Source organism: Thalassophryne amazonica, chromosome 18 (assembly GCF_902500255.1).
Source record: "Thalassophryne amazonica chromosome 18, fThaAma1.1, whole genome shotgun sequence".
Taxonomy (NCBI): Eukaryota; Metazoa; Chordata; class Actinopteri; order Batrachoidiformes; family Batrachoididae; genus Thalassophryne; species Thalassophryne amazonica.
This window is the reverse complement of record NC_047120.1, coordinates 21,860,818-22,004,996: the sequence shown is the minus strand read 5'-3', so window position 1 is coordinate 22,004,996 and position 144,179 is coordinate 21,860,818. Positions and strand designations below refer to the sequence as shown.

At 41.3% G+C, this 144,179-nt stretch overlaps 4 long non-coding RNA genes across 4 annotated transcripts; 3 read left to right on the top strand and 1 right to left on the bottom strand.

Annotated features, from left to right (window-relative positions):
• Positions 1-32,951: 32,951 nt before the first annotated feature.
• On the bottom strand, positions 32,952-47,267 carry LOC117531208. The gene is made up of 3 exons (XR_004566556.1): positions 47,255-47,267; positions 38,395-38,397; positions 32,952-33,096 (listed from the first exon to the last, which is right to left on the bottom strand). It is a non-coding gene; the product is annotated as an uncharacterized LOC117531208 (long non-coding RNA).
• Positions 47,268-57,401: 10,134 nt separating this feature from the next.
• Positions 57,402-74,553, top strand: LOC117531207. Its single transcript, XR_004566555.1, has 2 exons — positions 57,402-57,453; positions 74,425-74,553. It is a non-coding gene; the product is annotated as an uncharacterized LOC117531207 (long non-coding RNA).
• Positions 74,554-88,869: 14,316 nt separating this feature from the next.
• LOC117531234 lies at positions 88,870-89,993 on the top strand. Its single transcript, XR_004566582.1, has 2 exons — positions 88,870-88,907; positions 89,457-89,993. It is a non-coding gene; the product is annotated as an uncharacterized LOC117531234 (long non-coding RNA).
• A 10,363-nt stretch (positions 89,994-100,356) lies between these two features.
• On the top strand, positions 100,357-118,077 carry LOC117531227. Its single transcript, XR_004566574.1, has 3 exons — positions 100,357-100,471; positions 102,186-102,377; positions 117,837-118,077. It is a non-coding gene; the product is annotated as an uncharacterized LOC117531227 (long non-coding RNA).
• Positions 118,078-144,179: the final 26,102 nt, after the last annotated feature.

The window sequence follows — 144,179 nt, the reverse complement described above, 5'->3', positions numbered from 1 at the left end:
AACATGCAGAACAGGTTGATAAACGCAGGCAATGATCAGAACAAAGCTACGAGTAATGGCATCCGTGTGGTGGCGTGCAGAATATCGACCCTTCGCCATGAAATTATGTTTTTCCTTTTGATGGCTTTAATTTTGTCATATCATCATGAAAATTGATACACAGGTCAAGCATGACAACCTCTTTCAGGTCCTAGGATGTCGGCCATGGGCGGGGCAAAATGCTTCTATAACGCCCCCTTACAACTTTCTAAAACCCCTCCCCATAGGGTTTTTTTGTGTGTGACTTGCATAGATGTACAAAAAAGTCTCTAGCACCATTGGTCGATTCTAAACAGGAAGTCGGCCATTGTGAATTTCCGTGTCCTTTTGGCGTGATTTCCACACATTGTATTTGAACAAACTCCTAGGAATTTTGTCCAATGCACTTCAAATTTCTTTGAGAATATCCAGACATTATACTGATCAAAAGTTATCAAAAGCTTTTTTCCTAGGTCAAAGAATGTGGCTGCTGTGGCACCGCCATTTTGACTCTTTCTCATGGAACATTATACTTAAACAGGTACTGATGTCACATATTTAACCCCATCAACTTAATTCCACTTCTTAAACATGCAGAACAAATTGGTGAACGTATGCAATGATTGTTGTGAAACTACGAGTAATGCGTCCGTGTGGCAGCGTGCCAAATATCGATAATTTGCCATGAAATTACGTTATTCGTTTTGATGGCTTTAATTTTGTTTTATCATCATGAAAACTGATACACAGGTCAACAATAACAACCTCTTACATGTGATGGGGCGGCACCTATGGACAGGGCAAAATGCCTCAATAGTGCCCCCTTTCAACATTCAAAAACCCTTCCACATCGGGGTCTTCTGTAGAAGGGAGACAAAAATTGGTACACGTGACGTGCATAGATGTACAAAAAAGTCTCTTGCACCATTGGTCTACTCTAAACAGGATGTCAGCCATTTTGAATTTTCTTGTCATTTTGTCGTACCTTCCACACGTTGTATTTGAACCAACTCCTCCTCGGGATTTTGTCCAATGCACTTCAAATTTCTTTCACATCATCCAGAGACTATACTGAACATAAGTTACCAAAAGCTTTTTTCTATGTCGAAACATCCTCTCATCAAGCAACTCAGTCCAGTTGAAGATTCAAGCTTCTCTACTAAGGAAACCACCTAGACAACTGAGAGCCTTCACAGAAACATCTATGTCGAAGGGTGTGGCCACTATGGCGCTGCCATTTTGACCCTTTGCCATGGAACATAAAGTCATAACTCCTTCATGCCTTGCCTGACTGACTTGAAACTTCCCAAGCATGATGAGGCTCTGTCTCTGAACACACCTGCCCCCGTTTGTGCTCTGAACGCCCGCTAGTGGCTAAACCATCAACTTGTCACAACTCCTTCACGCATTGTCTGATTTGTTTGAAATTTTAACTGTGTCATGAGTGTCTACCCCTGTACGCACCTGTCCAGGGAGGCAGTGGCGCGGACACGAGGGCCAATATATGACTGCTTGCAATCCTAGTTTGGTTTAAGGTTTTCCCATCTTCTTTTGATTATTTTTCTTTGTCCTTAATTCTTTTGTGTGCGTTTTTGTTAACTCTGGGATATGGGGAGCTTTCTTTAATGTTTTATGTTCAGCACTTTGATTTTCCCCCCTTTATTTAAAATGCTTTAGAAATTTGTTATTACTTAGGGCAGCATTGGTGGATTAGTTTCATTTCATTTCATTTAATAGATAGATTGCTCATAACCAATTCCATGGTATGGAGCACAAACAAAAACAAATACATACTTTGGCAAAAGCAAAACACTAGAAATCAAAATTCAATACAAATCCAGAACCCTTTTCAAATAGGCACCAAGTTTACAAATGATTTTCCTGTTTTCAGATTGAAACAGTAACACAAACTTATGTTTAGATGGACACTCTCTATAGAAAACAGGAATATATTTTAATCTTAGTCTCTTGACCTCAAGATATGTACAAACAAACAAGACATGAAATTCATCTCCCACAGGACCGCTATTACAAAGGTTACAAGTCCTCAGTGATCTGTCCAGGCCTTTGTATCTGCCAGTGACCTTGGGGATCCTGGTGTTATTAGTTCTCAGGTTGCAAATGGCCTGCCTGTATTTAAGGTTTTCACACAATAGGTACTTTTCTAATTTGAATTGTTTTTTATATTCAACATAAACGTCACACGATGTCATTTCCCGTAATTGGCTTTGCCATTTTTGTACATACTGGTCCTTTAAAATCCGTTCCACAGTTAACTTAAGCCACTGAACACTACTGAAAGACTGTGAGGACCACACGTAGGACAAACCACATTCATCCAGGGTGTTCTTGACCTCCTGGAGCCACGGGGACATAAAAACACACTCACAGAACTGTTGGTACAAGTATTGATACATGTGTTGTACTAGTTTGTTGTCATTATTTACCATCAATCTCCCCCAATACCCAATGATTCTCTTTTTTACAGCTATGTGGATGGGGAATCTGCTGAGCTCACTATAAACCAAGTTGTTACATGTAGATATTCTAACTTTCAGAATGTATTTAAGAAATCAAATGTGCATTTTTTCTAAAATATCAAATTTTCCGTAACCCCAAACTTCACATGCATATAACATAACTGGCATTACTAGCTTGTCAATTAAATCAAGGGTGACATCTAGTGGCAATTTGAGGTTCCTACTTTTCGTAAGCAAAGCAAACATTGCCCTTGAGGCAGAATCATGCAACTCGATGGCCAACTTAAATGATCCATTATAATTTAAAGTCAGTCCCAGGTATTTAAAACAAGGTACAATTTCCAAATTATTTCCATTATACATAAAGCTGAGATTTTTATCATTAGTTTTTCTGTTGCCAAATACTGTTATTTTTGTTTTGTTGCTATTCATTTTTAACCTCCACTTGTTACAATACTCACACATGTGATCAATGGCTTTTTGTAGCCCTGCTTTTGATGTAGCCATAACAATAGTATCGTCAGCGTAAATCAGGACCAATAACTTTAAGTAGATGTCCAACGTGGGACTGTCGAAGTCTACTGTCTGGCATCCTTTCTGGATTAAATAAGATTCTAAATCATTAATAAATAATGAGAAGAGTAACGGAGACAAATTTTCCCCTTGTCTCACTCCTGTTTGGCTCACTAAAAAAAAAATCAGATTTACAACCATTAACATAAATGCATGACTTATTATTATACATGGTTTTTACGACAATGAATTTTCCACTAATTTTTTTCTTTAACTAATTTGTACCATAATGCATCGCGCCATACTGTATCAAAAGCCTTACTGTAATCTATAAAAGCACAGTACAACCTCTTTCTCTTAAAGTAAAACAAATCACTGACTTGTTGCAGTAAGAAAATATGATCAACAGTAGAGTAACTTTTTCTAAACCCTGCCTGGTTTTTCTTCAAGACAGAAGTATTTTACAGATCTGGCAACTTGCTTCTGACGGATTGTTTGTTGCTGTGACGCCACTCTGAACTTCACACGGTTGTATACGCTTCTTTTATTTCTGTTTAGCACTCTTCTGGTTATTAATTGTATCAACTCTGAATGTTATTTAACAACAGTCTTGTTGTGAATCACTAGCAGTTAGCATTCGCTAGCGGTTAACATTCGCTAGCTAGGTCGACACCTCCCCTCTCCGTTGTTACTTTTTATAGCTATTTCTTTTCTACCCGTTTAATACTTCTGTTCATTTTTCAGTTGAACCGCTGTGAATTTTAAGTAATTTTTACTCCTGTGTAAAATCTTAGGAGCGGCTAGCATTTTCGCTAGCGGTTAGCTTGCGTTAGCTATTTCTGACCCTTGTCATTTTTTCATTTCATTTTTTTACACTCCTGTTAGTTAATTAACTGTTTAGTGTATTTTATAGCTGCTGCTTTTTTACCTGTTTAATACTTCTTAGTTTTTCAGTGTAACTGCTGTGAATTTTAATTCATTTATCTGCGTCTGTGTGAGCCTTAGGAGTGGTTAGCTTATCCATTATTGGTTAGCTCGTGTTTGCTTGGCTACATGTTTGAATTTCTTAGTGCACAAAGTACACTACTAATTCTACTTTACACCCTCCGTAAATTCTGCGTGATGTTGGAAGATATGGTGGCTCTCTTAGAGAGCTGTGTCCATAAGTTAGAGCAGCTTCTTAGCGCAGTGGAGTTAGATGTTATGGGCACTCCAGATGAGGTTAGTGTTGGGCCGGCTAGCGAGCCCATTAGCATCAGCTTAGAAATGCCAGCTGTGGAGGACGGCTTTCAGACTGTGGCTAGGCGGAGGAAGCCCCGTAGGGCTTGGTGCCAGGTTGTGGCACCCCGATCACACTCACCAGTGCGAACTGTGAATCAGTTCTCCCCCTTGGATTTGCCAGATGTGAATTCTCTGAGTCCACACGTGACTTCCACTCCTGTTTCCAGGCTGAAACACCGGACTTTAGTGATAGGGGATTCTATCACCCGCAAAGTCAGGTTATAGACGCCGGCTGACGTTAAATGTATTCCTGGGGCCAGAGCTCCCAACACTGCATCTCATCTTAGGGTGCTGACGCTGCAGAAGGGAAGACAGACGAAGGAACATGACATGAGATATAGTCACATAGTTAGTCACGTTGGCACCAATGATATCAGGATGAAGCACTCAGAGATCACAAAAATGGACACAGAGAGGACTTGTGACCTTACCAGAAAGATGTGTCGGCATTGATTAATAGTCTCTGGTCCCTTCCCCTCCCGGAGTACTGATGAGGCGTTTAGCAAGCTGACATCATTAAATAGGTGGCTGGCGCAGTTTTGTAGACAGCAAGGCTTTAGCTTTATTGATAACTGGCCTTCGTTCTGGGGCCGCCGTGGCCTGCTGATGCCGGACGGCCTCCACCCTACTGGGGAAGGCGCCGCCATCTTGTCTGCGAACATAGATATAGCTCTACAGGGAGGGTAACATTAGGAATCTACAGCAGGCCACGGAGCAGGTGATTAGAGACCCTGCAATGCTTATGACAAATGTGGGTGTGGAATCCATTAGCTTAGCGGGGAAATTAGTGCAGAAAATCCACTATGGTGATAGTGCAGTTTATCTGCCAGGGAGGGAATTTCAACAAGTTGAGACTGTGGCCTGCTCCCGTAGACGTGTCCATAAAAATCATACAGGGATATGCTTTGCAAACTTAATACCCATTACTATATTGGATCATGTTGAAATTGAGGATGACCCAATGGTTGTTCCAGCAATATCAAAGATTTCATGTCTGCTACCTACAATGCATGTGAAATGTCTCAAACCTAAACCTACTTGGAGGCATCTTATATATGCCACTCTGGAACCACCCCTAAACCCAAACAGCTCAACTGTCAACCCCACTGAGGTCCTTTGACTGGGTCTCATTAACATAAGATCACTGTCCTCAAAATCATTGTTGATTAATGATTTAATTATTGATCATCACTTAGATATGATTGGGTTATGTTTTATTGAGCATCTGATTCTCCGCTCCGCCCTAGGATATTACACATTGCCAAGGTCAGAAGAATAAAAATCAGTTGTATTACTTTGTCACTGTATATAGGCCTCCTGGCCCATATTCTGAATTCTTAGATGAATTTGGTGCGTTCATTTCTAACTTGTCAATGAGAGCAGATAACATTCTGATCATTGGTGACTTTAACGTTCATATAAATAAGCCTTCTGATCCCCTCTGCAAATCATTTATGGAAATTGTGGATGCATTAGGATTTCGGCAATGCATTCGGGATTCGACGCACATTAGTGGAAATACCCTGGATCTGGTTCTCGCACGTGGTATTGCTGTCACGATTATTGACATCATGCATCTTACATCAGTGGTCTCTGATCACTCACTTATTAAGTTTACAGTTTCACTGCCGTGACTGAACTAGAAGCTAGATTGCCTGATATCTTAGCCTCACTTTTGACAAATACCCAGTCAGTAGACAGACTTGTGGATAGTTTAAACTCAGAGCTCAAAACGACACTCGACATGATTGCACCACTTGTGTTGAAAACGCGCTCCCCCAAATTGCAGTCACCTTGGTTCAATGATTACCTGCGTGACCTCAAGCATAAAGCAAGAGGTCTAGAACGGAGATGGTGTCGTTCAAAATTAGAAGTATTCCACCTTGCATGGCGTGATGCTATCTTAGACTATAAGCATGCACTATTGGCTACAAAGCAGACCTATTACTCTGATTTGATCAACAAACAAGCATAACTCAAAGTTCTTGGTCAACACGGTGGCAACACTTATTCATGGACAACCACCTGTGTAGTTCGCTCTCCTTTTACAGCACAAGATTTCCTGGATTACTTTGAGAAGAAAATAGATGACATTAGGTTGAACATATCCCAGCATGCCTTAACCCAGCCACTACACCCTGCTATTGAGGTGGGCGCCACTACTGAGGTATTACCTAGATTTACAGAATTTGATGGTATCTCTCTAGACATGCTGACGAAACTCGTAAGGTCAACAAAAAGCACAACCTGTTTATTTGATCCTATACCAACAAAACTGTTTAAGGACCTGTGGCCCACTCTTGGGCAGATTGTGCTGGAAATTATTAATCTTTCTTTAACTTCTGGATCTGTTCCTAAACGTTTCAAATATGCAGTGATTAAACCATTACTTAAGAAACCTAATCTTGACCCTAGTGTATTGAAAAACTATCGGCTGATATCAAATCTATCATTTTGCTCTAAAATTCTAGAAAAAGTGGTGTCACGGCAGCTTGTAGACTACCTTACTGAGAATAATCTCTTTGAGCCGCTGCAGTCTGCTTTTAGAAAATATCATTCCACAGAAACGGCTCTCACTAAAGCGGTGAATGATCTTCTGCTTACAATGGATTCGGACACCACTACGGTTCTGTTGCTGTTAGATCTCAGTGCTGCATTTGATACAGTGGATCATCATATTCTACTTGATAGGCTGGAAAATCATTTTGGGATTACTGGGAGTGCCCTTGCATGGCTGACGTCATACTTGACCAGTCGTTCTCACTGTGTTTTGTACAGTAACACTACCTCTAACCTTAGTGACATGAAATTTGGGGTTCCTCAGGGGTCTGTCTTAGGCCCCCTGCTTTTCTCCCTTTATATAGCACCCCTTGGGCAGATAATGTGGCATTTTGGGATTACCTTTCATTGCTATGCAGATGATACTCAGTTATATATGCCGATAACTGCTGGTAATCTCGTTCACATAAAATCCTTAGAAGATTGCCTTGCATCAGTGAGAAGTTGGATGTCTAGAAACTTCCTACTTTTAAACTCTGAAAAGACTGAAATGATGGTTCTTGGTCCAGTGAGACACCAGCATCAATTTGACCAGTTAACACTCAGCCTAGGCTCGTGTGTCATACATCACACTGAAAGTGAGGAACCTTGGGGTAATTTTTGATCCTTCGTTGTCCTTTGGTCTCCATATTAGAAATATTACTAGGACTGCTTTCTTCCACCTGCGAAATATAGCGAAGATTCGTCCCATCCTGTCTATGGCTGATGCTGAGACCCTGATCCATGCGTTCATCTCTTCTAGATTGGACTACTGCAATGTTCTATTTTCTGGTTTACCGCAGTCTAGCATTAGGGGTCTCCAATTGGTTCAGAATGCTGCAGCCAGACTTTTGACACAAAGCAGAAAGTTTGACCACATTACACCCATTTTGGCGTCTCTTCACTGACTTCCTGTCCCAGTGAGATCAGATTTTAAGGTTCTGTTACTAACCTATAAAATTATTCATGGACTGGCACCTCCCTACCTAGCTGACCTAATTAAACCTTACGTACCGGCCTGAGCTTTACGTTCTCAGGGTGCAGGACTACTTTGTGTCCCTAAGGTGAATAAGAAGTCTGCGGGTCACAGAGCTTTCTCTTATCGTGCCCCTGTTCTGTGGAATGATCTCCCTACGTCAATAAAACAATCAGATTCTGTGGAGACTTTCAAGTCCAGACTTAAGACGCACTTATTTTCCCTTTCATATGGCTAGCATACTGGTGCAGTTTTGTTTTACGCTTTTTACTCTTTTAATTACTGTTATTAGTAATTGAAGTGGGCCGCGGCCTCAACTTCACCTAAATTCTGGGTCTTTTAGTGAAGCTTAGGGCTAGCGGCCGGCGATCACCTTAGTATTTCTTCTGTTTTTCTTGTTGATTAATGCTGGCAAATTATACAGTTTTTTTTGTCTTTCTGATGCCTGATTCTGTTTTTTCTCTAAGGTGCAGCTCCATCCAGAGATGGGAGTTGTTTGTGTTGGCAATCCTCCTGTCCTGTGCACCAACAGCAATTCTTGTATATTCGTCCGTGAATTGTTCTGTGAATTATTTCTGTAATTTATGTTTGTAGCATGGCCCAAGTAGAGGGTCACCCCTTTGATTCTGGTCTGCTTGAGGTTTCTTCCTCAGAGGGAGTTTTTCCTTAACACTGTTGCTCTGGGGGTTGGTAAGGTTAGACCTTACCTGTGTGAAGTGCCTTGAGGCAACTCTGTTGTGATTTGGCGCTACATAAAGGAAATGAATTGGAAAAAAAATTGAAAATTTTCACAAAAATTATACAGTCGATCATTAAGCACATTTGTAAATAGTTTTACAAGACAACTCAACAATGTAATTCCTCTGTAATTATTACAATTGTTTTCATGGTGGTTAGCACTGTTGCCTCACAGCAAGAAGGTCATGGGATCGATTCCAACCTGTGGCCTTTCTGTGTGGAGTTTGCATGTCTTCCCCGTGCACTCCAGCTGACTGTAAAGCACTTTGAATTGCCTTGTGTAGGAATTGTGCTCTATAAATAAACTTGTTGTGCCTTAAATTGACCCACGGTGTGTGTGCGTGTGAGAGAGAGAATGTGTTTGTCTATATGTGGCCCTGTGACAGACTGGGGTCCTGTCCATGATGCACCCCGCGTCATGCTCCTTGACAGCTGAATAGGCTCCAGCCTCTCGTGACCCTTAATTGGAGTAAGCAGGTGTTGAAGACAGATGACCTGGCTCTTTGATGAAACTGTCCTGAACAAAGGGCTCAGAAAGCAATGCTTTAAATGGAGAAAAGGCTATTTTAGGCTCATGCGAAGTCACAACAGATCTGTACTCTTAAGCCCCTTTCACACCAGGGCCAATGTAGAGTTGCGTATTCCGGCGTATCGACTACGCCAAGTAGCTCTACACAGAGTTCTTGCTCCCCTACTCAGCAGTATGCTGAGGGCTACATGAGTCGGATGCAAAAATTAAACAACTGTTTTAACTTTTTCGGCATACAGCACTGGACGCAGTTTTTAAGCAAGTATACGCAACACTCCACTACTGTATGTAAATCTACACAATACTGCACTACTGTACATGAAGAAGTTCTACACAACCTGACACCAGGGTGAAAAATCTTTTGTTTGTTGTTTTTTTTTTTAAATCAATACAAACCTACATTGATAAATTTTATCCATCCTGCTTGATGTTGCTGGCAGTGAAGCTTCAAAACTCTGGAAGAAGAAGAGGCAGGCAAAGCTTCCATGTTCAGAGGACAGCATGTCCACTTCTCATGGACAAATAGCCAGCGAGAGGACTTGTCCATGTCCACTCCTCACGGATGGATTGCGTGCACCATAGCTTTCTCTCACCCCCAAGATTGTGGCAAGTTAAATAAAGTCGATTAACTCTTGCTCATAGACCGATCACCAGCAAGATGACATGTCCACGACCAGGTTAACTCCTCACGGATGGATGGCCAGCGAGAGCAGATGTCCTCATGGACGGAACGCATGCGCAATTACCGGCTGCAGCTCCACAGCACTTCACCTTCTTAAGTTCTCTCACGATTGTGGCATGTTAATAAAGTCCATTAACTCCACATTTTAGACGTCTTTGAAGAAGACGGCCACTGTTTTAATCAGCTGTCTTATCCAAACAGCAGGGCGGATCGCTCCTCACCCTTCATGTTACTGTCCTGCCTGCGAAACAGAGTGAGCGAGGCTGCAGCACAATGATGTCAGATTCTGAGTTGTTTTATGCTTTGTGGATAAAATAAATAATTCACGGTAATCGCGAATTTGAAAAATAATCGCGAATATGAAAAATAATTGCGACTGGCGAATATTGTAATAATTGTGACTGCCCTACTCAAGATGCCAAAAACCTGGTAAAAGAAGCGAGCCTACCATTGAAGAGGCGGGAGCCGTTAGTAGAGACCACAACTACGGCAGTGGAATGGAGTACACGGTGCATGAAAAAGAAGAGTTTCCTCCACTACCTGCAATTCTAAGTAAGCCTCCTCTTGCTAAGAAACCTGCCAATGAAAGAGATCGAGTTACTGAATCCAACTTTACCTCTAACAGTACTGCTAAAATGATTATTGATCTGATCAACTCAAGAAGCGACGCGCTTGAAGACATGATTGGCACCATTCGTCTCAATATGACAGTCTTTAAAAGGAAAAGTTGCTCTCATTTTAAAATGAGTCAAAAAAAGTGAAGAGTCACCTCTCAAGTGCCTATCCTCTGTTGCTGACATTGAGTCCTATGGGAGAAAATGGAACCTGAGACTGAATGGTATAGTTGAAGCAGAAAAAGAAAATATAGGGTGTCCCAAAAAATATACATTTAAAACACTTGGTTTGACCCTTAAATGCTACAAACGTAATCACTTATGTTTCTTTTTTACTTGCAGAGACCCTGAAGTTTGTGTTGATGCCAAGCAAGACTCAGAAAAATGTCAAGATTAACCATACTACAGCGAACAAAAATTATTGAGTTTTGGCACTAGACCAAGAGTGTCAAACAGGTGCAGCGACTTTATGCTAGACTTACAAAATTCAGGGACAGTATTGACATTAGTATGAAAAACTTCAACCTTTCAGCTTTCTATCCAGCCATAAATTTATTTCAAAAGACATATGCTTTGACCATTTTCTTTGTAGATAAAATGTTGCATATTTTTTAGGGACACCCGATATTAGAGAGGAGGTGATTGCCACCTGCCAACAAGTGCTGCCGACGCTGAAAGAGAAACTCCCCGACACCACTGATGTGGCCCATCGCGTGGGAAGAAGGGATCATGACAACCCAAAGTCCTGTGGAGTCATCAGGTTCATCTCCAAAGAGGTTCATGACCAAAGAGGACAGAGACAACAGACAAAAGCTGTGGCCAAAGATAAAGAAAGCTTGTGACGATGGAAAGTCTGCCTACTTAGTGGGTGGAAGAGGATTCATAAATGGTACAGAGATTTATCCTTAAGAAGAAACTAGTACTCGGGTACAACTACGTTCACTCATGCAGATGACTTTTCTTTGTTACTATTTTGAGGTCATGTTAAACAAAGAGTTCATTACCAAAATACATTCTGAACAAGGGGAAAAAAGCAAAAAGAAGAAGAAGAAAAAAGAGATCTAAAGTTTAAAATCAATAATTAATAGTATTGGGGTTTTTTTTTTTTGGTCTTTTTTGTTTAAAAGGGAAGGAGAGGAAAAAAAAAAGAAAGAAAAAAGTCCCATATTAAATATGTTAATAAGTACAACCCCTGGCAAAAATTATGGAATCACCGGCCTCGGAGGATGTTCATTCAGTTGTTTAATTTTGTAGAAAAAAAAAGCAGATCATAGACATGACACAAAACTAAAGTCATTTCAAATGGCAACTTTCTGGCTTTAAGAAACACTATAAGAAATCAAGAAAAAAGATTATGGCAGTCAGTAACGGTTACTTTTTTAGACCAAGCAGAGGAAAAAAATATGGAATCACTCAATTCTGAGGAAAAAATTATGGAATCACCCTGTAAATTTTCATCCCCAAAACTAACACCTGCATCATATCAGATCTGCTCGTTAGTCTGCATCTAAAAAGGAGTGAACACACCTTGGAGAGCTGTTGCACCAAGTGGACTGACATGAATCATGGCTCCAACACGAGAGATGTCAATTGAAACAAAGGAGAGGATTATCAAACTCTTAAAAGAGAGTAAATCATCACGCAATGTTGCAAAAGATGTTGGTTGTTCACAGTCAGCTGTGTCTAAACTCTGGACCAAATACAAACATGGGAAGGTTGTTAAAGGCAAACATACTGGTAGACCAAGGAAGACATCAAAGCGTCACGACCGAAAACTTAAAGCAATATGTCTCAAAAATCGAAAAATGTACAACAAATGAGGAACGAATGGGAGGAAACTGGAGTCAACGTCTGTGACCGAACTGTAAGAAACCGCCTAAAGGAAATGGGATTTACATACAGACAAGCTAAACGAAAGGCATCATTAACACCTAAACAGAAAAAAACAAGGTTACAATGGGCTAAGGAAAAGCAATTGTGGACTGTGGATGACTGGATGAAAGTCATATTCAGTGATGAATCTCGAATCTGCATTGGGCAAGGTGATGATGCTGGAACTTTTGTTTGGTGCCTTTCCAATGAGATTTATAAAGATGACTGCCTGAAGGGAACATGTAAATTTCCACAGTCATTGATGATATGGGGCTGCATGTCAGGTAAAGGCACTGGGGAGATGGCTGTCATTACATCATCAATAAATGCACAAGTTTATGTTGATATTTTGGACAATTGAAAGGATGTTTGGGGATGATGAAATCATTTTTCAAGATGATAATGCATCTTGCCATAGAGCAAAAACTGCAAAACGTCATGGCATAGGGTCAATGTCAATGAGCAGATCTGATTTGATGCAGGTGTTAATTTGGGGGATGAAAATTTACAGGGTGATTCCATAATTCTTTCCTCAGAATTGAGTGATTCCATATTTTTTTCCTCTGCTTGGTCTAAAAAAGTAACCGTTACTGACTGCCACAATCTTTTTTTCTTGATTTCTTATAGTGTTTCTTAAAGCCAGAAAGTTGCCATTTGAAATGACTTTAGTTTTGTGTCATGTCTGTAATCTGCTTTTTTTCTACAAAATTAAACAACTAAATGAACATCCTCTGAGGCCGGTGATTCCATAATTTTTGCCAGGGGTTGTATTAGGCCAAGCTATTTTGGTGCTGATCTTGGCGGTACATTGTTTGAGCTAGCCTAAGGGTTTATTCAGACAATGCCCTTTTGTTTATCTCTATTTATTAGCTTCTATTTATTCTTAACCTGTCTCACCTTTCTCTCTTTTCGCTCAATGCTTGGGGTTTGTGAAACAACATTAAATGCAAAGCTTTATTTATTTTTGCTAAGCAATTTAAATCTGATTTTGTCTATTTTCAGGAGTCGCACTCTGTTACAAATGATGCTAACTACTGGAAATGTCAATGAGGTAATTCAATATGGCTGCCACATGGCACAGAACGATCAGCAGGGGTCGCCATATTCAAACATAAATTCAATGGGAATATACTGTGTACTGAATGTGATCCAAATAGTGCCTTTGTCTGCCAAACGATAAAGTACGATGACAAAGTCTTTATCACATGTAATATTTATGGATACAACTCAAAACTAGAAAATGATCAACTTCTTATTTCTATAGACAATGTAATTCTCAACTGGTTAGCCAAATTTTCGTATGCCACTCTACAACCCCTGGCAAACATTATGGAATCACCGGCCTCGGAGGATGTTCATTCAGTTGTTTAATTTTGTAGAAAAAAAGCAGATCACAGACATGACACAAAACTAAAGTCATTTCAAATGGCAACTTTCTGGCTTTAAGAAACACTGTAAGAAATCAGGAAAAAAAATTGTGGCAGTCAGTAACGGTTACTTTTTTAGACCAAGCAGAGGGAAAAAAATATGGACTCACTCAATTCTGAGGAAAAAATTATGGAATCATGAAAAACAAAAGAACGCTCCAACACATCACTAGCATTTTGTTGCACCACCTCTGGCTTTTATAACAGCTTGCAGTCTCTGAGGCATGGACTTAATGAGTGACAAACAGTACTCTTCATCAATCTGGCTCCAACTTTCTCTGATTGCTGTTGCCAGATCAGCTTTGCAGGTTGGAGCCTTGTCATGGACCATTTTCTTCAACTTCCACCAAAGCTTTTCAATTGGAATAAGATCCAGACTATTTGCAGGCCATGACATTGACCCTATGTGTCAAGGAATGTTTTCACAGTTTTTGCTCTATGGCAAGATGCATTATCATCTTGAAAAATGATTTCATCATCCCCAAACATCCTTTCAACTGATGGGATAAGAAAAGTGTCCAAAATATCAACGTAAACTTGTGCATTTATTGATGATGTAATGACAGCCATCTCCCCAGTGCCTTTACCTGACATGCAGCCCCATATCATCAATGACTGTGGAAATTTACATGTATTTACAGTTCGGTCACAGACATTGACTCCAGTTTCCTCCCATTCGTTCCTCATTTGTTTTGTTGTGCATATTCAATTTTTGAGACATATTGCTTTAAGTTTTTTGTCTTGACGCTTTGATGTCTTCATTGGTCTACCAGTATGTTTGCCTTTAACAACCTTCCCATGTTGTTTGTATTTGGTCCAGAGTTTAGACACATCTGACTGTGAACAACCAACATCTTTTGCAACATTGCGTGATGATTTACCCTCTTAAGAGTTTGATAATCCTCTCCTTTGTTTCAATTGACATCTCTTGTGTTGGAGCCATGATTCATGTCAGTCCACTTGGTGCAACAGCTCTCCAAGGTGTGATCACTCCTTTTTAGATGCAGACTAACGAGCAGATCTGATTTGACGCAGGTGTTAGTTTTGGGGATGAAAATTTACAGGGTGATTCCATAATTTTTTCCTCAGAATTGAGTGAGTCCATATTTTTTTCCCTATGCTTGTTCTCAAAAAGTAACCATTACTGACTACCACAATTTTTTTCTTGATTTCTTATAGTGTTTCTTAAAGCCAGAAAGTTGCCATTTGAAATGGCTTTAGTTTTGTGTCATGTCTGTGATCTGCTTTTTTCTACAAAATTAAACAACTGAATGAACATCCTCCGAGTCCGGTGATTCCATAATTTTTGCCAGGGGTTGTACTATTAGGGGGCAATTTTAATATTCCAAATAGTGCCTTAGACAAATGGCCCCCAGGCCTATTCAATAGAGAAAACACTAACATTTCTGCAGTCATGAATAAATTTAATTTTGATATCTGGAGAGTTAAATAACCCAATAACAGGGCATTTACTTGGAGCAAGGATCTAGTCAGTCAAGAATCGATTTTTGGCTGATCTCTAAAAGTTTTAACAAAGACAATATTTATGTAGACATATCTCTCACTCCTCTTACTGATCATAAGGGTATTTTTTTTTATCAGAATTAATCTTGCAGCCACTCAAACTAGTATTTCTCATTCTTTATACTGGAAGCTTAATAGCTCTTTATTATCAAATGAAACGCCTTCTTCAATTATCAGATGAAGAGAAATTAGAACTCTCTAACTTACAAACTGAGTTGGATGAAATATATAATCACAAGGCCAAAGGTGCAAATGGCTTGAAGAAGGTGAGCAAAACTGTCACTACTTCTTCAATTTAGAAAAGTATTGCTTCAGTTGTAATAATTTAAATCAGCTAAATATTGATGGTATCCTTACAAAGGATCAGACCCTAATATCTAACTATTGCAGTCAATTTTATGCTAAACTTTACAGATCAAACTTTTGTCAGGAATCGGCCCAGGATTTTTTAGACTAACTGTTACAACTATTAGCGAAGATAAACTGAAATTGTAAAAATTGAAAATTGATCAACTGAAACTGAAAAATGCACAAAGTAATCCCGGTGTATAATTAGATGGTCAAACAGCGTAAATCTAAGTTGTTATGACTTCGGTGCGATATGTCCTTTAATTTTTAACAGTCATAACAGTACTGAAGGGTACAAAAAAAATAGAGTTAAAAATTCAATTACAATTGGTGAAATGAACCATGCAATTAACTCACTGAAGAACAATCAATCAGTCACCTGGAACAGATGGGATGGTGTCTGAATTTTACAAAACTTTCATAAATGATTTAGCTCCTTTTTTGTTTGAAGTTTTTGTAGAGAGCATGAAAAAGGGATATCTCCCCACAACGATGAGCCAAGGTCTAACTACTTTGCTACCTAAATCCAACAAAGACACAACTTTTATTGATAATTGCCATCCAATATCTTTATTAAACAACGATAAGATTTTTGCAACTATTTTTGCTAAAAGACTGAAAATAGTATTGGACTCAATTATCGAAGAAACTCAGTCAGGTTTTATGACCAAACAACATATTACTAATGATATTAGACTGGTGATGGACTCCCCAAAGCCGCTGGATCTTTACATCAGCGGCTTTGGGGAGCCTGTTCATATGGATCGCTCACCTGTCATTACAAACAAATCATGCGGTGGTGGAGTGTGCGTTTATATCAACAAAAACTACTGCTATACGGTGGTAGTTTGGCAAAGAATATGCACCCCCGACATGGAGCTGTTGTCTATTTCACTCCGCCCTTTTTACTTGCCGCGGGAGTTCCCTCAGCTCTTTTTCACCCTTGTTTATATTCATCCACGTGCTAATGTGACGTCAGCCACCCAGCTGATCGAGGATGTGACAAACAGACTAGATGCCCTTTCACCTGACTCTCCAAAATTTGTTTTAGGTGATTTTAATCATTGCCAGGTTCATAAAATTTTAAAAACATATGAACAATATGTTACTTGTGCAACTACTAAAATTAATTCCACCACTGACTTGTGCTATGGCTCAATACCTAGCGCCTTCAGAGCGTTACCTCTGCCTTCCTTTGGAGCATCCTACCACAACAGTGTTCTTCTCTTACCAACCTACAAGCCTGTTTATAAGCGTCGTGAGCAAACTGTTAAAACAGTGAAATTCTGGATAGAAAACAGCATTGCCAGCTTACAGGCTTGTTTGGACTGTACTGACTGGGATGTTTTTTATAGTTCATGTCCTGATATACATGATCTGGCATTTACGGTTTCATCATACATATCCTTTTGTGTGGACTCTAACATTCTCCAGAAGGTCATTACTGTAGTCCCAAACAACAAACCTTGGGTTACTAAGGAAATGAAAAACACTCTAAATAAAAAGAAACATTTTTTTTATACAGGGAATAGCCAGGAAAAGAAAGAAATCACAAGGGAGGTATGGTATGAGATAAGGAAAGCTAAACTAAAGTATAAGGATAAAGTGGAACAGAAGTACAGCAGTGGTGATCTACGGGCATCTTGGGGGGGGGAATAATATCCATGTCCTTAGCCACCCAAAGGGACAGCTGTACTGACAGGGAATTTCTTAAAATTGAGGGAATCAAGGATTCTGATCTCCCTAATATGTTTAATGTTTTTTATTCTCGATTTGAAAAGCACGACTTTTCCCGAGACATCTCCCTGTTTCGAGAGTCTTAGTCCTGAGTCTGATGTTGTCATTGACCAGGAATGGGTCAAAAGTATTCTGAAGGGTATAAACATTAGAAAGGCCCCTGGTCCAGACAATATCTGTGGGCGCACACTACGACATTGTGCGGACCAGCTTAGTAGTGTACTCCAGCATATTTTTCGAATGTGTCTCAATTCCTACCAAATTCCGGTTAGCTGGAAATCATCTACAGTGATCGCAGTCCCAAAGACGACCAAACCAAAGCAACTTAATGATTTTAGGCCTGTCGCTTTAACGTCATTAATAATGAAATGTTTTGAGAGAATTGTGAAGAATCTTATTCTGGAAACAGTGGATGGAGCCCTGGACACACTTCAGTTTGCTTACCAGAGAGGGAGAGGGGTGGAGGATGCAAAGCTTTTTATTCTCATCTCCCTGTATAAACATCTGGAGAAGCCACAGGCACATGCCAGACTCTTGTTTGCAGACTTCTCGTCGGCATTCAATACGATGCAGCCGTATCTTTTGGTACAAAGGCTGAGTGATGATTTCCACCTGCCTCACCAGCTTGTTTTATGGATTTTTAATTTTTTATCTGACCAAGAGCAGAGGGTGTTTGTAAATGGCTGCTTCTCAGACTCTGCCGTGTTGTCCACAGCCTCAACACAAGGGTGTGTTCTTTCGCCCCTCCTTTTTATTATGTATACAGACAGCTGTAGGAGTTCTCAAGACAACAGTTACTTGGTTAAATTTTCTAATGATACTGTACTGTTGTCTCTTTTTCATGGTTCAGAATCAGACCACGGAGCTGTTTTATCAGATTTTATTTGTTGGTGTGATAACTTTTTGGATTTAAATGTGTCCAAAACTAAAGAAATGATCATTGACTTCAGACGTAGCAGGGATGTGGCCAAGGAGAGTATAATACACAATGAAAAAGTGTAACTTGTCACATCATATAAGTACTTGGGGACTATTTTTGATGACAAGCTGAAGTTTGACGTGAACACAGATGCCATTGTGAAGCGAGGACAGCAGAGAATTTATCTTCTCCGTAAACTGAACTCTTTCGGTCAGACCTGCAATCCTTTGTCGTTTTTATCTTATCTTTTATTGAGAGTCTTTTGTGTTTTTCATTTCTCTGCTGGTTTCACAGCCGCTCAGTGAAAGACAGAAACAGCCTGAACAACACTGTTAAAATTTGTTCAAAGATCATCAGAGTGAAACAAAGAGACTTACACTCATTTTGTAATCAACAGATCCTCCGGAAGCCTGAAATTATCTTGTCTATGTCAGGTCATGTTCTTTTTGGAGAGTTTTCCCTGCTTCCTTTAGGATGCCGTTATGCGTCCCCGGTGTGTAGAACCAGCCAGTTTTTAAAGTCGTTTATACCTTCGGCGATTCGCATTTTAAATGCTCCGTAGGTCTGCCATGTTTTTATTTATTTATTCTTGCTATTCATTTTAACTTCTTAAGTCTGTTTTATTTGTTTTTTATTAGTTTTATTGTTATATATTGTTACTGTAGAAGGTATCGCTCTCCTTGGTAAAGAATTAATTGTTACGCAACTAACAGATGATACTACACTATTCTTAAAAATGAAAATCAGATTCCTCTAGCCATCAATGTGGCTTGTGTCTCAACATCAAAACATGTGAAATTATGGCTATCAAAGAATGCACCAAAGCTGAAATCTATAATACAGTGTTCCAATAAAAAAGAAGTTCAATATTTATGGATATTAATATCCAAAGATCAAAACACAAGAAACATCTCCAATTTCAATACAATTATACAGAAAACTCAGCGTAAATTAAACCAATAGCTTCTACGTGACTTATCTATAAGAGGGAGAGTCCTTCTTACCAAGGCAGAAGGGATCTCGTGTTTAACTTATGCAGAGTTGGCTCTACATTTTGGTGATAAAACTCTGAAAAAAAATTGATAAAATGCTCTTTGATTTTATTTGGAAAAATAGGACTCACTACTTGAGGAAAGCTGTTGTCATGAACCACTACAAAAGGGGTGGTCTAAACTTTTTTGACTTTTAAACTTTAAATAACACCTTTAAAATTAATTGGATAAAACAAATGGAAAAAAAAAAATCCCTCTTCTGTATGCAACATTATCCCAAATCACTTGTTGTCCAAATTGGGTGGTTTCATTTTTTTTTTCTTGTCTGCAACTTTAATATTGATAAAATTCCTGTAAGATTGTCCGCTTTTCATTGCCAGGCCTTTCTTTCATGGTCTCTCATCTACAAACACAACTTCACCCCGCATAACTATATGATTTGGAATAACAATGATATCTTATACAAACACAAATCTCTTTTTATGGAATATTGGTTTCACAACAACATTATTTGGGTTGACCAACTCTTTAATGAGGAAGGTTTATTGTTCACGTATGGAGAGTTTCTGCAAAAGTACAAAATCCCCATTACTCCTGGAGACTTTGCAAAAGTATTTGGTGCTATCCTCTCTGGTGTCTGCATGCTATTTAAAAGTCAATGCAGATCGAGTTCTGACTCACTTCAAATTGTGGCGATCAAAGATACACCAGTAGGGAAAGTCTGCTTTCCAAACCACTCAAAAAATAATAACAAATTTATAAGAGCCATATTCCAAAAAGATATAACAATACCAAGTGTTGTTTCATACTGGAACACATTATTTATCATTTTTATCATTATTTACATTTATTTATAGAGCACGTTTAACAACAAGACGTTCCAAAGTGCTGCACATAGAATCACGATAGATAAAACCCCAACAGCAAAGAAATAAAATAAAAATAAGAAAATTAACAATAAAAATAAGTAGAATATGCAAGATAAATAAATAAATAAACTAGAAGCACTCAGAGTGAGCAAACCTCCGCCAAGGCCATGGGGTCACTGATGCCATAACATCTACACGCCGTGGAATCATTGAACCTAAAAAAGTCTAACAATGATGTTTGCTCAGTAGTAAAAAAAAAAAAAAAAAAGTTTCATCTGCTGTGACTGGATAGCATGTATCCTTAGCGCTTGGCATCATAGTTTATTGCAACTTGCACCTTTCCCAGAAGCTACTGTCATCTGAGCACTGATATTGATATTGCATGTACTTATAGACAAAAACAAATGAGACAAAATTCAATTTATTATTCAACTAAACTGCAAATATATGATTTTTTTTTTAACATTTAGGAAACACTTCTCTAAACAAGACCATAAGGTCACTGACCCTAAAGAGATTCCTTCCTTGGCACAGTGATCTATTCAACAATTCAGTGTTATGTCACACCCTAATTTTTTTCAAGCCTTTCTGCCTTGTTTTTGTGGAGTTAGAAACTAGAATGTCACCACTAAAATTTAATCACTTGTTCCTCTTGTCATTTCCAACCACTCCACAAAATTTCATCAAAATCTGTTCAAAACTTTGAGTTATCCTGCTGAAAGACAGACAAACAAACAAACGCGACCGAAAACATAACTTCTTTGGCAGAGGTAATAAAAACATACAGCATACAAGAGATAAAACCAATAAAATCTACCAAAATAAAAACAAAAACCAATAAAACAGAGGACCACACAACTCACGCAGTGTTAAAAACCAGAGAATAAAAGTGGGTCTTCAGACGAGACTTAAAACACTCCACTGTGGGGGCTGTTCGGACATGGAGGGGCAGAGCGTTCCAAAGACTGGGGCCAGCCACAGAGAAAGCCCTGCCCCCCCCGGTGTTAAGTCTCGTCTTAGGTACCACAAGCTGGAAATGGCCCTCAGACCTCAGAGCATGCGCCGGAGAGTAAATTTGTAGGAGGTCAGTAATGTATTGAGGGGCCATTCCATTCAAAGCTTTAAAAAAAAACAATAAAATCTTAAAATCAATTCTAAAATTAACAGGAAGCCAGTGCAAAGATGCAAGAATTGGGGTTATGTGATTGCACTTCCAGGCCCCTGTTAAAAGTCACAAAAGTGCGTTACAGTAGTCCAAACGACTTGAAATAAGAGAGTGCACAACTTGTTCAAAAAGGTTAAAAGATAAAAACAGTTTTACCTTTGATAAAAGACGTAGATGATAAAAGCACGATTTCAAAACACCATTGATTTGTTTATCAAATTTAAAATCGCTGTCTATGGTGACGCCAAAGCTGGTGACTTTGGGACGTATAAAATCCTTGAGAGGTCCAAAGTCAACGAGGGCACTTCCAAACAACATAACCTCTGTCTTGCCCTCATTAAGTTTCAAGAAATTCTGTGACAACCAAGCCCTGACGTCACACAGGCAGTAGGGGTAGTGTATTACATTACACTGTAATACTACCATTTCTAATTTAAAAAAAAGCACACACACAGAGCCGCCTAGCAATCCACACATCATAAACTCAAATCTGAAAGTGTTTCAAAAAAGTTAAAATTGTAAAGAAGGTGTGTAGCGAAAACGAACAATTTTGTTGAACACACACACACACACAAAAGAAAAATTGCTGACGCCTTCTCTATAAGGAACTCTTTTTTTCTCTCGTCTCTGTTTCAATTTGTAATGGTGATACTGTGATTTTTTTTTTTGTCGCCTTGTGTTTTGTTCGTTTGATTTTTATTGTATTTGCCGAAATAAAGTTTTGAAAAAAAAAAAAGTGACAAAGAAAGTTGACTCCATCCTGCTCAGAGTGACGCTCTCACTGGACCAACATCTCTGCTATTATGGAACTGTGGGACAGCTTGCCCAGAGGTTGAGCTCGCCAGACTACTTTTTCCACCCTGCTCAGCGTGCCGCTCTTGTTGGCACGACAACACACAGCATGTGTCTCTTCCCAGATAGATCTCTTTCAGTGGAGCTTCTGGTTCTGACTTTAACACAAAGTTACCACCCAAGTCTTTCATCTCAAAATGTAAATGGTAATCAAACCATTCCAATCGTATCTTTCTGAACTCTTCCGCATCAAACTCCATTGTGTCAATGTTTACAATGTGTTTGAGCAGTAACAGGTGAAGTTGCTCATAAACTTTAAGTTTCTTAAATATTTATTACGGCCACTTAAAAATTCAGTTATCTTTATAATTTTATTACTTGTAAATTTCAGAATTAATATATACTCAATATCACAATTATCTAGGAACTATTTTTGCGCAGGAATTCATCAAGCACGTCGGCCGCGTGCACATACTAACACAGAATCCCCAGAAACTGGAGAGTTGTTCGGCCATAACGAGAGCATCCACTTTTAGCTTGTCATAAGCTATGCTAGTGGTGCTCGTGAGAGTGTGAGTCGACTCACAACATGGTGGACTGCGGAATTGTGGGAAATCTGTGACGTCATCGGAAACCCTTCTTTGTTTTTTTTTTTTTCCAGATGGCTGCCAGGGTGCAGACAGAGTTTGGTGGTTCCTGTGTGTTTATCACAAAAACACATAAAAAACCCTTGGATTTTGCCATCATCTTGTCTTTTTGTCTTTATATCTGTATACCTTCTCTAGAGTTTAACATGTCCAAGACAAATGGGTAATGAAACCATCTTTCCAGCCAAATGGAGTCAACACCTTCTGTTCACAAGATTCTTGGACTCTGGACATGCCAGGCCACCCCCTGGTAAACATGAACAAATGTGTACAATTCAACCATCCCTGAGGGTAAGGACTCTTTTGATCACACTCCTGGCTGGTGATACTGAATTAAATCCTGGACCTGGACTGAGTACAAGCTATGAGGATGGCCCACAGCCAACAGGCCAACAGCTAACCAAGCTATGGCCACAACTGCCCCATTTTCAGTCTCAGATAACTGGACTTTTACCTCTACTTCAGTCAGCAGAGCTACAACTTCAGCTAACCAGGTTTCCACCCCAGGTACCTGTCCTTCCAGCACAACGAGACAGGCCTCCACCATTGCTAGCCTGCCTTCCTCCAACGCTGGCCAGGCCTCCACTACTACAAGCTAGCTTTTCCACCTCAGCTAGCCAGGCCTACAGCATTGATAGCCAACTTTCCACCTCAGCTAGCCAGGCCTCCATCTCAGCAAGCCAGCTTTCTACCTCTGCTAACCAGGCCTACACCACTGCGAGCCGGCTTCCCACCTCAGCTAGCCAGGCCTCCATCTCAGCAAGCCGGCTTTCTACCTCTGCTAACCAGGCCTCCACCACTGCGAGCCGGCTTCCCACCTCAGCTAGCCAGGCCTCCATCTCAGCAAGCCGACTTTCCACTTCTGCTAACCAGGTCTCCACCACTGCTAACCAGCCTTCTATCTCAGCTAACCTGGCCTCCATCACTGCCAGCTGGGCCTAACCCTCAGCTGGCCGGGACTCCACCAGTGCTAGCGGGCTTACCTCGTCGGCTGGCCGGGCCCGCGCCTCTGCTTGCTGGTTCTCCTCTACGGCCGTCCGGTTCTCCGCCTTGGCCGACCGGCTCTGCACTTCAGGGCATGGGACCTACAGCACCGGACGGGAGGTTGGGGAAGTACTCCACCGACCAGAACAGAACAGGACATAGATTTAATTCATCTATAAAATCAATGAGTAAAACATTACCGCTCCAGATATTTCCCACTGTGAATCATGCCAGAATTTTATGGGACAAAAATAGTAAACCAAAGGGCATTTTTGGGGCACATCTCAACATTAGAAGATGGATGAAGTGAAAACACTGTTAACAGACTCTAACTTACAATGTTTAGGCTTGAGTGAAACATGGTTCCACAACAGGATCCAAACCAGTTTAATTGATATACCAGGTTACAAATGTTACCGAAAGGAGAGAAAAACAGGTAAAGGAGGAGGAGTAGCACTGTATTTAAGTGATTTTACTAAGAGTATGGAAGTCACTCTTGAAAAGGAATTGAATCTGGAATATATTTGTGTTTATATTTCACTGTCTTCAAATATGCACTTTTAAATAATTGTCTTATATAATCCTCCTTCCTGCAATGATGTTTTTTATGACGAACTTGGTAAACTAATTAAGCAGGTAGCGCATAAGTCCGAAGTCATTATACTGGGAGATTTCAATATAGATTGGTCCAATTCTGGTAAAAAGAAGAAACTCAAATCTAAATTTGACTTCACCCAAGTAATTAAAGGTGCAACAAGGATCTCTAAATCTTCTAGGACACAGATAGATGTATTTTTTTCAAATAAAGATGATCGAGTCATGAAATCATTCAATTTTCTGACTGGTTTGTCTGACCATAATATGATTCTTATTGCACGAAAATTATCCAAAAAACGTCTGATGAATATGAGCAAAACAAAGTCAAATATTTTGACTATTCTCAAGCGTGATTTTCCGACTATTGATAATGAGTTAAATGCCCTTGACTGGAAAACAATAAAACAACGAGGTACATAGTTGTTGCAAAGAAGTAATGCATAATGTCTGACCATAATATGATTCTTATTACACGAAAATCACGATAGCTAAAACCCCAATAGCCAAGAAATAAAATAAAAATAAGAAAATTAACAATAAAAATAAGTAGAATATGCAAGATAAATAAATAAATAAATAAACTAGAAGCACTCAGAGAGTGCAAACTTCCGCCAAGGCCATGGGGTCACTGACGCTCTAACATCTACACGCTGTGGAAACACTGAACCTAAAAAAGTCTAACAATGATGTTTGCTCAGTAGTAAAATAAGTTTCATCTGCTGTGACTGGATAGCATGTATCCTTAGTGCTTGGCATCATAGTTTATTGCAACTTGCACCTTTCCCAGAAGCTACTGCCATCTGAGCACTGATATTGATATTGCATGTGCTTATAGACAAAAACAAATAAGAGACAAAATTAAATTTATTATTCAACTAAACTGCAAATATAATTTTTTTTTTTTTAACATTTATAAAACACTTCTCTAAACAAGGCCATAAGGTAACTGACCCTAAAGAGATTCCTTCCTTGGCACAGTGATCTATTCAACAATTCAGTGTTACAACCAAAACTATGATGCATACACTTTTTTTTCCTTTATATTTGACATCATTGACCTTGAAAACATACCACTAGAACTTGGAATCACTTTTATGTCTATTAGTTCAAAAGTTATTGTATAAAAACGATTTTTCGGTAATGGCGGTTTTCTTCTGGCTTTAGCTCCGTAACATTTGAAGCTACATCAAATCTGATGACACCTTACTGAATCAGTACAGATTCAGCTACAATCTGGTGTTAGTTGTGCATCTCTACCTTCATTTGTCACCTCACACTGACACATTTTCTATTTTCCCTATATTTTTGCATATTCTGGATCACCAGATCCGGATCCGATCATAACCACACTTGTTTGATAGAACATTTGACTATGTTACACCCTAATTTTTTTCAAGCCTTTCTGCCTTGTTTTTGTGGAGTTAGAAACTAGAATGTCAAAATTCCCCCTATCCCGCAAAGGTGAAGAATCCTTTAAAAAATTCCTGGATCCGGATCGTGATCTAGATTAGGACAAAGAATTTGGAAAATAATCTAATTGCGATTTTTCTCCTCAATATTGCGATTTAATATGCGATTATTTTTCCCCTTTTGTGCATTAAAAAAAACCCACACACGCACACAATAGAATTAATGAATCCGTTTCATAATAAACAATATATTTTTTTAAAGTGCAAACACAATGCAACACAACAACAATGCAAACAAACTGACTTTACTTGTTCAACTTTAGTTTTATGTAAGCCTACTCTTTTTAAACACTGACCTTTAAACACTGAACCTTATAGATTTATAACAATCTATAAATAAATACAATTACAGGTATAAAACAAATAAAGCTTACTGATCTCAACGTGGTGTTGTCTCGTGAGGTAGCAACTGTAGCAAGGCAGGTTCTGCACAATACCTGACGCTGCGCTGCATCTTCATTTTTAAAGCCAAAATAATTCCACACAACTGACGTGCTGCCCCTCTTTGGTACCAAACTTTGAGCTGTGTCCGCTTCTGTAGAGCCTGAAACCATTGTACAACAGGTTAGCGCAGTGCTACTGCTAACTATGCGTTGTGGCTGCTTTCTTTGCTCGGCTTGCACTCAAATCTCGTGCATTACGAGATCATGTTTCAAATCGCATCCTTTGCGATTAGGAAATCGCGTTCTATGATATCGCGATATTATCGTAAATGCGATTAATCGTTCAGCCCTAATCTGGATCTCCCAGGAATCTGATGGAGCTGACCCTTTCCACACAGTCCCCTTGGATGTAGAGCAGGGCTGGGTCAGCCCTGTTCTTCAAGTCCAGGATTAATATTACAGGGTTCTAGCGAGGATAAAATTTTTGCGTAGTGGTACTGTCGAGGGAGGTCGCGGAAGGGGGGAAGCTTTTGAAAATTCAAGGTAAAAATTGGCCATTCTCAGGGTACCCAAAGGGGAAAAGCCAGGTACGACCTTTCATCATGTCCAGAAGGCTGGGGAAGTTTGCTGAGTGGGCAATCTCATTCTGGGTTTCTGGTTTAGCCAGTACATGGCCCTCAGTGAGGCAGTCGGTGTCGGTGGACATTTTTAAGTCAAGACTTAAAACCTATTTTTATTCTTTCTTGAGTAGTTTTTCTTTTATGTTTTATTCTTTTACTTCTGTTTTTAATTAGGTATTTGAATATTTTTATTTATTTATTTTAATTTTTTTATGTTGAACTGTTCTGTGTGGGCACCTTGAGATGACTTTTGTTGTAATTTGGCGCTTTATAAGCTGATTAAGTTGAAATTGAACATTTTATTGAGTCTTAAAGTAAATAAATATGAAATTGGTTACTGGATCCTTAAACTCTGGACATAAACTCTACATGGTAGATCCTTGATCTCTGGACATAAACAGAAATAAAATCTGTTAGTTTTTGTCAAAAGCATTTCCTTTCAGACATTATTATTGGTATTAATGTACGTATTTCCATACCTATGAGCTGCAGCTCTTGCAGATGTCCTGCATGTCAGGTTTATAAAGAATGCAAGATGTCTCATTTTGGGAGGAACAAACGTTTTAGTCTGTTGTAGTTTATTGTCTGTATTGCAACGTTTGCAAGAGGTGTCATTTTATTTAAAGCGGCGATTTGTTTTGAAGTGATTAATTCCGAGCGGACTCTGTCTCAGCAGAGAGCCGCGCAGCGTTTAAAGCTGTGACAATTGAACAGAGGACGATTCTCGTTTCTCGACTGCAACAAGACAAGAGTCCCAGTTACTGACTTTAATCCACACAAAAGCGACTCATGATATTTTAATGGCTTTCAGAGGGATTAAGAAGTGGACTTACCCCTTCTGAAGAGCAGAAAAACAAAGAGCCACGAGCCATTGAATTGAAGCATTGCTTCGATTCACGCTTCAAACTGGAGTCGCACTGCAGAAACGGTTGATTACAGACGCTGTATTGAAAATCCTAACGGTCCAAAATTATAGCGTAACGGGCCGTAACACAAGTTTGCGCTACCTAGAACCCTGACTAATATTGTAAAACCTTCTATTAAAACAACTCCACATGAACCTAGAGTTGGAGACAGACATATCAAGAACGGGAAACAAATAGCAGAAGAATTTAACACGTTCTTTGTTTCATCAGTAAAGGAACTAGAAAAACAGTTTGATTCAGAAAATCTTCCACAATTTATAGAACATCATACAATGTTACTATGTATTCTTATTAGAGCTGACAAATGAAGCAAAAGTGCTTGAATTAATAAACAAAATTAATCAAAGCCAGAGTCAGGATCTTTTTCACATGAATACAGCCTTCCTGAAACAAAATAAGCATGTCTTTGTTAAGCCTCTGACACACTTGATAAATCTGTCCATCCAAAGTGGATAATTCCCCACACTTTGGAAAAAGGCAAGAGTCATACCAACCTTAAAGTCGGGGTCGCCAGACCAGGCGTGTAACTATCGGCCTGTAAGTATCTTTCCGGTTTTCTCAAAGGTATTGGAAAAAAACAGTGTCTTGTCAGCTTACAGAGTTTATAGAATCAAATAATATTTTACATCCATTGCAATTTGGCTTCCGCTCTCTGTACTCCACAGAAATGGCAAACTGTTTCTTTGTGGAAAAACTAAAACATGCAATAGATTGTGGTGAAGTGATTGGTGCCATTTTTTTTTTGGACCTTAAAAAAAGCATTTGATACACTAAACCTTAATATTCTGTTTGAAAAACTGGACAATCTCAACTTCTCAACAAAAACTCTACAATGGTTCAAATCATATTTAGAAGAGAGAGGGCAATGCGTAGTGATCAATAATGAGACATCTAACATTCTGGAAACAAATACAGGAGTGCCCCAAGGCTCCATTCTTGGGCCTTTGCTCTTCACACTGTACATTACTGATCTACCTGATTCATGTCCAACAGCAGGTTTTCAAATGTATGCTGACAATGCAGTGATTTATGTGAGAGGGAAAACAGTACAGGCTCTTTCAGAGGAATTGTCAAAACATGTGCAAAAGGTAGCTGTGTGGTTTCAGAATGCTCATCTGTCTTTAAATGCTAAAAGGACTGCCTGTTTGCTTTGCCTCGAGAAACAAGTCCATAACGGAACAACTGAATTTACAGATAAATGGACAAAACATCTTACAGGTCCCAGAGATTAAATATCTCGACCGGGTTTTAGACTCTTAGCTTAAATTTGAGAGTCATATCAAAAAAGTCTGCAGAGGTGTCAAAGCAAGCCTTTTTACATTTAGAATGATCAGGGACCACCTGCCATTCTCTGCTGCGCACTTTTATGCATTGCATGATTCTTTCCCACATAAGTTACCGCATCAGCTCATGGTCACAGGCCACAATCACTACAGTCAGGCCTTTGCAAATGATCTACAACAGAACTATGAAAATCTTGGATAAAAAGCCCATCAGATCACATCATTGTGTTAGTTTTAAGAATGTAAAAATGTTAACTTTTGAAAATTTTATAAAATATGGTAAGTTAAAGTTAATGTTTAAATGTGTGCACCAACAGGCCCCAATGGTCCTCAGTGATTGTATAGCTCCTCTCAGGTCTGTGGGCTCTTGGACCAGAGGAGCTCAGAGCGGGAACTGTGAAATACCAAGAAGGAAATCATCATTTGGTCAGTCTGCTTTCAGTGTGCAGGCTGCTAAAGCCTGGAACTCTCTGCCCACTGATCTGAAGGGAGAGACGAACTGGGTCCTCTTCAAACATAAACTCCAGAACTTTTTAATCAGAGGTCAGAAATGTGACCATCACTGACAGCTTATTAACTTTGTGTTGTAATGTCTTTGTGTTTATGTTTTTTGTTTTGTTTAATGCAAGACCCATCTAGGGACTGACATTGCGAATTAGCGCTTGCTAAAATGTTGTAGTATGTAACATGACTCATGGAACATACTTGTCCCTATTCAAATAAACCTAAATAAATAAATAAAAAATCAGCCACTTCAACATTACAAGTACGATGCGCGGCGGTCGGCAGCTATCGGAAAACAAACAAAGCCATGTCTGCAGGTGTCAGTTACAGAAGCAAACTGCATTCACCGGATGAAAAAAAAAAAAAAAAAAAAAATTGACCGCTGATCTCGTAATTACGAGAAAAGATCTCATAATTACAACATCGGGATCTCGTAATTACGAGATCGGGCTATTTTTATGTTATTTATTTATTGTGTGTGTGTGTAATCGCTTCTGTATAATGTGCTTCCGTACTTCCAGTACCTTGGTAAAGACAAGCTTGAAAATTTGAGTCAGAATCGAAAATGTGCCAATTTGTAACCTCCGACACTGCTCTGTGATCGCACACCATGGAGCACTCAAAGCATGGATTTACCTCTAAAATGTCATGGTTATGGTCCTTTGGGATCTTGCTGAGAGGGTCTATGGTTAAGCAGAATAAAAGTGACGAAAGGCTGTCTCCCTGAAATACAACCCCTGGCAAAAATTATGGAATCACCGGCCTTGGAGGATGTTCATTCAGTTGTTTAATTTTGTAGAAAAAACGCAGATCACAGACATGACAAAACTAAAGTCATTTCAAATGGCAACTTTCTGGCTTTAAGAAACACTAAAAGAAATCAAGAAAAAAAATACTGGCAGGGTAAATCATCACGCAATGTTGCAAAGGATGTTGGTTGTTCACAGTCAGCTGTGTCTAAACTCTGGACCAAATACAAACAACATGGGAAGGTTGTTAAAGGCAAACATACTGGTAGACCAAGGAAGACAAAGCGTCAAGACAGAAAACTTAAAGCAGTATGTCTCAAAAATTGAAAATGCACAACAAAACAAATGAACGAATGGGAGGAAACTGGAGTCAACGTCTGTGACCGAACTGTAAGAAACCGCCTAAAGGAAATGGGATTTACATACAGAAAAGCTAAACGAAAGCCATCATTAACACCTAAACAGAAAAAAACAAGGTTACAATGGGCTAAGGAAAAGCAATTGTGGACTGTGGATGACTGGATGAAAGTCATATTCAGCGATGAATCTCGAATCTGCATTGGGCAAGGTGATGATGCTGGAACCTTTGTTTGGTGCAGTTCCAATGAGATTTATAAAGATGACTGCCTGAAGAGAACATGTAAATTTCCACAGTCATTGATGATATGGGGCTGCATGTCAGGTAAAGGCACTGGGAAGATGGCTGTCATTACATCATCAATAAATGCACAAGTTTACGTTGATATTTTGGACACTTTTCTTATCCCATCAATTGCAAGGATGTTTGGGGATGATGAAATCATTTTTCAAGATGATAATGCATCTTGCCAAAGAGCAAAAACTGTGAAAACATTCCTTGCAAAAAGACACATAGGGTCAATGTCATGGCCTGCAAATAGTCCGGATCTTAATCCAATTGAAAATCTTTGGTGGAAGTTGAAGAAAATGGTCCATGACAAGGCTCCAACGTGCAAAGCTGATCTGGCAACAGCAATCTGAGAAAGTTGGAGCCAGATTGATGAAGAGTACTGTTTGTCACTCATTAAGTCCATACCTCAGAGACTGCAAGCTGTTATAAAAGCCAGAGGTGGTGCAACACAATACTAGTGATGTGTTGGAGCATTCTTTTGTTTTTCATGATTCCATAATTTTTTCCTCAGAATTGATTCCATATTTTTTTCCCCTCTGCTTGGTCTAAAAAAAAGTAACTGTTACTGACTGCCACAAATTTTTTTTCCTGATTTCTTATAGTGTTTCCTAAAGCCAGAAAGTTGCCATTTGAAATTACTTTAGTTTGTGTCATGTCTGTGATCTGCTTTTTTTCTATAAAATTAAACAACAATGAACATCCTCCAAGGCCGGTGATTCCATAATTTTTTGCCAGGGGTTGTATTCCTCTCTGAACTCGTATGTCTGGGATTGTTATTTGTCCCTCTCTGTGATTGAGGGTGATGGTGGTGTTACACTTGCTCATTTGTGCTCTCAGGAAAGATCTAATTTCCTCATTAATGTAGAGTTCTCAGCACCTCGTGACCCAGGAGTGTGGCATGCTGTCAAATGCCTTTTTGTAATCAATCCAAGTCATGCTGAGGTTTCTCCTTTTTATGAATTATCATGTGTTTGTTCAGATTGCACTTTCGTCCAAACCTTTTACCACACTCAGAACAGACAAATGGTTTTTGTCCTGTATGAATTATCATGTGTGTGTTCAGAGTGCTCTTTCGTCCAAATCTTTGACCACAGTCAGAACAGACAAATGCTTTTTGCCCTGTGTGAATTATCATGTGTGTTTTCAGAGTACTCTTTCGTCCAAATCTTTGACCACACTCAGAACAGACAAATGGTTTTTGTCCTGTATGAATTATCATGTGTGTATTTAGGCTGTTTTTATGTCCAAATCTTTGACCACACTCAGAACAGACAAATGCTTTTTGTCCTGCATGAATTATCATCATGTGTGTATTCAGGATGTTCTTTTGCCCAAATCTTTGACCACACTCAGAACAGACAAATTGTTTTTGCCCTGTATGAATTATCAGATGTCTAGTCAGGGTGCTCTTTTGTCCAAATCTTTGACCACACTTAGAACAGACAAATGGTTTTTGTCCTGTATGAATTATCATGTGTGTATTGAGGTTGCCCTTTTGTCCAAATCTTTGACCACACTCGGAACACACAAATGCTTTTTGCCCTGTGTGAATTATCATATGTCTGTTCAGAGTGATCTTTAGTCTAAATCTTTGACCACACTCAGAACAGACAAATGGTTTTTGTCCTGTATGAATTATCATGTGTCTCGTCAGGGTGTTCTTTTGCCTAAATCTTTGACCACACTCAGAACAGACAAATGGTTTTTGCCCTGTATGAATTATCATGTGTGTATTTAGGCTGATTTTATGTCCAAAACTTTGACCACACTGAGAACAGACAAATGGTTTTTGTCCTGCATGAATTATCATAATGTGTGTATTCAGGATGTTCTTTTGTACAAATCTTTGACCACACTCAGAACAGACAAATGGTTTTTGCCCTGTATGAATTATCATGTGTCTCGTGAGGGTGCTCTTTTGTCCAAATCTTTGACCACACTTAGAACAGACAAATGCTTTTTTCCCTGTATGAATTATGTCTGTGTTTCGAGTGCCCTTCTGTTTCTGTCTCTGTGTTTTTGCCTCTGTGCTCTCGTCACTTCGGTTTTGATGAAGCTGTGATGAGTCTGGTTTTTCATCATTTTCACTCTTCGGGTGGACAACAGTGAAACCAAACTCAGTGAGATCTGCCTCCTCCAGCTGCTGAAGCTGCTCTCCCTGCTGACCTATCCACAGCTTCTCTTCTTTAATGTCCTCCTGGTCAACACTCAGATTCCATTCCTGGCGTTCAGGGACAGTTTCTTCTTTCATCACCACCAATGGTTGCATGTCTACAAAGAAACAAATTAACGACAGATGTTAGAACAATACTCATTAAAGTAGGAGGAGTGGTGAGTTTGACCTGACGAAGGTAAGTTATTGCACTGATGGAACTGATTAAGTGGAAATGTACATGAGGATTCATTTTAAATTTCACTAAGTGTAATTCACGTCCTTGATTTCCACAACTGGCTATTGTGTCTTATTTTCTGGATTGCCTCAAAATTGCATTGGATGTCTACAGATGGTACAGAATGCTGCTGCTTGAGTTTTGATGAAAATCAGGAGGTTTTATCACAGCCATTCTGGCTTCTCTTCACTGGCTCCATGTGACTAAAAGAGCAAATTTCAAGGTTTTGTTGCTGACATTTAAGACTCTAAACGGCCATGATCTCAACTATCTTGCTGAACTTGTTCAGTCTTATGTGCCTCATGTCCTTGGATGTAGACTTGCTGTGTCTTAAGGATTAAAAAGAAGTCAGCAGACTTCAGAGCCTTTTCTTGTCGTGCCTGTATCTTGTGGAACAGGCTGCCTGCTGGCATTTGAAATGTGACTTTAAAACTATTTTCAAAACTTATTTTCTGTTGAGTGTAATTAGGGCCTGAGTAGGACAAATTCCTGCGAGGACCCTATTGTAATTGTGCTGTTTATTATTATTAATGAATCAGAATCGCCTTTGTCATTGTAATTTGCATTACAATGAGATTTGAGTGCAACTCCAAAAAGGTGCTTTCCGTGATGCGAGTAATTTTTAGCCAAATAAAAGATAGTGAAATTTAATGGTAAATTATACAGAGTATATGTACAACTAATATAAACATAAGTTAAAATAAAATAAAATGTGGACCAAGTAATGTAAAATGAGAATTATATACAACTGTGGAATCATATTGCACAGTTTACAGATATTGCACAAGAAACTTGAAAGGTGCGGATAAGAGTGATTTGTTATTGTTCAGTGCAGTGATCGCTATGGGGAGAAAGCTGTGCCCGAGTCTGTTTGTCCTAGTTTTGATTGACCTATACCGTCGGCCGGATTCATCTACCTGTTGCCACATGTACAGAAGGACTGGATTATCATTCCTACACTCATATTGTTAGAATTAATACAAAATAATAAGCGCACGGAACAGCTCCTACTGCCGCTGATGCTGCATTCAGGTATCGTCGGAAATTACACAACTTTTTCGTTGTTTCAAATTCAACAGTTGCTTGTGGCAAAATAATTAATTATATCCACACGAAAGATTCATTCTGGCCTATGTAATGTGCCTGAGCCCATTTAAGCTGCCCCCAACACAGATAAAAAAAAAAATCCAAGCAAGCAGGCTGAGTTTGCCCTGTAATTTTCGACGGTACATGAACGCAGCAGCAGCCTCAGCACTCACAAACAGGCTTCTGCACTGTGTGAAAACGTTCAGCTGCTCCAACGAAGTCAAATTAAATAATAACGTTACAAAAACTACACAAACGATTAAAAAACGTCAAGAACGACAGCAAAGCAAAACAGACAAACTGAGGTTTTCGTTGCTCTTCTTTCAAATTTTTCAACAGTTTAAAAATCCTGACGAAGCACCAGCTGCAGGAACGAAGCTGCGCAAAGGTTAAACGATGCCAACAACAGTCAACGAAAGTCCAGATTTCTTCGTTCGTCAGGGCTTCGTCACCCTTCGTTAAGTGCCGTGTGACTGGGCCATTGGGGGGGGGGGGGCGAGAGAGAGAGAGCGAGCATAAAAAGAATGCAAAACCTGAACATAAAGGTACATCAAAGGGGGTGGGGGCGAGGTGTAGTCTTGATTCTGGGTGGTCTGAGGGATCTCCCCAAGAACATTTTTAAAAGAGCAAGTCAAATTTTGTGAATTTTAATAGATATACTGCACCAGTAGTCAAATTTTGTATATTCTGGTGAATTTTAATGGGTACGAAGCCCTCTGAAACAACAAAAACTCACTTCAAACTGTCAGGTAAAAACACATTATTGATTATTGGGGGGGGGGGGGGGGGGGGTGCTCCCTCAGAAACTTTTTTAAAAGAGCAAGTCAAATTTTGTATATTCTAATGAATTTTAATAGACCCAATCACGATGACATCACTCGCCGGGTGGGGCCACACCGGTAGGCAGAAAACTCTTCTGCAGCTACTGACTGCGTGCACTCTGTGACCCATCACACGCTGACGGATCAGCACTGTGCATATAATAATAATAATAAAAAAAAACCATCACATCCAGATGGATGACAATCTGAAATTTTTTCCACTTTGCAGCATTTAGTCTCAAGGATCAGATGTGGTTTGGCTCAGAACTGCGTCCAGTACAGGTGGAAGATGGATCACGAGCTCACCCTGTGTTCCAATAGAAATCGATGGTTCCAACACATCACATTAAAAACAAACCTCTCCTTCTGTACTTTTTTTCCTTTGGTTTTTCCCTGTGTAGCTCCACATTTAGGCGATAAGCTGTGACTGAAGTTATTATGAGGGCTGCAAACTAATGATTGGATTTTCGGTTCATTTTGAAATCAAACAGTTTAACACGCGCAAAAGAGCGATTTTGCAGACAAATGGATGAAAACAAAGTGTAAAGTTGGACTCACTGGCGTCAAAATGACTGTAAGCCGTGGAACAAATAAAACCAGTGAGAAGAAACACAGAGGCGACTGTCCAGGAACCCAGGGTTCAGTTCTTGCTGGTCTAATGGCTTTCAGGTTGTTAAAATGTATAAATCGGTTTGCTGATGTTCCCATCAGTCCTGTAAAATCCTCTTTCCAGGATTAGTGCTATGTAATGTAATTCTTACATTACATACATATGCTCTCAAATTGTTATGGATGGCTGATTTTGTGTTTATGGATCTTTTTTTGGGGGGGGGGGGGGGTCGTATGATCCACACGTATATGTAACACGCGGGTGCAATGCTTTTTTTTTTTTTTTTTTGAATTGGTCAAAGAGAAACCCTTGGTTCATTGTTTTTTTTTCCACCATCACTTATTCAATGGACGCGCATGCCTGACTGACTAAGAATGACTAACACAGGTTAACTGCAGCCTGACGCACGATGCGCACACCAGCCGGACTGTGCACAAGTGTGTTTTTTGGACCGCGTTTAAAAAGTTCCTCAACTTCAGAGCACATCCTGCTGCTGCACTCAGTCCATACAGACGGAACCAGACAGCAGAAAGATCGCAGACAGACGCCAACGTCTCCCCACGTGACCACTGATAAAATAATTGTACACCTCAAAAAACTTGAAATTCTTCATGGTCGTCATCTCCAAAATTTAATTTCTCACAATATTGCTTTTGGTCTTCGGGACACATCATCTGAAGCCATCTTCCCGTGGGTTTTCTCATCGCATCTGCTTGGAGTCTGCAGATTTCTGCCTATTGTCTGTGTGCGCATGTGCAGGAAAAGCGGAAGTAAATAACAGCGATCCCTTCTATGGGTTTGAAGCCCTCTGAAACAAAGAAAACTCACTTCAAACTGTCAAGTAAAAATTCTTTGTCTTCTGTAGTATTTTGATCGGTTCTAATCCGGTAATGCGCCAAAAGGGTGCCGTGTCACTGGCTGTACAGTCAATAAAATACAAAATTATGGCCTAAAGCAATTGAGAATGTTGTTCTGCTGTGCACAAAGTAACACTGTCACCTGTTTTGAAAACGCAAGCGCACTGAGAAACTCAAAACTGGCTTATTCATATTTAATTGGTAAAACGCTCTCCTAAAACAAACTAGGGCTGCAACTAATGATTATTTTAGTAATCGATTAATCTGTCAATTAATCGTTTTTTATTTTTTACTTAGATGTGCGTTTTGCCATTATTTCTTTGTTATTATTAAAAGGCCTATATCACGCAACATCGTTTGACCTTGTAACAAAGTTATGATGCTATATTCTCGTCAAACATATTTGCACATACATACATCACTGACACACCACAAAGATTTCCATCAGGTTTCACCCGATTATCAGCATATTTAGATGCCTACAGCAACTATCTCAACCACTGAACATATTACAGCAAGAGCCCACAAAAGCATTTTAAAAGGCCTGACTAAAGTGTAATATGTTATCTTTAATAAGATATTTTCATGAAAAAAGATACAAATGTGCAATTCATTGCATTTTAGTTTTTTCTTGTGTAAAAACACAGCTTTGATGTGGTTTGACCGAAACAAATTCTCCTTAAACTCCTTAAAAACAGGGATGAAGTGGAGGTGTAAGAGTTACTTGGCAGGCATCGACATTAACGCTTGTCCAAGACAAGTGTAAAATGTGATCGGACAAGCAATAGCTCTAAATCGTTGTCCGATCGAACAAGTGGCATTTTTTTTTGGTTTAAAACGTTCACTTTTTTATTTTCTTCGCTCAGAACCAAAATACTTGACCGCTGCCTTTTTGTTTTCTTATTTACATCACGTCTTGTCTCGCACCTCGCGAGAAAGGGTCTTTGGTTTTTCCCGTTACTCTCCACGGACAATCGGAAAACATGATAATGTGTGCGCAAGACCACTGTATGGAGTGTGTGTTCGTAGTAGAGCAGGGGTGGCCAACCAGTCGGAGACCAAGAGCCACATTTCTTACTGGGTTACAGCAAAGAGCCACTTCAGCACACGGGCACATGAACATGGGCACACAAACACACACACACACCTCTGCTCAGTCAGATTAATTGTAAATACCCCTACAATAGTAAGACGACAGGCCAGCAACATCATACACATCGGCACACCCCCCCCCAACCATCTCTTCCTCTCCCTCACTCTCTCTCTCTCTCACACACACACACACACACACACACACACACACACACACACACACAGGCTCAGCCAGATTGATGTCACTCCAACATGATAACAAATAACAAATGCCCCAAACCAACATGATAATGACATTTACTACAGTACCAAGACCACAGGCCAGTCATTTTTCAATAATCAATATAGTGTGCACTTACTATGCATGTTGCTTAGTGGGACTTCTGGCATTCCTTCCCTTGAACAATCCTCCTCAAATCTGGCTCGTACTCCGTTGTTGCCACTCGAAGCAATTCTTTCACATGGGTGTCAGTCATAACAGAGCGGTGTTTTGATTTGACATATTTCATGTGGCGGGACAGTTGGAGGTCTGATGCCATGCGTTTTAGTTTGTCGTTTTCAGGAGACAAGATTTCAACAGCGTCAATTATGCATTTTTTAACGAACTCCCCTTCGTTGTATGGCTTTTTAGCCCGTGCAATGTTCCAAGCCAGTTTATACGATGCAAGTGTTACTGTCTCTGACTGCTTCGTAAATTTTTTGAAAACCTGTACCTGCTTTTCTGCCTGACTTTTCAAAGTGGTCAGCTTGTGCTTGCGAAGTTCAGTCCCTTTTGGAAATTCCTGGTCAATGTTAGCGTGGAGTGAGCTGAAGTGACGCTGAAGATTTGAAGCCTTGAAATGCACCAATGACGACTGACATATAAGGCAGAATGGCTTGCCATTACGTTCGACAAAAAAATATAAATTCTCCCACTCTGTTAGAAACGTCCTGTTTTCATCTTCATATTTTCTTTTTGCAGTACATTTTTTCCCTGCCATTTTGAGATCTGACAGAAGATCGACCCCCTGACCTTCTTCTTCTTCTTCTTGCAATTTTTCTTTTGCACCTGCGCATTTGCCATGATCTCGAAATACCGTAATGAACCCAAGTGAAGCACATTCAACAAAATTACCGTATTGAACTTAAGCGAAGCGAACACGCACATAAATACACACACAAACACAAACTTGGACATGAACGTAAGAGCCGCATGACACCAGGCAAAGAGCCGCATGCGGCTCGTGAGCCGCGGGTTGGCCACTACTGTAGTAGAGGCTGACATTTTTTGGGAATCCCACGGGTCACGGAATTCCCATGGGATGGGAGTCAACTTTGCCATTTGTCACATGATCGGGATGGTACGGGATTAAAAATTCACGGGAGCAGGAACCAAGGTTTTAGGCAGTGAGCCGTCCTGCTGTCATTTGAGCGGTCAATTTTCGCAAAAGACGCGGAAAAAAATAGCGAGCGGCTTTGCTTAAAGCCGTCTAAAATTAGGACTGGGTCCGATCGCTGCAGCCGTCTGTGTGCGCGTAAGTTGGCTGGCTGCGATGAAGAAGGGGAGGGGCGTGCTGAGCACAGAGTGAAAAACAACACAAACTAAACTGTGGCGCTGCCTTTATTTCCCTCTGGACTGTTCTGACGGTACGTCCTGTTCACACCGGGTGCACGTGTCGGTGACAGAAACTCGTGGAGAAACTCTGCAGTGATGTTCAGAAGCAAGCAGCAGAGAACTCTGAACTTTAACAGGCTGTTATTTTACAAAGATATTTATTTTAGAGGGCTTAACGTAGTTGTTTAATGTGCAAACAAAACGTGACTGAGGAGGAGAATTAAAGAGGAAATGAACTCTCAGCATAAAATACAAGCTGCTGATTTTTATTTTTTAAAATGATTAGGTTGCAGTTTTGAGTTTCATTTATTTCAAAGTAAATTACTGCTTTATTATTTTCAAATATTACGAGTCAAATCAGTCTGCATTGTTCATTTTTTCCTGCACATTTGTGTATTTTTTCCTTCTTTTTAAGAGTTTGGTTTTTGTTTGTTCTACTACAAAGTTTGAAGAAAAAAAACAAACAATAAAATGTTAACACTTTTCCTTATAGCAGTTCTTTAATTTCAGAAATGGAACAGAAACAACCACAAAAAAGGGACTGTATGTAAAATGAAGATAAAATAAAAATGTCGTTATATTCCCAGTTTCTCCACTCACACCCAGACAAGCCAAACATTCTTCCAAAGTTGTGTCTTGGTGGCTTCCCTCACTTGTCTTCCTCCAGCATGGACATTTAGTTTTTGAGAACTACCTACCTGACACAGATTTACCATAAAGTACCACACTGTTTGTATTTCTGAATAATGATTGATGTAAATAAAGTCTAAGAAATATTCAGTGAGTTGGAAATGTCGATGTATTCATCCTCTGACATTTCCCAAGAAACTGGCTGTAAATATTATTCAGGGTTCTAGCTAGGATAAAATTTTATCGTAGTGGGGGGGATTTTGGTGTGGAAGAGGGTAAGCTTTTGAAAATTCAAGCTAAAAATTGCCCATTCTAGGGTTACCCAAAGGGGAAAAGCCAGGTATGACAGCCCAAGTCCCTTCATCATGTCCAGAAGGCTGGGGAAGTTTGCTGAGTGAGCAATCTCATTCTGGGTTAGCCAGTACATGGCCCTCAGTGAGGCAGTCGGAGTCCGTGGACATTTTTAAGTCAAGACTTAAAACCTATTTTTATTCTCTTTATGAGCAGTTTTTATTTTGTTCTGTTTTATTCTTTTACTTCTGTTTTTAATTTAGGTATTTGAATTTTTTTTTTTTTTTTTTAATTTTTTATGTTGAACTGTTCTGTGTGAGGCACAGTCAGATGGCTTTTGTTGTAATTTAGCGCTTTATAAGCTGATTAAATTGAAATTGAACAACATTTTATTGAGTCTTAAAGTAAATAAATATGAAATTGGTTACTGGATCCTTAAACTCTGGACATAAACTCTACATGGTGGATCCTTGATCTCTGGACATGAACAGACATAAAATCTGTTAGTTTTTGTCAAAAGCATTTTTCCTTTCAGACATTATTATTGGCATGAATGTCTTTCCATACCTATGAGATGTGCTGCACATCAGGTTTATAAAGAATGCAGGACGTCTCGTTTTGGGAGGAAAAAACGTTTTAGTCGATTATAGTTTATTGTCTGTATTGCAACATTTGTAAGAGGTGTCATTTTATTTAAAGAGACAATTCGTTTTGAAGTTATTAATTCTGAGTGGACTCTGTCTCAGCAGAGAGCCACGCAGCGTTTGAAGCTCTGCCAACGGAACGGAGGATGATTCTCGTTTCTCGACTGCAATAAGACATTCGATTCACGCTTCAAACTGGAGTCGTGCTGCAGAAACGGTTGATTACAGACACTGTATTGAAAATAAGCATAGCGGTCCAAAATTATAGCGCGATGATCCTAGGAGCTATGTTGTCGGGGGCTTTGTGCTCCCTGTAGGGTCTCCCAAGGCAAACAGGTCCTAAGTGACGGGTCAGACTAAGGGCAGCTCAGAACCTCCATGACCAGTGAAAGATCAAGGACCGAGACGTCACCCGGTATGGCGGAGCCGGGGTCTCACCCTAGAGCCAGGCCTGGGGTTGGGGCTCGTGCGCGAGCGCCTGGTGGTCGGGCCTTAGCCCATGGGGCCCGGCTGGGCTCAGCCCGAAGGAGCAACGTGGGCCTGCACTCCTGTGGGTTCACCACCTGCAAAGGGGGCCATGGGGGTCGGGTGCAGAGAGGATTGGGTGGCGGTCGAGGGCGGGTGGCCCGGCGGCCCGGTCCATGCTCACAGCCCCTGGCTGTTGGGACGTGGAATGTCACCTCGCTGGGGGGCAAGGAGCCTGAGCTTGTGCGGGAGGTTGAGAGATACCGACTAGAGATAGTCGGGCTCACCTCCACGCACAGCATGGGCTCTCGTACCCAACTCCTGGAGAGGGGCTGGACGCTTCATTTTTCTGGCGTTGCCCACGGGGAGAGGCGGAGAGCTGGGGTTGCACTGCTTATTGCTCCCCAGCTCAGTCGCCATGTGTTGGAGTTCACTCCGGTGAACGAGAGGGTCGAGTCCCTACGCTTTCGGGTTGGGGACAGGTCTCTCACCGTTGTCTCGGCCTATGGGCCGAACGGCAGTGCAGAGTACCCGACCTTCCTGGAGTCCCTGGGAGGGGTACTAGATAGCGAGCCGACTGGGGACTCCATTGTTCTCCTGGGGGATTTCAATGCCCACGTGGGCGACGACAGCGAGACCTGGAGGGGGGTGATCGGGAAGCACGGCCTCCCCGATCTGAACCCGAGTGGTGTTCAGTTGTTGGACTTCTGTGCTAGTCACAGTTTGTCCATCACGAACACCATGCTCGAGCACAAGGGTGTCCATAAGTGCACGTGGCACCAGGACGCCCTGAGCCGGAGGTCGATGATCGACTTTGTAGTCATATCATCTGACCTTCGGCCACGTATCTCGGACACTCGAGTAAAGAGAGGGGCAGAGCTGTCAACCGATCACCACCTGGTGGTGAGTTGGATCCGCTGGGAGGGGAGGAAGCCGGTCAGACCTGGCAGGCCCAAATGTATCGTGAGGGTCTGCTGGGAACGACTGGCGGAACCCTCTGTCAGGGGGGTTTTCAACTCCCACCTCCGGGAGAGCTTCTCCCAGGTTCCGGGGGAGGTTGGAGACATGGAGTTCGAGTGGACCATGTTCTCCACCTCCATTGTTGATGCGGCCGCTTGTAGCTGTGGTCCCAAGGTCTCTGGTGCCTGTCGCGGTGGCAATCCCCGAACCCGGTGGTGGACAACGGAAGTAAGGGATGCCGTCAAGCTGAAGAAGGAGTCCTACTTATCTTTGTTGGTAGGTGGGACCCCAGAGGCAGCTGACAGGTACCGGCAGGCCAACCGTGCCACAGCCCGTGCAGTCGCAGAGGCAAAAACTCGGGTCTGGGAGGAGTTCGGGGAGGCTATGGAGGAGGACTATCGGTCGGCCTCGAAGAGATTCTGGCAAACCGTCCGATGCCTCAGGAGGCGGAAGCAGCTCTCCACCGGCACTGTTTACGGTGCGGGTGGGGAGCTGTTGACCCTGACTGGGGATGTTGTCGGGCGGTGGAAGGAGTACTTCGAGGATCTCCTCAATCCCATCGTCACGTCTTCTGAAGAGGAAGCAGAGATTGGGGACCCAGAGGAGGACCCATCCATTACCCAGGCAGAAGTCACCGAGGTGGTTAGAAAGCTCCTCGGGTGGATGAAATCCGTCCTGAGTACCTTAAGTCTCTGGATGTTGTGGGACTGTCTTGGCTAACACGCCTCTGCAACATCTTGTGGCGATCGGGGACAGTGCCTCTGGATTGGCAAACCAGGGTGGTGGTCCCTCTGTTTAAGAAGGGGGACCAGAGGGTGTGTTCCAACTATAGGGGGATCACACTCCTCAGCCTCCCCGGTAAGGTCTATTCCAGAGTACTGGAGAGGAGAATTCGACCGATGGTGGAACCTCGGATTCAGGAGGAGCAGTGTGGTTTTCGTCCTGGTCGCAGCACACTGGACCAGCTCTACACGCTGCATCGGGTGCTCGAGGGTTCATGGGAGTTCGCCCAACCAGTCTACATGCGTTTTGTGGATCTGGAGAAGGCGTTCGACCGTGTCCCTCGGGGCACCCTGTGAGGAGTGCTCCGGGAGTACAGGGTCCTTTGTTAAGGGCTATCTGGTCCCTGTACGACCGCAGCAGGAGCTTGGTTCGCATTGCCAGTAGTAAGTCAAACCTGTTTCCAGTGCACGTTGGCCTCCGCCAGGGCTGCCCTTTGTCACCGGTTCTGTTCATTATTTTTATGGACAGAATTTCTAGACACAGCCAGGGTGTAGAGGGGGTCTGGTTTGGGAACCACAGAATCTCGTCTCTGCGGTTCTGTTGGCTTCGTCAAATCAGGACCTTCAGCGTGCACTGGGGTGGTTTTCAGCCGAGTGTGAGGCGTCCGGGATGAAAATCAGCACCTCCAAATCCGAGGCCATGGTTCTAGACCGGAAAAAGGTGCTTTGCCCACTTCAGGTCAGTGGAGTGTCCTTGCCTCAAGTGGAGGAGTTTAAGTATCTCGGGGTCTTGTTCACGAGTGAGGGACGGATGGAGCGTGAGATTGATAGACAGATCGATGCAGCGTCTGCAGTGATGCGATCGCTGTATCAGACCGTCGTGGTGAAGAGAGAGCTGAGTAGGGGGGCAAAGCTCTCGATTTACCGATCAATCTACGTTCCGATCCTCACCTATGGTCATGAGATTTGGCTCATGACCGAAAGAACGAGATCGTGCGTACAAGCGGCCGAGATGAGTTTCCTCCGCAGGGTGGCTGGACGCCCCCTTAGAGATAGGGTGAGGAGCTCGGTCACTCGGGAGGAGCTCGGAGTTGAGCCGCTGCTCCTCCATGTTGAAAGGAGTCAGTTGAGGTGGCTCGGGCATCTTTTCCGGATGTCCCCTGGACGCCTCGCTGGAGAGGTGTTCCGGGCATGTTCCATTGGGAGGAGGCCCCGGGGAAGAATTACATCTCTCTGCTGGCTTGGGAACGCCTTGGGGTTCCCTCGGAGGAGCTGGGGGAGGTGTGTGTGGATCGGGAGGTCTGGGCGGCTTTGCTTGAGCTGCTGCCCCCACGACCCGACTCCGGATAAAGCGTAAGAAAATGGATGGATGGATAGATAGATATTATACTACAAAAATGTAAAAAATTTTTATGCTTTTGGTCACGTTAATAAGAGACTGCATGCATGATACCCTGAAAACTTGCTAAAACAATAACAAATAATCCATGTCTGCTACGTTTAATCTGCATGGAATTTAATAAATGCAAACCGAATCAGACATATTATATATATTAGTCTGGAACAAACTGGACAAACAGTGTTGTAAAGAACAACAATCAAGACGTTAAAGAGCAAACTTCACTTTCCCCCAGAACGGCATGATCAGGAAGTGAGCGTAACTCACAGCAGCTCCCATTGAAAATAACAGAGAGACAGCCTGTGATTCTCATATTTACATAAAACAAACAATAACGTCTACACACCCAGAGAATATATTCATGAGTTTTAGGCACAATATAAAAATAGTTTTATGTTGCGATGTTAATGCTGTTGTCTGTGTGCAGCGGTTAACGTACAGCCCGATCAGAGCATCTCAATGCAGTTCCCAATGTTACTGAGATCTCGCAGCGCGGCGACCTCTTCGAAATTTTGTGTGATTTGAAACGTCAATAGGGCGAATGTGTCACGATAGTTTTTTTCTTTTTTTTTTTTCTTCTTGGCTTTGATGTCAACAGTATCATGCTGATGTCACCGATCTATTATATAGAGATCAGTGACAAAGACAGTTGCCGCACAAGTGTGGAACTGTGGGAAATCCGTAACGTCATCGGATATCTATTTATTGTGAAAAAGCTCGCTGGACCCAGCGCTGAATTTGATGATATGAGAAGGCGCTGTTAGATAAGTGCGAGTATTGACTTACGATCATTTAGGCGTAAAAACACACAAGATACACAAGTTCTTGTGCCAAATATACTCCTGTTTTTGTTACCCATGAAAACTCACTCATCGACCGGCGTGAAGTTAGACAGTAGTTCATTATTCAGACAGTAATTCGCGATGAAGCAGTTCTGGTTGTATTATGGGCAAAAAATATTTTTAAAATGGAAATAAACATGCCCTGTTGAAGTCTACCTTTAAAAAAAAAATCCAAAAAACAATGGTTTGGTTTTGATGCTAAAACCAAAAATACAACGACAGAATATGGAAAGCGTAAACAGACAATCATTTATTAGGCTTGTGCTTTGAATTAAATCTGTCAACTCCTTACACCTCACTCTAGTCACAACTTTAGTTAAAAAAGTGCTGCAAAAACAACTATGAGAAGAACTGACAGTTACACAACAACTAGAAATAAAAGAATGACAAAAACAATTTAAAAATTAAAAAAAAAATAGTCAAGATGACAAGTGACTACTGTACAAATAATATTTTGAAAATTCTGTTTTTCTGCGCTGAATAACTGTCCACATTTAAGCAGTAATAGCTTTTACATGGGTAAATGCATTTTGGCACCACCTGCCCAGATCTGCCAAGTGCCCTTTCCCTGTGCCCACCAAGCTCCATTTCACCCCCTCCCACCCCTCAATTTCACTGTATTTTATGATATGGCGAACTACTGTCTGGAAATTGAATCACTGTCCAGAATCTGAATAACTGTCCACACTTGAGCAGTAATAGCTTTTACATGGGCAAGTGCATCATTAAATACAGTGAAATTGAGGGGCGAGAGGGGGTGAAATGGAGGTTGGTGGAGATGGGGCAAGGGCACTTGACATATCTGGGCATGTGGCGCCAAAATGCACTTGCCCATGTAAAAGCTATTACTGCTTAAATGTGGACAGCTATTCAGATTTTGAACAGTGGTTCAAATTCCAGACAGTAGTTCGCCGTATCATTAAATACAGTGAAACTGAGGGGTGGGAGGGGGGTGAGCATGGGGCAAGGGCACTTGACATATCTGGGCATGTGGCGCCAAAATGCACTTGCCCATGTAAAAGCTATTACTGCTTAAATGTGGACAGTTATTCAGTGCAGAAAAACAGAATTATTTGTACAGTAGTCACTTGTCATCTTGACTTTTTTTAATTTTTAATTGTCACTTTTTTGTCTAGTTTTTTTGATGTGTACCTGTCAGTTCTTTTCATAATTGTTTTTGCAGCACTTTTTTAAAACTAAAGTTGTGACTAGAGTGAGGTGTAAAACCGCGGTCCCACCGAATAATGAAGGCTGAAGGAGCCATGCATGGGTGTGGGGTGATTATTCGAAGAATGACCCACGTTTTCATCTATCACGTATCCACTATAAAGGTGCCACTATGTGCCTCTCTGTACCCTGCATGTGCCGCGTAGCAGCCTCTAGTGAGCCACGACCGACCTGTCATTACAGCCTCGAATGGCTCGCATCAGCCACACTAAGCCACGTAGTGCCATGATAACGCCATGCTGGCGCACGTTTACGCATGAGTTTGGTCCAAACCTCCAGCCCTCCCACACCTGGTCCCTTCAAAATGTGGGTTTTCAATTCACAGAAGCATTTAAAAGAGGTCCCTTCTTTTTTTTTTTTTTTTTTAAAACGCAGTCCAAAAAATAGACACTCCATCACAGTTCCGCAGTTGTGCGCTAGGCTGCTGTCCACCTGTAATGCACCAGACCAGCTAGACCCGAACCACTGGTTCCTGGAGAGCCGCCTCTGTGCTCCTCGCTGGCTCCGCAGTTCTCTGGCTTTTCTTCTGCGGCTTTAAACACACAAAACTTTGTTTGTCCGTTTATTTCTGCAAAGTCGCTCTTTTGCGTGCGCTGCTGTTGTCCTTTCATGGACAGCCGCCTCTGTGCCCTTTCTAAGTGGCTTCCTTTCATCCGTGGCTTGCTGGCTTTAAACAGTCATTTTTACAATGTGAATCCACTTTTAACTTTGTGTTTGTCCGTTTATTTCCGCAAAAGCGCTCTTTTGCACGCGGTGCCGTTCTGCATACAGAATGAGGTGGCCGTTTTATTATATACACCTGTGGATCATTTACAATTATATATACGTGGTGTGTCCATAAAGTAACGGCCCTTTTCATTATTTTTTTTTAAACTATATTGATTTCATTCATATGTTTTTACGTCAGACATGCTTGAACCCTCGTGCGCATGCGTGAGTTTTTCCACGCCTGTCGGTGACGTCATTCGCCTGTGAGCACGCTTGTGGAAGGAGTGGTCCCGCCCCCTCGTCAGAATTTCATTGTCTGGAAATGGCGGAATGAAAAGGACTTTTTTCAGAAGTTGTTAGAGACTGGCACCTAGAAACCATTCGAAAAATTTATCTGACTTTCGATGAAAATTTTACGGGCTTCACAGAGAATAAGGACTTTAACTACAGCTTTAAGGACCCCTTTAAGGACGGTCGGTGCGCCACGCTCCGAGCTACGACGCCGCGGCACAAACCACTGGATCATTTCTAAGCTGATGGCTCTGTGGATATGAGACCGTCGTGTGCTCTTTCTCTGGTTATCACAAGAGCTGGACATCAGCCATTCGCTGATGAAGCGAGACAAAGGAACACCTCCGTTTCGGAGTGTTAGAGGACAGGTTTGGACATGCCTATCTCGGCTTTCATTGCTTACCAGTCGAGTGAGTATAAGAGAACTTGTGGAGAGAGAGGCATGTCCAAACCTGTCTTCTAACACTGCGAAACGGAGGTGTTCCTTTGTCTCGCTTCATCAGCGAATCGGTCGTGACGCGCGAAGCCTCCGCGCGGCTTTCCATGACAAAATCTCTTGTTAAAAGTGAAATCTGCCGGAAAATGGCTGATGTCCAGCTCTTGTGATAACCAGAGAAAGAGCACACGACGGTCTCGTATCCACAGAGCCATCAGCTTAGAAATGATCCAGTGGTTTGTGCCGCGGCGTCGTAGCTCGACGCACTAACCGCCCTTAAAGGGGTCCTTAAAGCTGTAGTTAAAGTCCTTATTCTCTGTGAAGCCCGTAAAATTTTCATCGAAAGCCAGATAAATTTTTCGAATGGTTTCCAGGTGCCAGTCTCTAACAACTTCTGAAAAAATTCTGATGGAAAAAAGTCCTTTTCATTCCGCCATTTCCAGACAATGAAAATCTGATGAGGGGGCGGGACCACTCCTTCCACAAGGCGTGCTCACAGGCGAATGACGTCACCGACAGGCGTGGAAAAACTCACGCATGCGCACGAAGGATCAAGCATGTCTGACGTAAAAACATTTGAATGAAATCCATATAGTTTTTAAAAAAAATAAGGACTGTTACTTTATGGACACACACACACACACACACACACACATACATACACATACATACACATACATACATTCAACAAAAATATAAATGCAACACTTTTGGTTTTGCTCCCATTTTGTATGCGATGAACTCAAAGATCTAAAACTTTTTCCACATACACAATATCACCATTTCCCTCAAATATTGTTCACAAACCAGTCTAAATCTGTGATAGTGAGCACTTCTCCTTTGCTGAGATAATCCATCCCACCTCACAGGTGTGCCATATCAAGATGCTGATTAGACACCATGATTAGTGCACAGGTGTGCCTTAGACTGCCCACAATAAAAGGCCACTCTGAAAGGTGCAGTTTTATCACACAGCACAATGCCACAGATGTCGCAAGATTTGAGGGAGCGTGCAACTGGCATGCTGACAGCAGGAATGTCAACCAGAGCTGTTGCTCGTGTATTGAATGTTCATTTCTCTACCATAAGCCGTCTACAAAGGCGTTTCAGAGAATTTGGCAGTACATCCAACCAGCCTCACAACCGCACACCACGTGTAACCACACCAACCCAGGACCTCCACATCCAGCATGTTCACCTCCAAGATCGTCTGAGACCAGCCACTCGGACAGCTGCTGAAACAATCGGTTTGCATAACCAAAGAATTTCTGCACAAACCGTCTCAGGGAAGCTCATCTGCATGCTTGTCGTCCTCATCAGGGTCTCGACCTGACTCCAGTTCGTCGTTGTAACCGACTTGAGCGGGCAAATGCTCACATTTGCTGGCGTTTGGCACGTTGGAGAGGTGTTCTCTTCACGGATGAATCCCGGTTCACATTGTCCAGGGCAGATGGCAGACAGCGTGTGTGGCGTCTTGTGGGTGAGCGGTTTTCTGATGTCAATGTTGTGGATCAAGTGGCCCATGGTGGCGGTGGGGTTAAGGTATGGGCAGGTGTCTGTTATGGACGAAGAACACAGGTGCATTTTATTGATGGCATTTTGAATGCACAGCGATACCGTGACGAGATCCTGAGGCCCATTGTTTTGCCATACATCCAAGAACATCACCTCATGTTGCAGCAGGATAATGCACGGCCCCATGTTGCAAGGATCTGTACACAATTCATGGAAGCTGAAAATGTCCCAGTTCTTGCATGGCCGGCATACTCACCGGACAGGTCACCCATTGAGCATGTTTGGATGCTCTGGACCGGCGTATACGACAGCGTGTACCAGTTCCTGCCAATATCCAGCAACTTCGCACAGCCATTGAAGAGGAGTGGACCAACATTCCACAGGCCACAATTGACAACCTGATCAACTCTATGCGAAGGAGATGTGTTGTACTGCATGAGGCAAATGGTGGTCACACCAGATAGTGACTGGTATCCCCCCCAATAAAACAAAACTGCACCTTTCAGAGTGGCCTTTTATTGTGGGCAGTCTAAGGCACACCTGTGCACTAATCATGGTGTCTAATCAGCATCTTGATATGGCACACCTGTGAGGTGGGATGGATTATCTCAGCAAAGGAGAAGTGCTCACTATCACAGATTTAGACTGGTTTGTGAACAATATTTGAGGGAAATGGTGATATTGTGTATGTGGAAAAAGTTTTAGATCTTTGAGTTCATCTCATACAAAATGGGAGCTAAACCAAAAGTGTTGCATTTATATTTTTGTTGAGTGTACATACACACACACACACGAGGTCTATTAGACAAGTATCCGACCTTATTATTTTTTTCAAAAACCATATGGATTTGAATCACGTGTGATTACATCAGACATGCTTGAACCCTCGTGGGCATGCGAGTTTTTTTCACGCCTGTCGGTTACGTCATTCGCCTGTGGGCAGTCTTTGAGTGAGGAGTGGCCCACCCTCTCGTCGATTTTTTCATTGTTTAGGAATGGCTCAGAGACTGCTGCTTTGTTTGATCAAAATTTTTTCAAAACTGTAAGGCACAACTGAGTGGACACCATTCGATAAATTCACCTGGTTTTCGGTAAAAATTTTAACGGCTGATGAGAGATTTTGGTCTGGTAGTGTCGCTGTAAGGACGGCCCACAGTGCCTGACGTCGATCTGCGCTTCGAGGCGCTTCCATATTTCAGGCTCTGTTGACCCAGGAAGTTGTCAGAGAACAGAGAACTTTCAGAAGAAGTCGGCATGAGGAGTTTATTCGGACATTCCATTGTTAACGGACATTTTGTAATGAAAGAACGTGCGGGTAGAGTCGCATGTCGGGCCGGACTCGACCGCAGGGGGTCGCGACAGGAAAAACACCTCCGTTGGAAACCTTAACGGGCAAGTTGGAACATGCCCAAGCTGTTAAACAATTTCTCAGTTACTCACTTGTTGAAAGCCATCAAAAGCCGCCTGAATTTTACAAATGGTTTTCAACACGGAGGTGTTTTTCCTGTCGCGGCGCACACAGATTCGCCGAGTTGTCACGGAAACGACTCGGCGAATTTGCGCGCACGTCTTTCATTACAAAATGTCCTTAAACAGTGGAATGACCGCATAAAGTCCTCATGCCAGCCTCTTCTGAATCTTCTCTGTTCTCTCACAACGTCCTGGGTGAATTAAGCCTTAAATTAGGATGTTTTCAGGTCGAAACAGGCTGACGACGGCGCCTGGAAGCGCTGCGCGACGTCCCGCTCCGTGGGAAGTCCTTACACCGACAGAAACACCCCATAATCTCTCATCAGCTATTAAACTTTTCACCGAAAACCAACTTAATTTCTCGAATAGTGTCCACTCGGATATTCCTCACAGGTCCAGAAAAAAATTGATAACAACGCGCGCTGTCTCGAGCAGCGTGTGAAACAAAGGAATTCAGCCGAGAGGGCGGGACCACATCTCACTCAAGGCCTGCCCACAGGGAAATGACGTCACCGACACGCGTGAAAAAAACTCATGCATGCGCACGAGGGTTCAAGCATGATTGGTGTAATCGCACGTCATTCAAATCCATATAGTTTTTAAAAAAAATAAAAAGGTAGGATACTTTTCTGATAGACTTCGTGTATATATATATATATCTTTATTTCTTCCGCAGCTTACAAGTCACCATGATACAACTTTTAACTTTGTGTTATGTCTTCAAAATCAATCTTTTGTGCGCTCTCCACCTGTGTTGCCGCACAGCTCCTGCTCTTAGCTGCTCCACTGGAGTTATTATCTTCCATGGCTTTAAACACACATCCACTTTCACGTAGTCGCCCAAATTTTAACTTTGTGTTCGTCCAATATTGACTGAAATATCACTCTTTTGTGAGCTGGCATTCTGCCTAAATGCTCGTTTGAAGCGTGATGAGTCACTGCCTCAGTGCGCACACACAGCGGAGCTCATGTGATCCATTAATTCCAGAAGTGATTAGGTGTTTTCAGCATCCAAGGTTTGACAGAAAATGATTAATCCGCTACAAAATAATTATTTTATATAGAGTCCAGCACACAGAGCAGGTGGAATTTGGTGTGCAAGAGAGCCGCTCAGGTCCTGCCTCAGTGCGCACACACAGCGGACCGGAGGTCATGTGATCCATTAACAAGATATTAAATCAACATACTTTTACATACAGACACTTTTACAGCTAGGAACTGTTTTATGAAGCTATATTAAAAAAAAAAAACATTAAAAATAATTACCTTAAGCTGTTCAAAATACATTCCACATGGAGCAGGAAAGAGAGGGGAAAAAAGTGTCCAGATGAAACAGTCCTCTGTGATGCCAAGAGTGATTAGAGGTGTTTTCAGCATCCAAGGTTTGGCAGAAAATGATTAATCCGCTACAAAATAATTATTTTATATAGAGTCCAGCGCACAGAGCAGGTGGAATTGTGTGCGCAAGAGGAGAGCTGTTCCAAAAATAGCCTCTCAGGTCCTGCGAAGTTGCCAGGCGCACGGATAATGGACTTTTTGCAGACTCATAAGCACTACGCAAATGCCTCTAATCCGTCGCAGTAACACGAACACAAACTGTGCCACGCTGTTGTTGCTAAATTTTGAACATCTTGAAATTAGCGGCATGCTCAGAGAGGAGCCTCGTTAACTGAAGATAATGCCTCTAAGAGCCACTCTGAGCCACTACACTGCCACGATAGCTCACGAAACAAAAAAAACAACAAAAAACAGGGTGCGTGGCTCCTTCTTCATCCTTCATTATTCGGTGGGACCGCAACTTAAGGAGTTGACAGATTTAATTCAAAGCACAAGCCTAATAAATGATTATACGAGATCTGTTAGAAAAGTATCGGACCTTTTAATTTTTTTTCAAAAACCTGATGGATTTGAATCACGTGTGCTTGCATGAGCAAACCTTGAACCTTCGTGCGCATGCATGAACTTTTTCACGCCTGTCAATTGCATCATTTTCTGGTAAGCAGCCTTTGTGTGGGACGTGTGCAGTGCACTCGGCGGATTTTCATTTCAAGGAAAGACGGAACGACTGGAGCAGCGCCGCATCAAATTTTGCCAGAAACTGGGCGACAGCCAGGTGGAAAACATTCGGATGAGTCAGACGGCTTTCGGTGACTTTTCAGTCGTGTGACTATCCGAGAAGTTGTGGAAGAGCTGGACATGTCACAGCATGTCCTGTGAGACTTCAACACTGAGGCGCTTTTGCATCAGCAGCAGCATGAATTTCACCGCCAATCTTTTCATGGCCAAATCTTCTGTCACAGTGGAATGTACCGAAAAAGTGCTGATGTGCACCTCTTCCACAATTTCTCGGCTAGTCACACCACGGTCCCGCATCACCACAGCATTCACTTTGGAATGATCTGGTCATTCCAGCATGTTGATGGCCGACCGGAGCGTGGCTCGCTCTCCACCGTTGTGCGGACGTCTTTAAACCGGTTGTACCACTCCTTAATCTGTGTGATGCCCATAGCATCGTCACAGAAAGCCGTCTGAATCATCCGAATGGTCTCCACCTGGCTGTCGCCCAGTTTCTGGCAAAATTTGATGCGGCGCTGCTCCAGTCGTTCCGTCTTTTTCCTTGAAATGAAAATCCGCCGAGCGCACAGCACACGTCCCACACAAAGGCTGCTTACCAGGAAATGACAGAATCGACAGGCATGAAAAAGTTCACACATGTGCACGAAGGTTCAAGGTTGGCTCACGCAAGCACACGTGATTCAAAGCCATCAGGTTTTTGCAAAAACTAAAAAGGTCCGATACTTTTCTAACAGACCTTGTATGTCTGTTTAAGCTTTCCATATTCTGTCGTATTTTTGGTTTTAGCATCAAAACCAAATCATTGTTTTATTTTGGATTTTTTAAAAGGTAGAATTCAACAGGGCATGTTTATTTCCATTTTAAAAACATTTTTTGCCCATGATACAACCAGAACTGCTTCAGCGCGAATTACTGTCTGAATAATGCAGGGCTGTGAAATGAAAAGTGTAAAATCCGAGGAAAATTCTCAGGGGGTGTGGGGGGCACAGCTCCCCAGGAGCCGGGGTCTAGGGCCTTGTGGGGCCCCAGAAACAAAAATAAATTTTCATCTACTGATACATTTTCAACATCTCCTGGAAGAACAAATCTCAAAATTAGTGCATATTTAAATGATCCTAGATTCAACCTTTCATTTGACCTGTCAATGATCATGTTGAAATAACAGAATACGACGTGGAAGTAGGACCTGGAATGATTTTCCTTTTAATTGTAAACCAAATGATGCATTAACTCAGAACAATTAAACTACATGTCAAAAACTACAGCTAAAGATTGTAAAATATTTTAAAAATCAGGGTAAAATATCAGTAACATACCTTATAGTAAAAAAGCCACACATTCTTGTGTAAATTCCTGTAAATCCACTCAAAGCCACAATGTCTTTTCCCATGAAAACGTCTACATTAATAAAAACTAATTTATATTGTTGTGTAAATTCATGTAGCCTAAATTCATTAAAAGCCACAATGTCTTTTTTCAAGGAAAGAAAGTCTAGATTAATGAACGAAAAAAGGCACAATCTTTTCTGAAATCCTGTTTGAACAGCGCAATGTTTATTTTCCAGAGAGAAAAAAATATATGTATCTTACCAGGTCGCTTTTCCGCTTTATCTTTCAGGTGTGTTCATTAAGCCAGCAACAATTCCACGGATTCTTGTCCTTATCAGAGTTTTTCAAACCGTCTTTCTCGCCATCTTCTCTGTCTGGTGTCGCTCCACGACATAGACATGCTGCAAAATTCTTCTTTTAAAAACTTGAAAGTTCTAAAAGTTTGCGACGTCCACATGCCACGTTTAGCTAAGCTTCGCACAGGAGCCACACAGTGTCACCGCAGCAACCAACCAGCCCCGCTTTACGACCACTGTCGTAACAGCCAGGCTTTGAGTGGCATTTATTCTCCCCGAAACTCCGCGGATCCGAGAAACTGATTTGTATCTGTAACGCACAGATCAGTGTCCGCGGACTTATAAAACTTTCATGATGTCGTAAAAAAAAGAACGCTTTGCGATAAGCATTTTAAAAACTCAGTAACGATCACTTTTAAAGGGTACAACACTAACAACCCCCCCCCCCCACCCATAACGAAATCCGCGGATCCGCGGAGTTTTCACAGCCCTGATATGAACTACTGTCTAACTTCACGCCGGTCTGTCATCGCAGGTCTGGGAACTACTGTATGCGCAGGAATTCGTCGAGCAAGTGGGCCGCGGGAGCGTACTAACAGGTAATACCCAGAAACTGGTTAGTTGTTCGGCCAAAACGAGAGCGTCCACTTTTAGTTTGCCATAAGCTAACATATTGGCGCTCATGAGAGTATGGGCTTATTGGCTAAGGGCTAACTAACTAGCCGCTATATGGTCTCTTTGAGCAAATGTCTGGTCTGAGGCCCGACGGTGACCACACGAATAACCGGAGTAAACAAACTACAAACCGACATTTAACACTTAATAACGTCATCCAAAGGTTAAAAAACGACATTTACCTGATAACCAGCAGCCAACAAGAGAGACAAAGAGATCCTCTCCTCCTCTGTGCAAGCAAGAAAAGGAGACAGGCAGTCGTCGTCGCGGTCTTCTTTTTCTTTATCTAGAATTCCGGCAGGCTGTACATTGTCAGGTGTAATGGTGCCCTCCACAGGTCACAGAGAAACACTAATTAAACACAACCCAGAAGAATGAAGGAATTTCAACACAGCCCTCTCTATAAAAAAAACGACCTTTTCCCCTGATCCTAGGACTGTTCGCAGGGAAAACACAGACAGGCCCAGATCAGGCACATCCACAAACAACTGATGTCTACTTCAAGATTACAATTTGCAGGAAAAAAAAAGCACATGACCCACAGTCTGACTCCCCACACTCACACAAGCCATTCGCATGTTTTCCAATTGGTTTTAAAGTACTTGCTAAACCACAATGCCCCAGTCTCAGCCTCGCTAAAATCACTTTGTCTTTCTGCCCAAGTGTACTTTTCCACTTTTTACACTGTACTGTTGCAAGGAAAAATAATGACAGCCTTTCTGCTCCCAGTCCCACTCACGCTGTCACTGACTCTTAAGGATTTCATTGCAGATGCTAAAGCAGTCTCCCTTGCCCATGTGTACATTGAAATCTATATTTATTTTTGACAAGGACTCTTTAGCTAATTTGTCAGCAACTTCATTACCCTCAACTCCCAACTGACCCGGTATCCACACAAAACACACACAGCATCCTGAGTTCTCAATTCTTAAAAGACTAGTCTGAGAATATGACACTGTACTGAGGCTTATTATGCTCTATCCATTCCATTGCCCTATGAACTACCAGAAGTTCAGCTGAGAAGATGAACATGGTGTCTGGTAAGCAGATGCTGAAAGAAAGTTTGTCATCTGCAATAAAAACCCCAATCCAAGTTCTCCCAGAAACAGGATCTCTTGAGCCATCAGTGAATATTTAATGGATCTACTAAATTCATGAAAAGCATCCTCACATCTGTACAATGACTATTTCTCCCTTCTTCAAGGAGAGACAGCAGAACCTTAGGATCAGGGAGAAACCAAGCTGGGACAGGGGACCAAAAAGACCGAGCCACTTTCCCATGCTCCAACCCAAAATCCCCCGCCAACTGCTTTATATGATGTAAAAAACTGTCTTCATTCCATGACCTGAAAACAGCCAAGAACTATCTAAAAGGCACTTTGAGACAGAGCTACATAGCTTAACCCAGTAATGGAGCCCAAGCTTTGTCCTCCTGATTTCCAAAGATGTTTCCCTCATTTCAACAAGTAATGCTGGAATAGGAGTCATTCTGAAGGCACCCGCACAGATTCCCAAAGCCTTAGCCTGAACCTGGTCCATCTTACAGAGGACAGATTTGGCAGCTGAACCAAAAATCACACAACCATAATCTAAAATGGATCTTATCATGGCACGATAGATTGATGACAAAACTTCAGATACTTTTGTTTTTCGGTGAGATGCTTTTCAAAATGAAAGAAGCAAATTTAATATCTGTTATAACTGAAGAAATAACCTGGCCTTAAAGAGCGCTCAGAAAATAAATGAATTAATAGGAAAACAACACATTTTTAGAAATTGTCTGCTATGCAAAAGGTCATATTTAAAGGGAACAGGGTTATTCAACACAATATAATACAGTGTAATTCCCCCCATCTTTTTCCCCTCCCCTCCCTCATCTCCACTTTATTACAACAGACTCCTCACAGAACTTTGTCTATTTGTCTCTGTTGTTGGCCGCTGGTTATCAGGTAAAAGTCGTTTTTTTTTTTTACCTTTGGATTAAGTGTTAAATGTCGGTTTGTAGTTTGTTTACTCCGGTTGTTCATGTGTTCGCCGTCGGGTCTCAGATCAGATATTTGCTCAGAGCAGATCAAATATCGCTAGTTAGCTAGCCCTTAGCTAATAATGCCAAATAACTTAAATCCCCACTCGGCAGGAATGAATCACTATCAACTCCGCGCATTATCTATCCCCGATTAAACAGAAAAGCCTCTGTAAACAGGTAACTCACTCTCTTCATGAAGACATTTTACTTTAAATGCAGCCTTGTCGGTGTCCATCGCTAACTAGACCGAAACTAACAGCGCAGTGGGGTTTGCCCAAATTGATGCCTGACCTAAATAACGAACACAACAGATTTACACTGATCTCAAAAATGACCCATGCGACTGGCAGAAAAGCAGAAATCCACCAGAAAGTGGAGATTTTTCATCCCTGCACCTCTGTACATAAATCTGATAATAAACGAAGTGCTACTCAAATGCAAATTTGAAAATAATTAGTATTGGTATGTATTTATGACTCAAACAGCATCATCTAGCAAAATATCAATAGACTGTTTCATGGATACAGTGGAACCTCGACATACGAGTGAATCAACATACAAGTTTTTAAAATGCGAGCCGTCGCTCGGTCCATATTTTTGTTTGGAATATGAGCGGAAATCTGAGTTACGGGTCGTGCTTCGGGGCATCACTGGAGCAGAAAGGAAAGTGGAGAAAAAAGTTACATCTGTATGATCCTTTTTAAGGATCTACAGTCTAAGTTTAGTTTGTTTTTACAATGTGCGCAAACCTTCCTCCTTCCTCCCACCCTTCTCCACCTCCGTTAACCGCATTTATCTAAGGTAAGAACACTTAATAAAACTTTTTTCTTTTACATATTTTCTTAGGCACAGGTATACGTACATGTCCATTTGTTGATTAAAAAATGTATTCATAATTTTGGGTGGTTTGGGGATGTTTTACAAGGCTGGAACAGATTAAAATGTCTAATTATTTTTCAATGGGGAAAATTGAAATACGAGCAGATTGGTTTACAAGCTTGGTCACAGAATGAATTAAACTCGTATCTCGAGGTTCCACTGTACCTTCATTTTGGATTTGGCGCGGTACACGCTGGGATTGCAAAGGGACATCCCGCATCGTCCGCCGAATAGAAAGTATAGTAGAAATTGTTATTTTCGGGTGTGATCTGGTAATTAAGTGATAAAACCCTGCTGAACCATCATACTCATTTGTTATGCCATTGTGTATCTGAGCCTGAGAATATAATGAGTGAGGCTGATTATTATTTTATTCATTTAAAGATGTGAATCATAGATTACCTGTCTGCTGATTAAAGACCAGGGCTCATGTCTGCTGTTGTGGCGAGAAAAGAGAACTGTTTGCTGTTTCACAGTGTGCAGTCATTATTAGCACCTCGTTAATGTGGTGTTTTCTGTGAGAGCGCACGATTCACTGGAGCGACTGGACTGTTAATATCTCCCGGTTCGCAAAGCATTTTCTAATAGGTGTAAAATGTGGGTTGTCCCTTTGCAATCCCAGCGTGCACCACGCCAAATTCAAAATGGAGGTATCCGTGAAATTGTCTATGGCTCAAAAGAAGCATAATTTAGTCTCAGGGATCCATTACAATTCCCCCATGCCTGCACCAACTGGACTAAATTGCCAACTTTGCTATCAAAAACCTACTAAGGAAGAGCTATCTAGAGGTAATCTGATACCAGAAACTAAAATTTGTATGTTTTATGTTCGGAACATTCAGACGTCCTTCGGTGGCTTTTCAGTAGTGTGACTATCTGAGAAATTGTGGAAGAGCTGGGCATGTCACAGCATGTCCTGTGAGACTTCAACACGGAGGCGCCTTTGCTCCGTTAGCAGCTTTGTGCCGATGCCATTGGCATGAATTTCGCTGCAACGCTTTTCATGGCCAAATCTTCTGTCACAGTGGAATGTGCAGAAAAAGTGCTGATGTCCACCTCTTCTGCAATTTTTCGGATAGTCACACGACAGTCCCGCATCACCACAGTGTTCACTTTGGAAATGATCTGGTCATTTCAGCATGTTGATGGCCGACCAGAGCGTGGCTCGCTCTCCACCGTTGTGCGGACGTCTTTAAACCGGTTGTACCACTCCTTGATGCCAATAGGATCGTCACCGAAAGCTGTCTGAATAATCCGAATGGTTTTCACCTGGCTGTCGCCCAGTTTCTGGCAAAATTTCATGCAGTCGCGCTGCTCCAGTTGTTCCGCCATTTTCCTTGCAAAGAAAATCCGAGGAGAGACTACACCCATTCATACACAAAGGCTGCTTGCAAGCAAATGATGCAATCGACAGGCGTGAAAAAATTCACGCATGCACACGAAGGTTCAAGGTTAGCTCATGCAAGCACACGTGATTCAATTCCATCAGGTTTTGAAAAAAATTAAAAGGTCAGGTACTTTTCTAACAGACCTCGTATTGTGGGTAGGGGCAAAAGAATGGAGGCGGGTTAGTTCTCTGCTGTCCAACCTGCTTCCCACACCTGTGTCTGCTTGTTTTTTTGTGCTGTGGGCATGCCTAGTTTTTTACTTCCTTTTTAAGTTAAGTTTGTTTGTCCATATTTTTATGTAAGCCCAGAGGAAGACCTGGTCAGTTGAAACATGTTGACTTGGCCATTATAATAAAGGCCTTTTAATACCTCCTTGTGCAGCTCATATTTTTGGAGTGCCTGGATTTCATTTGTTTTTGAAAACTGAGTGTTGGAAAAATAGCCAACAGTAAAGGAGAGTCGCTTTTCTGTAAATTCACTATTATTTTGAAAATTTCAGATCGGAAGTTCTCTTAAAAATTTGAAAGACTTGACGAACTTTAAAAACGTCAATTTGTTAAATTATCAAACAATGGCAGCGTATGAATGAATGAATGCCACGTGGTAGCATAGCTTAGCATGGGGCCTTGTTGACCCAAGAATAAAATTTTAGTGTTTAAGAAAAGAGAAGAGGGAAGGCAGGCGCTCCAAGAGAGTAAAGAGGCAAGAGACAGCAAGAGAGCGAGCAGAAACTCTGATTTAACTTTGAAAGGGGGACTGACATCACCAAACTCCGCCCATTTAGGGGGTGTAATCTCACAGAAATTTCATGTGTTCAGAAGGGCAGACAGAAATGATTCAATTATTTAAACACATTAGCTATTTTGGTATACTGTAGCAGGGGTGGTGGCCAAGTGGTTAATGCGCTTGATTTCAGTTCAGAAGGCTCCGGATTCAAATCCCACCCCTGCCACATTTCTCCATGTAATGTGCAGTTGCGTCAGGAAGGGCATCCGGCGTAAAACCTGTGCCAATTCAACAAGCAGATCCACCTTGGATTTGCTGTGGCGACCCCGAGTGCAAACAAGGGAGCAGCCGAAGGGACTTACTAGCTATTTTGGTATACTGTTGTTCTAAGACACTCAAATTGATACGCATTATTAATTGTCACTTAAACACTCCATTTGGTCAAAACAGAATATTTCACCATCAACATGATAATGCAGGAAGATCACACTTAAACACACATCACTTACAAGGAACACCTGTCAATAAAATGGAATGATTATATGCAAAGCATTTTGTTTGATTAATCAACACAAACAACATTAGAAGTTTTATATATGAATAAGATTAATACTGATGCATTTTTTTATTTTAAGCAAAGGTCTTTTCTTTTAATCAGACCTAAAGATAAAAGCTGATTGTCAAGACTCAGAGTTTATGGCCTTGGCGTGAAGTCGTAAAATTTGGGTTCTCCTGGCCTGGAGAAGCTCAGATTCTGACGTGAAGCCATTATAATGTCATGTAATTCATAGTGACCGAAATTTAACCGTTAAGAAGGCAAGGGATCCCTATGAAGAACTTTGAGTTATAGTTCTGTTTTGCTGTGAAGCACAGTGTTGGCCCATGGGGGGGTGGGGGTCTCAGGCATATCTCCAGATGGACGCAGGAATTTCTCCACTGGGAGTAAAAACAGTCTCTGCCTGCAGTTCAAACCTCAGGTTTTTCTTGAGGCAGCATTAATGTATTTATTTAATTAGGGCGAATCAAGGCCATGCTACACAATTGAATATAGGTTGAAGAGGATTTGCAAATCATTGTATACTGTTTTTATTTACATTTTACACAACATCCCAACTTCATTGGAATTGGGTGTGTGTATATATATACACATATATATATATATACACACATATATATATATATACACGAGGTCTGTTAGAAAAGTATCGTACCTTTTTATTTTTTTCAAAAACTATATGGATTTGATTCGTATGTTTTTACGTCAGCCAAGCTTGAACCTTCATGCGCATGCGTGAGTTTTTCCATGCCTGTCGGTTGCGTCATTCGCCTGTGGGCAGGCTTTGAGTGAGCACTGCTCCACCCCTCTCATCGTTGTTTCATTGCGAGGAAATGGCGGAATGATTTGGGCTTTTTTTCCAACAGAATTTTTTCAGAAACTGTTAGAGACAGGCAGCTGGAAACCATTCGAAAAATTTACCTGCCTTTCGGTGAAAATTTTACGGGCTTCACAGAGAATAAGGAGTGTTACTACAGCTTTAAGGACGGCCCACAATGGCACACGGCGCGCCACGCTCTGAGCCGCATCGAGAGGCAGAAACCACCACATAATTTCTAAACGGAGCGCTGTGTGGAGCCGGGACCGTCGTGTGCAGTTTCTCTGGTTATCACAAGAGCTGGACATCAGCCATTTTTCCGGCAGATTTCACTTTCAACAAGAGATTTTGTCATGGAAAGCCGCGTGGAGGCTTCGCACGTCACGACCGATTCACTGATGAAGCGAGACAAAGGAACACCTCCGTTTCGGAGTGTTAGAGGACAAGTTGGGACATGCCTATCTCGGCTTTCAGTGCTTACCAGTCGAGTGAGTATAAGAGAAATTGTGGAGAGCTGGGCTTGTCCTTAAAGCTGTTAAGGGGCCGTCCTTAAAGCTGTAGTAACACTCATTCTCTGTGAAGCCCTTAAAATTTTCACCGAAAGCCAGATAAATTTTTCGAATGGTTTCTAGCTGCCTGTCTCTAACAGTTTCTGAAAAAATTCTGATGGAAAAAAAGCCCAAATCATTCTGCCATTTCCTCGCAATGAAACAATGACGAGAGGGGTGGAGCAGTGCTCACTCAAAGCCTGCCCACAGGCGAATGACGCAACCGACAGGCGTGGAAAAACTCACATGCGCACGAAGGTTCAAGCTTGGCTGACGTAAAAACATATGAATCAAATCCATATAGTTTTTGAAAAAAATAAAAAGGTACGATACTTTTCTAACAGACCTCGCATATATATATATATATATATATATATATATATATATATATATATATATATATATATATACATATATATATACATACACATATACATACACACACACACACGAGGTCTGTCCGTAAAGTATAGGTCCTTTTTATTTTTTTCAAAAACTATATGGATTTCATTCATATGTTTTTACGTCAGACATGCTTGCACCCTCGTGCGCATGCGTGAGTTTTTCCATGCCTGTCGGTGACGTCATTCGCCTGTGAGCACTCCTTGTGGGAGGAGTCGTCCAGCCCCTCGTCGGAATTCCTTTGTCTGAGAAGTTGCTGAGAGACTGGCGCTTTGTTTGATCAAAATTTTTTCTAAACCTGTGAGACACATCGAAGTGGACATGGTTCGAAAAATTAAGCTGGTTTTCAGTGAAAATTTTAACAGCTGATGAGAGATTTTGAGGCGATTCTGTCGCTTTAAGGACTTTTCACGGTGTGAGACGTCGCTCAGCGCTCTCAGGCAGCGTCATCAGCCTGTTTTCAAGCTTAAAACCTCCACATTTCAGGCTCTATTGATCCAGTACATCGTGAGAGAACAGAGAAGTTTCAGAAGAAGTCGGTTTCAGCATTTTATCCGGATATTCCACTGTTAAAGGAGATTTTTTTAATGAAAGACGTGCGGACGGGTCCGCGCGTCGGGACGCAGCCGACGCAGCGCGGCGGCACAGGAAAAACACCTCCGTGTTGATAACCATTTGTTAAAATCCAGTTGGCTTTTGATGGCTTTCAGTGGAGTGAGTATATGAGAAATTGTTTATCAGCTGGAGATGTTCCAACTTGTCCTCAAGGCTTCCAACAGAGGTGTTTTTCCTGTGGCGGAGCGTCGCGGCGGCTGCGAGCCGACGCTGCAATCCGCCCGCACGTCTTTCATTAAAAAAATCTCCTTTAACAGTGGAATATCCGGATAAAATGCTGAAACCGACTTCTTCTGAAACTTCTCTGTTCTCTCACGACGTCCTGGATCAACAGAGCCTGAAATGTGGAGGTTTTAAGCTTGAAACAGGCTGATGACGCCGCCTGAGAGCGCTGCGCAACGTTTCGCTCCGTGAAAAGTCCTTAAAGCGACAGAATCACCTCAAAATCTCTCATCAGCTGTTAAAAGTTTCACTGAAGACCAGCTTAATTTTTCGAACCATGTCCACTTCGATGTGTCTCACAGGTTTAGAAAAAATTTTGATCAAACAAAGCGCCAGTCTCTCAGCAACTTCTCAGACAAAGGAATTCCGACGAGGGGCTGGACGACTCCTCCCACAAGGAGTGCTCACAGGCGAATGACGTCACCGACAGGCGTGGAAAAACTCACGCATGCGCACGAGGGTTCAAGCATGTCTGACGTAAAAACATATGAATGAAATCCATATAGTTTTTGAAAAAAAATAAAAAGGACCTATACTTTACGGACAGACCTCGTGTGTATATATATATATATATATATATATATATATATATATATATATATATGTGTGTGTGTGTGTGTGTGTGTACAACCCCTGGCAAAAATTATGGAATCACCGGCCTCGGAGGATGTTCATTCAGTTGTTTAATTTTGTAGAAAAAAAGTAGATCACAGACATGACACAAAACTAAAGTCATGTCAAATGGCAACTTTCTAGCTTTAAGAAACACTATAAGAAATCAAGAAAAAAAAATTGTGGCAGTCAGTAACGGTTACTTTTTAGACCAAGCAGAGGGAAAAAAAAATATGGACTCACTCAATTCTGAGGAATAAATTATGGAATCACCCTGTAAATTTTCATCCCCAAAACTAACACCTGCATCACATCAGATCTGCTCGTTAGTCTGCATCTAAAAAGGAGTGATCACACCTTGGAGAGCTGTTGCACCAAGTGGACTGACATGAATCATGGCTCCAACACGAGCAATGTCAATTGAAACAAAGGAGAGGATTATCAGACTCTTTTAAGAGGGTAAATCATCACGCAATGTTGCAAAAGATGTTGGTTGTTCACAGTCAGCTGTGTCTAAACTCTGGACCAAATACAAACAGCATGGGAGGGTTGTTAAAGGCAAACATACTGGTAGACCAAGGAAGACGTCAAAGCGTCAAGACAGAAAACTTAAAGCAGTATGTCTCAAAAATCGAAAATGCACAACAAAACAAATAAGGAACGAATGGGAGGAAACTGGAGTCAACGTCTGTGACCGAACTGTAAGAAACCGCCTAAAGGAAATGGGATTTACATACAGAAAAGCTAAACGAAAGCCATCATTAACCCCTAAACAGAAAAAAACAAGGTTACAATGGGCTAAGGAAAAGCAATTGTGGACTGTGGATTACTTGAATGAAGGCATATTCAGCGATGAATCTCGAATCTGCATTGGGCAAGGTGGTGATGCTAGAACTTTTGTTTGGTGCCGTTCCAATGAGATTTATAAAGATGACTGCCTGAAGAGAACATGTAAATTTCCACAGTCATTGATGATATGGGGCTGCATGTCAGGTAAAGGCACTGGGGAGATGGCTGTCATTACATCATCAATAAATGCACAAGTTTATGTTGATATTTTGGACATTTTTCTTATCCCATCAATTGAAAGGATGTTTGGGGGTGATGAAATCATTTTTCAAGATGATAATGGATCTTGCCATAGAGCAAAAACTGTGAAAACATTCCTTGCAAAAAAGACACATAGGGTCAATGTCATGGCCTGCAAATAGTCCGGATCTTAATCCAATTGAAAATCTTTGGTGGAAGTTGAAGAAAATGGTCCATGACAAGGCTCCAACCTGCAAAGCTGATCTGGCAACAGCAATCAGAGAAAGTTGGAGCCAGATTGATGAAGAGTACTGTTTGTCACTCAAGTCCATGCCTCAGAGACTGCAAGCTGTTATAAAAGCCAGAGGTGGTGCAACAAAATACTAGTGATGTGTTGGAGCGTTCTTTTGTTTTTCATGATTCCATTATTTTTTCCTCAGAAGTGAGTGATTCCATATTTTTTTCCCTCTGCTTGGTCTAAAAAAAGTAACCGTTACTGACTGCCACAATTTTTTTTTTCCTGATTTCTTATAGTGTTTCTTAAAGCCAGAAAGTTGCCATTTGAAATGACTTTAGTTTTGTGTCATGTCTGTGATCTGCTTTTTTTCTACAAAATTAAACAACTGAATGAACATCCTCCGAGGCCGGTGATTCCATAATTTTTGCCAGGGGTTGTATGTAAGGATTAAACGAGAAGCTGTGCATTATACGGTTTGAATGCACGACGTGGAGTGTAAAACACCACGACGCGAAGCGGAGTGCATTCGTGTATATGTATGTGTGTGTGTGTGTATATATATATATATATATACACACACACACACACACACACACACACACACACACAAGGTCTGTCCATAAAGTATAGGTCCTTTTTATTTTTTTCAAAAACTATATGGATTTCATTCATATGTTTTTACGTCAGACATGCTTGAACCCTCGTGCGCATGCGTGAGTTTTTCCACGCCTGTCGGTGACGTCATTCGCCTGTGAGCACTCCTTGTGGGAGGAGTCGTCCAGCCCCTCGTCGGAATTCCTTTGTCTGAGAAGTTGCTGAGAGACTGGCGCTTTGTTTGATCAAAATTTTTTCTAAACCTGTGAGACACATCGAAGTGGACATGGTTCGAAAAATTAAGCTGGTTTTCAGTGAAAATTTTAACGGCTGATGAGAGATTTTGAGGTGACACTGTCGCTTTAAGGACTTCCCACAGTGCGAGACGTCGCAAGCGCTCTCAGGCGGCGTCATCAGCCTGTTTCAAGCTGAAAACCTCCACATTTCAGGCTCTATTGATCCAGGACGTCGTGAGAGAACAGAGAAGTTTCAGAAGAAGTCGGTTTCAGCATTTTATCCGGATATTCCACTGTTAAAGGAGATTTTTTTAATGAAAGACGTGCGGACGGGTCCGCGCGTCGGCTCGCAGCCGCCGCGATGCTCCGCCACACGAAAAACACCTCTGTTGGAAGCCTTAAGGACAAGTTGGAACATGTCCAGCTGTTAAACAATTTCTCAGATACTCACTCCACTGAAAGCCATCAAAAGCCGCCTGGATTTTACAAATGGTTATCAACACGGAGGTGTTGCCCCTGGAAAATTTTTAAATTTATAACTCTCTGAAACACTATTGCCTGCATTTTAGGGGCCAAATTTTGTGAACTAAAGCCACAGGTTTTTATTATTATTTATTTATTTTTTTTAATCTTTGTTACAGCCTTACTTTATAGCCAAAAGAAACAAGGCATCAGGCCAAAATTTGGAAGCATGTAGAAATGTACCAGTGTCAGGGGCAATGAACCAGTTACCTCTGTTGCCCTTTTTTAGGTTCCCTGGATCTGTTCAGTAATTCTGCCCTTCAGCATGTTTGTAAAATAAAAATACTACTCAATCATTCTGGGAGGGGGATTGGTCTGTGCCATCAGTCTTATAGCCATCATTCTTAACTACCAATACTTCATTAATTTGGTGTCAAATGCCAATATACGTAATACTAGTATTTATATGTTGCAACTAATAACTAGACAATTAGTTAACAACTCAAGATTTGTTTTAATAACACTAATCCAAATTGATATCTAATTGAAATATTTGATTCTGAATCTTAAGAATCGGAATTGAATCTATTCTTGAAATTTGAACTGATACCCAGCTCTATAAAATACACACTTATGTAAGCTCACGCCACAGCTTTGTCAGCTTTGTCACGCCACAGCTTTCTTTGTCAGCTTCTTGCTGCACCTAAACGGCATTTTCAGATCACTTTAACCCAAGTTAAGTCAGCGGATCATTACCTCCGCCAAGGAGGTTATGTTTTTGGTCGGGTTTGTTTGTTTGTCTGTCTGTCAGCAGGATAACTCAACATAACTGGTTGGAAAAGACAAGAGGAACAAGTGATTAAATTTTAATGGTGATGTTGATCATGATCTGGATCCCGATGCTAACGCGTTAGCATGTCTATGGCATTTTCAATGTTAAAAGTTAGCATTAAGCAGTTGCAGCTGTCATCACGTTCGGGTGCATTTGTTACCTCCGCCAAGGAGGTTATGTTTTCGGTCGCGTTTGTTTGTCTGTTTGTCAGCAGGATAACTCAAAAAGTTTTGAACGGATTTTGATTAAATTTTGTGGAGTGGTTGGAAATGACAAGAGGAACAAGTGATTAAATTTTAGTGGTGATCCGGATCATGATCCGGATCCCGATGCTAACGCGTTAGCATGTCTATGGCATTTTCAATGTTAAAAGTTAGCATTAAGCAGTTGCAGCTGTCATCACGTTCGGGTGCATTTGTTTTCAAATTGTAATATTTCTTAAATTTATTTTTGTTTATATATTAATAATCTAATGATTATTATATACAATTTTAGAGAAAGAGACAAAGAAATAGATCACTGTGCCAAGGAGGAAATCTCTTTAGGGTAGTGACCCTATGGCCTTGTTTAGAGAAGTGTTTCATAAATGTTAAATTCATACATTTGCAGTTTAGTTGAATAATAAATTGAATTTTGTCTCTTATTTGTTTTTGTCTATAAGCACATGCAATATCAATATCAGTGCTCAGATGACAGTAGCTTCTGGGAAAGGTGCAAGTTGCAATAAACTGATGCCAAGCGTTAACGATACATGCTATCCAGTCACAGCAGATGAAACGTTTTTTTACTACTGAGCAAACATCATTGTTAGACTTTTTTAGGTTCAATAATTCCACGGCGTGTAGATGTTATGGCGTCAGTGACCCCATGGCTTTGGCGGAGGTTTGCACTTTCTGAAAGTGCTTCTAGTCTATTTAATGTAATCATTAGGTTTATTTCAATAGGGACAAGTATGTTCCATGAGTCATGTTACATACTACAACATTTTAGCAAGTGCTAATTCACAATGTCCGTCCCTAGATGGGTCTTGCATAAAACAAAACAAAAAAAAACAAAACAAACAAACACAATAAAGACATTACAACACAAAGTTAATAAGCGGTCAGTGATGGTCACACTTCTGACCTCTGATTAAAAAGTCCTGGAATTTATGTTTGAAGAGGACCCAGTTCGTCTCTCCCTTCAGATCAGTGGGCAGAGAGTTCCAGGCTTTAGCAGCCTGCACACTGAAAGCAGACTGACCAAATGATGTTTTCCGTCTTGGTATTTGACAGTTCCCACTCTGAGCTCCTCTGGTCCAAGAGCCCACAGACCTGAGAGGAGCTATACAATCACTGAGGACCATTGGGGCCTGTTGGTGCACACATTTAAACATTAACTTTAACTGACAATATTTCATAAAATTTACAAACGTTAACATTTTTAGATTCTTAATACTAACACAGTGATGTGATCTGATGGGCTTTTTATCCAAGATTTTCACAGCTCTGTTGTAGATCATTTGCAAAGGCCTGACTGTAGTGATTGTGGCCTGTGACCATGAGCTGATGCAGTAACTTATGTGGGAAAGAATCATGCAATGCATAAAAGTGCGCACAGCAGAGAATGGCAGGTGGTCCCTGATCATTCTAAATGTAAAAAGGTTTGCTTTGACAACTCTGCAGACTTTTTTGATGTGACTATCAAATTTAAGATGAGAGTCTAAAACCAGGCCCAGATATTTAATCTCTGGGACCTGTAAGATGTTTTGTCCATTTATCTGTAAATTCAGTTGTTCCGTTATGGAACACTACTCATTGCCCTCTCTCTTCTAAATATGATTTGAACCATTGTAGAGTTTTTGTTGAGAAGTTGAGATTGGCCAGTTTTTCAAACAGAATATTAAGGTTTAGTGTATCAAATGCTTTTTTTAAGGTCCAAAAAAATAGCACCAATCACTTCACCACAATCTATTGCATGTTTCAGATTTTCCACAAAGAAACAATTTGCTGTTTCTGTGGAGTACAGAGAGCGGAAGCCAAATTGCAATGGATGTAAAATATTATTTGATTCTATAAACTGACAAGACACTTTTTTTTTCCAATACCTTTGAGAAAACTGGCAAGATACTTACAGGCCGATAGTTACACGCCTGGTCTGGCGACCCCGACTTTAAGATTGATATGACTCTTGCCTTTTTCTGAAGTGTGGGGAATTGTCCACTTTGGATGGACAGATTTATCAAGTGTGTCAGCGACTTAACAAAGCCTCCTGATCCTGTTGTGCTTAGTTTGTTTCAGGAAGGCTGTATTCATGTGAAAAAGATCCTTACTCTGGCTTTGATTAATTTTGTTTATTAATTCAAGCACTTTTGCTTAATTTGTTAGCTCTAATGAGAATACAGGATTGCATAGTAACATTGTATGATATTCTATAAATTTTTGAAGTTTTTCTGAATCATACTGTTTTTCTAGTTCCTTTACTGATGAAACAAACATGTTAAATTCTTCTATTTGTTTCCCATCCTTGATATGCCTGTCTCCAACTCATTCATGTTGAGTTGTTTTAATAGAAGGTTTTACAATATTTATTTGTTTCCACATAACAAGTAGAATTTCCCTTGGCCTCAGTTATTATTGTTATATAGTAATTTGTTTTCGCAATATCTAAGTTTTTGGTAACTTGATTTCTTAAACTTTTGAAGATATTTATGTCAGTAGTAGTTTTTGTCTTTACAGCTTTTTTCAAAGCCAGGTCTCTTTTATTTCATTTGTCTCCTTATTTCGTCATTGAGCCAAGGCAAGGACATCTTTTTGACATTTTTTTGTTTTTTCAAGAATTTGGAAAGGATCTCTTCAACCTTATGCATTACTTCTTTGCAACAACTGTGTACCTCATTATTGTTTTTTTTATTGTTTTCCAATCAAGGGCATTTAACTAATTATCAATAGTTGGAAAATCACACTTGAATAGTCAAAATATTTGACTTTGTTTTGCTCATATTCAGATGTTTTTTGGATAATTTTCATGCAATAAGAATCATATGGTCAGACACCCAGTCAGAAAACTATGATTTCATGACTCGATCATCTTTATTTGAAAAAATTAGCTCTATCTGTGTCCTAGAAGATTTAGAGATCCTTGTTGCACCTTTAATTACTTGGGTGAAGTCAAATTTAGTCATTAAAGAATTTAGTTTCTTCTTTTTACCAGAATTGGACCAATCTATATTGAAATCGCCCAGTATAATAACTTCGGACTTGTGTGCTGCCTGCTTAATCAGTTTACCAAGTTTGTCATAAAAAACATCTTTGCAAGAAGGAGGATTATATAAGACAATTATTTTAAAGTGCATATTTGAAGACAATGAAATAACACAAATATATTCCAGATTCAATTCCTTTTCAAGAGTAACTTCCGTATACATAATAAAATCACTTAAATACAGTGCTACTCCTCCTCCTTTACCTGTTTTTCTATCTTTTCTGTAACGTTTGTAACCTGGTATATCAATTAAACTGGTTTGGATCCTGTTGTGAAGCCATGTCATGGTGATACATAGTAATGCTAAACAAAATAAAAATAATGAGCTAAAACTCACAGTGGTTACACCTTAAAAACTAATAGAAGTGTTAGACTGGTAACAGAAATAAGAGAAACAATTACAACTCTGTATTAATTAGAAGAGCGCCATTCATGCCAGACACCAAGGAGGCAGTCCGTCCAGGAGAAAGTTTCAATTTAATCAACTTATAAAGCGCCAACTCACAACAAAAGCTGCCTCAAGGCACCTCACACAGAACAGTTTAGTATAAAATTTAAAATAAATGAGTAAAAATTAAAAAAATTCAAATACATAATTAAAATACAAAAGAATAAAACAGATTAAAAAAACTAAAAGCTATTCATAAGAAGGGGAATAAAAATAGGTTTTAAGTCTTTTAAAGCTCTTTGACACACTGATTTCTTCTTCACCCTGGGAATACAGAGTTGTCCCGCATCCTGCGACTGCAAAACCTGGGCCGGCACATAGAGTTTCACCAGATTGACCAGATAAGACGTCGCCAGTCCATGAACAACTTTATAAGTCAATAACACAACCTTAAAATTGGCAGTTTTCCGCTCCACATTCCAGTCTGTTGTCTTAAAACAGCCCTGCAGTGTCTCGTCGCTGTCCTCAGTCCAACTCCTTTCAGACTTTGTGACCAAATGGTTAAATTGGCCTGTTTTCAGTCATTCCTGGTTTCTCATTAACAACTTTTTTGCTCACTCAGGGTTCTCCCCAGAAATTTAGTATGGCAGTACTGTGGGCAACTATAACTTGAAGTGGCGCCCAGCGCTTCCACTCGGGGTCATATCCTCCTGACTACCACGAAGGTAGTCAGGAGGATATGACCTCAGGACCTTGTGTCCTGAGGTCCAACGACAAAAATGAAAATCTTTTAGTGCTGTTTCTGGTCTACCTCCATGCTGAAATGTTGATTAGTGAAATTAATCTAAAATGTTTGTTTCATTGACACATTGTCTACATGTTATGAATGTGCAGTAAACTTATTTGAAAGAAAAATAATGTACAGAAAGGCAATTGAAAATGTGGGCGATTCCTGACTTTTTTTTTTTTTTTTTTTTTTACACATTTTCCCTGCATAATTTAAATTTTCAAAGTTTGAATGCCCAAGTCACAATATCACCAGGCTGGGGGCATTCACTTCAAATTGTGAAAGTCTCACCTTGTCCTTGTGATTCAGATTTTGTTGCCCCTCTGTACTGTCAAAAAACAAATAAATAAATAAAGGTCCAGCTTTCCTCCCTGCGTCAGCAGGTGCATTTCTGGAAAAGTCTTACTGCATTTCTCTGCATGGGATGTGCAATTTAGGAAAAGCAGAAACATCCTGATGGCTGGCTGACAGTGAAACAAACACTACTTCATCTGATAATGAAGCTTCTGAGCTTTCATTCGAAAGTGAGGCTTCGGATTTACAGAGGCTACAGAGAGACAGGAGGCGACACACTTTGCCCCAAAACACTCAGTTCTTTTAGAGTCTGTTAGAGCCTAACGTGTGCTGATGCTGCTGAGTGTCTCTGGACGCTGTTTTAAGTCCTGCCGTGAACGTGCATACAGATTGTCTCCACAACGTTGTTTCTACAGGCCACCTGGACATGGAGATGGATTTCTTGTATTGGAAAAGGGATAGAATATGTTATTTTCAGGAGATAATGGACTTTCTATCTAACGTGGCAGAACCGTGAGCAGGGGCGGTCCTGGAGGTGGGCCGACCGGGCAGCCGCCCGGGGCGGCATCGCAGTTTCTGTCCCTACCGAGCAGCGGGTGCTGCTGAGCTCCTCCACCGTCACAAAGCGGTCACAGGCGGACAAACTTCACACTAGCCTTGCACCAGTCCCAGCTAGCGAGCTAGCTAGGTAGCAAGCTGCACATAATGGCAGACAATTTGAATGTTGTGGACCGGATTTTGGCGAAGCCATTTGATAGTCTTCCTTACGAAGAAGCCATGGCTGCTGTCATGGCTTCAGCTCTCAATGGTTTGCAGGCCAAAGTTAAAGCAATAGCCCCCAGTGCAATGTTTGTGCATTGCTATGCACACAGACTGAATCTGGTTCTGTCTCAGGGGGCTAAATGCTTATCAGTGCAGAATATTTTTTGCATCACTCTCTGGGTTTGCCACATTTTTCTCAAAATCCACAAAGATGATGTCTTTTCTTGAGTCTGCAGGCTGCTCAAAGTTGCCCAGAAATGCTCCTACTCAATGGAATTTCACATCACGGATAGTGAGCACTGTGGCAAACATTTATGATGCCCTCCTGCAAACCTTTGAGATGATCATTGCAGATAAGTCCATAGATGATGACACATTAGACTGTGCCAATTTCTTTGTGTTTGTTATTGCAGTAGTCATTAAAACCAGAAATTTGTTCTTGAAAATAGCTGTTGTGAGTTAATTTGTGGGATTGTGGGTGTTCTGGACGAAGTTATTGTTTTCATGGGTGGTGGGGTGGAGGTGGTGGCCATGTTAGTGTGCGCGGGGGGGCGCACGCAGGGGGTTTCGCCCAGGGAGTAAATCACTCTAGGACCGCCACTGACCGTGAGAGAACTTTTGAGGAGCTCCATGATACTGGCTGGCGATTGCATGCGTGGGGACTCTTTGGTGGTGTGGACTTTGGAAATCACAAGTAAGTGTCCTTATCTTTTTTTATGCTCCTCTCAGTATAGCTGGTAGGCTTTATTTTTATTTTACTCAGAGTGTCATGACGTGAGACTTTCTGTAACGGTGCAGCACACACCATGTCATGCACCGTACATGCACACCTCTCCACTGTTTATCAGGTTGTCTGTCAGACAGCATGCTGTCTGATCACACAGATGTATTTTGACAGTTAAATCCATGACAACACATGCTGAGTATCTAGTAAAGTTTTAACGGGCTGCGTTCATGATTAATGCACGTGCATGTGCACTGTTTTGGCACAGTGGAAAACGGCTGTAAGTTTTCTCACAGTGGAGACCCAGTTCACTGTCACAGTGAACTGGGCCTCTGATCTGATCGGTCCCACGGCAGACAGCATCGATCGAGTCAGCTGTGCACCTGCCTCTGTACGCTCAGCGCCAGCATGCCTCCTCCCCGGACAGCCCGGCGATGGCTGCGCCCCACACAGACTGTGGTCCCCACCAAGATGAAACAAAACATGCAGAGATCATGTTCTGATCATCGGGCTTTGTGTAATGTTTGCATTTTGTCATGGGTTGTGTCATCTGGATGTAATCCGGAAAAAATCAAGAGTTGAAGTTGTCTATGTGAAATTTTCCCACAAAAATGGGTTTGCGTGTCGTCAGATTCCTACCGGGTTTCATGTTAAAACATCACGAGATGACATCACTCAGTATAGCGGCGCTAGATGGCAGTATAACGGCGCAAGGTTGTTGTTCCATTGTCTGGGGATAGTTCACTGATTCATCAATTCACTTGGTCAATAACTCTTTTTGTGTCTTTTTAAAGGATTTCTACAAACATGTCTAAAGCCCAACAGCTGAGGGACAGGCTGAAACAACTGCTGCTGATGAAGAAATATTTGAGTTGTTAGAAGGATTGATCGCAAACTATGAAGAAGAAATTCATCATTTAAAAGAAGAGAACAAAGGATGGAAAGTTCTGGAAGCTGTTTTTAGTCCTCAAGTTCGTTTGTACAAAGCAGGTTTGTTCACTAAACATTGTAATACTTTTACTCCATAACAGGTTGTTATGACTGTCAAATATTGTTTTAAATCCCCTTGAGTAGAGCGCTGGGCGCAGAAAGTACACAGTTTTTAAGCAATTCTGTGCAACACTGCGCTACTGTATACGCAAATCTGCGAGAGAGAGATTGCATGTTCTGCTGAGCATTGTAGTGTCACTTCTACTAAGCTGGAGTTTATTTGCATTCATTTTTTTATTTTTCCATGGCAGTGGTCTGATAAACCAGTGGGGCTGTTAGCCACTGTAACTGTGAAGGTACAGTTAAAGCCCTTTTCACACTGGGCTTGCATACAGTTGCATTGTGATGTGTATGGAGTATGCTGGAAAATTGTGTAGATTTGGAGTACTCCCTGTGTAAGCTGGTGTGTGATGGCGTATGGTTGCGTTCCTAGTCTTGCTTACAGTTGCATATGGTTGCTTACTGTATGCTTACTGCTACATATGTAGGCCTTGCTGCTATTTTTCTGCCTCTCAAGCCCCTGTCACATTGGCATATTCGTAGAGCTGCTCATTACAGCGTATCGTCTACGCTGCAATGAGCAGCTCTCCGCCCACTTCACGTGGAATTTTTTCTCAATACGCAGCAGTATGTTGAGGGCCACACATATGTGTGCACATGTGGTGTTATGGGGCCAAAATATGATACTCGGTGTCAAAGCAACATCCCATTCTGCGCTAATCAAAGCAGCAGCAATGTCTGCATGGATGGCACCGCACCGCGGAGGAAGGAACTGTGTGAATTTTCACTCCTCTTTACTGCTTGCCATAAGCCGCGGTCCTTCTCTTCCCTGTCTTCGTGGGAACATTGGCAGACCTTCACCAAGCAGAGCAAGGTGTGGCTTTGCTTTGAACCAGTGAAGCAGTGCTTTGATGGTTCATTGTTTTATTTCACTTTAGGCAGTGGATATTTTGCCGGACCAAGCAAACTTACAGCTAGTGATGTTTTGCCGGATCTCCTATCTGATTGGCTAATTCAAATGACGTCATCAGTACCAGAACCTGTGATGAAAAAATCAGGTCCGGCAAAGTTGAACTGGACGATATTTCACCATACGTGGCTTTGCCGGCCATCTCAATTTATTCACGACGGAATGGCAGGGCAGGAACTTGAAGGTGATCGGAGTATAAGATCTTATGTCACTTTCATGATAGTAGCTCGATATTGGTGATTTTCATTATTGAAAATTGGCATATTTTACCATTCACTATTTTCAGAGGTGGACTGATTTTTCATTTTTTTCCACCGTGCCAGAAATCATTTCCACCATGTGGCGAAAAGCACCGGTGGAAATAATTTCGACACGGTGGAAATAATTTTCGCCACACGGCGGAAATAAATTTGGGCACGGCTATGCCACGTTTTTGAGCTGCTTGTAGCGTCCGAGAATCCCTCCACCACTATGTGATTTTCTGTTCTGAAACGACTTTATGGCACCCAAAACGGCATTTAAAGATGAAAAATTAGCACCAACATTTGGCATTTAAAGATGAAAAATTAGCACCAACACTCAATGACGAGGGTGCCGCCATGTTGAAATACCCTCTATGATGACATCATTTGAACGAGCCAATCTAGGTGCATGTTTGCCATATCCAGCAAAATATACACTACCTTCGCTTTATCTTAATTTTTTCCCGCTAAAACCCTAAAGAGCATATGTCCGTGAGTAATATTGACCTTTTTTATGTTAAACCGACCTGTTATGGTCTTCTGAAACAGATGTATTTTACAACTTTAAAATGGGACCAATGCTAACACGTTAGCATGTCTATGGCGTTTTCATTGTTAAAGTTAGCATTAAGCTGTTCACATCTCAGCACGTTTGTATGCATTTGTTTTCTATATAATAATTAATGGCTCAGCGTTTGTTGTCGTAAAAGAGTCAAATGTATTACAAATTGGATTTTTTTATTTATTTTTATTCATGTTTAATTTATTTTTTATTCATATGTTGATAATAATAGCAACAACAATAATAGTAATAATTGCTACAATACAATTTTAGAGAAACAGACAAGAACATAAAACAGAAGAGATAAAACCAACTAACAATGAACATAAATACGAGGTCTGTTAGAAAACTATCCGACCTTTTTATTTTTTGCAAAAACTATATGGATTTGAATCATGTGCGCTTGCATCAGCCAAGCTTGAACCTTCGTGCGCATGCGTGAGTTTTTTCACGCCTGTCGGTTGCGTCATTCGCCTGTGTGGAATGACGCAGAGGAATTCGTGCGTCGGGACGGAGCCGCTAATGGTGCGGGACAAAAAGCAACTCCATGATGAAGCCTCACAGGACATGTGGCATGTCCAGCTCGTCCACAATTTCTCGGATAGTCACACGACTAAAGCCACCGAAAGCCGTCTGAATCTTCCGAATGGTGCAAGAGCTGGGCATGTTACAACATGTCCTGTGAGACAAACACAGAGGTGCTTTTGTCCCGCGCCATTAGCGGCTCCGTGGCGAATTCCTCTGCTCCTCTTTCCATGACAAAAACTCCTGTAACAGTGGAATGTGGCGAAAAAGTGCTATGTGCACATCTTCTGCCATTTCTCTGGTAGTCAGACGACGTCCCGGATCAACACAACATTCAGTTTGGAAATGATCTGGTCGTTTCAGCCTGTCGATCGCCGCTCGGAGCGCGGCGCGCCCTCAGTCATTATGCGCCGTCTTTAAACCGGTTGTAACACTCCTTAATCTGTGTGATCCCCATAGAATCGTCCCTGAAAGCCGTCTGAATCCTCCGAATGGTTTACACCTGGCTGTCTCTCACAGTTTCTGGAAAAATTTGATGCAGCAAAGCTCCAAAACGTTCAGACATTTTCCTCGCAATGAAAATCCGATGAGGGGGGTGGACCAGTGCTCACTGAAAGCCTGCTCACAGGGGAATGACGCAACCGACAGGCGTGAAAAAACTCACACATGCGCACAAAGGTTCAAGCTTGGCTGATGCAAGCGCACATGATTCAAATCCATATAGTTTTTGCAAAAAATAAAAAGGTCGGATAGTTTTCTAACAGACCTCGTAAATATAGAAATTAGGGGTGCCGGAAAAAATTGATTCACGTCCGAATCGCGATTCTTATTTATTACGATTCTGAATCGATCCAAAATGTCCAAGAATTGATTTTTAAAAAGCATTTTTTAAACATTTTCTTGCTTACTCGCTGCGTGTACTGTTTGTCAGGCAACGGCTTCCGTACTACAGCGTCCCCGCGAGGGGAGGGTCCGACGTGCTTTAAACATTCGTGAGCTGCAGCTTAGCATGGTGGACGAAGAGCTAATTCAGCCAGCACCATCTTTGCTGTGCATTTTGGATTTATTATTTGCTGCGTAAGAAGGATATTGACATGACTTATGCAGTGTGCAAAATCTGCAAAATGCAAGTCAAGTACTTCGGAAACACTTCAAATCCGCAAGCCCACATGCTACGCTATCACCCAGAGCTGAAAGAGGGGAGCAGTGGTATCTGCTGACTACTGACCAGCGCTTCGCTAAACTGCCAGCCAACTCTGAACGAGCAAAGCAAGTAAATTTATATCTAGAATCACCCTTGTAAAGCTGCATTTTCTTAAACATAAACATTTTTAAGTAATATAACTATTTCCCAGAGCTCTTTGAATCGAAAATCGATTCTGAGTCCAATCGTCACCCCAAGAATCGGAATCGAATTGAATCGTGAGTTGTACGATTCACATCCCTAATAGAAATAAAACTGTTTCTTGTGAACACCTAGTGACTGTTACACCTCCACTTCATCCCTGTTTTATTTAAATGTAATGACAATTTGTTTCTGTCAAACCACATCTAAGCTGTATTTTTACTCAAGAAAAAATAAAATGCAGTAAACTGCACATTTGTGTCTGTTTTCATGAAAATATCTTATTAAATATAACATATTACACTTTAGTCAGCCCTTTAAAATACTTTCGTGGACTCTTGCTGTAATATGTTGTCAGTGGTTGAGATAGTTGCTGTCGGCATCTAAAAATGCTCATAACCGTGTGAAACCTGATGGAAATCTCTGTGGTGTGTCGGTGATGTATGCATGTGCAAAATAAAACAAAACATTACTCCAGGTATGTTTTTGACGAGAATATAACATCATAACTTTGTTACAAGGTCAAATGTTGATGTTGCGTGATAAAGGCCTTTTAACAACTTCAAGAAATAATGGCAAAACTCACATGTAAATAAAAAACAAAAAATGATTAATTGGAAAAAAAATAGTTGACCGATAATCGTAAAATAATCATTCATTGCAGCCTTAGTTTATTTTATGAGTGAGAGCATTTTACTGATTAAATGTGAATAAGCCAGTTTTGAGTTTCTCAGTGCGCATGCGTTTTCAAAATGGGTGACAATGTTACTTTGTGCACAGCAGAACAACATTGAAAATTCCTTTAGGCCCTAATTATTATGATTTGAGGCCAGGATCTGAACTGAGTCTGAGATTTCCCAAATGCAGGGCAGTCACGACAAATGGTTGAATTTCAAATACCAGGTTTAATGCAGGGCTGGTGGCAAAGATACAAAAACAGTGGAGAGCAGGAACAACAAAAATACAATATTCACCCTCTCACGGTGTGGGGAGGTCCAGGGCGTGAGGAGGCAAGGCAAAACTTAGGTAGACAATCTTCCAGGAAGTGCAAAAAACAGAATAAGTACTTACAAAAATGGAGCAGTGGAGAACAAAAGACGTCAGAGAGAGTGAGCAGTCAGTTTAACAACAGAATGATAAGCACTACTGCATGGATGAAGACAAACAGCAACACAGGCACCAGCTACAATGGGAAACAGCAAAAATGGACCAGCAAGGGAGATGAACATAGGTGAGGTTAAATACAGAGTCTGATGAGTGAATTAATTCCAGCTGGAAACTCAGAGAAGGGGTGTGAAGACTAAATTAAGACACTAGATGGTGGCAGAGAACAGAACATACATGAATGAAGAGTGCAGACATGAAGTGACCCAACATACTAATTACGCCTAATGACAGAAAAGAACAATGACAAACACACAGTGGAAAGACCAAGACACAAGCAACCACAGGAGTGTAGGACATAAACTTGGTTAGAAAGAAAGGTGAGAGAACAGACAAAACATAACGTGAACAAAGGGCGGGGTCTAACCAAGACCGACAGCACTGCGTGCGCAGTGAGAAATACCCAGACACAGAGCGCGCATGTGCATCAGGAACAACAGAGAGACAGTTGCAGACAAACCGAAGGGGAGAAAACAGGAGCTGGCAATCTCACATGCACACAGAACATGACGGGAGGACGTGGAAGACCGGCAGGAGTCACACACACCATACCGACACAGAGGAAGGAGGGATAATATGCACACATACACAGCATGACAGAAGAGGAGACTAAGACAAGAAGGGAGGACTGAGCGCCCGAGGAAATCATGTATAACCGCGTTCACACACACGGACGAGGGCCAACAGGCACGTCAACGTAGACCAACAGGGGGGCGAGCCAGAACACATGTGCATGCAGCTGAGCACACTAACAACCAGACGTGCACACGCACTTACACACACACACACGACACCCCCACAGATTCACACGGACAGGAGACATAAACAGACAGAGCAAATACAACAGAAACTTGGGCACAGACTATTCAGAAGACAGGACAGACGGACAAGGAAGGAGACAAAATACAAGACCCCAAAAACATCTTGATGGGACCCTGACACTAATTTTGTATTTTATTGACTGTACAGCCAGCGACACAGTGCATTGGCGCATTTAACGGATGAGAACCGATCAAAATACTACAGAAGACAAAGAATTTTTACTTGACAGTTTGAAGTGAGTTTTCTTTGTTTCAGAGGGCTTCATAACCATTAAAATTCACCAGAATATACAAAATTTGATTTGCCCTTTTAAAAATGTTCTGGGGGAGCACCCCCAGACCCCCCAGAATCAAGATTACACCCCCCCTTTGATGTACCTTTATGTTCAGGTTTTGCATTCTTTTTATGCTTTGTCTCTCTCTCCTTAGAGGCTATTTAGAATAGATTTGTCTACTGTATAATGTGATTATTGTATTTATTGAGGACAAAAGAGCGTGTTCCCCCACAATGCCACATTTTAGGGAATTGCTGGCATTGATTTTTGCCAGGAAAAAAATTTCAGTCGGATGAAAATTTATTGCTTTAACCCATGTGCGACAAGCCCCATTTTGATGCGCTCGAGCAGCGCCCCCCCCCCCAATGCATAGAAAAAGTATAGATTTCTGAAAGCATTCAGTATACAATGCAAGGGCATTCCCAGTAATCCCAAAATGATTCTCCAGCCTCACCAAATTCATGAAAGAATTCAGAGTACTGGTCAGGGGGCCTATATACAGTGACAAAGTAATTGTTATTACGTAATTTTTATTCTTCTGACCTTGGCAATACATAGCATCGCGGGCAGAGCGGAGAATGAGATGTTCAAAAGAATTATATTTGTGATTCCCAACTGCTAATAAACTAAAGAAGCTGTTTTGGCTTACAATTAACAGAGAGGACTATAGCCCCCTTTTTTCACTGCTTCTGAAACCTACTTCTTTCAGAGATGGCTGTACAAAGGTTTACCAATGGGACACATCGTCAGTTGTGTACTGTTGTGAAGGTGTAGGAACACGGACCCACAACAGGGGGCGTTAAATGAACGGACAATGGATAAGCCAAACAGTAACAATTTAATGTTGTGAAGTGCACAACGGAATACAGACAAATACAGTTTTGGTAACACAGACAATTAAATGCTGAGTGACCTGTGGGCAGGCTTGAGGATAGGAGACATCCGTCCTGAACCGAGCCGGATCCCACATGGCCTTCACCGCCAACGGATCTGAAGAACACCGGAGCCGCCAAGTCCTGGAGCCCCAGGTGGCCACCGTCTCCAGCTGTCAGACCTGGTACTGCTGGCAGAGAACAGAAACAGTTTTGATGAGTGTGAGTTCGCACACTCAGTAATCCCACCGTCTGTGTTCTTTTGGGAGGGAGCACCTCCACCTCCAATCACACACTCGTGCAGCTCCTGTCTAACCACTTATCTGGTTGGGGTGTGAAACGAACCCGTCGCTGATCACACCAAACTCCAATCCCACCGATAAGGCAACACCACAGGAAAACAGCTGCAAATAAGTTCAGACTATAAGTCAGGGTTTAGGTCAGCAGAGAAAATTACCTCAAAGGTAGCTGGAGGTGGAGTTGCAGTCCGGCCTTTATGGTGAGGTTGATGAGTTGGGTTGAGTGACAGCTGTCACTCCCAGTGGCTTTGACGCCCTCTTGTGCTTGAAGCCTGCACTTCAAGCAGGGCGCCATCTGGTGGTGGTGGGCCAGCAGTACCTCCTCTTCAGCGGCCCACACAACATGTACCTCAGCATCATTGGGTGTTTTGGCCAATTATCACACCACACCCTCTGCTGAGGCGGGCCCACCTCAAGCCTTTGTGTGTGTCCCGTGGTTAGCTGTTAGCTTTTGCAGCCCAGATAGTATTTGCTTGTGACAGGGATCATGGTGTTTTTAAGAATGATCCCTATCACAAGCAAACCTATGCAAGGTGAGTCTGAAGTCAACATTAAGGAAAAATTCCATTCGTATGATTAATAACCACCTTTGCATGAACTTAAGTTAATCCATGCACGGGCATAGCTTATGTACAGCCAGCTACACGTTAGTTACTGTGCTTTGTTTATTCAGTGATACAGACATTGTTTATAATGTAGCAATGTATGTGTATGATGGATTTCAGAATGGCTCTCGTATAGACTGTCATATATTTCCTGTACATTTATGTACATTTTCATGTACATTTTGATTAAGCTGAAAACTGACGATTACCAATAAAGAGGGCACTTGTTTTCCCATCAGGCCTCTTGTTAGATGTTGGTACCAGATTTAATTTGAAGTTCCAATGAAGACCTTTCATTTGAGACCAACAAAACAAAAATCAAAAGATGCCCACATGCCCAAAAGGGGGCACCAAAGGAACATATTTGGTAAAAATAGCCGGAAAAGTCAGCACACTTTCGGTACATTTTGTTCAAATTCCATTTTTTTGGTAATTAATTACATGGCCCCCAGGGGGTTAATTTATTCAACTGTACATTTTACATAATCTTTAAGACAGAATAAACAAATTCTGAAAATATCAAGTTAATATCTTTTCTAGTTTTTGATTTATGGCCAAGTAAACATGTTCACAAACGGAACACAGAGGGTTAACACGGACACGCTCCCTTTTTAAACCTCCATAGAATCTACATGAAACAAGATAATGAGCTGCCACCAAGACAATTCTTCTTCTCTCAACACTGGCTACAAAATATATCAAAACCAGTCAATTCTAAAACCATAAAACTGGGACCTTTGGTGATTTCATATGGAATAACCCAATACATGTACTTAAAAACTAAAATGAACGAATGATGATTTATTGTCATTAGAACAAGTGCAACAAAATTATCTTCCTCAGACAAAAATACAGCAATTTATCCACAATTATTACTAGTTGAACGTAATAATGGCACACACCATAATTAACATCAGAATTGTTGTCTGAGGAAGGTCAGTTCGCCTGAAACGTCACATTTTCATTAATAAAGCTTTTTGCATGGGAGTGCTGTGGCAGTGCAGCTCTTTCTGTTTTTGGTAGAATTCTTCTTGATCCAGCACAATATTTGAGTTTTGGATGTGCGTGTCTTCTCTGCAACACATCAGAATTAAAACAACCGCACATATACATTTGATTATGTACGCTAAACTTGAAACAGTCTGTCATCTGAATTGAAGCAATATGAGTGTGGGTAGCCGCAGCAGCCAGGCCGTGCAGCCGAGCTTGGGGGACAATGAGCGCAGCTGCAGCTTTGCTTCACGGACTCCCGGGGGGGAGGAGTGGAAAGTACAGAGGCCAGGGTGGGGTGGGGACAGAAACAACAAGGGAAGTGGGGGGAGCATGCGTCCATGTGTGCAGGTGGCTTCATATCAGTTGCTGTCCGTGTGTGGGTTTAGGCAGAGGCGAGGTGATGGTCTAGTGGTTAAGGTGTTGGGCTTGAGTCCAGAAGGTCATGGGTTCAAATCCCCGCCTGACTGGAAAATCACTAAGGGCCCTTGGGCAAGGCCTTTAATCCCCTATTGCTCCTGGTGTGTAGTGAGCGCCTTGTATGGCAGCACCCTGACATCGGGGTGAATGTGAGGCATAATTGTAAAGCGCTTTGAGCGTCTGATGCAGATAGAAAAGCGCTATACAGGCATTGACATTAAGCTTTTTAGTGTTCTTGTCCATGGGACAGTTTACTTGTCCTATAGGAAAAGCTGATTGTCCGGACAACCCGTGAGTGAGATTCAAATTAAATATTTATCACATCTACTTTGCGCTAACTTGTCACTTAATAAAAACCTGTCATACTTCTTTTGTTTGTAAGTACTTTAACTTTAATATTCCAACATAAGAATTGCAGCTGAAATAGAAAAATCATTACATTTCAATATTTTCTGGGACTGAGATTCAGATTAAATATTTATCACATCTACTTTGCTGTGACATATCACTTGAAAAAGTTAATACTGTCACTGTCCTGTGTGGGCGGGAAAATTTTGCAGTTTTTTCAGATGTGGCAACAGAAACAGTTCATCTGTGGTAATACAGGGAGGTACTTGTTGCCTTAATCCAAATTAAAAAAAAAAAAAGTCACTAAAAGACACAAAACTTAAATAATGCATGGCCTGTGGTCTTATAGTTTTTCAAAATGTGGTGGTGATGGACACGTAATGATCCTGATATTTACTTTGTCTTCTATTTCTGTAACTGCAGACTGTATGAAACCAACATATTTCATGTTTTGTGAGATCAGCTTTATTTTTATTTATTTATTTTTGTTCATATATATCCATTCCTACATTTGAGGCCTGCAGCATTTTCCAAGAAAAAAGGTTGGGACAGGGCAGTTTATTGTTAATGGAAGAATTAGTTAATAATATTTACAGCCAGTTTTCTTGGGAAATGTCAGAGGATGAAAACACGAACATTCCCAACTCACTGAATATTTCTTAGACTTTATTTACATCAATCATTCAGAAATACAAACAGTGTGGTACTTTATGGTAAATCTGTGTCAGGTAGGCACTTCTCAAAATAAATGTCCATGCTGGAAGATGACAAGTGAGGGAAGCCACCAATACACAACTTTGGAAGAATGTTTGGCTTCTGTGGGTGTGAGTGGAGAAACTGGGAATATAACATTTTTATTTTCATCTTCATTTTACATACAGTCCCTACTTCTTTTTTTATTTGTGGTTGTTTCTGTTCCATTTCTGAAATTAAAGAACTGCTATAAGGAAAAGTGTTAACATTTTATTGTTTTTTAAAACTTTTTAGTAGAGCTAACACAAAAACCAAACTCTTATAAAGAAGGAAAAAATACACAAACGTGCAGGAAAAACTGCGCGATGCAGACTGATTTGACTCGTGATTTTTGAAAATAAGGAGGTAACTTACTTTGAAATAAATGAAACGCAGAGCTGCAGCCTAATAATTTTGAAAAATAAAAATCAGCATCTTGTATTTTTATTCTGATTATAGAGTTCATTTCCTCTTTTTTCCTCCTCCTCAGTCACGTTTTGTGCTTGAACATTAAACAACGACATTAAGTCATCTAAAATAAATATCTTTGTAAAATAACAGCCTGTTAAAGTTCAGAGTTCTCAGCTGCTTTATGTGATTTCTGTGTTGTGTGTTGGGGGGTGTGGCTGGATATTTTGGTGTTCTTTTCTTTTCTTTGCTCTTCAGGTGGCATGGAAACTGATTTGTCTGTGGAGAAGGTGCTGGCTGAAGAGTCCTCACCCTCATCAACATCATGTGTAGCACCTGTGACTGGTGCTCACATGCAACCTTAAAGACTTTCAGCTGAAGCAGATAATTGGATGGCGTTCTGCATTTAAGTCATGTGTGATTCAAGCAGAACTGCCGGGAACTCGACCTTGTGATGTCCGTTTGTGAGACGCTGAGGACCGCGCCTGGATTTGACACATCGAGCCCGTGAAGCAAGGAAGGGTGAGGACACTTGCTGTCAGCACACATTAAAGGTGATTAAGTGTTCGACTAATTGTTGATAGTAACTTGGTGTTTTGTTACGCAGTATACTGGAATTGTGATGAGAATTGTGCAGTTTGCTTCTCACTGCTGTGGCGTGCAGGATAAGTGATCCTCCACTTGTTGTGAGAAGCTGCTCATTTGCATAAAGTTAAAAAAGATACAGACCTGAATGTGTTGCTGATAGCGTGTGTCTTTTGAAAGATATTGTTGTAACTGCTGACTTACCTCACCTCTTCTTTGCTTCACAGAGAGTCGGTTTGTCGTATCCACCTGGGGGGTGTTTGGCGGTGGTAGTGAGTCCAGGAATGCCGGGCTTTGATCCTTTCGGGCGCTGGAGAGCGTGCCAACAGTCACTCCACCAGAGGGACGCTGTTTTTGTTTTTACACCTTTTATGCACAGTGGGTGTAATAAATATATTGTTTTTGGAACCACTTTTCTGGTTATTTGTAGCGCTGGGTTCCATCTGACGCAGGTCCGCTCCTCAACCCGCGTCGACACATAACATTCTGCTTCTGAACATCACTGCAGAGTTTCTACACATCAGGTTTTTTAAACACGTGTGTGTGTGATTTTATTCTGTTCATTCATATATTCTCATTTTAAGGAATTTTGACATTTATTTCATCTCATAATTTCAGTATTGTCACCGACACATGCACATGGTGTGAACAGGACGTACCATCAGAACAGTCCAGAGGGAAATGCCACTTGTCTGGTCGGACGATTAGAGCATATTGCGTGCCCGATCACATTTTACACTTGTCCTGGACAATCGGACAAGCGTTAATGTCGATGCCTGCTATATAAATGCAGTCCATTTACCCTTTTACCAAACACAGAACTCCAGTACGGCTTCTCTGAACTATCCAGATCCAATTGTGTGAATACTCACTGATCTCCAACATTAATTCATTTACAGGGCAGACAACTGCTCTGAGATGGTTTCTGTAAGAATAAATCCTTGACATCTTCCATGGAGAGTGGTGCCAAGCATGCTACGTGCCAATTCTTCCAGGCGTCGAGAACATACCCCGCTGGATAGGCTCCTTCTGGGCATGCAGGGTCCTCCAAACCTGATTTCCTTGTTGAAAAGATGGTGTCAATCACGTTGAGAGACCAGCTGATCAATTCCATGGTTATTCCGAATGCAGTTTGAAGAATTCAGTCTTGTGAAATTGGGACTTTGAAGGTTGGGGCAGAGAGAGTCAAACAGGAGAGAGAATGAGATGTGACCGCCTTTGCCCGGAGTCCCAAGCAGATCAAAAGAAGCAAAAGAAGTGTTAAACAGAAATAAAAGAAACGAATACAACCTCGTAGAGATTAGAAGGGTGTCAATTCAGTACACAGTACGTTGGGAGCAAGTTGCCAGATCTGTGAGGCAGCGTCAGTGTTCTCAGCTTGGCATTTTAAAGTAACCTTTCACATGCCAGCAGGCAGTCTGTTTCACAAGGTACGAGCATGGCAAGAAAAGGTTCTGAAGCCTACTGACTTCTTTTTCACCCTTAGGGCACAGAACAAGTCTATCCAAGGACACGAGGAGGCACATAAGGCTGAACAAGTTCAGTAATATAGTTGGGATCATAACCCTTTAAAGCCTTACGTCAGAAACAAAACCCTGAAATCTGCTCTTTGAGTCACATGGAGCCAGTGAAGGGAAGCCAGAATGGCTGTGATCAAACCTCCTGGTTTTCATCAAATTTTCAGTAGCAGTATTCTGTTCTAGCGGTAGACATTGTATACTTTTATTTGGCAATGCTAAAAATAAAACATTGCAATAGTCAATTCTGGAAGACAAACTGAATTAAAATGTGTGAAATGTAAAACAAAACCTCCTGATGTACATTTCCATTTTATCAGTTGCATCAGTATAAAAACTTACCATCATGAAGTCAAACTCACCACTCTGATACTTTATTTCAATGAGTGCTGTTTTAACATTTATTACTAATTTGTTTCTTTACAGACATGCAGCCGTTGTTGGTGAAGAAAGAAGAAACTCTCCCTGAACACCAAGAATGGAATGTGAGTGTTGACCAGAAGAACATTAAAGAAGAAGAGAAGCTGTGGATACGTCAGCAGGGAGAGCAGCTTCAGCAGCTGGAGGAGGCAGATCTCACCAAGTTTGGTTTCACCGCCGTCCCCGTGAAGAGTGAAAATGATAAAAAACCAGAGTCATCACAGCTTCATCAAAGCCGAAGCAGTGAGAGCACAGAGGCTGAGCCTGTAGCCAGCAGCTCATCTGTACACAGAACAGTGACAGCAGAAGCTGATGGAGAGGATGATGGAGGACCACAACCAGCCAGCAACTCAGGTCTAAACAGTCATTTACAACCAGATACCAGAGGCAGGAGTTCAGATAGTTCTGGAACTGAGACTGATGACATTTCTGATTGGAAACAGACCAGACAACTTCGGTCACATTTTAACTGTCGAAAAAATACCAACATTGTTCATTCAGGCAACACTGATGACAAACCATTGAATTTCTCTAAACATGTAAAAGCATCTCGTCACATGAACTCAGAGCAACACAAGGGGAGGAAAACAAGTGGAAAACCGTTTAGCTGTTCTGATCAGAGTAAAAGACAAAAGCAGAAGGTCCCTCTGAACAAAGGCATGGTCATTCATACAGAACAAAAACAATATGGCTGTTCTGAATGTGGTCAAAGATTTGGACGAAAGAACCACCTGAACAGGCACATGATAATTCATACAGGACAGCTGGGTCATCCACCAGATCAGCAGTGTCATCCACCAGATAGTTCTGATCCTGGACCCCAGCAACAACACCATCAAATGGCTAAAAGAATCCAGTGAAACTGCATCATTGTAAATTGGTCCATTGGGGAGAAGAAAAAGATCTCTCACTGCTTCGCTTACTCAAACTTGAGAAGTCGGGCAGGAGATCAAAGGCAGTATTTGAGGAGAGGAAAGGTCACCATCTTGAAGAGAGCCCTCGGATACAAAGTCAGTAATGTTAAGGATGCAGCTTTAGACCCCGAGTCTGGGGCCCAATGCACTCTTGTAGAAGGAAATTCAAGGCAAATAGAAAAAAAAGAGACAAAAACCATTTGTTTGTTCTGAGTGTGGTCAGAGATTTGGACGAAAGATCCACCTGAACAGACACATGATAATTCATACAGGGTGGGTTGGAGTTCCTACTGGACACAAGCCTCGAGTGTCCTCTGTCCCACTGTGAAGGGTTTGCCAGGAGAGATCTTGGTATGAGGATGTTTCAAAAGAAACAAACCCCAGCTAAAACCTCCACAAAGCACCTAGGCACCAGGGCGTATGAAGAAAATGGTGCAACTTCTCCCAGTGCTGTGGGGAGACATCTCTTCTGTAGCAGCACTCAGCTGGGTCATCCACCAGATCAGCGGTGTCATCCACCAGATAGTTCTGATCCTGGACCCCAGCAACAACACCATCAAAGGGCTAAAAGAATCCAGTGAAACTGCATCATTGTAAATTGGTCCATTGGGGAGAAGAAAAAGATCTCTCACTGCTTCGCTTACTCAAACTTGAGAAGTGGGGCAGGAGATCAAAAGCAGTATCTGAGGAGAGGAAAGGTCACCATCTTGAAGAGAACCCTCGGATACAAAGTCAGTAATGTTAAGGGTGCAGCTTTAGACCCCGGGTCTGGGGCCCACTGCACTCTTGTAGTAGGAAATTCAAGGCAAATGAAGAAAAAAGACAAAAACCATTTGTCTGTTCCGAATGTGGTCAAAAGTTTGGACGAAAGATCCAGCTGAACACACACATGATACTTCATACTGGACAGAAACCATTTGGCTGTTCCGAATGTGGTCAAAGATTTGGACAGAAAAGCACTCTGAACAAACACATACTGATTCATACAGGACAAAAGAGGAAACGAGGAGAATTGAAATGGATGAGCGCCCTAAATTGATAAAATTAAAGGAGAATAAAAAGTTCAAAAGTATGCTGCAGAAAGTCAACCTGGGATTGACTAAACTGGTTCCACAAGGAACCACATTATCAGAAATAAATTGTGTAAATTATGGAGCGGCATGGTACATACAAAGTAAATTAGTCCCCCATTATTCGGACAGAACAATCAAAATCAGGAAAAGGAATAGCGTGCCGCGGTGGAAAAAGACATTACAACAGAAAATTAGTCGCCTCAGAGCAGAGATCTCCCAGATGTCGATATTTCTGGGAGGCCAAAGTCATAAAAGGAACCTTCTTCGAAAAGTCTATCGCATTAAAGAAAATACAATATTGAAGATAAACAACTGGCTGCGAGGCTGGCTGAGCACCAAGCCATAGTGAAAGCATTAGCCGCTCAAATTAGAAATTAAGATAAGAAAATAAAGGCCAAACAGATAAACAAGCAGTTTGCAAACAACCCTAGACTAGTCTATAGAAATATGGCAAATGATACAGTAGAAGTACAACAGCCACCTGAGAGAGAAGAAGTTGAGAGGTTCTGGAGACCACTGTTTGAAGACCCTAAACAGCACCAAGAGGCTGAGTGGATTGAAATAAAACAACGGAAAAACAAAGACAAACAGCAAATGCCAGCAATGATCATAACTGAAGAATTGATAAGAAATAAAATTCATGAATATAGTAACTTTAAGGCACCTGGCATTGATAAAGTTCCAAATTTTTGGTTAAAAAGACTGACAGCATTGCACCACCATTATGCCGCAGCTTTCACAAAAATATTGAACGGAAAAGAGGACACACCAGACTGGCTATCGACTGGGAACACAACCCTACTCCCAAAGACCAAGGAAACACAGCTTCCCAACAAGTATAGACCCATCTGTTGCTTAACAACAACTTATAAATGGCTGACAGGAATTATAGCCAATGCCGTTTATGAACATTTGGACACTGGTGGCTACCTGGAGAATGAGCAGAAAGGTTGTTTCAGAAAAAGATTAGGCGCTAAAGACCAGTTATTGATAGACAATGCTATCCTGGAGGACTGCAAAAGAAGGAGGAGAAACCTCAGCATGGCTTGGATTGACTACAAAAAGGCATTTGATAATGTCCCACATTCATGGATTATGAGATGCCTAGAACTTTATAACATCAATAAGGAAGTAAGATCTCTCTTGAAAACACAAATGAATAAGTGGAACACCACCATCACTGTAAACCATACAGAGGGGCAGATAATAATCCCAGACATAAAAGTGACGCGAGGGATATTCCAGGGAGATAGTCTCTCTCCACTCCTTTTTTGTCTTAGTATTGATCCATTAAGCAAGATCCTCAAGGAATTTGACATCGGGTATGATTTAGTTGGAGGTAGAGGAAGAAAACATAAACAGGTGGTGAGCCACCTTCTGTTTTTGGATGACTTGAAGATATTTGCAGATTCAGAGAGGGGACTCAGGAGATTAGTGGAGGCAGTCCATACGTTTTCTAAAGAAATCGGTATGGAATTTGGGCTGGATAAGTGCTCTAAATGTACAATCAGAGGTGGTAAGAAGCAGGTCACAGAAAATATACAGTTGGATGAGGGGAACACTATTGAAGATTTGGCTGAGGATTCCACGTACAAATATTTGGGAATTGAAGAAAACACTACAATAGAGCATAAAAAAATGAGAGAGAAAGTAACACAAGAATACTTAAACCGCTTAAAGAAGATCTGTAAATCAGAATTGACACCAAAGAACAAGATCACAGCCATAAACCAGTTTGCATTGCCTGTGTTGAGCTATGGCTTTGGCATAGTAGACTGGCCACAGGGTGAGCTTAACAAGTTAGATACTAAAACTAGGAAGATGCTCACCCTACATAAAATTACATACAGAAACCAATGCATGGATAGAATATATCTCCCTCGTCGAGAAGGCGGCTTAGGTCTTATGGAGATCAACCAGGCTTATAGAGCATCTATAATAAGTATTGGGCAGTACTTAAAGAGTTCTCAAGAAGAAGTTATGAAAAAGGTTATGCAACATCATATTAAGACTATGCCACAACAGACCTCTATTATAAAATTGGCAGAAAACTTTGGCGGAGATCTTTTGCAAGAGAGAGAAAGCAATGAGCTGACACCTGCAACGACACTAGCAAGACAGGCCAGGGAAAAATACAGCAAAAGAGAACAAAAACATCGAATGAACAGATGGAAACAGCACAAAAGGGCTGGCCAATTCCAAGAAGAACTCGAAAAGGGATACATAGACAAAGAAGGATCTATGCGGTGGCTTACAAACAGAGAACTTGGTTTTGATGGGGAAAGAATTATAGTTGGAGCGCAAGATCAAGGACTATTAACAAATGGCTTCAAAAAAATGGCAGGAATATCACAGAATGATCAATGCCGTTTCTGTCATGCAGCTGTTGAGAGTGTAAACCACTTAGTATCAGCATGTCAGATCCTCATGGCAGACGGACATTACACAAGCCGGCATAACATGATCTGTAAGTATCTACATTGGAAAGTATGCAAGGAACTGGAGGTGGAAGTAGAGGGACACATTTGGGAGTATGAGCCAGCACCAGTCTCATCCAATGGAAAAGTGACTGTCTTTTATGACAAAGAGATCCCAGCAGGAAGACATATCGAAGGAGGTGCAGTAAAACCTGATATTGTCATTTGGAACAAGCAAGAGAAGACAGCAAAAATTATTTATGTGACAGTCCCCAATGACTATGGCCTGAATAGAGCTGAGAGGGAGAAAATCACGAAATACCAAGACCTTAAAAATGATCTACGAATAACGTGGTCATTGAAAGAAATTGATATCATACCAGTCGTGGTGGGAGCAACAGGGCTTATGAAGAAGAACCTGAAGAAATATCTTGAGGCAATCCCTGGTCACCCAAGTGCCAATGAGGTGCAGATATCCGCAGTTAAAGGAACAGTTACCATCTTGAAGAGAGCCCTCGGATACAATGCCAATAATGATTAATGATTAGGATGCAACTGTAGACCCCAGGTTTGGGGCCCATTGCACTCTGTAAAAAAAGAAATTGAAGAGAAATAAAAAAAGACAAAAACAATTTGGTTGTTCTGAATGTGGTAAAAGATTTGGGAGAAAGTGCAGTCTGAACAAACACGTAATAATTCATACAGGACAAAAACAATTTGTCTGTTCTTAATGTGGTCAAAGATTTGGACGAACAGTCTCTCTGAACAGACACATTAATTCATACAGGACAAAAACCATTTGTCTGTTCCGAATGTGGTCAAAGATTTGGACGAAAGTGCCAGCTGAACACACACATGATATTTCATACTGGACAAAAACCATTTGGCTGTTCCGAATGTGGTCAAAGATTTGGACATAAGAGCACTCTCAACTCACACATGATACTTCATACGGGACAAAAACAATTTGGCTGTTCAGAATGTGGTCAAAGATTTGGACATAAGAGCGCGCTGAACAAACATGCTGATTCATACAGGACAAAAACAGTTTGGTTGTTCTGAATGTGATAAAACATTTGGACGAAAATGCAGTCTGAACAGACACGTAATAATTCATACAGGACAAAAACATGGCAAAGGACACAATGGAAGTACAACATCCACTCGAGAGGGAAGTTGAAAGATTCTAGAGACCACTATTTGAAGACCCAAAACAACACCAGGAGGCAGAGTGGATTGAAATAATAAAACAGAAAAACAAAAACGGACAAGAAAATGCCAGCAGTTGTAATCACTGAAGAGGGGATCAGAAAGAAAATGAATGAGTACAGTAACTTCAAGGCATCTGGCATTTACAAAATCCCAAATTTTTCATTGAAAAGGCTGACAGCATTGCACCACCGCTATGCCGTGGCTTTCACAAAAATACTGAGCTGAGAAGAGGACACACCAGACTGGCTAACGACTGGGAACACAAGCCTATTTCGAAAGACCAAGGAAACACAGGTACCCAACAAGTACAGACCCATCTGCTGCCTAACAACATACAAATGGCTTTCAGGAGTTATCGCCAGTGCAACTTTTGAGCATCTTTACACTGGTGACTACCTGGAAAATGAACGGAAAGGTTGCATAAGGACAAGGTTAGGAACTCAACTAGTTATTGATAAAGTTGTTCTGGAGGGCTGCAACAAAAAGTGTACAGTGTACCACGCTCCTGGATAATAAGGTGCTGAGAACTCTACATCAGTGAGGAAATAAGATCTTTCCTGAGGACACAAATGAACAAGTGGAACACCACCATCACCCTAAACCACACAGAGGAACAAATAATGATCCCAGATGTACAAGTTCAGAGAGGGATATTCTAGGAAGACAGCCTCACCACTTTTATTCTGCTTAACCATAGACCCGCTTAGCAAGATCCTGAAGGAGCATGACATCGGGTATGACTTAAGTAGAGGCAGAGGAAGGGAAAATCAAAAACTTGTCAACCATCTGCTGTACATGGATGACTAAAAAAAAAAATCTTTGGTGACTCAGATCATCAACTCATTCGGCTTGTGGAAGCAGTCCATAAGTTCTCCAATGATATTGTATGGAATTTGGACAGGATAAATGCTGTAAATCCACAATCAGAAAAGGTAGGAAGGAAGCAGCAGAAAAGCTAGAGTAGGATGAGGGCAGCTCCATTGAAGATTTGACTAAGGATTCACATACTAATACTAGGAAATAAAAAAAAATGCTACGATGGAACATATGAAAATGAGAAAGAAAGCAACACAAGAATACCTAAACAGCTTCAAAAAGATCTGCAAATCAGAGTTGGCTCCAAAGAATAAGATCACAGCCGTAAACCAGTTTAAATACCAGTGGTGACCTATGGGTTTGGCATAGTAGACTGGCCACAGCGTGAGCTGAATAAGTTGCACACGAAGACCAGGAAGATGCTCACCCTCCACAAAATCACGTACAGAAATCAGTGCATGGACAGAATATATCTCCCTCACAGAGAAGGCGGTCTGGGTCTCACTGAAATCAACCAGGCCTACAGAGCATCGATAATAAGTATTGGACAGTACTTAAAGAACTCTGAAGAAGTAGTCATGAAGACCTTATCCGAACAGGCCTCAGTCATCAAACTGGCAAAAACCTTTGGCAGAGAACTCTTACAAGAGAGAGAAAGCAACAATCTGACGCCTGCAACAAAACTCACAAGACAGACCAGAGAACAGTGCAGCAAAAGAGAACAAAAATATCGAGTGGAAAGATGGAAACAGCACAAAAGGGCTGAATGATTCCAAGAAGAACCCGAAAAGGACAAAAGTGAGGTATGCCACCGCTGACAGTGTGTGACATTCACAACTTATTGAGAAATGGTGAACACGAGGAGAGACATTTAGGGCCTGTTAAGACACACTGCAGCTCCAGTATCACCATCAAGAAAAAGAGAAGATAAAAACAAACAACATATTTGAGTGTGCACATGCCCAAATGTGCCTGTGCTGGTCTTTGTTTGGAATAAATACACTATTTACACAGCAGGCAGCCACCCATCGTGCACCGTGCCAGCTTGTACCCTGATGCATATTTGCAGATCACGTATTTTTTAAACATTGATGGAATATAAATGTTTCCTATTAACAAGCACAAATTCATCATGTGATGGCGCCTTTATAACAATATGTGTGCAGTCAGTACCTCCGATTACATTCGGGAAACCGGCTCTCACTGCAAATTGCACTTTAACTCTGAAGTGTGATGTACCCTGATGACATTCCGATGATTGCGTCCCACAAAGCTGGTGTGGCTCAGCTGCCAGGAAGCACAGCGTAGTCAGCATCTGTGTGGGCATAGACAACCCCTGGCTCCTTACCGTATTGTGCTCTGGGCTGGCTGCAGTTCTGTGCGCAACTCCAGTAACACTGGCCTTGGTAATCAGAATCTTCTTCTTTGCAAGTAACTCCTCATATTCCCTGAGTACACAGTCACCCCGGATTGCACCATTTGCAAGGTCCTCCAACAACACTAACGCAGCCATCGTTAGTTACATTTTACGCATCACTGCGCATGCTTTTAAGTCCACCCATAGAATTGAAAACGTGGGTGTGTTAATTCCCCATCAGTGTGTTGCTGATGTGCACATCACTGACTGTTTTCACACAGCATCACCTCTCCGTGTCCCCAGTAGATCAATAGATGTAGAAACGTGCGCTCAGCAAACAGGATTTTTGCATGACGCACCGCATATTTCCACGGTCATTTCACTTTTGATACATCTGAATGTTGGCATGGAGATGGATGTACAACACGTTTTTGTGCATACGCATGTTTTGTACATGAGGCCCCGGGTCTTCGGCCGGTTGCATTCTATTAAAAAGAAATCCAACAGAAATTTAAAAAAAGTGTCCGTCAGTGTGTCAGAAGATTTGGACTAAAAGGTGGTGTGAACATGTGATGTGTTTGGTTGTTCATGTTTAATCTGTCAGCAAGGTGTTGCAGTAGTCGAGGTGTGAGATGGCATCTGTGTCAGGCATCCTGCTGGGAAGCTTTCTGATTCTCTGAATGTTGTAATGTCTTAATGTTGAAATAGTAAATTTGCGTAAGATGGAGTTTTTATGAAGACTGAAATTTGCCCAAAATGTTTTTTTCCTTCTTTGCTTAATCTTTAACACTGTTAACAATTCTTCCTCACAAAGTTTTGAATTTTGTTGTCAACAGACAGTTGTTTGAAAAATAATAAAATTCACCCAAAATGCTTAATTTCCTCCAGTTTCTGATCAATTTTAATTCTGGTGGTTTTGTTAGATTCATCAAAGCTCTGTTCTTGAATGCACAATTTTTAAATTTGAATTTGGGGGGAAATATCAATTGTTGGTGATGGAAACTATGAAATTCACCCAAAATTTACAATTTTCCTGAATTTTATGTTCAAGAAAATTTACAGATTGTTATTAAAGTTTTGGAGGAGAACCTCAACTTCCAGCACAAATGTTTCCAGCAAATTTCTGTCCCCTCATACAGCTGACACACTCTTGTCAACATTTCAGCTGGTACTTCAGGTTTCATTCAAAAGTCTATTTACACAATAGTTCAAACGCTAAAATAACTCTTAGAAAATTTACAGCCTTTGCTAAAGAATTTTATTTGGGGTATGTCATCATTTTCCTCACCTGCATAGTGCGGGGAAATAGTTGGGAGAATAAACCCGGCTGAGCTCTGGTTATTAACTAGAACTGGTTCAGATTTACAAAGCTGCCCTTCAGCTGCTCTGATCCAGGTTTCTGACAGCTTCAATCAGCTGGATGTTGACGACGACGACTCCTCTGCATGGACAGACACGCGCACCATAATGTGTCAGCTGTGTTCTGTGGTCATACTGTAAAACACTCCTGCATTAAGTTGATGCAGCTCTGTCACATCATATTAAGTTTTCAATCAAACCTCTGTGGGGGCTGCTCACCTTTGACCTTTGCATCTTATTAGAAAAATCCAATTACTTAAATTACTAAAAGAAATTCATGGTATTAGCGGGGAACCTGAAGTATCACTAAATCAACTAGTTATTAATGTATTTCTGTGGGGTTTTGTCAAAGATATTGTGGATCAAACGAAGATACGGGACGTCACTGACCTAAAGCAAAAGATCACTGATGTCACTGTGACCACTGAGGCTTTGCTACAGCCAACATGGCAACAAATCGAATACTGCCTTGATACAGCAATTAATCCACAATTGTTACTAGTTGAACGTAATAATGGCACACATTAGAATTAAATACAACACCCTGCCTCACGCGCTACTGCTGGGACAGGCTCCAGCCCCCCGCGACCCTTGATTGGACTAAGCGGTAGAAGATGAATGAATGAATGAACATATACATTTGATATTGTTTATGTACACTAAACTTGAAAGAGTCCATCATCTGAGGCAAAGTGGGTGAAGGCTGCAGCAGGAGGAGGGGCCTGCGCCGCCCAGCTTAGGAAGTTGAAGACTGCAGCAGTAAAAACCGCACTGCCTTCAAGGTGGCAAGGAGGATGCCAGGGTGACGGGAGTGGACAGACACAAGGGGGAGGGGGTTAACAGGCATGGGTGAGGGAGACATGCGTCGTGTGCAGATGAGTTAAGTTGGTGTCTGTCCATGTGTGCGTAAAGTCTGATGTTGCTAGGCAACAGCAGGCTGGGGCGGGGGCAGATAGATAAGGGGGAGCCGAATTTCTTCACCAAGGCTATAGATCCTTCTGGGAAAGAGCAGGGGATTTGACCTTCAGGAGCCGATAAGGCTGCCGTTTTGATGTTAGGCCGAGCTATACGGATTTCCATTTACTGCATCTCTGACTGTCTAGAGTCCAAATTTATGAAGAATATTCTCCGGTCCTCAGCAGCACATTCCTTTGCAATGGAATGCAAAGGACCAGTTCACCTAAGTTGCATGTCTTTAAATGTGGGAGGAAACCGGTGCACCTAGGAAACCCAGATGAACACAGGGAGAACATGCAAACTCCATACAGAAAGGCCACAGGTGGGAATTGATCTCATGACCTTCTTGCTCTGAGGCAACTGCTAACCACAAAGCCACCATGCTTATTAAGCTGTAAGATACAGACATATCTGGGTGGTGGCCAGGTTTTAACCCCACCCCTGCCACATTTCACTGTGTAATGTGATGTTGCATCAGGAAGGGCATCTGGTGTACAGCTTGTGCCAAATCAACATGCAGACCCACCTTGCATTTGCTGTGGTGAACCTCAGTGAAATCAAGGGAACAGCCAAAGGGACTTACTGTCTGTGTAAATTTGGGCTAAATAAATAAATAACAAAATGTTTAATATCAACATGGCCATGCCAATTCAACATGAAAAAGACCATCAAAATTACAGATTTAAACTGTAAAATTACATAAATACGAGGGCTGTCCATAAAGTATAGGTCCTTTTTATTTTTTTCAAAAACTATATGGATTTCATTTATATGTTTTTACGTCAGACATGCATGAACCCTCGTGCGCATGCGTGAGTTTTTCCACGCCTGTCGGTGACGTCATTCGCCTGTGAGCACTCCTTGTGGGAGGAGTCGTCCAGCCCCTCGTCGGAATTCCTTTGTCTGAGAAGTTGCTGAGAGACTGGCGCTTTGTTTGATCAAAATTTTTTCTAAACCTGTGAGACACATCGAAGTGGACATGGTTCGAATTTTAACAGCTGATGAGAGATTTTGAGGTGACACTGTCGCTTTAAGGACTTCCCACGGTGCGAGACGTCGCGCAGCGCTCTCAGGCGGTGTCATCAGCCTGTTTCAAGCTGAAAACCTCCACATTTCAGGCTCTATTGATCCAGTACGTCGTGAGAGAACAGAGAAGTTTCAGAAGAAGTCGGTTTCAGCATTTTATCCGGATATTCCACTGTTAAAGGAGATTTTTTAAATGAAAGACGTGCAAATGGGTCCGCGCGTCGGGACGCAGCCGGCGCGGAGCGGCGGCACAGGAAAAACACCTCCGTGTTGATAACCATTTGTAAAATCCAGGCGGCTTTTGATGGCTTTCAGTGGAGTGAGTATATGAGAAATTGTTTAACAGCTGGACATGTTCCAACTTGTCCTTAAGGCTTTCAACAGAGGTGTTTTTCCTGTGGCGGAGCGTCGCGGCAGCTGCGAGCCGACGCGCGGACCCGTCCGCACGTCTTTCATTAAAAAAATCTCCTTTAACAGTGGAATATCCGGATAAAATGCTGAAACCGACTTCTTCTGAAACTTCTCTGTTCTCTCACGACGTACTGGATCAATAGAGCCTGAAATGTGGAGGTTTTCAGCTTGAAACAGGCTGATGACGGCGCCTGAGAGCGCAGCGCGACGTCTCGCACTGTGGGAAGTCCTTAAAACGACAGTGTCACCTCAAAATCTCTCATCAGCCGTTAAAATTTTCACTGAAAACCAGCTTAATTTTTCGAACCATGTCCACTTCGATGTGTCTCACAGGTTTAGAAAAAATTTTGATCAAACAAAGCGCCAGTCTCTCAGCAACTTCTCAGACAAAGGAATTCCGACGAGGGGCTGGACGACTCCTCCCACAAGGAGTGCTCACAGGCGAATGACGTCACCGACAGGTGTGGAAAAACTCACGCATGCGCACGAGGGTTCAAGCATGTCTGACGTAAAAACATATGAATGAAATCCATATAGTTTTTGAAAAAATAAAAAGGACCTATACTTTATGGACAGACCTCGTATGTATGTGTAAAACCATTTACATATTCATTGTAATTTTGACAGAATTCCCCCGGCAACCACAGCTGCCAGAATTTTTCTATAAAAACTAGATTTTTTTAATAGTGTAAAAGCTGAATTTTATTTCTTGTAAACCAAACAACCCATCACCCACATCACGTTTGTCTGCTTATCTTTTATTTAAAACGGAAAAAGTCACAGACAAGTATAAGAGTGTACAGTTTATAAATGTTCATATTCTAATCTCGAATAAACCAACTGAACTGGAGAAGGAATGAAAATCATTAAATTATCTTGACAGTGGTGCGGTTATAAACATCTTAAAGCGTGGTGTTTTATATATATATAAATTAAAGGTCTAACGGCGTGTTGTTGGACTGTTTCTGTGCTGTGCGCGTGTAATCGACGTGAAGACACGCATGCATTAAAAAGTCGTCAAAAGATTATGAAACGTTTTTTAACGTCATGTATTGACCAACCAATGTTGTTATTTTGTCTGGGAGCGGGGGGAGATCATTTCTCGGCGCTGCACTGAGTGACTGCGTGTTCCCGCCCCAGTGGATACGAACGGGGAGAACTACTTTGGCACAACACCTGACTTCTCTACGCTCTTCTACTGATTCCAAGGTTGAAATCGTCTCTTTTATCTTTGTTACCTGTGCATTACTTTTGTTAGTCTTTAAATCCAACAGCTACAGAGTTTAGCTCATTAATTTGCTGCTGTGTGAATCATAGGAGTGGATAGCTTCTCGTTAGCGCTTAGCTTGTGCTAACTTTCGCTCCTCACTTGTTCTTTTCTTAGTAACCTTTGCGATGTTGTCACACAGGGTGGTCCTCTAAAAGAGCCGTGTCCGTAAGTTAGACCAGTTCTGAGTTCAGTGGAGTTGGATATCACGGACACTCCAGATGAGTTTAGTGTCTGGTCGGCTGGCCGGCCTGTTAGCATTAGTTTAGCTCCGTTGGCTAAAGACCTCCGAGGCCGCGGTGAACTTCTACCACGATCTCAAGACCAGAACGCTGTGCGTTAGTGAGAGGGGATTCGATTTGATTTATATAATAATGTAAAAACAAGAATACATTAAAATACAGGGTAACACACACACAAAGCGACAAATGCATTTGTTTCCATTGTGGCCCAACAGACCATTTCACGCATAGACATATACGTAGACGCCTCATGACTTGCTGCAACGTAATCCAGGGTCGCCGCCATATTGGATGGGTCTCTTCACAAGGGGGAGGATTTTCACGTTTCTGGGATTCTAATGCGGAAGTAACAGTTAGCTGTGCATCCGAACTTACGGTCCGTTGTCAACGGCAGAAGCGGCTTCACGGTGTCGCTGCTCCGTGCCGCTCTGCAGTTCCAACGAATAAACACAGCTGTACCTCAGTTTTCACTCCTTCCCAAGTCACAAAAGTCTCCAAAAGAAATGGGTGAGAGCTTAGAACGTGACGATCGCTTTACTCTGATTGTGGACTAGCTGCCTGCTGTGTGAGGATGAAGTGAACATGGTAGCTCAAGCTGCGACGACAGAACACGACTACTTTTCAGCTCCTCAGCCTGGTAGGTTTTATTTAAATATATATATTTATTATATCCTTTATTTAACCAGGTAAAAGCCTCATTGAGATTAAAAAAAAATATTTTTCAAGAGTGACCTGCTCAAGAAGGCAGCACAATATGAACACAGACGCATAACCTGCGCAAAAAAAAAAAAAAAAATATATATATATATATATATATATATATATATATATATATATATATGAGGTCCATTAGAAAAGAAACCGACAGTTTTATTTTTTTAAAAAAACTATATGGATTTGAATCACGTGTGATTACATTAGCCAAGCTTGAACCCTCGTGCGCATGCATGAGGTTTTTCACGCCTGTCGGTGACGTCATTCGCCTGTGAGCACGCCTTGTGGAAGGAGTGGTCCAGCCCCCTCGTCGGATTTTCATTGTGAGAAGTTGCTGAGACTGGCGCTGTGCTTGATCAAAATTTTTTCAAAAACTGTGAGGCACATCCGAGTGGACACCATTCAATAAATTCGGCTGGTTTTCGGTGAAAATTTTAACGGCTGATGAGAGATTTTGGATTGTTTCTATCACTGTAAGGACTTCCCACGGAGCGGGACGTCGCGCAGCGCTCCGAGGCGATGTCATCATCCTGTTTCAAGCTGAAAACCTCCAAATTTAAGCCTCTGTTGACCCAGGACGTCGTGAGAGAACAGAGAACTTTCAGAAATTAAATGTCTTGTCTTCGGGGTGTATTCAGTTGAATATAGGTTGAATAGGATTTGCAAATCATTGCATTCTGTTTTTATTTACCTTTTACAGATTGTCCCAACTTCATTGGGATTGGGGTTGTACATGGACATAGCTTCACTTTGTGAACTAGGAGATATTAATGGTCCAGTCCACGCCAAAGGACCGTGTGCTGCCCCACGGAAAATGGCACGTTAAGGGGGAACTAATAACTGCACACTGTGAAACGGCGGACATGGGTCCTGGTCTTGAATCATCAGGCAAGTGAGTTATGATTGACATCTTTAAATGGCTTTGACAGAGGTTGATGAATACATTTTGGACTTGCTGCTTCAATTTAAAAAAAAAAAAAAAAAAAAAAAAAAAAAAAAAAAAAAAAAAAAATCACTCCCACCCATTATACTCTCAGGCTCAGACACACACTGTCATGACAAATGAGTACGATGATTAGATTCAGCAGGGTTTTAATCACTGAATTACCAGATCACACCCGAAAATAACAACTTCTACAACACGTTTGAATTGGCAAACGATGTGGGATGTCCTCAAGCAATCCCAGCGTGCACTGCGCCAAATCCAAAATGGAGGTATCTGTGAAACGGTCTATAGAAATACATTGTGTATGTGGGAGTGGCATTTGCTCTTGAATTCCATATTTAAGTAAGTTATTTGTTGAATTTAGTTACATTTCTGTTGTTAGGACCTTAATGTAGCTTTCAAACATTCAGAGGGTTTGGATAATATCGCCCAAGAGTGAGGAAACCAAGTTACCAGCAGCAGGACTGGCATCTTGTCAGCTGTGTTACCTGTTGTATGGACAGTAATAGAGATGAATTTTAGCCATGCCATTGTATATTTCATGTCACTTTAGTTAAGGTATAGTAAGTTGTATTGCACTGTGTGCATGTTATCATTAATTTTCACAGAGCAATTCCTGACATTCATGAGACTCGTGAATGATGATAAAAGGTGATAGCATGTCATATCACTGTAATGCTCTGTCATGCCGTACACAGCAGGTACATTGAAAAAATGCACGCTTTAACTGGCACACGGTGCGTGCTGGCATGTACGGATTGTAATTAAAGTGCACCCTAGCCAGCCGCTACTATGTAATAAGTCGTGTGATGCTTGCTACCTAACCCGAGTACCATGTGAATGGTGAAAATAAGGGCTACAGTGAGCAGGTCATGATTTATTATATAAGGCTGACTGCACGCGTGTGTGTGTGTGTGTGTTCATGCATGTACGCTTTCAACCTGAGGGCCCCAGTGACCGCCCCCTTGGTGCCCTCAGTCACCATAAATATATATGTGTGTGTGTGTGTGTGTGTGTGTGTGTGTAAGAGACCTGAAATTATTATGGATGCGTTGGTTTTGTGTTTGTGGATCTTGTGTTTTGCTCAGGGCGTTTTATTTTATTTTTTGGGAAGTTACGTGATCCACACTTGTGTATGTAAACAGTGTGTATGTGTGTGTGTGTGTATATATATACACTCAACAAAAATATAAACGCAACACTTTTGGTTTTGCTCCCATTTTGTATGACATGAACTCAAAGATCTAAAACTTTTTCCACATACACAATATCACCATTTCCCTCAAATATTGTTCACAAACCAGTCTAAATCTGCGATAGTGAGCACTTCTCCTTTGCTGAGGTAATCCATCCCACCTCACAGGTGTGCCATACCAAGATGCTGATTAGACACCATGATTAGTGCACAGGTGTGCCTTAGACTGCCCACAATAAAAGGCCACTCTGAAAGGTGCAGTTTTATCACACAGCACAATGCCACAGATGTCGCAAGATTTGAGGGAGCGTGCAATTGGCATGCTGACAGCAGGAATGTCAACCAGAGCTGTTGCTTGTGTATTGAATGTTCATTTTTCTGCCATAAGCCATCTCCAAAGGCGTTTCAGAGAATTTGGCAGTACATCCAACCAGCCTCACAACCGCAGACCACGTGTAACCACACCAGCCCAGGACCTCCACATCCAGCATGTTCACTTCCAAGATCGTCTGAGACCAGCCACTCGGACAGCTGCTGAAACAATCGGTTTGCATAACCAAAGAATTTCTGCACAAACTGTCAGAAACCATCTCAGGGAAGCTCATCTGCATGCTCGTCGTCCTCATCGGGGTCTCGACCTGACTCCAGTTCGTCGTCGTAACCGACTTGAGTGGGCAAATGCTCACATTCGCTGGCATTTGGCACGTTGGAGAGGTGTTCTCTTCACGGATGATGCAAAGGAGATGTGTTGCACTGCATGAGGCAAATGGTGGTCACACCAGATACTGACTGGTATCCCCCGCCAATAAAACAAAACTGCACCTTTCAGAGTGGCCTGTTATTGTGGGCAGTCTAAGGCACACCTGTGCACTAATCATGGTGTCTAATCAGCATCTTGGTATGGCACACCTGTGAGGTGGCATGGATTATCTCAGCAAAGGAGAAGTGCTCACTATCACAGATTTAGACTGGTTTGTGAACAATATTTGAGGGAAATGGTGATATTGTGTATGTGGAAAAAGTTTTAGATCTTTGAGTTCATCTCATACAAAATGGGAGCAAAACCAAAAGTGTTGCGTTTATATTTTTGCTGAGTATATATATATATATATATATATATATATATATATATATATATATATATATATATATATATATATATATATATATATATATATATATATATATATATATATATATATATATAAGGGCTGAAACGATTAATCGAGTAATTCAAATAATTCGATTACAAAAAATGTTTGAGGCAAATTCTTTGCCTCGAAGCTTCGTTTAAAGCTGTAGTACATACACCAGGCCTGTAGGTGGCACTGTAACACTCCCACAAAAAACCGAGAAGAACATAGAGCATGCCCATAACTAATGTAACCAACTAATCAATGTAGCAGGCGATGCTAAAAGTTTACAAAGCCACATGCTGAGTAAAATAAAACCTTTTAAGAGAGTCTGTGCTGATTATCTGAAACGGACTTATTAAACATTTAAAGTGAAGCAGTCATATATATATATATATATATATATATATATATATATATATATATATATATATATATATATAATTTGTTTTTTAAACGTGATTTGCTCCACTGGCTGCTCTCCATCTCTGCAGCTGAAGCAAAAGGAAGCGTTCTTTAAATTAATCATGTTTAATTATTAAAAAAAAAAGCCTATATTCAGATTTGATAAGAGTTTTTATCAACAGGCTGTAGAGTTAATTTATCAGTGCAGCTGTTGTGAAAATGTTGCACCCCACAGCTGTTTTTCAATGGCTTTGTTATTCGCCAAGTATCCACAGAAAACAAGGAATTTGACTTTGGTTTGAGCTGCTCTGTACGGAATGTAGAAATATACACTAAACACTGAATAAATCACAGCAATAAAAAGTGCGAATGAAATGTGGAATAAGAAAAAAAAAAAAAGAATGTTCTGTCCGCAGACTGAAGATTTCACAGAGCGCCTGGGCTTATGGTTTGGCAAAGCTCCAAAACTCCTCATAATGTGAAAAAATAATTACCTAAATAGAGAGAAAGGGAACATCCTAAACTTAAAAATCTGCATGATGGCACAGCGACATTGTGCCATTGCTTAGGGAGAGCCCTGCCACTACTGATATTGTTTAAAAATACAAAAGTACTTTTTTATCCGATTAATCGATAAAATAATTGATAGACTGCTCAATTCCAAAAATATTTGATAGCTGCAGCCCTATATATATATATATATATATATATATATATATATATATATATATATATATATATATATATATATATATATACCGTATTTTCCGGACTATAAGTCGCACCGGAGTATAGGTCGCACCCCAGGCCAAAACATGTAAAAAAAAGTGCGACTTATAGTCCGGAAAATACGGTATATATATATATAATCATTTTTTTCATCTCAGACAAACCTTTGGGTCCACATTAGTTGTTTTTCTTCCTTCATTTTTTTTCAATCTTACACTAGGTGCACACGCTGAACTGCTGCATGTAATGACTGTGTCACCACAAGTGAACTGCAGCCTGACAAACGGTTGCACACACTGGCCGCACTGTGCAGGAATGTGTTTTTATGGACTGTGTTTAAAAAGTCCCTCAACTTCAAGACACGCCCTGCTGCTGCACTGCACTCACCCCACAAAGACGGGACGATACAGTGGAAAGACACAGACGGATATCAACAACAACTTGAACGCATTCATGGACGTCATCTCCAAGATTTAATGTTTCACTGTCAATTTGGATCTTCGGGATCAAGAGTTGACATGTAGTCTGAAGTCATGTTCCCATGCATTTTTTCACCACATCTGATTGGATTCTGGCATTTTCTACTTACCAGTCTGTGCGCATGCACGGAAAGTCAGAAGTAAACAACAGCGTTCTATTCTATATATTTAACTGTGTCATCTACAACCCCTGGCAAAAATTATGGAATCACCGGCCTCGGAGGATGTTCATTCAGTTGTTTAATTTTGTAGAAAAAAATCAGATCACAGACATGATACAAAACTAAAGACATTTCAAATGGCAACTTCCTGGCATTAAGAAACACTATAAGAAATCAAGAAAAAAAATTGTTGCAGTCAGTAACGGTTACTTTTTTAGACCAAGCAGAGGGAAAAAAAATATGGACTCACTCCAATTCTGAGGAATAAATTATGGAATCACCCTGTAAATTTTCATTCCCAAAACTAACACCTGCATCAAATCAGATCTGCTCATTAGTCTGCATCTAAAAAGGAGTGATCACACCTTGGAGAGCTGTTGCACCAAGTGGACTGACATGAATCATGGCTCCAACACGAGAGATGTCAATTGAAACAAAGGAGAGGATTTTCAAACTCTTAAAAGAGGGTAAATCATCACGCAATGTTGCAAAAGATGTTGGTTGTTCACAGTCAGCTGTGTCTAAACTCTGGACCAAATACAAACAACATGGGAAGGTTGTTAAAGGCAAACATACTGGTAGACCAAGGAAGACATCAAAGTGTCAAGACAGAAAACTTAAAGCAATATGTCTCAAAAATCGAAAATGCACAACAAAACAAATAAGGAACGAATGGGAGGAAACTGGACTCAACGTCTGTGACCGAACTGTAAGAAACCGCCTAAAGGAAATGGGATTTACATACAGAAAAGCTAAATGAAAGCCACCATTAACACCTAAACAGAAAAAAACAAGGTTACAATGGGCTAAGGAAAAGCAATCGTGGACTGTGGATGACTGGATGAAAGTCATATTCAGTGATGAATCTCAAATCTGCATTGGGCAAGGTGATGATGCAGGACCTTTTGTTTGGTGCCGTTCCAATAAGATTTATATAGATGACTGCCTGAAGAGAACATGTATATTTCCACAGTCATTGATGATATGGGGCTGCATGTCAGGTAAAGGCACTGGGGAGATGGCTGTCATTACATCATCAATAAATGCACAAGTTTACGTTGATATTTTGGACACTTTTCTTATCTCATCAATTGGAAGGATGTTTGGGGATGATGAAATCATTTCTCAAGATGATAATGCATCTTGCCATAGAGCAAAAACTGTGAAAACATTCCTTGCAAAAAGACACATAGGGTCAATGTCATGGCCTGCAAATAGTCCGGATCTTAATCCAATTGAAAATCTTTGGTGGAAGTTGAACAAAATGGTCCATGACAAGGCTCCAACCTGCAAAGCTGATCTGGCAACAGCAATCAGAGAAAGTTGGAGCCAGATTGATGAAGAGTACTGTTTCACTCATTAAGTCCATGCCTCAGAGACTGCAAGCTGTTATAAAAGCCAGAGGTGGTGCAACAAAATACTAGTGATGTGTTGGAGTGTTCTTTTGTTTTTCATGATTCCATAATTTTTTCCTCAGAATTCCATATTTTTTCCCTCTGCTTGGTTTAAAAAAGTAACCGTTACTGACTGCCACAATTTCTTTCCTGATTTCTTATAGTGTTTCTTAAAGCCACAAAGTTGCCATTTGAAATGACTTTATTTTTGTGTCATGTCTGTGATCTGCTTTTTTTTTTTTCTACAAAATTAAACAACTGAATGAACATCCTCCGAGGCTGGTGATTCCATAATTTTTGCCAGGGGTTGTATTTTCTTCGTGAGGTAATCTAAAAAAATCTTAGAAGGAAATTAAGTAAATTACAGGTGGTTGTCCATGAATAAGTGTTGCCACTGTGTCGAACAGGAACTTTGGATTATGTCTTTTTTTTGTTGTTGTTGTTGATCAGATCAGAATAATAGCCACGCTTTGCAGCCACCAGTCGTACATGCTTATAGTCCAGAATAGCATCACTCCACATGACGTGGAATACTTCTAGTTTTGAACTGCTCCATTTTTGTTCTAGACCTCTAGCCTTATGCTTGAGTCCATGCACAGTGGGGAAAAAGTATTTAGTCAGTCCCTGATTGTGCAAGTTCTCCTACTTAGAAAGATGAGAGAGGTCTGTAATTTTCAACATAGGTACACTTCAACTATGAGAGACAAAATGAGAAAAGAAATCCAGAAAATCACATTGTAGGATTTTTAATTAATTTATTTGTAAATTATGGTGGAAAATAAGTATTTGGTCAATAATAAAAGTTCAACTCAATACTTTGCAACATAATCTTTGTTGGTAATGACAGAGATCAAAATGTTTCCTGTAAGTCTTCACCAGGTTTCCTCACACTGTAGCTGGTATTTTGGCCCATTCCTCCATGCAGATCTCTAGAGCAGTGATGTTTTGAGGCTGTCGCTGGGCAACACGGACTTTCAATTCCCTCAACAAATTTTCTATGGTGTTGAGGTCTGGAGATTGGCTTGGCTCACTCCAGGACCTTGAAATGCTTTTTACGGAGCCACTCCTTCGTTGCCCAAGCAGTGTGTTTAGGATAATTTTCATGCTGAAAGACCCAGCCACGTTGCATCTTCAATGCTCTCACTGATGGAAGGAGGTTTTGGCTTAAAATCTCACGATACATGGCCACGTTCATTCTTCCCTTAACACAGATCAGTTGTCCTGTCCCTTTTGCAGAAAAACAGCCCCAAAGCATGATCTTTTCACCCCCTATGCTTCACAGTACGTATGGTGTTCTTGGAATGCAACTCAGCATTCTTTGTCCTCCAAACGTGACGAGTTGTTTGTACTAAAATGTTGTATTTTGGTTTCATCTATGTTCATCTATGTTCTGGATCACCCATATGCTCTCTGGCAAACTTCAGACGGGCCTGGACATGTACTGGCTTAAGCAGAGGGACATGCCTGACACTGCAGGATTTGAGTCCCTTTCTGCGTAGTGTGTAGCCTTTGTTACTTTGGTCCCACCTCTCTGCAGGTCATTCATCAGGTCCCTCCGTGTAGTTCTGGGATTTTTGTTCACTGTTCTCATGATAATTTTGACCCTACGGGATGACATCTTGCATGGAGCCCCAGATCGAGGGAGATTATCACTGGACTTGTATGTCTTCAGTTTTCTTACAATTGCTCCCACAGTTGATTTATTCACACCAACCTGCTTGACTATTGTAGATTCACTCTTCCCAGCCTGGTGCACATCTACAATTTTCTTCCTGGTGTCCTTTGACAGCTCTTTGGTCTTGGCCATGGTTGAGTTTGGAGTCTGTCTGAGGCTGTGGATAGGTGTCTTTTATACAGATAACGAGTTCCAACAGATGCCATTAATACAGGTGGAGGACAGAAGAGCTTCTTAAAGAAGAAGTTAGAGGTCTGTGAGAGCCAGAAATCTTGCTTGTTTGTGGGTGACAAAATACTTATTTTCCACCATGGTTTACAATTAAATTCTTGAAAAATGCTACAATGTGATTTTCTGGATTTTTTTTTTCTCATTTTGTCTGTCATAGTTGAAGTGTACCTATGATGAGAATTACAGACCTCTCATCTTTCTAAATAGGAGAACCTGCACAATCAGGGGTTGACTAAATACTTTTTTACCCCACTGTAGGTAATCATTGAACCAAGGAAATTGTGCTTTGGGTGGGGTGGTTTTAATACAGGTGGAGCAATCATGACGAGTATGTTGTGAGCGCTGTGACCTCTGGAGTCGAATGACACGCCCTCGCGTCAAAAGTCACATGACCTAATTAAGCGGACGTAGAACAAAATCAGCTCAATTCTGCATACTGAATGTGGAGACGTCAACCTCCAAACCACTTTTTAAATTTTGCTAATAGGCCAAACGCTGGTTTAACCCCTGACCCAAGTGAGCTCACGCTGCAAACAGCCTAAGCCATCAATGACGGATGGACGGTTCATCCGAACCATCTCTTCAACGGATCAGCTAAGTAACCCAGTTAAAGGTTCCAGAAAAAAGGTTTTGTTGTCAATGGATGCAGAGTGGCTTCTTTTTAAACATATTCATATATTTGTTATAATTTTATTAATAATAATTGGCTTCAAATTTCATCACTAAATTCTAATCAGATTTGTTTAAAGTCTTTAAGCTTTGGGGGTCACGTCATGGCGGCGAGGTGAAAGCAGCGTTTTGGTAGAGGCTCCCTGCCACATGGCTACATTTCTTCTAATATCCTGACAATCCGTTCAGCTACCTCCCGGTTTTTTCTGGATAACACGGGTTATGTCCTTGGAAACATTTTGGCCACAATCTTTTGACGATATGGGGAAACCTAGGAGGGCAAAAGATGCAAACAATGCGCCCTCGCGGGATGACTCAACTCAACATGGCGAAGGGCCTTCTCACCTCGATGCTAGCACAGTCGATGCTAACCTCGACCCTGCCATGGCCAAGGCCTTTGAGATTATGACTGCAAACGTAACTAAAGTGATTGACGATAAGCTTGGTCCATTGTCAGAAACTGTTCATCAGCATTCCGAAGATATTAAAGCCGCAAACACACGGCTTGATGAGGTGGAGGCTAGGATATTAGCCTCTGAAGATACGGTGTTGACATATGAAGCGAGGATTGGAGCTTTGGAGCGGCAAGTCTGTGTTTTGTCTGAGAAGGCAGATATGGCCGAAAACTACACCAGACGTCTGAATATTAGACTGGTTGGTCTGGCTGAAGGCACTGAGACGATTCAACCGGTCAACCAGGGGACGTGATGGTCTAGTGGTTAAGGTGTTGGGCTTGAGTCCAGAAATCATGGGTTAACATCTCCGCCTGACTGGAAAATCACTAAGGGCCCTTGGGCAAGGCCTTTAATCCCCCTATTGCTCCCGGTGTGTAGTGAGCGCCTTGTATGGCAGCACCCTGACATCGGGGTGAATGTGAGGCATTATTATAAAGTGCTTTGAGGGTCTGATACAGATGGAAAAGCGCTATATAAATGCAGTCCATTTACCATTTCTTGGTGTCCTGGCTACCCCAGTTTCTCAACATACCAATGGATACAGGACGGATTCGGCTGGAGAGAGCTCACCGGGCACCTGGGCCAGACCCACCAGCTGGAAACCATCCCCGGTCGTTGCTGTTACGCTTCCACGTATTTCAAGACAAATGAGTGATGGAGGCAGTGCGCAGGGCGAGCCAGCGCGGCACTCTTGTTTTCAACAGATCTCGTCTTTTCTTCTATAATGATTTCTCTGCATCCATCGTGAAGAAGCGAAAGGCATTTGATGTTGTCAAACGTAAGCTACGAGAGCGAGGAATATCCTACGGTATGTACTTTCCAGCCACGTTACAAGTATCTCATAACAACACGAAGAAGAAATGTACGTCCCCAGAGGAGGTTGTTGCATTCCTAAACTTGCTGACTGACAGATAAAAGTATTTATGTGCCGTATAGTCTGTGTTTAGGCTTTATATAGTGATTTGTCTACATTCTATTGCTTAAGCCATGTGACGTAGCTAGCTACATTTGTAAACAATGCTATATTCTGCTTGAGACTAATGGTAAGTTATGGTAGTGTTATCCCTATTATTTTAGGGAAAGACCCCACTATCTCTTGTTTGTTTATTGTTTTTGTTCTATGGTTCATTTGTTGCTCAGTTGTGGGACATTTTTCATCTGGTTCATTTAGTATTTGACATTTTTTTTCTTCCTATTTTTGACATGTGTGTTATGTCAATATTGGTACGTTTTATTTTTTTATTTATGACCAGGTCAAATATAAATGTAAAATTTTGTTCTTGGAATGTGAGGGGCTTACAGAAATCTGCCAAGAGAGCAGCGGTTTATTCTTTTCTAAGGAGGGAGGATATCTCTATTGCATTTCTTCAAGAAACTCATTTTAAAAATAAGGATACAGCTATATTTTGTAAAAGCTGGGTTGGTCAGATTTTAGCTACTTATTCTTCTTATTCTAGAGGGACCGCTATTTTAGTCAGCAAAAAATTACCTTTCACTGCTTCAGATTGTATAAAAGATAATTTAGGACACTTTGTAAGGGTCACAGGGACACTTTTTGGCCAGAGTATTTCACTTTTAAATTATATTGTCCTCTTGGATATTCACCTGACTTTCTTTCAAAAGTTTTTTTTAGACTTTGTAACTCTGACATCTGATCATTTAATAATTGCTGGTGATTTTAATTGCATTCTCGATCCCTACATTGATAGGCTCCCAGCGAATGGGTTGTCTCTGTCCAAACAGGCCAAGATGCTTTTCTCTTTAAGTCAAAATATGGGTTACTCTGATGTTTGGAGATGCTTACATCCTACAGACTTGGAGTTTACATTTTTTTCTTCCCCTCATAAAAGTTATTCTAGACTTGATTACTTTTTTGTTCCTTCTGTAAATATTGGTCGAGTTGTGGCATGCTCTATCGGAAATATTATACTTTCTGATCATGCTCCTGTATTTATGACTTACAATATTGCTAATAACTTTCCTATGTCCAAATTTTGGAGATTTCCCTCTTTTTTTCTGAAAGATAACCGTTTTATTTCTTATCTAACTTCCGAATTAAAGATTTTCTTGGACATTAATTCCAAGTCTACTGAAAACCCCTCAATTCAACCTGTAAGGCTTACTGTAGGGGACTCATTATTTCATTTATGGCATCCAGGAAGCAACAAAGAAATGAACATATTAACCATCTCCAATGTAGATTGACTGATATGGAGAAGAGACATATAGCTTCTCCTAGCCCTGACCTATTACAAGAAATTTTAGCTTCAAGGGCTGCACTGAATACTCTAACTGAAAAAGCAGAATACTCTCTAAAACTTGCGAAGCAAAAGCTCTATGAATCTGGAGATAAACCTGGTAAATACCTTGCAAGTCTTGTTAAAAAGCGATCAGCAGCTCAGTTTGTCTCTGTCAGTGGTTTAGATGGGTCTAGGTATTTAGATACAAAATCTATTAATGCAGAATTTGCTTTTTATTCAAATTTGTATCTGTCTGAGCAACCTCACAATACGTTAGATCACATGCATTCTTTTTTTCTGATATTACACTTCCACAGATTACTGAGGCCCAGAAACAGAGTCTGAATGCCCCAATTACAAGAGAGGAGGCTCTTACAGCACTGAAATCTATGCCGTCAGGGAAAGCCCCAGGGCCAGATGGATATGGTTATGACTATTATAAAACATTTGCTGATACTATTATAGACCCCTTATTAGCCATGTAGGACCATTCATTCACAACAGGTATCCTTCCTCCTTCTTTAAGAGAGGCAAACATCTCTCTTATTCTTAAGAAGGGTAAAGACCCTGAAGAATGTACTTCCTACAGACCCATTTCTTTACTTAATTCAGATTTAAAACTATTTTCTAAAATTTTGGCATTACATTTGGGAAAGGTGCTTCCTGATGTTTGTGAAGATCAGACTGGCTTTATCAAAGGACGTCACTCCTGTGATAATATGAGACGTCTACTTAATATCATTCAATTATTCAGAGGCTCTCCTGACCCAGCTTTAGTGATTTCTTTAGATGCTGAAAAAGCGTTTGATCGTGTAGAATGGTCATATTTATTTTTTTGTCCTCACTAGGTTTGGCTTTGGTAGTAATTTTCTTCATTGGTTTCAGATTCTGTATAATTCCCTGTCTGCAGCCGTCATTACAAATGGTTTAAAATCTAATAGTTTTCCTCTTTTCTGAGGAAACAGGCAGGGCGATCCTTTAAGTCCTCTGCTTTTCAATCTGGCCATTGAGCCATTAGCACAAGCAATCAGACAATAAATTAATTTCAGGCATCTCTGTGAGTGACAGGGAACACAAAATCTCACTCTACGCAGATGATGTGCTGATTTTTATGTCTAATCCTCAGCTTTCTATTTTGAATCTAATTGACACCATAGCTTTGTTTAGTGAGTTTTCAGGTTATAAAATTAACTTTTCTAAATCAGAAGCCATGCCTCTTGGATCTTTATCATCAGTTCAACAACTGTCTTGTCATTTTCCTTTCCGATGGTCACCGTCTGGATACTTTACCTGCGGATAACTGTAACACCATTATTTGATTTGTTATATAAAGCTAATTACCCATGTCTCCTGGATGCCATAAAAGCAGATTTAGATAGGTGGGCTCCTCTGCCCTTATCTTGGCTTGGCAGGATTTCCCTTATTAAAATGTATATTTTACCCAGGTTACTTTACCCTATGCAGATGATACCTCTATTATTAACGAAAAAGGTAATGAAATTGCTTGAAGGTTGGCTGAGCTCTTTTATCTGGAGTAAAAGAAAACCTAGATTAAAAATGTCTAAACTCCAAAAACCATGTTCAGATGGGGGTCTTGATATGCCTAACTTTAGACATTATCAGTTAGCAGTGCACTTGCTTACAATTACACATTGGTTTAAGAATATTCCCACCTCAGTATGGATTGATGTTGAATCTTCTCAGTGTAGTTGTCCTCTCTGGAATCTCCTTCTTATAAACAGTCCTATCAGAAATATATGTACTAATCCCATTTCATTAAATACTGTTAAAGCTTGGAAAATGGTTCGCAAAATAGAGGGTAGCCATGAGCATACCTCTCCTCTCACTCCAATTTTGGATAATCCTGATTTTTTTTTTTTTACCCGGCTGTAGGGATCTGGGTTTCAAATTTTGGATTGAGAAAGGCATCCCAAAACTAGGGGACCTTTTTGAGAATCAATGCTTATTGTCTTTTAATCAAGCCCAGCTAAAATTTGGACTACACAGATCAGATTTTTTCAGAAACTTGCAAGTTAGACATTTTATCACTCGCGACACAACACTATTAAATAATGAGATGTCTACTGTTGAGAATGCAATACTTCTTCATGGTGGTAAAAAATCTGTCTCTGTATTTTACAAAGCTATACTTTCCACTATTCCCTATACTTCAGTTTTGGTAAAAATGGCATGGGAAAGGGATATGGGCATTTTGATAGATCCTGAACTCTGGTGTGAAATATGGAAAAAGGCTGCTAGAATATCCATCTGTAATCGAACCAAGTCAATTCAGTTTAGACTCTTGCATCGGATACATGTTACACCTCTTTTGAAAAATAGGATGGATTCATCCTCTTCACGTTGGAAATGTAAGACCGAAATTGGTGATTATTTTCATTGTATGTGGTCTTGTTCGAAGATAAAAAATTATTGGTTTGATGTTGCTAAGGACTTATTCTCTATTTTTAAAATAGCCATACCCTTGGATTCCAAGTATTCTCTGCTCGGTCTTTCATATCCACATATAAATTCCAAGGGTAATCCACTATTCGGTCTTTTGACTCTTATTGCAAGAAAGAACATTTTACATTTCTGGATCAAGGACTTTGTGTTGTGTGGGCCGCTGAAGAGGAGGTACTGCTGGCCCACCACCACCAGATGGCGGCCTGCTTGAAGTGCGGCCTTCAAGCACAAGAGGGTGTCATAGCAACCAGGAGTGACAGCTGTCACTCGTCATCAGCACCAGCTGTTATTCATCCACATCACCACCACCATAAAGGCCGGACTACAACTCCACCTCCCCGCCGAGAAATCAGCTACGAGAAGAGGTAATTTCTCTGCTAAGCTAAACTAAACACTGACTTCTAGTCTGAACTTCTTTGCAGCCGTTTTCCTGTGGTGTTGCCTTATCAGTGGGATTGGAGTTTGGTGTGATCAGCGACGGCTTCACTTCACACCCCAACCAGATAAGTGGTTAGACAGGAGCTGCACGAGTGTGTGATTGGAGGTGGAGGTGCTCCCTCCCTAAAGAACGCAGACGGTGGGATTACTGAGTGTGCGAACTCACACTCATCAAAACTGTTTCAGTTCTCTGCCAGCAGTATCAGGTCTGACAGCTGGAGACGGTGGCCACCTGGGGATCCAGGACTTGGCGGCTCCGGTTTTCTTCAGATCCGTTGGTGGTGAAGGCCGTGTGGGATCCGGCTCGGTTCAGGACGGATGTCTCCTATCCTCAAGCCTGCCCACATGTCACTCAACATATAATTGTCTGTGGTACCAAAACTGTATTTGTCTGTATTCCGTTGTGCACTTCACAACATTAAATTGTTACTGTTTGGCTTATCCATTGTCCGTTCATTTAACGCCCCCTGTTGTGGGTCTGTGTTCCTACACCTTCACAACACTTTGCTCCCACAAAGAGGTCATGGCACAATTTAATCTTAGAATGCGTCCCGAGTGAATATATTTTGTGCATGCTCAGTGGTTCTTCAGATACATTTTATTCTACCTGGATCCCATACTTAAAATTTATTGGTCCAGACTTGGCCTCTCTTATCATGAAAGGTTTATCCTCTCATTATTAAATGGTTTATTAGATGGTTTGTCATTGGACATAGTACATTCTGTTTACACTGTATTGCTGAAGTCCCACTTGTTTTGTCTGAACAATTGTGTTTGTTTAAAATAAAAAACAGTCTTTAAGCTTTATCTCACTACTTTCTTTCAATGTCTCATGAGTAAGCAAATTGTTTGCATAAATGAACTTATTTAATCACTGTCCACTCAAAATGCCAGTAAACTGTTCATTCCTTGTATATTTGTAAATTAAATGTAAATATTTCTGCCGTGGTTCATTTTGTGTTCAGAAGGAAACCCTTGGTCAATCATATCGTCAAATTCACTTTCAGATTTGAGACTGATTAATTAAATTTAGACTGATTAATTAATTGAGATTTGTTTATATTAAAGTACCTATGCTTTAAATAGGTGGTGCCCTGAGGTAATTAGATGTTATTCTAATGAAATAACTATTAAACCCTAAAATTGTTAATTATTTTGGTGACCCATTTAATGAGGTCTAGGCCAATTTCATTCAATTTGGGAGTTTAACAATACTATCGCTACATAGTTTTGGTGCTCTCCGTGATGCCAATAATACATTGTGAGGCTTTATTTATTCACTTCATTAAATTGGTGCCCCTGTGAGGTGCCATTCATTCCAAATAATTAAATTAATGTAATTTATTATAAGGTAGAGTTGATGACCAATTAGAGACCATTTATATGTCAGCAACAAAACCTTGAAGTCTGCTCTTGAAGGCGCATGTGCCAGTGAAGGGAAGCCAGAATGGCTGTGATCAAACCTCCTGGTTTTGATCCAAACATGAGCAGCAGTATTCTGTATCATCTGTAGATACTATTTTGTGGCAATCCAGAAAATAAAGCATTACAATAGTCAATTGTGGAAGACAAAGACATAAATTAAAATTTGTGAAATTTAAAACAAATCCTGATGTACATTTAGACTTTATTAGTTCCATCAGTGCAGTAACTTACTGTCATCAGGTCAAACTCACCACTCTGCTACTTTATTTTAATGTGTTGTTCTAACTTTTATTATTCATTTGTTTCTATGCAGACATGCAGCCATTGTTGGTGATTAAAGAAGAAAGTCTCCCTGAACACCAGGAATGGAATCTGAGTGTTGATCAGGAGGACATTGAAGAAGATGAGAAGCTGTGGATTAGTCAGCAGGGCATGCACCTTCACCAGCTGGAGGATGCAGATCTCACCAAGTTTGGTTTCACTGCCGATCCTGTGAAGAGTGAAAATGATGATGAAAAACCAGAGTCATCACAGCTACATCAAAGCCGAAGTGATGAGAGCACAGAAGCTGAGCCTATAGCCAGCAGCTCATCTGTACACAGAACACTGACACCAGAAGCTGATGGAGAGAACGATGGAGGACCACAACCAGCCAGCAACTCAAGTCCAAACAGTCATTTACAACCAGATACCAGTGGCAGGAGTTCAGACAGTTCTGGAACTGAGACTGATGACAGTTATGACTGGAAACAGACCAGAGAACTTCAGTCTAGTTTTAACTCTCGAAAAAATACCAGTGTTGTTTGTTCAGGCAACACTGATGAGAAACTGTTTAAAGGCCTGAAATATGGAAAAGCATGTGGTCACATGAATAACTCGAAGCAACAAAAGGAGAGGCAAGCAAGCCGAAAACCATTTAGCTGTTCTGATCAGAGTAAAAGACAGACACAGCAGGGCACTTTGAACAAACACATCAGAATTCAGACAGGACAAAAACCATTTGTCTGTTCTGATTGTGGTAAAAAATTTGGACAGAAGAGCCACCTGAACAGACACATGATAATTCATACAGGGCAAAAACCATTTGTCTGTTCTGAATGTGGTCAAGGATTTGGACTAAAGAGCAGCCTGAACCGACACATGATAATTCACACAGGGCAAAAAGCATTTGTCTGTTCTATGTGTGGTCAAAGATTTGGACTAAAGAACAGTCTGAACACGCACATGATAATTCACACAGGACAAAAAGCATTTGTTTGTTCTGAATGTGGTCAAAGATTTGGACTAAAGAGCCGCCTGAACAGACACATGCTAATTCATACGGGGCAAAAACCATTCATCTGTTCTATGTGTGGTCAAAGATTTGGGCGAAAGACCCACCTGAACTCACACATGCTAATTCATACAGGTCAAAATCCATTCATCTGTTCTGAGTGTGGTCAAAGATTTAGGCGAAAGAGCAGCGTGAACCGACACATGATAATTCACACAGGGCAAAAAGCATTTGTTTGTTCTGAATGTGGTCAAAGATTTGGACTAAAGAGCAGTCTGAACAGACACATGAAAAGATCACGAAATACCAAGACCTCAAAAATGATCTACGAACAACACGGTCATGGAAAGACATCAATATCATCCCAGTTGTGTTGGGGGCAACAGGCCTGATGAAGAAGAACCTGAAGAAATACCTTGAGGGTATCTCCAGTCACCCAAGCGCACATGAGGTGCAGTTGTCTGCAGTTAAGGGAACAATCACCGTCTTGAAGAGAGCCCTCGGATACAGTGCCAGCTTTGGTTAGGATAACTATAGAGGTTTGGGTGCAACTTTAGATCCAGGGTCTGTGGCCCACTGCATTCTAATAAAAAGAAGTCAAAGATAAATTAAAAAACAAAGGCAAAAAGCATTTGTCTGTTCTGAATGTTCTGAATAAATGGCATCATAGCTGATGCCATTTGATGAACATGTTGACACTGATTGCTACCTGAAAAATGAACAGAAAGGTTGTTTCAGGAGCTCAAGACCCGTTGCTGATAGGCAACGCTATCCTGGAGGACTGCAAAAAAAAAGGAGAAACCTCAGAATGGTATGGATTGATTACAAAAAGGCATTTGACAGCGTGCCACGCTCCTGGATCATGACATGCTTAGAACTCTACAACATCAATGAGGAAATAAGATCTTTCCTGAGGGCACAAATGAACAAGTGGAACACCACCATCACGCTAAATCACATAGAGGGACAAATAATGATCCCAGACATACGAGTTCAGTGAGGGATTTTCCAGGGAGACAACTTCTCGCCACTTTTATTTTGTCTCAGCATTGACCCACTTAGTAAGATCTTGAAGGAGCATGACATTGGGTCTGATTTGGGTGGAGGCAGAGGAAGGAAACTTCAGGAAGTGTTGAACTGTCTCCTATTTATGGACGACTTTAAGATATTTGCCGACTTGGAGCAAGGACTCAGTCGGCTAGTGGGCAGTCCATGATTTCTCCAAGGGCATTGGTATGGAATTTGGACTGGACAACCGTTCTAAATGTACAATCAGAAGTGGTCAAAAGGAAACAGCAGAAAACATACAGTTGGATGAAGGAAGCTCCATTGAAAATTTGACTGAGGATTCCACATACAAATACTTGGGAATAGAAGAAAATGCTACAATAGAGCATAAGAAAATGAGAGAGAGCAACACAAGAATACCTCAACCATTTAAAAAAGATCTGCAAATCAGAGTTGACACCAAAGAACAAGATCACAGCCATAAACCAGTTTGCAATATCAGTGGTGACCTATGGATTTAGCATCGTAGACTGGCTATAGCATGAGCTTAATAAGTTGGATACGAAAACCAGGAAGATGCTTACCATCCAAAAAGTTATATATAGAAATCAATACATGGACAGAATATATCTCCCTCGCAGAGAAGGTGGTCTTAAGTCTCACTGAAATCAACCAGGCCTACAGAGCATCTATAATAAGTGTCAAGCAGTACTTGAAGAGTTCTCAAGAAGAAATCATGACAAAGGTAATGCAACATCACAGTAAGACCTTATCACAACAGACCTCCATTATTAAATTGGCAGAAAACTTTACAGGAGACCTCTTAGAAGAGAGAGAAAGCAACAATCTGACACCTGCAACAAAACTAATAAGACAGACCAGGAACCAAGACGATCCCAGCAGGAAGTGCAATAAAACCTGATATTGTCTTCTGGAACAAGCAAGAGAAAATAGCCAAAATTATTGATGTAACAGTCCAATGACTATGGCCTGAGTAGAGCTGAACAGGGAAAGATCACGAAGTACAAAGACCTTAAAAATGACCTACAAACAACATGGTCATTGAAAGACAATATCATCCCAGTTGTGTTGGGGGCAACAGGCCTGATGCAGAAGAACCTGAGGAAATACCTTGAGGCAATCCTCGGTCACCCAAGTGCACACACGAGGTGCAGTTAGGAGCAATTAAGGGAAAAATCACCATCTTGAAGAGAGCCCTCTAATGCAATGCCTGTAATGTTTAGGATGCCATTATAGACCCTGTGTCTGGGGCCCATTACTCTTTATTAAAAGGAAACTAAGAAAAAAAAAAAAAGGTGGCTCAGTGTGTGGCTCAGATGGGGTGAAGGTCTGATGCTTGGATGTTCATGGTATTTAAACCTGTCAGCAAGGTGTTAGTGGTGCAGCTTAGCTAAAATTTCCATCACAGTTGTTCAGTTTGTGATAAAAGCATCAAATTTGGCATACATACTAACTAGTTTAACGAATGTTTATTTTCAGATGTGGAGGTATCCTGAAGCTGACCTCTAATGGAGCTACAGGGGTCAAGAAAGAATTACACAGGGGCCAAAATTTAAAAATGCTCCAATCATGTTGAAAACGATACCACATTATTTGTCTGATCATAAATATTACAAAAACGTATTATCTATGACTGTTATGGAGTTAAAAACAGCAAAAATGGTGACAAAGGTCAGTTTCAATTTGTACAGGGGTCAAAAGTTAAAGTTGCTCTAATTTTGGTAAATTATGCAAATTATTGGTTGAGTTAATAGCATTTTAAAAAGGAATAGTTTGTACCATCTGTCATGCTTAGCTATGTTACGGGGTAACATGTCAACCTTTGTTGACCTTTGGACACCAAACATTCAACATAGTCAAAACTATTCCATTTATTAATCCTATTCGCTCAACCAGTAATTTGAATCACTTTTTACCACAATTGAGTAACTAACCTTTCACCCCGTACAAACTAAAACTGACCGTCACCATTTTTGCAGTTTTTACCCCATAACTATAACATTCAGTCATAGATAGTCCAAAATATACCTTTTTGGAATCGTTATGATCAGACAAATAATGTGGCCTAGTTTTCAACATTATTGGAGCATTTTTAAATTTTGACCCCTGTGTAATTGTTTATTGACCCCTGTAGCGCCATATCTGAAAATAAACAGTTAATTTAGAATGTGTGCCAAATTTGATGCTTTTATCACAAACTGAACAACTGTTTTTGTTATCTGCTGCACTATGTTGCAGTGGTCTAGGTGTGAGATGGCATCTGTGTCAGGAGTACTGCTGTATGCTGGAAAACATTCTGATGCTGTGACTACTGCTATGTATTAATTTTGAAATTGTAAATTTTGGTGAAAATATGGGTCAAAACTGAAATTGGGCTTAAAACTGAAATTCACCCAAATATTTTCCTTCTTCAGTTTTTGATGGATTTTGATTATATTTTTTGTTTCATCTAAACACTAATTACAATCCTTCCTGACGGCATATTGAACTTTTGAATTGTTTTGGAAAATGTAGATTTTTTTTTCTTTTTTTTTTTTTTTTACGTGAAAATTGTGAAATTCACCAAAGCGCTTTTTTTCTGTTTTTGATTTTAAATCTGATGTTTTGTTTGATTCATCAAAACTGTTCACAGTTCTTCCTTGTGGAAATATGAAATTATAAATTTGGGGGAAAATATGGACCTCTTTGGGGAGAAATTGTTACAAGATGTTTCTTCTCTTTGATTTTTATTTTTTGTTTTTGATTCAGATTAGTTCGTATGATTCATTTAAACACTGTTCAGTTATTCCTCAGGTTTTAGTTTTCGTTGTCATTAAATAGTTTGGTAAACAATAAAATTTAACCAGAATGCTTCTTTCACTCCAGTTTCTGATAAATTTTAAAATTCACGTCAACACTTTTTGGAAAAGAACTTCAACTTCCAGCAAAAATATTTCCAGTAAATTTCTGTCCCCTGATACAGTTGACACACTGCTGTCAACATTTAAGCTGGTGCTTCAGGTTTCATTCAGTCTGTTTTACTGAAGCGTATTGCATTCACTGGATAAAAAAAAAATGCTGATCTCGTAATTATGAGAAAAGATCTCATAATTACGGTAGCAGGATCTCATAATTACGAGAAAAGATCTCGTAATTATGAGAAAAGATCTTGTAATTTAAATTAAATTAAAATGAATTTAAATTGGAACTCCTGGCCTTGAAATGGCTATAACTGAAAAAGTCAAGGATTATCTCACTGGAGTAAAGGTTACGGTCTATCCAGACAATAACCCCGTTGCCCATTTATGAACAGCCAATTTGGGTGCCATAGAGCAATGCTGTTGCCCAACTAGCATCTTTTGTCTCCCAAGTGAAATATTGTGGTAGAGAAAATGTAAATGCTGATGTTCTCTAGGTTTCCCATTAAACCCTCCACAGAAGTGAATGGTGGGGTTGCGCAGTTGGCCGTGTCAGGAACTATCCTGGGGCCACTGACTCAAGGACCAGGGTTGTGCTTGGGGGAGGATTGGAGGACGTTACAAGATGCTGATTTGGAGATCAAAATGGTGGCGAGGTATGTGGCTGAAGAATTGATGCCTGATGGACCGGCAAGACGGATGTTACCGGTGAGGTCACGAAAACTCCAGTGGGAAAAGTTGCAAATTATGGGTGGGGTATTGTGTAGCAGGGTCCAAGACTCTTGAGATTTGTCTCCAGATTGTGTGCCCAACTGTTAAGCATCAGGAAGTCTGGCAAAAGTATCACGAAGTAGCCACCCACACAGGAGCTGAAAGGATGCTCTCCAAGATACGACAGTTGTTCTACTGGCCCGGCCTGCATATTGATGTGCATCAGTTCCAACAGGGTTGTGTTGCTTGCAGTTTGCAAAACAGGGCTCATCCTAGGGCCCCGCTGCATCCTTTCACTATTACTTATCCCTTAGACGTAATAGGCCTGGACTACTTGACCTTGGGTAAAGCTACTGACAGGTTTCAAAACATCTTAGTTGTGACCGACTAGTTTATCTGATATGCCTGGGCTGTGCCCACGAATGATCAGATGGCAGAGACTACAGTCCATGCTATATGGTCCAATGTAATTAAGGTTTTTGGTTGCCCTGCTTGGTTCCACACAGACCAAGGTGCCAATTTTGAGTCAACTGTTAAACAACTCTGTCAGCTTTATGGTATTAGCAAAAGCAGGACCACTCCACATCACCTGCCGGGTATGGAAGTGTAGAAAAGATGAACCAGACATTGCTTAATGTGTTGGGCTCCCTAGAGGTTGAGAGACAGCATAGGTGGCCTGAGTATCTGCCTGATAACTCTGGCAGCCTATAATAACCTCCATAGTTCTACAGGCTATGCACCTTCCTTTTTAATGTTTGGCAGGTACTAGAGACAACCAGTAGATATGGACCTGGATGCTGGTAGACAACCCCAGGAACATAACATTGATGGGTGGGTTATAGACCACCACCAAAAATATCCAACAAGTGCACCTATGACAAAGGCTAATGCTTTACCCCAGGTGAACGAGTGTGGGTGAGAGACAGAAACCGTAAAGGTCAAGGTAAGCTTCACCCAGGCTGGGACCCAGAGCACTGTGCAGTGCTTCAACAGATGGGTTACACAGGTTTGGTTTATAAAATTAGACCTGAGAAAGGGGGAAGAGAAAAGACCAGTCATGGAAACACACTGAAACCCTGTACTTGACATTCTGAGGACATTGAACAGAGTTTTGAGGTTCCCACAGAGACTGGGTTCGAAAATAAGGCCCCATACTACTGTTTTTTGCTTGACCCACCTGTAAATCCATCAGATAATCCTGTTGTAAACTTGCCTGACGTACCATTGAGCCCACGGCGCTCCACCAGGCCGAACGCTGAACTTGGGACAGCCACCCGCTCATTTTAGACCAGATAAGGACTGAGGTGACAGGAACTGCCACTCGTAAAGGGGGATGTAACAGGATGATTTTTATGCATGTTTTGTATTGCATGTTTGTATTTTGGTTTTATATTTTATTTTGAAGTGTTGTGTGTGGTTTTATTTTGACATGTCTTTTATCATCTGCATTTTTCTTCCTGTTTTCAATTCCCCCAGGCGGTTACACCTGGAGCAGAATTGTTTTAACCAATGACTGTAAGCTTGGTGGCGGAAGTCAGTGGACCCGGGCATTTTATAGGGTGGGAGTGTTTGTGGATGAGAGAGGACGCAAGCACCGGAGTGCACACGAAGCAGGGGAAGCAACGAGGCTGGCACGGTGGAGGAGAGCTCAGGTTGGAGCAGTAGCAGCAACGATGACGAACGACGGTGCGGAGCTGGAGTACGACGCGCAACACGGCAGGCGGTCGGAGTTACTCTGCCCCTGTACGTAAGTAACATCTAGTGCTCTGGCACGGGAGAAACCCAACTGTTGTTGCTAGCCCGCGTTGCCGTGTGAACGAGTGACTGCCTTGAGTTTTGTGTCTCAGCAGTGGCTTCGCCGGCCAGAGAACCTCCAAAGGGAAAACTAATGTCCTGCGAACCCAGAGCATGACGTGCATCGCGGTAGCTGAGAGGTTCTCTGCCCCTGTGTGTAAGTTTTCATTTAGTACTCTGGCTGGACTTCTGCCTTGTTTATGGAAAACTGTTAGTTAAAGGAACTGTTGACTGCCCCAAGTTCCCTGTCTTTTAGGCGTTCCGTGAGGAGGGGTGCAGCTCGAGCCACACTGTTGGACTCCATGGGCAAGCTGGCACTCCCCCCGTTCTTTATAATTGGATTGGAATTTATTTTTTTTATTATTTGCATTTTTCTTAGTACGCCTTGGGACATTTTTAGAGTTTGTAATAAATTATTGTTCCAAGTATTTGTATGTGGAGTCTACAGCCAGATCTTCAATGTAGCCAACTGTGTTTTCGGTTTTTGTCTTTTTCCTTTTTTGATTGTGCATTTATCCAGTCCAAATTCCATACCAATGTCTTTGGAGAACTTATGGACATCAGCTATGATTCCTATGAGCCATTTGTATGTTGTTGTTAGGCAGCAGATGAGTCTGTACTTGTTGGGAAGCTGTTGTCTTTTTTTTTTTTTTTCTCAGATTTCTTTTTACAGAGTGCAATGGGCCCCAAACCTGGGGTGTACAGTTGCATTCTAATCATTACTGTCATTGTATCCGAGGGCTCTCTTCAAGATGGTAACTGCAGATATCTGCACCTCCATGGGCACTTGGGTGACCAGGGATTGCCTCAAGATATTTCTTCAGGTTCTTCTTCATAAGCTCTGTTGCTCCCACCACAACTGTTATAATATCAGTTTCTTTCAATGACCACGTTATTCGTAGGTCATTTTTAAGGTCTTGGTATTATGTGATTTTTCTCCCTTTCAGCTCTATTCAGGCCATAGTCATTGGGGACTGTCACGTCGATAATTTTTGTTGTCTTGCTTGTTCCAGATGACAATATCAGGTTTTACTGCACCTCCTTCAATATGTCTGCCTGCTGGGATCTCTGTCGTAAAATTGGATGAGACTGGTGCTGGCTCATGTTCTCAAACGTTTCCCTCTACTTCCACCTCCAATTCCTTGCATACTTTCCAATGTAGATATTTACAGATCTTGTCGGTTTGTGTAATGTCCGTCTGCCATGAGGATCTGACATGCTGATACTAAGTGATTTACACTCTCAACAGCTGCATGACAGAATCGGCATTGATCATGCTGTGAAATTCCTGCCAGTTTTTTAAGCCATTTCTTAGTAGTCCCTGATCTTGCGCTCCAACTGTAATTCTTTCTTCATCGAAAACAAAGTTCTCCATTTGTAAGCCACCGTATAAATCCTTCTTTGTCTATGTATTCCTTTTCGAGTTCTTCTTCGACCAGCCCTTTTGTGCTGTTTCCATCTGTTCATTCGATGTTTTTGTTCTCTTTTGCTGTATTTTTCCCTGGCCTGTCTTGCTAGTGTCGTTGCTGGTGTCAGATCATTGCTCTCTCTCTCTCGTCTACACCAAGGTTTTCTGCCAGTTTAATAATGGTCTGTTGTGACAAGGTCTTAATATGATGTTGTTACCTATTTCATGATTTCTTCTTGAACTCTTTAAGTACTGCCCGATACTTATTATAGATGCTCTATAAGCCTGGTTGATCTCCATAAGACCTAAGCCGCCTTCTCGATGGGGAGATATATTCTATCCATGCACTGGTTTCTGTATGTAATTTTATGTAGGGTGAGCATCTTCCTGGTTTTAGTATCTAACTTAAGCTCACCCTGTGGCCAGTCTACTATGCCATAGCTCACCACAGGCAATGCAAACTGGTTTATGGCTGTGATCTTGTTCTTTGGTGTCAATTCTGATTTAGAGATCTTCTTTAAGTGGTTTAGGTATTCTTGTTACTTTCTCTTTTTTTTTTTTGTGCTCTAGTATTTTTTTCAATTCTCAAGTGTTTGTATGTGGAATCCTCAGCCAAATCTTCAATAGTGTTCCCCTCATCCAACTGCATTTTCTGTGATCTGCTTCTTGCCACCTCTGATTGTACATTTAGAGCATTTATCCAGCCCAAATTTCATACCAATTGCTTTAGAAAACATATGAACTGCCTCCACTAACCTCTTGAGTCCCCTTTCTGAATCTGCAAATATGAGGTCTGTCCAAAAAGTATCGGACCTCTTTATTTTTTGCAAAAACCATATGGATTTGAATCAAGTGTGATTGCATCAGCCAAGCTTGAACCTTCATGCACATGCGTGAGTGTTTTTCACGCCTGTCGGTTGTCATTCGCCTGTGAGCAGTGGTCCACCCCTCTTGTCGGATTTTTATTGCAAATAAATGTCTGAACGATTTGGAGCTTTGCTGCATCAAATTTTTCCAGAAACTGAGACCTTCAGGTGGACACAATTCAGAAAATTCAGATGGCTGCATCAACAAACTTCAGGCTTAAAAACAGCATCCAGCATGTTGGCTAGTTCCTTCTCTTCTTTAAAGCCACTCGTTTCGTCTTGCTGCTCTGCAATGGGTTTAATCTAATCTTAATGCATAAATTCAATTTAATTGTCGACATGCTGAGAACAGGATGGTGCGGTCAGTACTGTCTGTAGTGAAAGTGGAGCGAGAAATAAGGAGGCTCCACAGTTTCTTAACATGTTGCTTCACTCTCTGGTTAAAATACTGAAGTTGACCTTTGTCACCTTTTCTGCTATTTTTAACCCAAAACTCCAGAACATTCAGTCATAAATAGTCTAAACTATACGCTTATAGAACTTTTTGATCAGAGAATTTATTCCCCTTAAACAAGACAGAAAACCTCCTCAGCTCAATGGTTTCATACACAAACACCAAATTTGGTGCTTTCAGACAAACTGATGGGTTCACAAAAATCCAGTGAACACCCTTTAGTTTTGGTTAAATGGTGCCCTCGTGTGTCTGATAAAAAGATTTACAATTATAAAGGCAGAAGTTGAAACAGCTGACTGAAGCTGTCAGAAACCTGGAACAGAGCAGCTGAACGGCAGTGTTGTAAATCTGGACACCCTGTTGTCCTCAGTTCATGTCCGTCTCTTCTGTCATGTTGATCTTCCAGCATTTCTGCTGCCAAATTGTCTTCATGACAGAATCAGAAACACCACTGATTCAGGAAGAATGTTGACCTTTAAGACACTGCTTGTTTCACATCCACCATCGACCTCTGACCTTAGCAGCAGACATCATGAACCAGTTATAGTTAATAACCAGAGCTCACCCGGGTTTATTCTCCCAAATATTTCTCCGCACTGTAAAGGCGAGGATGACATACCCCAAATAAAATTCTTTACTTGGCTGTAAATTTTGTAAGTCATTTTAGTGTTTACACTATTGTGTAAATAGACTTTTGAATGAAACCCGAAGTACCAGCTGAAATGTTGACAGCAGTGTCAACTGTATCAGGGTACAGAAATTTACTGGAAGTTAAGGGTCTCCTTCACAAATCCAATGATTGTTTAAAATTCCTTGAATCCCGTCTTGTTTGTTTTTTTTTGTTTTTTTTTCTCCTTCCCTCTCACGCGCAACTTAAACTTTCTCAATTTTGGGTGGATTTAATGGTTTTCATAACCAAAAATTAGTAATTTGCCTAAATTTGAAGTCACAATTAAAACTTCTTCGAATCGGCCAGCCCTTTTGTGCTGTTTCCATCTGTTCATTCGATGTTTTTGTTCTTTTGCTGTATTTTTCCCTGGCCTGTCTTGCTAGTGTCGTTTCAGGTGTCAGCTCATTGCTTTCTCTCTTGCAAAAGATCTCCGCCAAAGTTTTCTGCCAATTTTATAATAGAGGTCTGTTGTGGCATGGTCTTAATATGGTGTTGCGTAACCTTTTTCATAACTTCTTGTTGAACTCTTTAAGTACTGCCCAATACTTATTATAGATGCTCTATAAGCCTGGTTGATCTCCATAAGACCTAAGTCGCCTTCTCGACGGCGGAGATATATTCTATCCATGCATTGGTTTCTGTATGTAATTTTATGTAGGGTGAGCATCTTCCTGGTTTTAGTATCTAACTTGTTAAGCTCACCCTGTGGCCAGTCTACTATGCCAAAGCTCACCACAGGCAATGCAAACTGGTTTATGGCTGTGATCTTGTTCTTTGGTGTCAATTCTGATTTACAGATCTTCTTTAAGCGGTTTAAGTATTCTTGTGTTACTTTCTCTCTCATTTTTTTATGTTGTAGTATTTTCTTCAATTCCCAAATGTTTGTACGTGACATCTTCAATAGTGTTCCCCTCATCCAACTGTATATTTTCTGTGACCTGCTTCTTACACCTCTGATTGTACATTTAGAGCATTTATCCAGCCCAAATTCCATACTGATTTTTCGAAAACGTATGGACTGCCTCCACTAATCTCCTGAGTCCCCTCTCTGAATCTGCATTCATTACGCGGCACAAAACCACCTCCGTGTTGGTCTCTCAGGACGGCTTTGACATGGATTTCAGACGGCTGTCGGTGGCTTTAGTTGTGACTATCCAATTGTGCATGAGCTGGACATGCCCCAACATGTCCTGTGAGGCTTCATCACGGCTTTGCACCATGCGGCTCCGCTGCTCACACAAAGCCTGCTCACAGGCAAATGACGCAACCGACAGGCGTGAAAAACTCACGCATGCGCACGAAGGTTCAAGCTTGGCTGATGCAATCACACGTGATTCAAATCCATATGGTTTTTGCAAAAAATAAAAAGGTCTGATACTTTTTGGACAGACCTCGTATCTTCAAGTCATCCAAGAATAGAAGATGGCTAACCATCTGTTTTCTTTCTCTACCTCCATCTAAATCATACCTGATCTCAAATTCTTTGAGGATCTTGCTTAGTGGGTCAGTGCTAAGACAAAAAGGAGTGGAGAGAGACTATCTCCTTGGAATATCCCTTTCTTCACTTTTATGTCTGGGATTATCTGTCCCTCTGTATGGTTTAGGGTGATGGTGGTGTTCCACTTATTAATTTGTGTTCTCAGAGATCTTACTACTGTATTGATGTAAAGTTCTAAGCATCTCATGATCCATGAGTGCGGGATGTTATCAAATGCCTTTTTGTAGTCAATCCTAGCCATGCTGAGGTTTCTCCTCATTGTCATGTGTGCGTTCAGGTTGCTCTTGTGTCCAAATCGTTTACCACACTCGGAACAGCCAAATAGTTTTTCTCCTTTTTTTTTTTTTCATTTGCCTTGAATTTCCTTCTACAAGAGTGCAGTGGGCCCCAGACCTGGGGTCTAAAGCTGCACCCTTAACACTACTGACTTTGTATCCGAGGGGCTCTCTTCAAGATGGTGATCTTTCCTCTCCTCAAATACTGCCTTTCTCATGTGTTTGTTCAGAGTGCTTTTCTGTTTTTATGTCAATCAGAACAGCTAAATGGTTTTCTTCTTGCTTGCCTCTCCTTTTGTTGCTGAGTTCTTGTAATCAGATGCTTTTCCATGTTAAGAGCTTTTAAATTGTTTTTTAAATTTTAAAGTGTTGCCTGAATGAACACTAGTGGTGTGTGTTTTTTTTTTTGTTTTTTTTTGACAGTTAAAACTTGACTGAAGTTCTCTGGTCTATTTCCAGTCATGGCTGCTTGTGGTCCTCCATCGTCCTCTCCATCAGCTTCTGCTGTCAGTGTTCTGTGTACAGATGAGCTGCTGGCTACAGGCTCAGCCTCTGTGCTCTCAACACTTCAGCTTTGAAGCTATGATGACACTAGTTTTTCATCAATTTCACTCTTGACAGGGACAGTCAACACTCCTCCTGGTCAACACTCAGATTCCATTCCTGGTGTTCAGGGAGAGTTTCTTTTTTTTAATCGCCAACAGCTGCATGTCTGTGAAGAAACAAATTAACAGTAAATGTTAGAACAGAAAATAAATCATAATTGAGTTTATTGACAAGTCATGAAAATTCAGTAAGGTATATCTTATACATTCCAAATCTAAGGTGGAACTCTACTAGTGTATACTAAGGTACATCTAAATATCTTTAAAAAACAAAACAGTAGAGCCACTTAGGTGCCTGGTCGTGAGAACCAGGGATGGTCAGTTGTATTGTTTTGAGAATGGAGTGCATTTCTGAAAATAAAGTGCTTCATTTAGCCATTTGGAGTGAATTTGGGTAAATCGTTGTACCGCTCCCAGAGCCCAGTTTTTCACAGGCTGTGCTCACATTCAGGTGCAGACTGAGGATTACACCGACCACCTGCACTTACGGTCGGTCCTGTGTCAGGAGAGTGCTGAGCTCTTGACACCGGGAAAGATCCAAAACTTGTAAAGACTTGAAAAAATAATTACCCAGGAAAACAAAGGAATACCCTAAATTTGACAATCTGCATGATGCCACAGTGACATTGTGCTATTGCTTAGGGAGAGCCCTGGACTATTGATGTTTAAAAACGCAGAAGTACTTTTTATCCGATTACTCAATTAATTGTCAGAATAATCAATAGAATACTCTTACTAAAATAACTGCAGCCCTACAGATTATCGCCTCGATTCTACTTAAAATGGCCTTGTTTCTGTTTAAAAATGACTTTAGAATGATTTAAGAGGTTTTACCTTGTCATCTGATGGTTAATATCATTAATCCATTTGATCGCTTTGGGTGAAGAGAGTCTGTCTCAGACGATCTGCTGAGCTCAAATGACGCATGCGTCATGCGAAATGATGCCTCCCACAGCGATCTCCATCCACCACTCCTGCCATTTTAATGCACACACTTTATTTCTACACATTCACTAATTTAGAGTCGGGGTCACTCGGCGGTGGTGGGTTTGCAGGGCAGGCTGTGGTGCAGCGGCTAGACATGGCCCGATAACCGGTTTTACTGTATACCGCAGTATGAAAAAGCCATGGTCACTGTCAGTCACTTGAGCCAGTAAGGTGCAAGTACAGTGTAAAAAGTGTAACCGCCTTATAGCCAACAAAGTGGACAGGATGAAAATTCATCACAAGAAGTGTGAGTAGCTCATCCCCAGCTGACCAACCTCTACCCAACCAGCCAGAACCAACTCCAGGTTTCAGAACCATCAACTGACTACAATCTACTATGAGAAATCCCTAACTTACCTTGAACTAGAGACAAGACCGCAGTCTCTGAAGCATCCTGCTTCTGCACCTCTTGCCGGACCTCCTCCGAAGAGACTACAGTCGAGCCTTGATGGTCATGTCATCACAACATCAGAGACTACCAAGGAGGATCTGGATGAGAATGTGTCAGTGTTTGATTGTAATCTTCCCTTTGCTGTAGCTGAACACTCACCATTCAAGAACATGGTCAAGGCTCTTTGACCAGGCTACACACCACGTACCAGAAAGAACCTTGGGTCAACTCTGCTTGATAAAGTCCACAACAAACATCAGTCATGTATTCAAGGCCAGCTGAAACAGTTACTATGCAGCAAGATGGTTGGAGTACTTCACAGAATGATCCAGTAATTGCACTTCAGGATCTACTGAACCTAGAGGTTACTTTATTAATGCCAGATGCAAGTACCAACCACAAAACAGGGAGCCATCTGAAAGATATTGTCAGAAAAATAATAACCGCCCTGACTTGTGGTGGAGGAAGACAGATGTCTTTATTACTGTGGGAATGTCATCACTGAAGCACATTTACCAAACCTCAGAATATATCCAGCCTGGATCACATGGGGAGGGGGTTACTGAGCAGCGCTTTCCACTCATAACTCATCCCACCCACAGCACACAGCTGCCAGTCTTATCTAATTCAAGGTTGGTCTCAGCCTTCTAAGATGGCAAAGTTTACACTCACACAAGCTTTAACCAAGAACGGTGTTGTTCAGTTGCAATGAGTTTCTCATAACCCCATAATGAAAACCCCCACATTTTTCTCACAATTATGTTGAAAGAATCCAAGAAAAAAGCAGAACAGTCCTATGAGTGTAAAGTGAATACCATTGTTACAGACAACACCAAAAATATGGAGATGTCACACAGTTCATTTTCAAGTTCACGATGCATCATCACCTATGGCTGTCTTGCTCATGTCTTCAATCTACTTGGTGAAGACCTTACTCCGACTGCAATTATGAAACATGTCTGAGATAAACAATGTCTTCCAAAATCAACACATCCCATCATCACTGATCAACAACCATCCTGATGCCAAGCGACCTCAACTACCCAATGCCACCAGATGGAAGGGACAGCTGTTTGCCTGGATTCCTACCTACATCATAGGACCTACTACATCCAGTTTATCCAGGAGAATCCTGGTGAGATCAATGCTGGTATCATCACAAAGATCACAGACATGAACTTGTATGTCCAGATCTGTGCCTTAGCTGATATGCTGCGTCCAGTTGCCAAGGCCCTCAACAGAGCTCAGTGACAAGAGTATCATCGCTGATGCTCCCAACATATTCTTTGACCTCAAGGAACAATCAGCTTTGCATGGCCACAAGGACAAGATACAGTACCACTTCGACTTTGTGATCAGACCCTGTCACCTTGCTGCCAACATGTTTCACCCTGACTACATGGGCCAGCGGCTTACCCTGGATCAAGTGGAGAAGGTGAAGTGGTTGACAGAGAAGAATGAAAACTACCTAACCACAGCCATGGCCTTCCTGGCTGAAGCTCATCCCTTCTCAGCATCCTACTTCACTCCTGGGCCGAGAAAGATGAACCCAGTAACCTGGTGGAAGTCTGTTGCATTCAAGAATGCAGAACTCCCTGATAGCTTCCTGGACCTAATGCTCACCTTGCAGACAGCAGTAGCCTCTTCAGCACATTTGGATTGGTTATGACAGCACTCCGCAACAAGTGTGGATTAGACAAATCGCAGACGTCTCTCAGCATCTACAGGATTGTTAGAAGAATTAGACAAGTGACTTCATAAGAACAATTATGGGATTTATTGTGAGGCATCTTGAACATTTTGGAAAGCCCAATAAATTGGACTGCAGTGTTGGTGTAAATGGCAGTGTGTGACTTCCGTAATAAAATGGAGATCAAAATATTAAAATGTTTTTTATATATATTTTTAAATAAAGGGTAGGCATGGCATGTAGTTTTAAGACAACATGGCATGCCTACCCTATGATAAGCACTTCATAGCAACTTCGAAGGTTTTGGCAGTTTTAGATGTCCAATACCAGCAAAAACAGGTTTTAGATGGTCTAAAACTCAGCTTTGAAAAACTGTAATCAATATCGATCGGCTTCATTAGTCCATCAAGCTGAACTACCCTTCATTTATCGTCATAAAGCAGTTTGTCTTTATTTTTGCTGATATTTGATGTTCAGTCTAATAAAACTCCAACACTAACAGCTATCATTTGGATGTGGTAAAGTTTGTCTGAAATATACTCAACAAAAATATAAACGCAACACTTTTGGTTTTGCTCCCATTTTGTATGAGATGAACTCAAAGATCTAAAACTTTTTCCGCATACACAATATCACCATTTCCCTCAAATATTGTTCACAAACCAGTCTAAATCTGTGATAGTGAGCACTTCTCCTTTGCTGAGATAATCCATCCCACCTCACAGGTGTGCCATATCAAGATGCTGATTAGACACCATGATTAGTGCACAGGTGTGCCTTAGACTGTCCACAATAAAAGGCCACTCTGAAAGGTGCAGTTTTGTTTTATTGGGGGGGATACCAGTCAGTATCTGGTGTGACCACCATTTGCCTCATGCAGTGCAACACATCTCCTTCGCATAGAGTTGATCAGGTTGTCAATTGTGGCTTGTGGTTGTGGAATGTTGGTCCACTCCTCTTCAATGGCTGTGCGAAGTTGCTGGATATTGGCAGGAACTGGTACACGCTGTCGTATACGCCGGTCCAGAGCATCCCAGACATGCTCAATGAGTGACATGTCCGGTGAGTATGCCGGCCATGCAAGAACTGGGACATTTTCAGCTTCCAAGAATTGTGTACAGATCCTTGCAACATGGGGCCGTGCATTATCCTGCTGCAACATGAGGTGATGTTCTTGGATGTATGGCACAACAATGGGCCTCAGGATCTCGTCACGGTATCTCTGTGCATTCAAAATGCCATCAATAAAATGCACCTGTGTTCTTCGTCCATAACAGACGCCTGCCCATACCATAACCCCACCGCCACCATGGGCCACTCGATCCACAGCATTGACATCAGAAAACCGCTCACCCACACGACGCCACACACGCTGTCTGCCATCTGCCCTGAACAGTGTGAACCGGGATTCATCCGTGAAGAGAACACCTCTCCAACGTGCCAAACGCCAGCGAATGTGAGCATTTACCCACTCAAGTCGGTTACGACGACGAACTGGAGTCAGGTCGAGACCCCGATGAGGACGACGAGCATGCAGATGAGCTTCCCTGAGACGGTTTCTGACAGTTTGTGCAGAAATTCTTTGGTTATGCAAACCGATTGTTTAAGCAGCTGTCCGAGTGGCTGGTCTCAGACGATCTTTGAGGTGAACATGCTGGATGCGGAGGTCCTGGGCTGGTGTGGTTACACGTGGTCTGCGGTTGTGAGGCTGGTTGGATGTACTGCCAAATTCTCTGAAACGCCTTTGGAGACGGCTTATGGTAGAGAAATGAACATTCAATACACGAGCAACAGCTCTGGTTGACATTCCTGCTGTCAGCATGCCAATTGCACACTCTGTCAAATCTTGCGACATCTGTGGCATTGTGCTGTGTGAAAAAAACTGCACCTTTCAGAGTGGCCTTTTATTGTGGGCAGTCTAAGGCACACCTGTGCACTAATCAGCATCTTGATATGGCACACCTGTGAGGTGGGATGGATTATCTCAGCAAAGGAGAAGTGCTCACTATCACAGATTTAGACTGGTTTGTGAACAATATTTGAGGGAAATGGTGATATTGTGTATGTGGAAAAGGTTTTAGATCTTTGAGTTCATCTCATACAAAATGGGAGCAAAACCAAAAATGTTGCGTTTATATTTTTGTTGAGTATAGTTTAGTGGACAAACCTGCTCTGCATCAACAAACTTCAGGCTTAAAAACAGCATCCAGCATGTTGGCTAGTTCCTTCTCTTCTTTAAAGCCACTCGTTTCGTCTTGCTGCTCTGCAATGGGTTTAATCTAATCTTAATGCATAAATTCAATTTAATTGTCGACATGCTGAGAACAGGATGGTGCGGTCAGTACTGTGTCTGTAGTGAAAGTGGAGCGAGAAATAAGGAGGCTCCACAGTTTCTTAACATGTTGCTTCACTCTCTGGTTAAAATACTGAAGTTGACCTTTGTCACCTTTTCTGCTATTTTTAACCCAAAACTCCAGAACATTCAGTCATAAATAGTCTAAACTATACGCTTATAGAACTTTTTGATCAGAGAATTTATTCCCCTTAAACAAGACAGAACCTCCTCAGCTCAATGGTTTCATACACAAACTCCAAATTTGGTGCTTTCAGACAAACTGATGGGTTCACAAAAATCCAGTGAACACCCTTTAGTTTTGGTTAAATGGTGCCCTCGTGTGTCTGATAAAAAGATTTACAATTATAAAGGCAGAAGTTGAAACAGCTGACTGAAGCTGTCAGAAACCTGGAACAGAGCAGCTGAACGGCAGTGTTGTAAATCTGGACACCCTGTTGTCCTCAGTTCATGTCCGTCTCTTCTGTCATGTTGATCTTCCAGCATTTCTGCTGCCAAATTGTCTTCATGACAGAATCAGAAACACCACTGATTCAGGAAGAATGTTGACCTTTAAGACACTGCTTGTTTCACATCCACCATCGACCTCTGACCTTAGCAGCAGACATCATGAACCAGTTATAGTTAATAACCAGAGCTCACCCGGGTTTATTCTCCCAAATATTTCTCCGCACTGTAAAGGCGAGGATGACATACCCCAAATAAAATTCTTTACTTGGCTGTAAATTTTGTAAGTCATTTTAGTGTTTACACTATTGTGTAAATAGACTTTTGAATGAAACCCGAAGTACCAGCTGAAATGTTGACAGCAGTGTCAACTGTATCAGGGTACAGAAATTTACTGGAAATATATTTACTGGAAGTTAAGGGTCTCCTTCACAAATCCAATGATTGTTTAAAATTCCTTGAATCCCGTCTTTTGTTTTTTTTTTTTTTGTTTTTCTCCTTCCCTCTCACGCGCAACTTAAACTTTCTCAATTTTGGGTGGATTTAATGGTTTTCATAACCAAAAATTAGTAATTTGCCTAAATTTGAAGTCACAATTAAAACTTCTTGGAATCGGCCAGCCCTTTTGTGCTGTTTCCATCTGTTCATTCGATGTTTTTGTTCTTTTGCTGTATTTTTCCCTGGCCTGTCTTGCTAGTGTCGTTTCAGGTGTCAGCTCATTGCTTTCTCTCTTGCAAAAGATCTCCGCCAAAGTTTTCTGCCAATTTTATAATAGAGGTCTGTTGTGGCATGGTCTTAATATGGTGTTGCGTAACCTTTTTCATAACTTCTTCTTGAACTCTTTAAGTACTGCCCAATACTTATTATAGATGCTCTATAAGCCTGGTTGATCTCCATAAGACCTAAGTCGCCTTCTCGACGGCGGAGATATATTCTATCCATGCATTGGTTTCTGTATGTAATTTTATGTAGGATGAGCATCTTCCTGGTTTTAATATCTAACTTAAGCTCACCCTGTGGCCAGTCTACTATGCCATAGCTCACCACAGGCAATGCAAACTGGTTTATGGCTGTGATCTTGTTCTTTGGTGTCAATTCTGATTTACAGATCTTCTTTAAGCGGTTTAAGTATTCTTGTGTTACTTTCTCTCTCATTTTTTATGTTGTAGTATTTTCTTCAATTCCCAAATGTTTGTACGTGACATCTTCAATAGTGTTCCCCTCATCCAACTGTATATTTTCTGTGACCTGCTTCTTACACCTCTGATTGTACATTTAGAGCATTTATCCAGCCCAAATTCCATACTGATTTTTCGAAAACGTATGGACTGCCTCCACTAATCTCCTGAGTCCCCTCTCTGAATCTGCAAATATCTTTAAGTCATCCAAGAATAGAAGGTGGCTCACCACCTGTTTGTTTTTCTTCCTCTACCTCCATCTAAATCATACCCGATGTCAAATTCCTTGAGAATCTTGCTTAATGGATCAATACTGAGACAAAAAAGGAGTTGGGAGAGATTATCTCCCTGGAATATCCCTCGCTTCACTTTTATGTCTGGGATTATCTTCCCCTCGGTATGGTTTAGAGTGATTGTGGTGTTCCACTTATTCATTTGAGTTTTCAAGAGAGATCTTACTTCCTTAATGATAAAGTTCCAAGCCATGCTGAGGTTTCTCCTCCTTCTTTTGCAGTCCTCCAGGATAGCTTTGTCTATCAATAACTGGTCTTTAGCTCCTAATCTTTTTCTGAGACGACCTTTCTGTTCCTTCTTCAGGTAGCCACCAATGTCCAGATGTTCATAAACGGCATCGGCTATAATTCCTGTCAGCCATTTATAAGTTGTTGTTAAGCAGCAGATGGGTCTATACTTGTTGGGAAGCTGTGGTCTTTGGGAGTAGGGTTGTGTTGCCAGTCTGGTGTGTCCTCTTTTCCGTTCAATATTTTTGTGAAAGCTGCGGCATAGTGGTGGTGCAATGCTGTCAGTCTTTTTAACCAAAAATTTGGGACTTTATCAATGCCAGGTGCCTTAAAGTTACTATATTCATGAATTTTATTTCTTATCAATTCTTCAGTTATGATCATTACTGGCATTTGCTGTTTGTCTTTGTTTTTCCGTTTTATTATTTCAATCTACTCAGCCTCTTGGTGCTGTTTAGTCTTCAAACAGTGGTCTCCAGAATCTCTCAACTTCTTCTCTCTCAGGTGGCTGTTGTACTTCTACTGTATCCTTTGCCATATTTCTATAGACTAGGATTGTTTGCAAACTGCTTGTTTATCTGTTTGGCCTTTATTTTCTTATCTTTATTTCTAATTTGAGCAGCTAATGCTTTCACTATGGCTTGGTGCTCAGCCAGCCTCGCAGCCAGTTTATCTTCTTCAATATTGTATTTTCTTTTAATGCGATAGACTTTTTGAAGAAGGTTCCTTTTATGACTTTAGCCTCCCAGAAATATCGACATCTGGGAGATCTCTGCTCTGAGGTGATTAATTTTCTGTTATGTCTTTTTCCATCGCAGCACGCTATTCCTTTTCCTGATTTTGGTTCTTCTGTCCAAATAATGGAGGACTAATTTGCTTTGTATGTACCATGCCGCTCCGTAATTTACACAATTTATTTCTGATAATGTGGTTCCTTGTGGAACCAGTTTAGTCAATCCTAGGTTGACTTTCTGCAGCATACTTTTGAACTTTTTATTCTCCTTTAGTTTTATCAATTTAGGGCGCTCATCCATTTCAATTCTCCTCATTTCCTCAATTTTATTTGCCAATTCTTCTTCCAACTCTAGCTGCTCTGGGTCCAGATGCATCTGTATTGTTTTCTGGGCAAATTGGTGTATGGCTTGTTTTTTGGTGAGACAATGCCTGGTTTCTTTGTTGTGGGGGTGGTGTTTGATTCCCATCTGTCCTGTCTGAGTTCTTATGTTTGTTCAGAGTGCTCTTTTGTTCCTGTCTTTTTCTCCGATCAGAACAGCTAAATGCTTGTCTGCTTGCTTGCCTCTGCTTCAGTTGCTGTGAGTTGTTCATGTGACCAGATGCTTTCTCATATTTACATTTAAAATGCTTCTCATTAGTGTTGCCTGAATGAACAATAGTGTTTTTTTTTTTAGTTAAGTTGACTGACATTCTCTGGTATGTTTCCAGTCATAACTGTTATCAGTCTCAGTTCCAGAACTGTCTGAACTCCTGCCACTAGTATCTGGTAGTAAATGACTGTCTGGACCTGGGTTGTTGGCTGGTTGTGGTCCTCCATCAGCTTCTGCTGTCAGTGTTCTGTGTACAGATAAGCTGCTGGCTACAGGCTCAGCCTCTGTGCACTCATCACTTCGGCTTTGATGAAGCTGTGATGACTCTGGTTTTTCATCATTTTCACTCTTCACAGGGACGGCAGTGAAACCAAACTTGGTGAGATCTGCCTCCTGCAGCTGTTGAAGCTGCTTTCCCTGCTGAATTATCCACAGCTTCTCTTCTTTAATGTCCTTCTGGTCCACACTCAGATTCCATTCCTGGTGTTCATGGAGAATTTCTTCTTTAATCACTAACAGCTGCATGTCTGTAAAACAAATTAACAATAAATGCTAGAATAACACTCATTAAAATAAAGGAGCAGAATGGTGAGTTTGAACTGACGACAGTCAGGGCCCCATCACAGTAGAGTAAGAATGCTGTATGAATCACTCGATTTGGAAAAACAAACAGAAGTCGAGCTGCATTAATATAGGACAGACATTTGTACAGCCGTGACAAATACCCATTCGCAGAATTCAGAGTACAGCAGCACCCTTATCCAGGTAGAAGGCAGACATAAACCTTCCCCTACAAAACAAACAAAATAAAATAGACAGGGAATAAACGCAACACGAAAACCCCACAATGCTGGCACCCGAGGCCTGGGTGGAAAGCAAACGGGGCAGGGCATGCGCTGTGGTCTGCTCTTTTGAAGAGCTGCGATGTCACACTGCTGGGTGCTCGTATCATATTAAAGATACTGAAGACTGCTCTTAACCCACACAAGGCCTTGAGCAGAGACGCTTGACAGGGGAAGACGATTATTATCAACCTTCGGGTGCAGGCAGGGTTACTTTGCCAAACACCTTCCTTTTGAGCTGCAATCATGAGCCAGGCAGACATGTCAACATGTTCCGGGCTGCAGAGGATTTTCCAAGAAGCAGTGAAGAAAGGCAACACCAATAAGGTGCACTGCAGAACATGACAAACTGCAAATTCAACAACAACTCCTGTGGCCCAGAAGAAGGTCAGATGGCGCTCCACCAGTCAATCATTGACAGGAACCTGGAGCTGGTAAAACTGATGGTGACATTTGCTGCAGATATCTGATTGGCGAACAGGGAAAGTGGAGAACAATCATTTATAGCTACACAGTTGTTAGATTCAAGGGAAAAAAAAAACTTTGCAAGTATCACCACCACCAACCACTACAAAGCACCCAAACGTGGTGCTCTTTGTGCTCTCAAATCCAAAAAGCACTGCTGCTTTTACGTGGCGCTTCTCTGCAAAAATTTCAAATACAGTAAATAAAACGTAACAGCCACACCCGGCAGTTTTGTCGGTACTAACGTTTTCCCCTTAAGTATGTATTAAACTCCTATCGTGCACTCCACTCCAGCGGGAGCCGATCCCTGCATGTGTGTGCATCAATGTATGTGCATTTGGAGTGAAGAGTGCAAACAGCACCCAATTTTCACCCTCCAGTCTCCTCTTCTGAGTGCAGGTTCAATCTGTCATCTTTTTTTTTCTCGTCTTTTAAGCTTGTTTTGTCACAGTGAAACACGGCACATGATGCTGGGCATCAGAGACAGAGTGCGGTTCATCAAGGGGCATGATCGGGACGTGCCAACGTGATCAGACTGCTCCAAATGCTGGTCAATTGCCATTTTGGCTGCTCGTTCTTACGCCATGTGAGCTAGCAGTCACACAACAGTACGACTGCGGTAAGAATATTCCCAAGTTCGAACGCAGCACAACAGTGTGCCTGTTCTCTACATTCATGCGGGCCGTGCCACATGAATGCTGTCCAAGGAATTCAACTGTTGCTCGAAGGATCAAATTGGGTTTGGGATGTTTTTTTTTTTTTTTTTTTTTTTTTTTTTTATGCAGTATTTTTGTTCTGTGTGGTGTCTTCCTTGTCTATCATTTTCTGCTTGGGGTTTTCTGTCACCGGGTGCTTGGTGGTGGGCGTGTCCCTCTGCTCTTCCACTCCCTCACACCTGTTTCTCATCACCTGCTCCTTACAACTTGTATTTAAATCTCACCTTGTTCACTTTCTCTCTGCCAGATCATTGTGCTTTTTTGCCTTCGCTTCCAGCCTTATCCAGAGACCTTGTTTGTGATTGTCCTGCTGTGTTTAACTTCCTGCCTGCCTCCTTGCCCTAGCCTGATGTTTTCCATACTGCTGCTTATTCTGGACTGCCTACAGAACTTCGGTTCTTTTGTGGCACCGACCGAAATGCTTTGGTCTTACCGAATATCAAAACATGCCTTGTCTTTTGGTGCCAAGTTTCAGTACCAAGAGGTTATGTGCAAAAAGAGCGGGCCACAGCTGTCCTCCTCTCAGCGTTCGTGGACGTTACAGAGCACGAGCAGCCTTATCTGCACTCCACTTTATCTGAGTACCAACGACAGTGTTATGTCTGGGATAGCAACAGGTACGTGCATCGCTTTGAAGCATTTGAAGTGCATTATTGTACTAAATACATTCAATCAAAGAGAGGAAGAAGATGGCTGCTGAGGGCAGGAGTGGTTTGTTGGGCTCCACTCATGCCCTCTGTATTTTACAATGTATTTTATTATTGAATGCTTGGATTTACAATTTTTCACCACAGAAGGGTACTTTGGTTAATTCTCTAAATGGTGAACATATAAAACTTTACATGTTTGGACATAGGCACTGCATTTTGTACTCAATTTGGTCGGCATCCTGGTGTCAGAACATTAAATACGACACAGCCAATGGACCATCTCCAAAGCAAAGCCGAGTGCGCACATCTCAAGCACTTATGGTGCTCCTGGTTTTGGCTGGAGATATACATCTTAATCCTGGGCCGTTCTCGCCTGTGCACGCGGCTAGCATGGTGGAGCAGGTGAGGCCTGACACCGGTGGAGCAGCACAGACACCGCCCCTACCTACACTGGAGCCCTGCACCCGAGCGCACTGGGCGGATCAGCTGTTGGCGCAGAGCCAGGGGCCACAGGAGCTACACACCGAGGAGCGCGCCGCATCTGCACTACACCGTGTGGAAACACCAAACTACAGCCAAACGGGAGAGTCATACGACCGGACTGACCCTCACGAGGATGCTGGGACTGCTGGGAACATCGACAGATGCGCGGATGCTGCACTGGTGAGTGACAGTCACTTTCATATGGGGAGCAGAGAGACAGCGCAGCGTGCTAACACTGGTGCTGAAAACACGGCTCTAACACATTCTAAAGACCATCACGCAGTGCAACAACAAAGGAAATATCTATTCTTTGAAACAGTGAATCACGCCAGAGTTCTGTGGGAGCCTAAATGCAAACCAAAAGGAATCCTTGGGGGGCAACTAAACATCCGAAGTCTGATCTCCGAGAGATCAGATTGCCGCTCTCCTCTTGGATTCCAATTTGGATTACCTCTGTTTAACTGAATCATGGCTTCACAGCAATATTCCAACTAATATGATAGACATTAAGGGATATCAATGCTTCAGAAATGACAGACTCTGGAAAGGGAGGAGTTCTAATTTACATTAAAGATAAATTTAATTGTAAAGTAACTGAACTTAATACTCCTCTTGAATGTCTAGCCTTAAATATAATTTTGTCACCATCAATGAACTTTAATGTTCTCTATAACCCACCTTCTCATGTCTCCTTTTATGATGAATTAACTCATACAATTAAGCAGCTTGAAGCTTACAAAGAAACAATATGGTATGGGGATTTCAACATTAATTGGACTGAAAGCTTGTTAACAAAAACTTAAAACAATCATGACAACTTAATTAATACCAAATGATTAAAGGGCCCACCAGGATCACCCGGCAGTCAAAGACCCTAACTGACATGGCATTTAGAAACAAACCTGAGCGCATTATAAAAACATAAAATTTAATAACGGGGCTATCTGACCATAATTTGACTTTGACTGCTAGGAAGCTGACTAAAAAGATTTTGCTACTTTGGTAAATTAAACAATGAAAATGACATGAAATCCTTTATCCCCAAATCCCACAGTTTGAAAGGGAACTAAAACATCTCAATTGGGAACATATTTTAGCCTTGGAAGACATTGATGAATGCTGCAATTC